Raw genomic sequence first — 144,179 nt, 5'->3', positions numbered from 1 at the left:
AGAATACAGTTGTCATCTTTCCTAACACACAAGTAACTAGAAAACTAACTGCTAACGAGCTATTTCTAAGTCCAGGGCCTATTTTAATGAATAGCTGAGGCTCTTCTGTGATTAACCAGCATATGCAAACAATTAAGGTGCTAAAGTTTTGCCCATTAGCTTTTCATAGGCAGCAAAGACAAACTGCTCACCACCCAGAAGAATAACTAGGAATGAGCTTATGAGGCTTCTCCTGAGGGTGCCCACATCAAGAAGGAGGCACCCCTGGGGAGAGTCCCTGAACTAAAAGGATCAGCTCACCTGTTTCCTACATTCTGACTCTCCATCCCTGTTACTTGCCTTTTCACTTTCAACTTCACAGCATTGGGTATCTTGTTGTACCTTTAAAAGCTCTCATCTTGCTTTTCCATTAAAGTCCTTCTCCCATGTCTCCACTATATAGAAGTCTCCTCAGAATCTGTGTTGGAAGGAAACTCAAAGAACACCTAGCTCAGCCCACACTTGGGCAAGAATCTCCCCCTTACCACCCCAAAGTACAAGTGTTCATAGAGTCTTGAATAAAGAGCTCCAAATACAAGAAATCTTACTTCCCAACATAGCCCATTCTCTCTGGGGATAGCTCTAATTTTTAGGAAGTTCTTCCTTACATCAAGCCTAAATCAGCCTCTCTGCAACTTCTCCCTATTCCTAATTCTGCCCTTTGGCTCCAAGCAGAACAAAACCAGGTGTATTTCACACGAGGCACATGCCAGATGACAGCCTTTTAAATACTTCAAGACAATTATTAACCTGAGTTTGCCACTTACTAGCTGGATGGCCTTAGACAAAGTGCTTCATCTCCCAATTTCCTCATCCACAAAGCAAAACAAAATTATATTATGCTAGAGATTGAGGCAGAGAATTTGGGTTCAAACCCCAGCTCCACTTCATACTATGATCTTGAGCAAGCCAAGACCACTCCATGTCTACCCTGCTAATATTTTAGGGCTGAACTAATATTTAGGAATGAACACTATATTTGACATCAGAAGACCTGGGTTCAAAGCCTCAGTCCTGTGTGATGTTGGGTAATAGCATGTTGTAGCTGAAAGAACATGGGTATTTGGAACTAGAGGACCTTGGTTAAAATTCTAGTTCTGCTGACTACAACCTTGTGACCTTGGGCAAATCATTTCACTGGGGTGGGCTTCTGCTTCATCACCTGTGAAATGAGGGGGTTGGACTAGATCTGTGAGGTTCCTTCTAGACTCTATAGGGTCTATGATCAATCAATCAACATACATTTATTAAGTGCCTACTATGTGCCAGGCACTGTGCTAAGTTTGAATACAAATATAAAAAAAAAGACAGTCCCCTGCCCTCAAGGAGCTTATGATCAAGTCATTTCATACGAACAGGCCTATAAAGGGAAGAACTTGGACTATAATGACCTCTGATGTCCCTTTCAAACCTATGTGTTTGAATTAATAAACTTTACCTAGAACTAAATAAATGCTGATGGGGTTTGCTAAAGAAATATTTCACATGAGGCACATGCCAGGTTTTCCAAATACCACAGAGAATGTAACACACTCTTCTCATAGAAAGAAAACTATTCCTGAGTTTTAACCATCTCAGGATATTCTCTTCCTAAACATATGATGGTAATTGTCACCCATCTCCTATCTTTTTTTTTTAATACCTACCTAAACAAACCAAACCTCAAACATGCAGCTTTTCTTTACTGGGACACATTTGGCTAACTTTTTTTTTTTTAAGCATTAGGTAACTGAAGCTCCTATATTAACCGGTTAGATTTAAATGCTGTACTTGGGGTCAGGAAGACCTGAGTTCAAATACTACTTGGAATGCTTACTGGCTGTGAGATCATGGGTCAGTGATGCAATCTCTCTGAGCCTCAGTTTCTCCATTTGTAAAAAGGTTCTAATAGTCCCTACAGTAACCACCTATCAAAGTTTTTATAAGACACAAATAAGAATTCTATTCAATTCTAAAGAATTTTGTAGGTACATACTATGTATAAGGTACTATGCTAAATTAATGTAAAATACCCTCTAAGGTCGGCTGAGGATTGTGTACATGATGTTGCTTCCTGTTATTCTTGATAATTGATCTCCTCAAACGCCATATTCACCTAATGATTTGCTCTGTAAATCTCAAATGTACTTAGGACTGTTTTATTTCTGCTGGGCTGCTACCTAATTGCCCAGGAAGCTCGTTGAGGGCAGGAGCCATATTCTCTCTGTAACACTAGTTATTAGGGCCCCACTGCTCCTATTGAGTCCTGCTCAGTCCCAAATTATACAATTTCCCTTTGCCGAAGGAGATGAGCCCCAAACTCTAAATCTCAGAAGTCTGTGTAGGTCCAGGCCATTCTTTCTGCCTCCCTCACCCTTCTGAAGAAGGCATTACATATCCAAATGTATTAAGCACATATTATGTACCTACCCTGTGGTAGGCACTGTGCTAAGTGCTTTACAATGTTAGCTCTTTGATCCTCACATCAACCCTGGGAATTAGGTGCCACTATTACATCCATTTTATAGACAAGCACAATGAGGCAGCAGAGGGTAAGTGACTTGCCCAGAGTCACACACTTAGGAAGTACCTAAGGCAGGATTTAAACTCGGGTCTTCCTGACTCCAGGTTCAATACTCTATCCACTAGGTGGCTTATCCACCTCTAATAGAGGAGAGCCTGTTACTTGTGAAGCACTTAAATGTGTTTGCTGAATGCAACTGAATTGCATTCATTCCAGTCTCTCCCTATTCAAAAATCTACAGATAGGTCCTATTGACTAGCTGATCCAGTTCAAAGCAGGTGTAGAATTCAAAACTCTTGGTCAGTTTGTTGGTTGGTGTCACAGTGGATTTAGCATTGAACTGGGAATCAGGAAAACCAAGATATGAATCTTGCCTCTAGACACTTAAAGCTGGGTGACTCTGAGGAAGTCACTTAATTTCTCTCTGCCTCATTTGCAAAATGAGGGGATTGGACTCAAAGGCCTTTAGGGTCCCTTCCAGCTCTAAATCTAAGATCTTTCTCTAAATCTCTCCTCTCACTAGTCTCCAACTTAAAATCTCTACACTAGGAATTGAGATTATGTCTTTTGTATTCTGTCTCTCCACTCCCCACCTGAAACAGTCCTAGGGATACAGGTAATAATTTGATAAATGCTTTGTCGAATAAGTGAATTATCATTGGGTCATCCCTTTTTAAAAAAAAAAAACATTTATGAGACATCCGCAGTAAGCTCTGGACCACACAGTTCTTAGAACTAGCTGTAATCCTGACAGGAGGTGTGAATGTAGTTAATAGGGATGGGCTGTTCTCCAGCTCCCTCAGTATCAGATAGATAAGAATCTATCCTAGTATTTAATGCCTCTAAGAGAAAAAAAAATCTACAACCTCCCATTTTAATCACTTATTGTAATATACAACAACCTTTCCTGTCAGGGAAACTTTAGAATCCCTAAATCGTTGAATTTTAAAGCTACAGGGAACCACAGAGATCACATAGTTGCTATTGTTCAATTGTTTCCAATCTTGTCTGACTCTTTGTGACCCCATTTGGAGTTTTCTTGGCAAAGATACTAGAGTAGTTTGCCATTTCCTTCTCCAGTTCATTTTATGATGAAGATACTGAGGAAAACAGGGTTAAGTGACTTGCCCAGGGTCACATAGCTAGTAAGTGTCTGAGATGAATCTTCCTGACTCCAAACCAGCACTTTATCCACTGGGCCATCTTGCTGTCCTGATCATTTAGCACAACCCCATTTACTTTAAAGGTGAGAAAAACAAGGCTCCACAGAGCTGAAATTTGAACCCAGATCATCTAGATTTCAAATTCAATGTTCTTTACCTTGTACTATAGATTAAAACTCTTCCCATAGCCTCTTTATTAATCTTTTCAGTCTTGTTACACTTTACTCGTCTTCTTACACTCTGTGGCGATATGGTCAAACCACAATGGCCAACTTGCTATTCCCTATATATAATGCTCCATCTCCCATCTTCATACTTCTTCTCTGGCTGTCCCCTATAACTAGAATGCTCTACCTTCTCACTTCCACCTCTTAAAATCTCTGGTTTCCTTCAAGATTTAGCTCAAGAGGCCCTTTTAACCCCTCCCTCCCAGCTGTTAATGTTTTCCACTCTAGGTTACTTTCCCTCTACTTGGTATGCATCTAACATGTTTCTATTTATATACATATTGTCTCCCCTATTTGAATATAAGTTCCTTGGGAGAAAGGTCTGTTTTTGCCTTTCTTTGCATCCCTAGCCCTTGGCACAGTGCCTAGCCCATTGTTAAGTGCTTAATACATGCTTGTTAATGGATTGATTTCCTTCAAGTTTGGTCTTTCATGATCTGTGAAAAAAAAGCACTTAAAGAGTATCATTATCTATACATACTTTGTTTTCTAAATCAATGAGGCAAGGGAAAATAGTATCCAAAGATAACATAGCAATTGCGATGAGATAATTAAGAAAGAACTATGAAAATGGTATTAGAGAAAGACAGAAAAGCTGGTCATAAATTGACACACACCCCAGATTTTTAAGAAAGCAGATTTCAAAGGATTCAGAGAAAGGTTAGATGGGATCCTTTAGCCTAAAGTTTTATAGGGGAACTCAATCAAAAAGGGACGAAAAGTTTTTCAAGAATAGAGTTCTAAAGATACAGATAGAAACAATTCTGATGAGGAAGAAAAGGCAAAGCTGTCTGGAGAGACAGATATGGATTGCAGGGAACTCATGGACCAACTTAGATTTCAAAGTAACACAAATAGAAGATGAAAGAAGGGCAGGTAACAGTGGGTGAATGAGCTGAAACTGGGGATAAATGTTAAGAACAAGGAAAAGGATTTTTTTAGCTATACTGGGTAAAAGAGGAGCATCAAAGAAGTATGACAGAGAGAGAAAGGACAATTACTCAATTCTTACTTTGCTTCCGTTTTCTCTGCCAAGGAGAATGATCCTTAGAATGAAAAGGATACAAAAAAAAATTTAATAGGGAGCTGAAACACAGAACAAGGAAGGAAATAATGAGAGAGCATCTAGTTACACTTGATGAGTTCAAGGCAATAGGCCCAGACAAACTACATTCCAGGAATGGCCAATATGATTACTGAGACGCTGTCAGTGATCATTAAAAGATCCTAGAAGAATGGGGGAGGTGCAGTAGGACTGAATGGAGACAGGCAAATGTCATGATTTTCAAAAAGGGAAGAAAGCTGAGTCTTTATCCTATAAGTCAATAACCTTGATTTCCATTCTTGGCAAATTCTAGCAGGTATTATTAAAGGGATGACTTGTGAACATATTGAAACAGAAATAGTGATCATTAAGAGATGTCATTACTTCATCAAGAATAGATCATGCGTCACTAACCTCATTTCCTTTTCTGAAGGATTATTGCTATAGATTAGTTTACTTAACATTGAAACAAAGTCTTTCCTGCTTCCCCATGAACAAAGTGGAGAAATATGTAATAGTTTAGTCTAGACAGTGGTTTAGCTAGGTGGGTTTAGACAAAGTTGAATGATTATACTCAAAAAAAGTTATTAATAAATTAATGCCAACCAAGACAGTCTCTAGTAGAATGACCTAGGGATCTCTATCTTGCTGTATGTTGCTTACATTTTTAGCATGCACTTGGATAAAGGCATAAATAGCATTCTTATTAAATGTGCCAATTCTATATTTGTCTACATTGAGAGTAATAGTATCGGGACTAGAGAGATTGTCATCTCATTGGACTCTACCCTATTATATCACATCTGGAATAGTAGGAGTCAGGAAGCCTGGGTTCTAGCTCTGATGGCCTATATCTACCTATATAGGTAAGTTATTTAACCACTGTTTTCTCAGTTTTAAAGAGGGATTTGGATATATGATATATATAAAGTTTCTTGCAATCCTACAAAATCAAGCATTTGTTATTAATGCAATAGTTAGATATTTTAAATATAAAAATGAGCCTGATGAAAGCTTGGCATAAGAGCCAGCTAAGCCAGATTATCTCAAGAGCATTTATAGATGAAACTGGAAAGAGAATAACAAATGAAAACCAAATGGAATAGATTTGTCAGAGTTTCTATAGTGATCTATTCTTATCATCAACGACAATGAAATCATCCCATTAGGAATATAACACATTAGTACTAAATGTACTACATGAAAAAGTGAAAATACCCTTTAATATGGTGACTTTTTAAGAGAGCAGCTCCACTTGATCAATCACGTTTCCACACAGCATAGGTATTCATCAACTCTGGAATCCTCACCACCTACAAGTTTAGTGTGGACTGATTTAGGTAATCATAGTGATGTAAACATGGCTTTCAAGGACATGCTCTATTACAGACATGGTAGGACACTTAAATCAGATTAGGCAAAATATCTGAAATGGAATAGCAAAGGAAATAGCAATGGGAAGTCAAGTAATGGAACTATTCTCAGTTCTCATCCACAAATAAATAACTTACTAATAACATCACCTCCCTAAAAACTAACACAGGGGATGAAGAAGATCTCTTTCCCCTGGAGCAGACAGGATAGAGGAAAGAGTCTGCTGCCCCAGGTCTCCTCTCATCTTGATTTCAGTTGCTATCATGGAAGTCTGATGCAGTCTTTTGAGTGCAAACAAATTCTACCTTGCTGATTCTGGGGAAATCAGGCTTTTGCCAGAATGCCTGGAATTGGAGAACATATGGTAGACTCACCCACCCAGCCCTGCTTCCATCCTTTCTGCCAACCATAGCCTTACTAGGTCCTCATAAACTCCACCAACTCCCATTCTCTGGTAACTCCAATGTTTTACAACCTCCTGCTTCCCGAGAGACTCCCCAACAATCAGAGTCCTTACCTCATGGTGGCCCTACTCTGCATCCTCTTGGGAAATAAAGTACAGGAAAATTCTCCCACTGGACAATGTTCCCTCTTCTCAAGCATCATGACAAGTGAAGCCCTAGAAACTTTTCCTTGGCCATGCATAAACAGAAGAAATCTGTGCAAGAAACACAACAGTTTTAAAAGCACCGAGATATAAATTTTCAAGATCTCTCAAAGACAGGACACCAAAAAACATGAGTGAGAACACATCAGCAACTACTGATGCAGAAGTCTATCTTCTTATCTATATGAAAACTTCAGGAAAATCATCTGCACGCATCTCAATGATAGCGTTGGTGAGCTCCCTGATTGCTGAGTTTGGACAGCAATTGGACCTGTGGTTTTATCTGTCTACAGAACTCTTACTTCAGGCAACTGTCTCCCAATGCAAGTCACCTCCTTTTCTGCAATTTAGTCTTGAGAAGGGCCTGAGAAGTAAAATGATTCACCTAAGGTTACACAGCCAATGTGTGTCAGAGACAGACCTTTCTTGCTTTGAGGACAGCTCTCTATCTATCATCCCTTGCTCCCTTTAGAAATTGTGGGAACGATCCCCAAATGGAATGGGCAGCTTCATGATGCAATGGGTTCCTACCCGCAAGGGTCTTCATGTAAAGGTTGGATGTTACGTTATCGGGGATGTTGTAGAGGAAGTTCACAGTCAGGAACAGGTTGAACTAAATGACTTGAAATAAAATGCGAATAAAATGAAAGGAATAAATGTGAATTAAATTCAAAGGGGAAGGGAAAGTTTTTGCAGATGTCTTTCTATCATAGATCACATGTTTACAACCCCACAATTGACTGAAAAGTGTAGGGAATGCAAGTCACACCACGTTTGTTGCAATGGTTACAAAATTGCATTTGACTCCATAAAGCAAAGCACAGCCTTAAAGACTCCCATCCAACTAGAGATCCTCCATGCTTGTTATGATCACCCAAGATTCCTTGACAGACCTAAACATAGAGACAATATTGATGAACAGGGAGAGCTAGGTGGTGTAGTGGATAGAGTGCTGGTCTAGAGTCAAGACCTGAGTTCAAATCCAGCTGTACTTAGTAGCTGCGTGAACCTGGGTGACACACATAATCTCTGTTTGTCTCCTCATCGGCAAAATGAGAATAATAATAATACCATCTACTTCCCACAGTTGTTGTGAGGATAAAATGAGATATAAAGCTCTTTGTAAACCTTAAAGCACTAAATAAATGTTTTCTGTTATTGTTATTATAATGTGGAATCAGATTATGTGAACTATAAAACAGTTACAGATTGTACTCACCAAAGGTGCTGGCTACTGTCAGAGAGAATACCCAGTTCAGAATACAAATGAAAGAGGGATTCCCTACAGATGGTGCAGTTTTCCAGAGGCTCGTATTTGTATATGACATTGTCCTGATTGTCTCAGGCCACAGAATACAAGAAAGCCTCCTCAGTGAGATAAATAGCCGCTCAAAAAAAGATCAATCCACCTAGTAAAAACTCCAAATACCTGTTGTTTAGACTAGGATGACATTCAATTGGAAGAGCAGTCCCTTGGTTTAGCCTCTCCATACATATACCTTGGACAGGTCATTGAGCTGGACAATGACTGGGGCCCAAAATTCAATCAGGGGAAAAGAAAACTGAGGAAAAGTGCCACCTTTTCGATGATACCAGACCATTCTCCATAATGAAAACCCATTTTAGCAAGTCCAGATTCTATCAGTGATGCTGATTGGCTAAAAGTCATGGAACATTGCAGTCTCCAAAGAATCAGAATTGTGTGGGTGACCAAAAGGGCAATGGAGGAACCCATGGGGGGTGCACAGGAAACACTGTGTGAAAAGTGTTATGAAAGAAAGTAAAAGATATTATCAAGGAAACGTGTGATCTGAAAAGGGGGAGTGCCAGTGATAATGGGAGTGAGGCATAACCAGTCTGTGCCATCTTCAGTGCTACACCGGTACCTCCAAAATGTTTAAAAGACCTAGAAGAACCTGTAGCCAAGTTCTTTAGAGCTGTGCAATATTATGGGGACTGGTGCAACTATATCAGCAAGTAGGAATATTTTCAGTACTTCACTATCTGTAAGGAATGATGGAGAGATCCCTCATGGAAAAAATGTTTAGAAGACCTGGAAAAGAGCTGCACAGGACAAGAAGGCCTGAATAGGTTGCAATCTACCTCACTGGGTGGAGCAGCCACAATCTCAAAACCAATACATTGCCACACGTATTCTCTATTTCTGTCCAAAAACAGTTTTTCATCAATACCAAGAAGTCTTGATGAAGAAGCTACTTCCGGCAATGCAGATCAGCAACTGGTTTACAACTTAAGACTCTTAGAGTATATAGTCCATCTTATCATATTTGTGGTGACAACCCACATCTCATATTATGAAATGCAGACTAGGATGAAATTTACCCAGGCAGGAAAGCCTTCGACCTATTTATAGAATTGGAAGAATGAGGCTCACTATCATCATCCTTATCATCATCATTGATATTACTATTAATCCATTCACTGACAGCCCCAATTACCAAGGAGGCATCCATGTCCTGTACTATTACTCCAAGAAGAAGAGGAAAAATGTTGGAACTTGGAAAATTTTCTGAAAGCTCTTCAGAAGGAAATCTATGGGTATTCCCTGCTCTGGAGTTTAAGTGACCATTTTCCATATCTACCACTAATAATAAAAATGATATTGAACTTGGTCTTAATAAAAAGTAAACTTGCTCTGCATCCTTCAAAGCCAGTCGATTTTCAAAAATGCATTTTCAAATGGTCATTTTCACCACTTTCTTCCACACTTCTTCATTTTCTGTGGAACACTTATATGATCCAGATGCTAAGCTGGAGAAGATATAATTCTACCTGCAACATCTGGCTCTTTGGCAGCCCGGACAGGAATCTTCAAAGATGCATCTATGCCTCACCCACGGTTAGACTGCTGGTTGGCGGCTTTCTCTTCTTAGATGTAATTTTCCTTTGATTCACCTATAATTCTGAAGAATTGATGCATTTGTATCCATTTTGAATAAGGTTCTATACAAATGCTTCATTTGATCTCTGAACAGATCTTTTTATTTCCTCTTATGTGGCCTTTCCTTTAATTCAGGCACTGTCCTTAGAGTGACTCAAAACTACCATATCTAATACCTGCACAAGTAGTTATGTTTGTTCCAAATGGATCATGTTCTTGGGGTTGAGGGACAAGGGAAAAAAATCCTTTTCTTGGTGTTTTCAAGAAAGGGGAAACAATAAAACTGAGTAAAATCTTTTTAGCCTTTTCACACTCAGTCATAACCTTCAAATCTTCAGTCCCCTTCCTTCTTGGCATGGACTATTTTATGGGGATCATATCACCAAACTTCCAATGGATTGAGTTCTCTTCTAATTTTAAAATTTTATATTCTCATCATCAAATAAAACATATTCTTATTTTAAAATGGAAGGTAACTCAACCTGCCAGTATATAGAGAATGTGATGATAAAACAGCATATGTTTTGTCTAAAATATAGATATATTGTATTTTATTAGAGTTCCCTTCAAACTAGTTTCCTGGGGAGATTATATGCTCATTCTAACATTCCATGATTATTCAAAACACTTCTGAAATGTCACTTTGAGATTTGCCTTCAGAGCCTGTGACACATTCTTCTAAATGTGATCAGTGATAGTAAATCTTCATCTTTTGAGGATCTACTTAGATTTTTTCATTGTTGTTGTTCAGTCATTTTCAGTCATGTCCGACTTCATTTCAATGTCGATATTCATCTTGATATAGATGAAATAATGTTTTTGGACAGAAATATAGAATGCATGTGGCAATGCATGTGGCTTTGAGATCATGGCTGCATGCAGCTAGGTGGTGCAGTGGATAGAGCACCGGCCCTTAAGTCAGGAGGACCTGAGTTCAAATCTGGCCTCAGACCAAACACTTGATACCTTACTAGCTGTGTGACCCTGGGCAAGTCACTTGACCCCAATTGCCTGGAAAAAAAAAAGATTGTGGTTGCTCCATTCAGTGAGGCAGACTGCAACCCATCCAGGCCTTCTTGTCCTGTGTAGCTCTTTTCCAGGTCTTCCAAACTTTTTTCCATGAGGGATCTCTCCATCATTCCCTATAGAGAGTGAAGGACTCCAAATGTTCCTATTTGTTGATGTAATTGTATTAGTCCCCATAATACTGAGAAGCTCTAATGAAGAGTCCTGACCCTATTCGGGATTTTCTTGGCCGAGATACTGGAGTGGTTAACCATTTCCTTCTCCAGTTCATTTTACAGATGAAGAAACTGAGGCAAACAGGGTTAAGTGACTTACCTGGGGTCACACAGCTAGTAAGTGTCTAAAGCTAGATTTGAGCTCATGAAGATGAGTTTTCCTGACTACAGGCCCAGCACTCTATCCACTGTGCCACCTAGCTTCCCCATTTCATTTTTTAGAAACAGTTAAAAGTCACTTGACATTAAGTTTGGTAAATAAGGTGAGTGAGAACACAGTTTGTGAACAACGAAAAGCTGTGATTATGAAGTAACAAGATCAGTTTTCTTATGTGGCCCATAGATTAACTCTGAAGGCAAGTTCCAAAGAGGAGTCCCAAAAATGCTTGGAGTAATGGCAGCATTGCTAAAATGTATACAGCCTCCTAAGGGGACTACTGTAAAGGACAAAACTCATTAGGAAGTCTAAGTTTTCATATTCACCAAAAAAAAAAATAATTTATTGCTTTCTAGTTACACCTCATGTACTCCTGTGTTATTTATTCTAATTAGTGCTCAGATTCTTCTTCTCCAAGCTTCTTTCTAGTTTTCTCAAAGGGCCAAATCAAGGAAGGAAACCATGAATACCAGAGACAGAATTGTGTAGTGAATAAGAGCACTGTCCTAGAATTCAGGAGAGTTGTTTTGTCCTGGTTCAAAACATATGACCTGGCTCAAGAAACTTAGTTACTTCATCTAGACAGCTGAAACCCAAAGATCTTTAAGGTCCTTTCTAGCAATAAAATTCTATGAATCTTCAAATGACCCTGGCAACAACCTGTTGCCAGGAGTGCTGTAGAAAGGATTCATATATTGAATGGGAAGTTGGATTACATAATCTCTTAGGTCCCTTCCAATTCTATGAATGAATGATCCTATGATTTTCACCATTCTGGGGAGGGGAAAAATATCAGTGAGTATTTATTAAATTCCAGTGGTTGGTATATTTAATAAATGTTCTCTTCCTTCCTCCCTCCTTCCCTTCCTTCACTCCTTCCTTTCTCCCCTTCTTTCTTCCTTCCTTCTTTCCTTTACTCCTTCCTCCCTTCCTTCCCTATCTTCCTTTTTCTTCATTCTTCTTTCCTTCTCTTCCAATCTTTCTTTCCTCCTTCCTTCCTTCCCACTATCTTTCTTTCTTCCTTCTTCTTCTTCTTTCCTTCCTTGCTTCTTCCTTTGCCTTTTACCTTTCTTCCTTCCTTCCTTCTTTCTTCTCTTCCTTCCTCTCCTGCCTTCCTTCTTTCCTTCCTTTCTTAATTTTTCCTTTTACTCCCTCCTTCCTTTTTTCCCCTCTTCTCTTTCTCCTTCCTTTCCTCCCTCCTTCTTTCCTTCTTTCTACCCTTCCTCCTTTCCTCCCTTCCCATAGTAGGGCTTAAATACTTACATTAGTTGTCTCTTTACAGCAAGATAAGTATGGGACAATGGACTTCAAAAAGACCTGAATTCCGATCTTACCTTAGTCACTTACCAACTGTGCAACCACAGGCAAGCCACTTTCCCTCTCCTAGACTTACCTACTGTTTTAGATGGTTTGCCATCCATGTGGGTTGATAGCCCTCTGGATTGGTGAAAGGAGTTCCCACAGTGGTGAAATCACAGATCCTTTCTATACATAAATAGCACTTTCAAACACATTATCCCATTTGAGCCTCCCAAACCCTGTGGCTTCAGTACTGCCATTACAATCATACTGATTTTAAAGATGATAGGGAAGTGAGGCTCAGAGAAGGGCTTTTTAAGGAACTTGTCTTAAATCACACAGACCCAAACCTAGTTCTTTTAAATCCAAGTCTAGGAACTTAGATTCCAAGTCTAAGAGTTTCCTCTACATCAGATTTCCTCTAGTCAATATACCTTAGGGGCACAGAAAAGCCAGTTATTTATACCACAAAAGCAAAGACTCATAAGGTATGGAGTATCCTTGAAAAGTCTTATAAAAGGTCTGTCCTTTTGCCACACGTAGAACCTTATCTATACCATCCCAGACAGAGATGACATTGTTACAGACCCTGGAGAAGAAAATCCTACAGCCTATGAAGGGAAACTCCTTTTAGGGCTGGTGCTTGTGAGGCCCTTCTTCACCCAAGGAGCCACCTTTACAATGTAATCTGAAGGGTCTTATCTCTAGAAGACCACTACCAAAATACAAATAATTTTCTTAGCATGCATCCAATGATGAAATCCTAGACAGAGGGAAGAGCTCAAAAAGGAGAGGATACAGAAAACCACAGAGGAGAAAGAATACATCAGTGAAATGGTCAAAGTATTTACACTTAAGCCATGTATTATGACTTAGGATGCCACAAGGGTATACAGGCTGATGGAGCAAAGACAGCCCTCCTATCATATTTCCCATTGACTTCCCTACTTCAAGTCTCTCCCCTCTCTAATTCATACTCTACACAGCTGCAAAAGTGATTTTCCTAAAGCCTAGATATAGCCATGTTGCTCCTCAATTTAATAAACTCTAATGTTCCCCTATTATCTCTAGGATCAAACACAACCTTCTCTAATTAGCATGTAAAGGTTTTCACACCTCGGCCCCATCCTAGCTCTCCAGCTCTACTACACATTATTGTCTTCACTGGTCTAGTTATTCCTAATATCTGATACTCACCTCCATGCTTTTGTACAGCCTCTCTCCCATCTCTTTTCATGTCTTAGAATCCCTAGTTTCCTCAGAGTTCTCTCATGTGGTACCTCCTATATGAGACCTTTCATAACCCTCCCTCCCAGTTGTAATGCCCTTCCTCCAAAAATTATTGTATAAACATGCGTGTTTGTCTCTTCATGCTGTTATCTCGATGGAATGTAAGCTCATTGAGGGCAGAGGCTGTTTTATTTATATTTATTTATTTTTGCTTATAGCCACACAGTACAGTACCCAAAATGTTTGTTGGTTGCATGATTGGAAATGAAGATAGGACTACATTTACATGGTTTAATGATTACAGGTGCACTTGTAAAAGAAACCTGATGCCTTACCACTAGGAGAGGCAGCAAACAAAATCACACCACAACACAACCAGGGAGACAAATGCCTACACCACACATTGCTCTCCGAGCTACTTTCCTTCTGGATAGGGGAGCAAGCATTTATTAAGTGCCTACTATGTGCCAGGCACTGTGCTAAACATGTTGCAAATATTATTTCATTTGATCTGCAAAGCTTCTGCTGGGTCAGCACAACGAGCAAAACACACAGAGATACAATTCTACCGAGGAGGGCTCCTGGAACGATGACCTTCCTGAAGTCCAGAGACTTACCTGGATATGAACCTTTTTCTGCAAGCGACAAAATCTGCTTAAAGACAGATTAAGGCCAACCTAATATCCCCAGCAACAGTCACAATTCTTCCTTCTTTTTAAATCCCCAGCTACATGCAACCTTGAATGCCAGAAATGGAGAAGCAAATGCAGTTTCATCTGCTGCTGGCCCACTGTTTCCTCTAGCCACTGTACTAACATGGTGACCCTCTGGAGACAATTCCTTAACATACCAGTGAATCAATACAAAGGGACAGTCAAACTACCTTTGCTCTCATTTTACAGTCAAAGAAACTCAAGCCTTGGAATAATGTAAACTGGACCCCAATGTTGCTGGTGATTGTAGGCAGGGGAGGCAGGGGTGGAAGAAAGGGAAGGAAGGTGAAGGGAGGTAGCAGAGAAGCAAAAGAGAAAAAGTTATGAGTAAAAAACACTACCTAAGCACTAGTAGATTGACGCGGAACTTTTGAGGAGGGGGGAAGGGAAGGAATAAACTTTATTAAGTGCCTACTATATGCATTATACCAAGAGCTTCACAAATATTACCTCATTTGATCCTCATAACAACTCTGGGAGGTAGGTGCTGTTATCATCCCCATTTTCATTTGAGGAAACTGAGATAGAGGTCAAGTGAATTGGCCAGGGTCACACAGCTAGGAAACGTCTGAGGTTGGACTTGAACTCAGTTCTTCCTGACTCCAGGGCCAGAGCTCTAACTATTGTGCCACTTAGTTGTCTCCCTTCAATGGGAATCAATGGATAGCCAAAAGACATCATGATGAAATTGCACCTTGGGTTGGAGTATGCCTAACTAGGAAATAGCAGGTTAGGTGCTAGAACCATTGTTTTATATTTTATTTATTACTTCATGGCTTTATCTGAAGATAGTACTAACATTCCCTCCCACACACTTTTTAAAGTCTAACCATATCTTATGATGAAACATTGTGGTGTACTGAATAGAGGGCTAGCTTTAGAACCAGCATGACCTGGGTTCAAGTCCTGCATAAGGCTATGTGATTCTAGGCATGTCACTTAGCCCCAGGAAAGTGCCCAACGCTATAGATTACGGAGGAGCCACTGACCTGCATTGCCAGAGGGAATGTCCTCACCAGAAGCTCCTATGCTAACGAAGGGGAAGGGGACAGGCATACACATTTACACGATGCCTCTTATGTGCCAGGCACCATGATAAGTGCTTTTTACAAATATTATCTCAGTTGATCCTCACAACACCCTGAGAGGTAGTTGCTATTATTATCTCCACTTTGCAGATCAGGAAACTGAGGCAAACAGAAGTTAAGTGATTTGCTCAGGGTCACACAGCTAATAGATGTCTGAGGCTGAATTTTTCTGACTCCAGGCCCAGCGTAGGCTGTGCTGGGCCTGGAGTCAGGAAGAGTGGAGTTTAAGTTCGGCCTCAAATACCTATTATCTGCCTGACCCTGGGCAACCTAACTGCTCTGTATGTCAGTTTCCTCATCTGGATAATAATAGCAGCTACCTCACAATATTATTGTCAGGATCAGATGAGATAATATTTGTGAAGCACTTTGCAAATCTTGAAGCATTATATAAGTGTTAGTTATTATTATGTTATTATGTTAGTTATTATTATGTTATTATGTTATTATTATTATTATTAAATCATAAATCTAAAAAAAGACTACATATTTTATTTTTGTTGATCAGTTGTTCCAGTTGTGTCCAATTCTTCATGACCCCATTTGGGGTTTTCTTGGCAAAGATACTGGAGTGGTTTGACCCTTCCTTGTCTAGTTCATTTTACAGATGAGAAAAACAAGGCAAACAGGGTAAAGTGACTTGGGTCACTACCAGGGTCACACAGCTAGTAAGTGTCTGAGGCCACATTTGAACTCAGGAAAATAAGTCCTCCTGACTCCAGGTCCACTGCTGCCACCTAACTGGTCTACATTTTATCATACTTTTACCCTCAAGCTACTTTCCACTTGCAATGAATGATTTCCCCCGTGATATAGGTAAATCCACACAATCAGGAACATTACAGCAAAGTTCAAATTTATTTATAACATCATTAATCTCTCCCACATACCTAACCTAACTAAGCCTCTTCTGTCCCCATCCTCATCAGAAATAGAGAATAGCATAGTGTAATTTACATAGTAGGCCTAACCCATAGGTTCCCAAAGTGGGAGATACCACCCCTAGGGTGTGCTGGAATTATCCAGGGGGGCCGTAGCAGCCATAGGTGCAACTGGGGGGCACTGAGTAAAAATAAGGGGGTGGTGGAAGCATAAGAAAAGAAGAAAAGAAAAATTTGAAAAACCATTCTTACATGTTCCATCTGTTGTTCATCAAAGTTAAAGTCATAGTGATTACATTATTTTCCAAATAAACACACATAATGCAAGTTATAACCCATCAGTGGTCAAGTCCACCAACAGGTCTTAACAAGCAAGTGTTGGTAAGCAAGCTTGTCACAAATTGTCAGGAAGTCTAGCATGCATCAGTAGGAATATGTATGTGCAATGACTTGTTTATGGTTACATGATGCAATATTGCATCATCACAATTTCAATGCAGAGAAAAAAGTCACAGATTTACAATAAATTATTAAATTTAAGATGTCATTTTTTAAAAAATTACATTTTTTTGAAATGATGTAAATTTTTAAAAAAATGTTAAAGGGTTAAAGAAAGTAGATTTCCAGGGGAGGTGCTAAGTAGTTTTTTTTTTTTGAAAAGGGGGCAGTAGGCCAAATAAGTCTGGGAACCTCCGGCCTCTAGCACATACCTTAGCTCATCACAAGTGATTAATAAGTTTCTATTGATGATTAATAAATGCATATTGAATATTGAATGCAAATTGGATACATGTACACTCTTTTTGCTACATGAGGTCCTCAAACATTGGACAAGCTCCTGTGGTAAGCAATCAAGGCACTGGGGGCAGAGGGAAATATGCCTTGGATTGGAAAATAGGAGGACTGGGCTCTATTCCTGGCTCTGCTAACTACCAGCCTTGAGGAAGCCCCATACCATTTGTGGTCCCTATTTTCCTCCTCTGTAAAATGCGGAGGGGGCAGGGGGCGGCCTGAATGCAAAAGCACGAATCTGGACTTCACCTAAGGAAAATCTTTCTAATCACTCAAATGATAGCAAAGTGGAACAGGCTCCCTCAAGAGACAGGGGGGCTCCCCCTCACTGGAGGCCTTCAAGCAAAGGCTGGATGAACACCTGTCGGGTATATTATAAAGGGGATTCTTGTTTGGGAATGGGTTGGACTGGGTGGCCTCTGAGGTCCTTTCCAGTGTGGAGATTCTGTGATCGTGTACAAGTCTTGATCTCTCAGGTACTTTTCAGCTCTAAAGCGTGTGGTCCTACGGAGTTCTGATGGAGGGCACACATGCTCCCTGCAAGTGTTGCCAGATTCATAAGCCACGTGACCTTGAGCACACACAGAGATGTGCCTGAAAAGGGGATCTCTAGTTTATTCTCTGGAGTTCAAAGGTAGAGACCAACATGATAATCTTTCACTGATGTCCTCCTCTTTTCTGCTCTATGGTTGCCTTTTCTAATCACTCTGACCAAACTGTTGAAAGCAGAGCTTTAGTGTATCCAGAGGGATGTGCCTGGTAACTCTTGCATCTTCATTTCATCTGTTTATGAACTCAGTGCCTCAATAGTTAAATTGTTTGCAATCCACCCTGTGGGGTATGTGGCTTAATTAACTGACATCTACTTGACTAAAGTCCTTTGAAATTCTTTGCCTGCAAAGACCTGTAAAACATGTCCATTCAGCAACACAGCAGGTGTGTCCTACCTGATGGTCATGACATTCAACAAGGCTAGAGTAGTGGGAAGGGATGAGGAGCAGGGGGAAGTCTACCTCTGGACTGGCAGGCACTCTCCCACCTGTCTGATGCTGTCAGATGCAGCCACAGGAACAAAACCCTCCAAGTCAAGGGTGGCCTCCAAGAGTTCACTGTCACCTTCAGAAGAACAGACTTCAGTCAGGGAAGGGAGGCCATCAGTGGCCAGGCTGCACTGTAATCCAGGCAGATACTGGCTTCTCCAGGATGGACGGTGCACATGCACCAGACTAAAAACATCATGCAGATGTGGACTAACTGCAGAGGAATGGAGCCAGTCGGATTTGGTGAAAAGGCTGAATTGGGGGATGTATCGTTTAGAGACTCAACCAATGCTGGAAGCCCATATTCATCACGAGTAGCCGACTACTCACAATGAGCCGCTCTACATTGAGGGCTTTTAGATTTGGAAAGCACTTCAGGTACATTATCTCATTTGAGCTTTGTAATGACATTTGAGACAGGTATAGCGGGAGTTGTTATCCCCATTTTGCCATCAGGGGAACTGAGACTCTGAGAATTGGGTGATTTCCTCAGGTTACACATCTCATGTCAGAGATGAGATTCGAACTAAGGCTCTTCTGATCCTGTGTAGCACTCTCTGCACTACACCATGTACCTTTTAAAAATATTGGAAATTACTACTTGGAGACAGCTATAGGAACATACTCAGATAATATGTTTTCAGTGCCTTATCCATTCTTTGATACTGTAACAAATCTGTAGTTTCCTTAAGATAGGAGCTCCCTCTTACAACGAAAGTTACAACCTATCCTTGTCTTCTCATTCTAGGCGACTGTTGCTCATTTCTTCCCATAAGTCCTCTGCAGAAAGGCCACACAAGATATAATTCTTACAGCAACATGTCTACTCGTTGGTCACTGGACAAACAACTCACATTTAGAATACTGAGTAAAGTTAATGTTTATAGGAAATCTATAAACTATGTGATGTTCAGCATCTTCTGTCTCTTTGCTACCATCCTGCCACCATCACCGAAACAGAATGGACCCATACAAGACTGAGTACCATTTCACTTGATTTCTTGATTTCATGCATTGCCATGATAAAAAATTCATTACTGAGTGGCTAGCCTGCTATCAGTGAGCCTCTCTACACATAGCTGGGCTGGCCCTCAGAAAGCAGAGACAGTCTGTTGCTGGGACCATACCCAAGCATGGTAGAACCTGTAAGAATTTGTGTTCTGGTGGCATAGCCAATGAGAACCTATATCTCCACATCATACTGAGGTAGTAGGTTAGGACTTGTTGGAGACTCCAACACTTTAAAATATAAGAGAACTGTAATTGGTACATTTCACTAAAGGGTTACTCTAGTGCCACATGGCATGGTAAGTTATAAGTTCTAGGATAAAGAGTTTTCACTTAACTGGAATAGGAAGGTTGGAAGGTTTTAAATTGAAAGTTTGTAAGGCCATAGGTGTTTATTTGGTTTTAAACAATAATTAAATATTTCAAGTAACATGACCTCCTATCTCATACTTCTTAATAAATTTATATTCTATAACTTTGTCTCAGCAACCAATCAATTAATAAGCATTTATTAAGCATCTACTATGTGCCATGCACTGTGCTAGGTACTGGGGATACAAAGACATGTGCTCTACAAGGTGCTTATCAAGTCTAGTTGGGTAATACAACATGTACATATGTAGATATACACTATATATGTGTGTATACATATATATGAGAAATAATCAGATTGATTCTGTCTTTTTAAAATCGATCCTACTTACAGTAAATTGATTTCACAATGTAACTGCCTAAGTCATTATTTTTTTTGTCTCTGAACTTAATTCAGAAATTTAGTTGGCCTATAATGAGTTAAGTTTAGAAATCCAGTTGTCCTGTTAATCACTGTACTGTTCTTGTGTCAAGGAAATCTGTCACCCTTGAAGGAAGCAGGTGGACACCAGGGAGTCTGGTCTAGTATCTTTACACCACCAAGCTGTCCTTCAAGGATGTCTAGCTTGTTATCCAAAGAAGTCCGGTTTGCTATCTCTGTCCTTGCAGATGCAGTTAGACTTGAACAATGAACATGTCTTAGTCACAGGAGAGAAGCAGGGGGTTTTTGCTAGCTCTCATTCTTAATTTCCATCCAATCATATTTTCTTCCATCTATGATGCTAGCCTTCCTATTTTCTGTATTCCCCAAAAGTATAAAAGAGGCTGCCCCCCTCATTCAGGGTCTTAGCTTTGCTGAGGAAGTTGAGATCCTATATATTGGTAAATTCATGCTTTACTAATAAATTGATTACACTTGGAACTTTGTTCTTCAGTCTACCTTAATTTTAACTGTAATACACACACACACACATAACATACACACACACACACACACACACACACACACACATACATATGTACAGTGATTTGGAGGGAAAAGCATTAACAGCTGAAGGCATCAGGAAAGGCTGTATAAAGAAAGTAGGGCTTGAGCTGTGCCTTGAAGGAAAGCGAAGTTTCTCAGAGATTGAGATAAGAAGGGAGTGCAGTCTAAACTAGAGGGACAGCCAGTAGTAAATCAATGGAGTGCGGTGCATGAGGAACAGTAAGAAGAATGTTTTGCCTGGGTGGGGATGTACACGAAGGGATTGGTATGCAACAAGGATGGAAAGGTAAATTGAGTCCAGGTTGTAAAGAACTTTATATTTCAAAATGCAGGATGAGAATTAGGCAGGTAATCAAAAGTTTCTTAGGTAGGGGGGTACATGGTCAGAATTATGATTTAAGAATCAATATGGAGGCTGTGAGAAGAATGGATTAGATAGAGATGTGGTTCCTGACCCACTCATCCTATGCAAGAGGCTTTCCTGACTCTATCAAGATAGTCCCCTGCTTGACTCAGAGGCCATCTCTGACTGATCTCTGACTGATCTGACTGATCTCTATTTTACTCCAGGTCATGTGAACCCCAAGAATTCTTTCCCTTACCTGAACTCAAACCCTAATCCTTTCAAGAAAGGTCAATACCTGAAATGGTGTTACTACCTCCTCTTCTTCAGGGACTACAAAAAAAAAATAATAATAATTTTGGCCCCCAGGACAACAGCACTCCCAGAATAAACAGCTAAGGAGCACAAAAGCACCCTCAACTCAACTTTGAAAATCATCATTTAACCTCTGTGAATTTCAGTTTCCTCATGTGTAAAATGAGGAAATTGAACTAGATGACTATTAATGTCCTTCCAGCTGTAAATCTATTATGTGAAAATAATGGTACAAGTAATTAATACAAAGTCATCTGAGTGGGAGAGAGAATTAGTTACTACAGTTAACTATACTATCCTCTAATTTTTCATCCCTTAGGGCAAAGCCCCAGTCACTTTACCTTAGTTATAGCACTGGTGATCATTGCTATTAAGTCTGCACTAAAGAGACCAGAACTTTCCTAACCCTTTTTCACCCAGAAGCATTGCTTCCAAATAATTTCCTCACCGAGATAATACTCCGCTGTCTACTTTCTCTTTAAATTGGACTTCCTTGTATGATTCAGACACTATCATTCTAACATCTAATTCCTACACACACACACACACACACACACACACACACACACACACGTTTCTTACAGTGATTTGGCCATATAATCATTCAACACTCAGTTCTCAATAATGTTTGATCCCATGGTTCTGGAATGGGTTTGTTTGGTTTTTTGGGGGGGAGGTTATGCCAAGAGATAATGAGCAAAGGCCTATTTTGATAAGCTATGTTTAATTCAATTAGCTTTTTCCTTTACCCTGTGTTAGAAACCCTTCCTTTTCTCCCACATCTCAGAATCCTACTCTGGTGGAACTTTGACAATTAATAACAAATACTGTTCCCCATACTGAAGCCCAAATGGATCAATAATAACTCTCAGCAGCTGCATTGAGGATCATTTATTACCTCTTTCTCCCCAGTTACCACTTGGTTTGTGTTTGATGAAAAAGAGATGATTGGTACCTCCAAATATTATCCCAAATCACAGGACATTCATCCTTGAGCAAGCCACAATCTCCTATAATCATCATTTACTTAATCCCCAGTAATCCCTTTGTTGTTCAGGCCTTTCACTTAACCCTGCCTCATTCACATCCACTTAACCCAGAGCAAGTATCATTTCATCAACCTGGTTTTAGGACGCTCATCTGTCCAGGCTGAACTCAAACTTCTGTTTCATAGTCTTTGCTCTCTCAAACCCCTGATCACAGGACCTTTCACCCTCTTTAGCTGGGACAGGTTGCCCTCCTGCACTTCTCTGGCTTTAACCACTTGGCAGAGACACACAAAGTTGTTGCTGTTGTTCTGTCATGTCCAACTCTTGTGACCCCATTGGGGGTTTTCTTGGCAAAGATACTAGAATGGCTTGCCATTTTCTTCTCCAGCTCATTTTACAGATGAGGAACTAAGGTAAACAGGGTTAAGTGACCTGCCCAGGGACACAGCTGGTAAGTTTCTGAGGCCAGATTTGAACTCAGGAAGACTCATCTTCCTGTCTCCAGGCCCAACACTCTATCCACTGCACCACCTACCTGCCCATGCCTCTAGTTTGGAGGCTTTTGATAACAATAGCTAGCATTTCGGTAGCCCTTTAATGTATTTGAACTTAGATCCACTGACTCCAGGGCAACTAGGTGACACAGTGGACTGAGGGCTAATCCCAGAGACAGAAAGATCTAAGTTTAAATCTGGTCTCTGACACTTACTAGTTTACAGCCCAGAGCAGGTTCTATCCAGAAATGGGGACTTCCTTTCTACTCAAATTTAGCCAAGGTATAGTTCTTCCTATCAGTTATTTCTCTACTTGCTTACTCATCTCCTTTAGTCTATCCTCTGCTGATTTCTGTTCCTTTTCCACTGGTGGCCATTGGTGTTTATTACAACCTGATATCACTGGAGAAATGTAGGGAAAGAAAAGAGGTGAAATAAGACACATTGTGACTTCTCTGAATTTTGTTTTCATTAATGATATCCTACGTCTTGAACTTCCTGAAGACTCCTCTACTCTCAAGAAAATTCTCAGATACTACAGCCCAGCCTTGCAAACTGGGAAAAGTTTTTAGGATCCTTGGGATTACCAGGAGGGGACCTAGGCAGGATATATGTAGTCCTGGCAGGGAATAATCAATTGGTGAAAGTTCCAAAAAAACTGATTTCCTTCCAACCTAAGGAAGAACTCAATAACTCCCAAAACTAAAAATGGAGGGGGTGAGCTCCCTGTCATTGAACGAAGAGGCTAAGTGACTACTTTGTCAGGGATACCATATCATTTCCATTGATAAAATAGTATCAGTTTCTGATGTTGAACCATTTGACAATGCCAAGGACTTTGGGGACAAGAATTTTCTGTTGGGGTTCTGCAGTAGCTATGGTTGTATGGAGCAGCTTCCAGGCTACATCTCCACAGGATGATGGTTGCAGGTAGTGGCCTAATCTAATCTAGGAAACAGAGCCTAACTAAGGAAGGAAATTCAGTGCAGGAGAGAGTGCACTGGATTTGAAGTCAGATGACCTAGGTTTGGATCCCAGCACTTCCACTTTTGCCTGTACAACCATCTCTCTGGGCCTCACTTTCCCCATCTATAAAATAAGGAGTTTGGCTCTGATTGCCTCTAACTTCTCTTCCAGCTCTACAGCTATAAAGAAAGTGTTAGATACAGATCCATTAAAAGAAACCAGGTATAAATGGATCTCCGCAATGAGATGGGCCCATTAAAGAAGTCCATCCATCCAGTCATCGACGTCCATGTTTATCCCAACCCAAGCAAAGCAAGGAAACGCTCTAAAGCCACCTCCAGAAGGAAAGGCACCCACCCAGTGGGAAAAATCACAAATCCTCAAAACTGTATGTTTAATTCATAAAGTAAATTACACGAGGTTAGTTGTACAAGTAGCTGCGATGTCCTTAAAAATTATTCTTTAACTGAGGAAAAGTTTTTTGACCTTTGGAGAAAATGCTTGCTTCTAGCTATGACTAAAAAGCGGTTTCCTTCTTTCTCTGTTGTGTTAAGAATCTTTTCTTCTTATAAAGAAGGCACCACAGTGATTTATAGCTGTCATGAAAGCCTGGAACCCTTTTGAGGTTAAGCTACTCAGCTATTCAACTTTCACTACAGAAACTTTGAAATTCAAAAAGAAAAAATAATGTAAGTTTTTGAAGGACATGTGTTGCTGTAGGTGATCCTGTTAATTAAAAGTGATTGCCTGCTAGGAAATCATACTTTAAAAAAGTTTCATGAATTTATTAGAACCCTGAAGGTATCTTTGTATGCACAGAGCTTTACATGCGATTTATGCAATTTTGTTTCAGATCTGTTTAAAGCCACCCTGACACTCCCAGAGCTGGGAACAGTACTGTGAGCATTTGTATGTATTTTGTCTAATTGAATTATGTGAAAATACATACTAATGAAGCGTTAGCAGAGGTGTTTGCTGAGTGGAGTGAAAGTCTCATTTTCTTCTAAATTAGGAGGCTTTTTTTTTCCCCAAGCAGATTAGGACTCTGGGAAGAACTCCTTCCTTACAGGAAAAACAGCAAATGATTTAATAGCATTTTCTATCTTGATGCTAAAGAGCTCTGTGCATTCCTGATGTGTACATTGTTGGAGAGGGAGTGGTGTCACCTAAAAAGCCCTATTTAACTAATTTTTTTTAAACCCACTATCCTCTAAAGAGCAATGGAGTGTAATTACCCAATAAAATGAGTGATCAAATTAATATTCACTTCTTGGAATCTTGGCCTTCACTCTTAATCCATTTGAAGGAATGGTTTTGAGTTGTTCTCTTTTTTTTAATAGGAGTTATTATTTAATAGTTCTATTTTGCATCCTTCTCGTTATTGCATTTGGGAATAGGATGATAAAATATTTCTTTTGGAAATACCACTATCTGAGCTACCCTTAGCCTAGTACTCTCTTCTCTGCCTCATTTGTTAAGAAATAAATGACAGAAATGTTACGGTTGTTTTTTACCTACACCCAGGAAGCTATCCAAATCCACCCAGGTGAAAGTATTTGTAGTAGTGGAGGGTCATGGAATAGAATCTGCCCTCACCCCAAACCCCAACCTGTGCACCATTCTAAAGAGAGGACAACCTTGCCACTTGCTCCATGACGAAGAAGTCCTAGAGTGCTGGTGATCTGCATTAATAGAGAGAATACCAGCTCACATTGACAAAATTTAAGTATATTTTTACAAAACTTTACCATTTACAGAAACATTTTCTGGTTTATGCTGTTTGGCTCTCACTGCAGAGAGAAATAAATTTTCCTTCTTATAATCCCTAGTTAGATGTATGCCACTGTTTTGAGTCTGTTTTTTTAAATAAATATTTCATTAAAATATTTCCATATTTCTTTGTATTCCTCATTCCTATTATTCCAAATTGTATTCCTATACATCAATCAACAACTCATTTAAATCATTCCTCTAATATTGGACATTTAAGCAGTATCCAATTTTTTGCAATTAAAATATAAAGCTGCTATGACAATCTTTGAAGAGAGCGCTATATTTTTGCTTTTGATAACACTTTCAGAGCACATTCCCAAAAAAGGAATTACTAGGTCAAAGAGTATATATTTGTAACTTTTACTGTGTGGAGGCAAAATTATTCTACAAAAAGATTCTACAAGCTTGCAATTCCACAAGTAATGAATGTTTATATGCACCTTTAAGTACTATGCCTCTTTTGAAATTTCTGTGGTGGAAGGAAAAAACATTTTTTAAAATAAAATCTGTCCCATTATTGATAGAAATATTGCATGTTAAGTACCTTTGTAGGAGGGAAGCTACTGCCTATTCTGGGAAAAAAACCTAACTATGAACTATATCTAAATTTTGCTTTAGAGTTTTTTCCTGGATTAAAACAGGTAGGGGCAATAAGTCAATGGAAAAAAAACCTGATCTCCCCTGGTGTCAGGCCCCTGGGAATAACCTGAGGTCCATTTGATCCCAGGGCCCCTTGCTGGGGTCCCCCTGTGCTCCTCCATAATCCTGACTAGCAAACATTGTCAGCTGACAATGTGAGTTGGTAGCTCAGAGTTGTTTTAATGTGCACCTTTTTTATTATTTGTGAAGCTGAGCATTTCTTTAAAGTGATAATTAGCAATTTGTGTTTTCTCGTTTAAAAACATCTCTGCACACTCTTTGACCATTTATCCACAATCCAGGATTCTTTCTACTCTACTACAATGCCTGGTGGCAGATGAATGATTGAACGAATGAATGAATGACCAGAAATCACGAATAGGAAAATTGTTTTGGGATATTCAATTCATTCTTTGATAGAATATTTGAGATTTTTTACTTCCATCCCAATGCAAATTCCTTAAGTGTAAGGACAGGTGGATTGCAGCAGATAGAGTGCTAGACTTGGAACTAGGAACAACTAAATTCCAATTCTCCCTTAATCTCTTACCAGCTATATGACCCAAGCAAGTAAGTTGTCTGCCTCAGTTTCCTCATCTGTAAAACAGGGATAATAATAGCATCCACTCCCACAGGGTTATTGTAAGGATCAGTGAGATAGTGTATAGATGGAGTATAAAACAGCTAGGGGGTATAGTGGGCAGTTATGTGGGGCAGCAGATAGAGCACTGAGCCTAGAGTCAGGAAGATCTGAGTTCAAATCAAGCCTCAGTCTCTTACAAGCTGTGTGACCCTGGGCAAGTCACTTAATCTCTGTCTGCTCAGTTTCCTCAACTATAAAATGAGGGTTATAATAATACCTACCTTTCAAGGTTGTTGAAAGGAACAAATGAGATAATATTTGTAAATCACTTTGCAAACCTTAAAGCATTATATAAATATGTGCTATTATTATTAATGCACTTTGCAATCCTTAAAGCTATTCTTTTTTTTTTTGCCTATGTATCTCCAACACTGAATACAATGATTGGCCCACAGTGAGCACTTAATAAGCCATTATTAAATGAATAAAATAATAAGCAGTATCTTTTTGCTCAGTAAGGACCTCCCTCTCATTAACAGCTATTTTCCCAAGGGTTAGCCTCATGACTATTCCTTTGCTGATACTACACTTGCATGCATGGTATCAAGAATTCCTTATGACAAATGTTCTTATGGAATTCCCTACCTGTGGTTGCCCCCATTTCAGCTCCCCATTCAGCCATTACTTTATTACCCTGAACAAAGATCCAGGCCTGCTCTCAATGTCAACATGGACCATGAAACCATCCTGACACCATGATGATTCCTCTGTTTCTGAAAGGCATGCTGTCCTCCTCACTTTGGTGATCTTCTTCTTGGTCATGTCAGTATATGGTGAAATCATGGCATAGTAAAAAGAGTCCTAGGCTTGGAATCAGAAAACCTGGATTTGAAGCCCACCTCTATCTTGTAACCTCATAGAAGTTCCTTCACCCATCAAAGCCTTGTTTTCCTCAACTACAAAATAGAGATCACAGATCTAGGGCTAAAAGGAAGCTCAGAGACCATCTAGTCCATTTTATAGATAAGGAAACTGAGAACTAGGAAGATCAAGTCACTTGCCTGAAGTCACATCATCAGCAAACATCAGAGGCAAGATTTGAACTGAGGTCCCATGATCCCAGCATCTTCCCACCATACTACCTTATATTGCCTATTTCACAGCACTGTTTGGAACAAAGCACTTTAGAAACTATAAATATTTCAATACTTCAAAGACCTGCCATTTCATTAGCGTGAATATTGCCTCTGCTGACATATATCACAAACTCTCTATAACTTAGGAGATGGTCTTCCAAAATTCCTTCCAAAACCCTTTTCCCAACCTGGTGGTAAGTCTCTCTGAATTTAGATAGAATGGTTCATAGAGAATGTCACTTCTTCCATGCTTGAAATTTTTTCCATTTGAGGCCTGCCGTCAGAAATACCTGAATTCAAATCCAGTCTCTGACATTTAGTAGCTGTGTGATCCTAGGCAAGTAATTCAACATCTATTTGCTTTAGTTTCCTTAACTATAAAATGGAAATAATAATAGCACCTACCTGTCAGGGTTGTTGCAAGGATCAAATGAGATAACAGTTGTAAAAGTGCATAGCATAGTGCCTGGCACATAGTAAACACCATATAAATGCTTATTCCCTTTCCTTCTCCTTGATAGGACTTGCCAGAGCTTGAATTCTATTGGCATAGCCTTGAGAACCCAGGCTCCTCCCCTTGCCATGGTGAATAATTAGTTGTATTAATTATATAACTACTATAGCTATTAATCAATCATTATTAACAATAATATAATTTTATTAATATTTCATAATTATTACCATTATCACTATCATCTTTCTTAGAATGTGTTTCCTTGGTAGCAGAATTTATTTGGCTATTCATACTAAATCACAAACACCAGACTAAAAGTCAAGAGATTTAAGTTCTAATTCTGGCTCTTGAGCTCTGTGGCTTAGAGCAAGTTATTCAATTTCTCTGAGCCTCAGTTTCCTCATTTGTAAAATGAAGGTGTTTAGATAGGATCCCTTCTAGTTCTGATATGTTTACTTTCATTGGTGGAAAGAATAAATGAATGGTAAGGAAATTCCTTCTGCCTAAGCCCTATGTCCCAATGTATATCTGGCACCTCTTCTACCACTTATAGTCTTAAGAGAGTGCCCGGGGTCACTCTCTTAGAAGTTAAGAGAAGGTAAGTGACTTGCTCGGGGTCATAGCCACTATATGTCAGAAGCGGTACTTGAATACAGGCCTTTCTAACTTTGAGTCTAACTGTTCCATATATAAATAAAATTATTGATTGTTTGTAGGGGCTCCCCTAGTGTCTACTGGTGCTCCAGTCTTCTTCAGTCCTCATGTGTATGCCTTTTAATAGAAGGACCAGGTGCTATCAATTGGCTTAAAACTTTTATTATAATTTTATCTTAAAATAAAAATTTTCATCCTATCTCTATTTTCTTTTCCTTATTGATAATATATATGTATATATATATATATATATAATATATATATATATTTATGTATAAAATCAATTGACAGTTTAGTCCTTCCAGATATTTTCAAATTTTGGTCCATTGAATTGCACTTCCAGACCCCAAACTACATTATAAAGAAGCAGTCATCAAAACAAGTTGGTATTGGTTGAAAAATGGAGAGATAGAGCAATGGTACAGACTAGGCAAGGGAGAATCAGAAACAATAGAGCTTAATAACCCAGTGTTTGATAAAGTGGAAAATATAAATTATTTGGGTGAAAAAACCTCCTTATTTGATAAAAACTGCTAGCAAAATGCAAAGTACTCTGGCAGAAATTGGGCTTAGACCAGCACCTTAATGTCTACTCTACAATGCATTCTAAATGAACATATGACCTTAATATTAAATATCATACTTTAAAAAAATTAGAAGAGAAGCAGATCATTTATTCTCACAACTACAAGCAGGAACAACTATATTCTTAATCAAACAAGAGATAGAGGAAATTACAAAAGATAAAATAGACAACTTTACATGAAACTGAAAAGTTTCTATAGAGACAAAATTAATGCACCTGGAATAAGAAGGGGACTTTGTTGAATGGAGAAAATAAAATCTTTGTATCAAATTTCTGTGATAGAGTTTGGTATCTAAACCACTATAATACATATGTAGTAACCAATGTATGCACAGATATATGTATATATGTATACACACATACATATATATATACATATATATACATATATATGACTAATAGCCATTCCCCAAAAATAGGTGGTCAAAGGATATGAACAAATAGTTCTCAAAAGAATTGCAAAGAATTCACAATTACCTGAAAGAATGGCCCAAATCGCTAATTATAAGATATATGTGATTTAAAAAAATCTTGAGTTTTCACCTCACACCTTGCAAATTGGCAAAGATGACAAAAATGGCAATAATGTTGGAGGTGCCATGAACGATTGGCACACTATTAAATTAATGGTAGAGCTGTGAACCATTTTGGAAAGGAATTTGGAATTATAAAAATAAAGTGACCAAGATACCCATGTCTTTTGAACTGGAGATTCCATGACTGGACTTGTATCCCCAATGAAAACCATCACTAAGAAAAAAGAATTCTTAATAGACCAAAATATTTATAGCAGCACTCTTTGTGATGGCAAACAATTGGAAACAAAATAGATATCCATCAACTAGGGAATGGCTAAACAAATTGTGGTAAATAAATGTGATGGAATATTACTGTGCTGTAAGAAGTTGTGTAGGTAATAAATACAAAGAAGCGTGAAAAGATCTATGTGAACTGATGGAGTGAAGTAAACCGAACCAAGAAAAGAATATATACAACTATAACAATGTACATGGAAAGGGCAACCACAAACAAAAAATCAAAAGTTAGTATAATAAGATTATGAAGTTCAAGCAGGACTCAAGTGAAGAGATATCAAAGGACACCCCACACCCACCCTTCATGAAGATGGGAAGTCCACAGGTGTTACATGTTGCACGTTTGCAGACTTTTTCAACGTATCTATCAGTTGCACTGATATTTTGCCTCTTTAAAAAATACTATTTGTTATATGGGGTGTATCTCTGGAGGGGAAGGAGAAAGGATACTGGAGATGATGTAAAAAAAAAAAAGACCAATAAAAACTTTTTAAAAAATAGTCCTCCTAGTCAAGATGATTCCCTTAAGATATCTCAATGAAACTTTATACTCATGGAATTTGAAGAATTTCCTAAAAGAATGAAAGCCTTGGCTAAGACCAGATTCCTTATTCATTCCCAAAGAATCATCAAATACTGGAGCTAATCCAAAGGTCACACTTTAAGGATTAAAAAAAGAGAGACCCAGAGAAATGAATAAGCAACATCTTAAGATCATGAAGTTTATAAGAAGGTGGCTGTACAATTTTCACCATCTCAAGCAGAGTCATGTGATTAGTAATGATGATATTTATAAAGCATTTTATACAAATTATCTCATTTGAGTGTCATTAAATCCTGAGAGGAACAAAAGCCATTACCATGCCTATTTTTAAATGATGAAACTGAGACACAGAGTACTTAAGTAATTTTTTCATGGTCATAAAGCTAGTATTTATAAGAGACAGGATTTGTACCCAGATCTTTCTGACTCACAGTCCAGTCTAGAATTCACTATGCCACAGTTCAATAAAAAGAAAATGGAAAAAAAGGATGCTTGGCCACATATGTACAATCATTTTATTTTTAATGAAGGGTCATTTCAAATAAGTCCAGTTTTCTCTTTTGAGCAGAATACATTCTATATTTCCGTTTGTACCAGGAAAAGAGTTTGATAATTTTGCTACCTCTCACATAACTTTGGACCCAAGTTGCTGTCTATCTGAACTGTCAATACCTTATATGCATTCTATTGGACAGGCTCTATAGGAAGTCCATCCAGATGCCTGTTGAAATCTAGTCTATCATCATTCTTCATCCATTTGGTCTTTCCTGTGTGAATAGACAGGCCAAAAGCCTATAATTCCAGATTCCTTTTAGCTGCACTGTTCTGGGGCTTTAAGTAATCAATACCATGTCATTCACAAACAGGATCATTTAGAAGATCTCATCATCCACAGAGTATTCCTCTTCTACTTGTATCTCCTCCATTGCAGTGGCGAATGCGTTTGGTAAGAATACACCTTATTTTATATTTATCATCACATGTTTATTAGATTATTTTCTATTATTACAGCTTCCAAGAAATATTGAACAACCATGATATATGGATAGATATATGGATGGGAGATGCCTTGTTGTACAAGAACGGCTACCTCCCCCCAATTTTTTTAATCAACAACAAAAAAATACATCTTTCAAGTGATTGTGAAATGGTAAAGATGTTTTAAACAATGTTTTAAAGAAACATTTTTGAATGTTTCTTGCAAAACCCTGTTGTTCTCTACTAATAGGTTACTCTCAATTCATATAAAGTTACACTTATAAAGATTTTCTATTGATGGGACAGTAGGCATCTATGTTGATAGTTATTGAAGTTCTGTCACCTTTTTTGACATTAATTAGCTCAGATATTTTCTTTTCTGCACTTTTCATTTATTCATCTCTTACATACGTATCTTCCACATTAGTCGCTCGCTCACAATTGTATCACCTCAAGCACGCGTCTCCTCTATATACACTTGATCCAGTGCAGCTAGTTTTCCTCTTTATACTTTTTAGTTTCATTTCTACTTTCTCAAAATGCACATCTGGGGGGCAGCTAGGTGGTGCAGTAGATAGAGCATCAGTCTTGAAGTCAGGAGGATCAGAGTTCAAATCTGGCCTCAGACCAAACACTTGACACTTACTAGCTGTGTGACCCTGGGCAAGTCACTTAACCCCAATTGCCTAAAAAAAAAATGCACATCTGGGATTGTGATCTCAGGGTGTAAGTGTGGTCATTCCACTATGTTTGACAGGGAAATAAAACTATTTTTTTAATAAACCTTTTACATTTTTCTTCTGATTTTCTTTTGGTTTTATCCTCCACTGCTTTTTGCTGCTTTATATGGCATAATAGTGCTCATAATTATTATTGTAAAATTTTCTTTGAAAAATTTTGCAAATTTATATTCACTTGTGCCTTTGGTAGCCATATCTCTCCTTGGGCATGTAAGTGAAATGATTGTTCCCTATAGCTTGCTCTCTGGCCATTTTTTGTCTCCTTATTGTATTAATTTACATTGGAAAAACTGCTGGATGAAATTCTCAATAGTTTCAGTGTCATGTCTACTGTCCATTTCCCTTTTTTGATTTTCAATTACTTATTTGAATCATTCAGTTAATATATTTCAGTTGCACATCATATTTTTTAAATATCACTTTCTTCTTGTTTATTCTTATTTTTTTTTAACTAATTCTGGTTTTAGTTCTGATGTCACTGTGGTCTGACTATACATAGATAGCTCATCCAAGGATAATACCCACATAATTGTCAAGTCTTTTCTTGTGTGCTAAAATCCAATCTGTTCTTTAGGTTGTTACTTGGTTCTTGACATACTGAATATCTACCAATTCTTTTTTCCAAAGTGTTCATTATAGAGAAGCAGGAGGCTCCTATGTAATGTACAAGTCTTTTCCTCTCTCATTCCTTCTCCTTGAACCATGCATTCTGACACATTTTTCTGTACTCTCACATTTTCCCACCTTTGCATCAAATTCTCCAAATATCAAGCTATATGTTGATTTGATTTGGAAGGGATTAACAAATTCCATTAGATTGTAAGCCCCATGAAGGCAGGGACTATGTTTGCCTCTTTTTGTATCCCCAGTGATTGTCTATCACAGTGTGGGGTAATAGTAGACACTTACTAAATGTTTATTTATTGATTGATTCTTTGTAGAATTTGTCTTTCATTTCATTCTCAGCAGCTGATGTTGGTACGTATGCTGCAGTCATTTTCATAGTTAATGTTCTGCAAATACTTGTCATTATTATTACAATGCATGATGACCAAAATCCCATTAACCTTGTTGTTACCTCCCCAAAAACGCTAAAGTTAACCTTGTCCACTTCTTTCTTTGCATCTCCAATTAGTACCATAAGCCACCCTTCCGTTTTACTGCAACTTCCACCTTTCCTCAAGTTTTATTAAAAGCAAGAATGTCAAGACTGCTATGAGTCTGCCAATCCAGCATTATTATTTAATGGCCATCTCAAATTTAGAATACCAAGAGTTAAGTTTATGTTTATAGACAGTCTACAAGTTGAACACCCTTAGCCTCTTTCTGCCATCCTGCTACTGCAGAAGCAGAATGGGGCCACCCAAGACTAAGTGGCATTTTACATTTTTCTTCATTTCATGGGTTGCCGTAATTAAAGAATCAGTCACTCAGTAGCCAGCCTACTAGCAATAAGCCTCTCTATGCTTAGCTAGGCTGACCTTGAGAAAGTAGACATAGTCTATTGCCTCTAAACCAGAAATTTTCATAGCAAGTATTTGGGTCCCACTTCTCCCCTCCTCCAATCTCAACTGCGTGTTAACCCTTCCAAACAGACAGGAAACCTGTCATGATATCTTGAGAATTTTAGTTTCTTAGTTTAGCCATAGCCTCTACAGCTATTTTACGAAGTAATCTGGGGGAAAAGTGCTCATTTAGGAACTCTGATCAACATAGTAACTAACTACAATTCCAGAGGACTCATGATGAAAGACTCTACCTACCTCCTGATAGATAGATGATGACCTCAGAGTATAGATCAAGGCTTATGACTTTGTTCGTATTTTGGACATGGCCAATACAGAAATCTGTTTTATTTGACTATACATGTTTGTATCAGGATTTGGGCATTTTGCTCCCTCATTCAGGGAGGGGAAAATTGGGAGGGAGAGAATTCAGACCTGAAAATAAAATAAAATTGATTTTTTTTAAAAAAGAGAAAAGTGTCCATTTATACATTTGTTTGAGAATATAGCTTATATATCCAAAAAACAAGAGATACATCAGCATGCCTTAGAAACAGCAAAAGAACAAAAGGAAGTCTTTATCACAGGGAATGAAATTTTTATGTAGGATTTATGGCAAGATATAAACAAAAGTCACAGAGAATGAGAAGAGGTGGAGGAGTTGTGATCTGCCTGAAATCACAGATCCACTGTGTACTGATTATATATGTCTAATTTTGTGGAACTTCAGGATACAGTACCAAATCCACTTCTATAGATAGGCATAGCTTTTTTGAAGAAATTATTCTGCACTTACCGATGATTGCTAGGAGGTTCTGAAATTAGTTCAATTGGTTCTTAGAGCAATGAATTTTATACTGCTATAGCTCTCACTGAAGAGGCTTTGTCTAGATGCAAACAGAAAAAAAAAAGCCGTCTTCAAATAAGAGAAACTGGACCTCAACAGTAAAGCCATCTTTTGTGTGGACTCTCTGCAGAGCATTTGGTCTAATCCACAATGGAAAAACAAGTCCATGGAAAACACATATTCTATATTATGACATGAAATTTCACACACAGCCTGTCAAGCTTATTCACCAAATCTCAGACAGGTGCTCCAGATAGAGAGTGTTTGGCACAGAGTAAGAAGAGAAAATAGGGTTGGATCACTTTCAGTGATCCTTTCAGTCCTTTCAGTCATCCCAAATTTCTCCTTATTGCAAAAGCCCATATCTAATATCTATATTCTCCTCACAATGCTACAAATTGTAGAACACAATGATCTCAGGAGCATAAAAATTATAGGTAACCCAAAAGGCAGTGGAAAGACGCATGCTATATATAGATAGAATTATAACTAGCAATTTCTGTACCTGAGGTAAGCAAAGTGAAATTCTTCCTTGAATCAAGTTTGTATATATAGGATCAAAGGAGCTTAGATTTGGAGCTGGAAGATACCTTAGAGGGCATAAAATCCAATGACCTCCTTTTATACATGAAGAGATACAAGCCCAGAAATGAAAAGTGATTTGTGCAAAGTCACACAGGTAGTAAGTGGCAGATTCAGGATTCAAATCTCAGCTACTCTAAGTCTTAAAAAATATGACTACTAATAGCAATAGTCACAGCAAAAACAAGCAACATTTACATGGTACTTTAAGGTTTGCAAAGCACTTTATGTTTGCTAACCCATTTGATCCTCACAATCCTGGAAAGTAGGTGCTATTATTATTCCCACTTTACAGTTGAAGAAACTGAGCCAAATGGAGGTTAAATAACTTTCCCAGGGTCACACAGCTAGTAAGTATCTAAGGCAAGATTTTAACTCAGATCTTCCTGACTCTAATTCCCAATCTCTATCCACTGTCACCTAGCTGCCTTGTACAATCTAATATTATTTTTACTCTGCCATGTAATTGTAACAAATTCAGTGGCACAGAGAACTTGCTAAATGCAGTCTCAGAGTTAAAAATAATTTCAGAGATGATACAGTTCAATCCAAATGATCTGGGTCCATTCTTTTTCTACCTTAACAGGGAGACTTTGGCTCCTTGCCATGCAGGATGGAGGACAAATAGGTAGTACTAGAATTATTACTCACTCTCTTTTATGAGAAGTGTTACTGCTTAGAGAGAAAGGGTAAATGAGTAGCTGGTCCACCAGGTAAGGAATGAAGGAAAGGGAAGTCCTAAGAAAAGAATGAAGTAGTATAGGTTGGGGATTTCTTGGAGTAAAGTGAGGGAGAAAGGGAGAGAATGAACAGGATGCAATATGCTGTCCCAACAGACATTCATGATCCAAACTTTCTCTTCCTTGTTCCTCAGCCAGTATCTGACTTCCTCTCACCTCTTCCCACTCTAGTAAAAGAGTACATCTGTTCAAAATAATTTTTCCCTCTAAGTTCCCTATCGTGGGGAAAAGCCCTGGTGGCCCTAAGCTAGCTATGGCTCTAGACATAATTAGGGTACATACAGCATGTTACTAGCCATGCTTTATAGTTAGGAACTGATATAAAGGACATTATCGAAGACATGTTATGAGTAGAAAAAGAGAGGTCATGTAGCAAGAATAAGAAACAAGAATTGGCAGGCCAAGTGATATATCAATATACCCCAGAAATAGCAATTTATCACAATGAATGAGTCCTTTATGGAGGATTTATGGCAAGATACGGACAAGAGTTGCAGAGAATGAGAAGGGGTGGAGGGGTTGTGATCTGCCTGAAATGACAGATGTATTAAAATGTCAGATGAATTTTTAGCTGTGTTTTTAGACTTTGTCCTATATCCTGAGGCTTCACATCAGAAGACGCTGCTTTAACCAGCAGATAAATAAATGGGAAAAGTATTGTTTTCCTTCCTCCTTCAGTCTCCTTGTCCTCTTTCTACCTACCAACAGCTTAAATTCCATGGAGACAGCATTATAGTAACGTTTCAACCTACCTAATGAGAATATATTTTGAGCTGACAAGGAGTAGAAGAACCAAAATGGGCATTATTTTCATTCACTGTTCCAAGTCCGGTTCACCAAATTTTAGGGGTCCTTCCCTTGTTCCTTTATATAAGGTGAGAATTAAATGAAGGAACAGGGCTCTGAGGCAGCAAGAACAAACAGTAGGGCTATTGTGGCCAAGGATGGGGGGCAGTAGAACACAGGAGAAACTACTCACAAGGGCACAGCACATGGAGCTGGAAGAAGCCAAAAAAGACCATCTAGCTCTACTCCTTAATTTTACAGATGAGGAAACTGAGGCTTAGAGAGGGAAGGTGTTTTGTCCAAGGTGACTCCATTCGTGTTTAAAGCTTACTTCATCTAAGAGACTTCCTTGATGAACCCTACCACCTCTCTATTCCTTCCTTCGTTCTATATCCCATTGTGTTTTCTTTGTGTTTTTTACTAGATCGGCAATTTTATTTCACTGGTATTGGGAAGTCTCAATAAAGAAATTCCCTTAAACAACCTACATCTGCAAGTGCTTGGGCAATTTACGGTCTTAGAGAGTTTCCCAGAGCACTGAGAAGTGACCTATCCAGGGTCATGTTTCTAGGATAGTTCAGAAGCAGGACTTGAACCCAGGTCTTCCTGACTGAGGTAAGATCTCTGAGCACTATACCAGGCCACCTCTCAAATATTCAGTTATAATTAATGCAGAATTTGTGTTTATTAAATTTGAACTCTGTCATTTGGTCCTTATTATCATGTTGATCTGTTATATTCTCACATATGTAGATTCTATCCTCTCCCTCTTGACGACAGGGCCCTAATGAATAGGGACTATGCCATCTTTCCTTCTTCCTTCTTTCTATAAAACCCTGAATATATTACACAGAGAAGGCCCTCCAACTTTACCTGTTGACTTATAATAGTAGCTAACATTTATAAAGCACTTGAATGTTTACAAAGAATTTTACAAGCCCTATTTCATTTGTTCCTCACAACAGCCCTGTGAGGTAGGTGCTGTCTTACAAATTAGGAAACCGAGGCTCAGAGAAGTGTTAACTTCCCCCAATTCATAGAACTAGCAAATGATTGTGGCAAGATTCAAACCCGGTTCTTCCTGACTCTAAGTTCAGCCCTCTACCCACTATCTAACACTTCCCCTACAGCTAACTAAACTCTCCCACTCCCCAACAGGAGAGACAGATGGTTGCTGCTGAGCAAGCCCTGATCCTGGAAACTTTCCTGGAAATTTTGACTTCTGACTATGAGAATACAGGAAGTTTTCTGAGTTTTTCTAAAGTATGATGCTCTACTTGTATTATTCTCACTAATGGCATTGTAGCTATTGGTAGGACTTCAAAGAAAGGAAGAGAGGGAAGGAAGGAATGGGGGGAGGGAAGGAGGGAGAAGGAATGAGGGAGAAAGAACATTTATTAATGCTTTTTAATGAAATGAAAATTATATGTCAAGCATTGTGCTAAGCACTGTACATACAAATAAAAGCCAGTGTGACAGTCTCTGCCCTCCAAGAACTTACATTCTAATGGGAGAAGACAGCATATAAAGGGGAAGTGGAGAAAGGGCAGGAGTATGGCTTGGAAATGGCCAGGAAGGGATATGGTATCCCAGTTCTAGGCAGGATAAAGCAAGAACTCCCATTTCAGAGGCCAGGGTCCAAGGGGCAAAGCCCAAGTTCCAGTGGGAGGAGAATGAGAACGTGGCACCAGAGTATATGTGGCAAAGTCTGGGAAGTTGGTGAAGCCTGATGGCTATAAGATGAATGCAGCAATTCATCACCATTGGCAAGCTGGCCAGGTCTACCATTAATGGATTATCCACTTGCACCAGTGAATTGAGCACGTGAGCAGGATTTTCTCAGTCAGGCAAAACAACAACAAAACAAAAAGAAAATTTCAAGGTAACCAATCAACCAAAGAGGTAATTTGCCTTTGGGATGCCATTTGATTCAAAACCAAAAGAAAAAAGAAAGATCTGCCTCTATTGGGACTTTTCAGTCCATCTGTGGGTTTTGTCTGGGGGTACTTATACACTGGACTATTAGGGATTCTCTGAGGGACAAAAATCACATGTAGACGATGGCAACCAGCACAAGAAACGTCCAAAATTCTCTATCGCCGGCCGCTTCTCAGGTCTCAGAGCCCACACAGTTATCAGGGGCTTTGTCTGGGGATGGAGGAGGGGGGGGGAAAGAGACAACCTGGTAGCTTTGTTACCAAATGCCAGGGTCCTTGTGGAGATGCAGACAATGCCTCCCTGCTCCCATTATGCTACTTCAGCCCCAAGCTCTGAAGAGTATTGATAAGAGGCACAGAATAAGCAAGGAAATCAAGGCTTTCCGAGTAATGGGCCTTGGAATCTTAGTTATTGTTAAATTTACAAATAACTTGAATAAACCTTTCAATTAAAGAGGGAAAGAAGAAACAAGTTTTCAGCTCACCATTGGCATTGGTCACACAATCATTCCTCACACAGAGGACAGCCTTTTGGAACAAGGACAGCCATCTTCTTACAATAAGGATGGATAAATCACAGTTTCCAAGTGAAAAGATCTGTCTCTCAGCAGTGTGTCCAGCGGTTCTCCACTTGACCTGAATCAAAGACACAAACAGTGTGAGACCTAGCTATTCAAGGACCTAGATCATTCCCTTGATTTGTGTCCCTTCAGAGCTGATGTCAAGTCAGGCCTACATTAACAATTCATTTCAATGCTGGCTGTGTATGCGGCTATATGTATGTGGGCATTCCTCTAGGCACTGCCTTCTCTCTGTATACCCTCTTTCCTCAGATATTGCATCCACTTCCCTGATTTCAACTATCATGTCTTTCTTCAGCCCCATCTGGCCCTTGGAACTCCAGAGCCAGCCACCTAGTAGACATTTGGGAAGCAGTGTGGGACACTAGAAAGAAACAAGGGATTTGGAATCCATGGTTGTTCAGTCATTTTTCAGTCATATCTGACTCTTCATAACCCCATTTAGGGTTTTCTTGGCAAAGGTACTGGAGTGGTTTGCCATTTCCTTCTCCAGCTCATTTTATAGGTGAAGAAACTGAGGCAAACAGAGGTTAAGTGATTTGCCTTGGGTCCCACATCTAGTAAGTGTCTGAGGCTGGATTTGAATTCAGGTCTTCCTGACTCCAGGCTTGGTGCTCTATCCACTGCATCACCTTGCTGCCCCTGGAGTCCATGGACCTGGGTTCAAATACCTTATCTGCCTCATACTACCTGTGTGACCTTGGGCAAGTCACCCAGCCTCTCATGACCTCAATTTCTTCATCTGTAAAATGAAGAGAGTCGGACTAAATGCCTCCTAAAGTCCCTGACATCTCTTAATCTATTGTTCTGTGAGTTCTACCTAGTTGACCTACCAATACCTGAAACTCAATATGTCCCAAACTGTACTCGCTACTTACCTCTCAAAACTTGCTTTTCCTTTGCTGATTTCTTGACTCCTGTTAATGACACTTCTAGCATTCTAGACACCCAGACTCAAAATCTTGGTGTTATCTTCGACTCCACCCTCTTCATCACACACACACACACACACACACACACACACACACACACATCCAATTAGATATCAATTCCAGATAATCCCACCCCTTTCATATCTCTCACCTTTAACTTTTCCAATCCCACTTCCACCACACTAGTACATACCTCCATTGTCTCTCTTCTATACTGCAGTGGCCTCCTAACTGGACTCCCCATTTACAGTCTCTTTCTACTACAATTAATTCTAAAATTGATGCCCATATTCATCTTCCTAAAGTACAGCTCTCTGATCATGCTACTCTTCTGCTCTGGAAGCTGCAATAACTTCCCACTCTCTGCTGAATGTAGTCCTTAAACTGAGGACCTACACAATTTGGTTCCATCCTAGCTGCCTGGTACAGCAGAATGAGGACTATGGTACTATGGCCATGGCTCTGCCCCATGATTTCCTGACCACATGTTTTTTGTTTACGTAGTTCCCCATTCCTTGAACACCACCCCCATTTTAACTTGTTGAAATCTGATCCATCCTTGAAGCTCAAATTCTATCTTTTCAATGAAGCCTTCCCCAATTTTCCCATTCAGATATAACCTCAGTGCCTGGGACTTCCCAGACATTTATCACATTGGGCTCTGTATTTTAGTTATTTGCATACTTTTCTTATCTCCCCTACTATTTGGTTAATTCCTTGAAGGTAGCTAGATTGAATCTTAGCTCTTTCTGGATCTCTCTCAGTACCTAAAGTATCAAAGTTAGCAAGTCCTCAAAAAATATTTCTTGAATTGAATTGTTGTGAAAAAGACTAATGCTCAGTGTAATGATTATTTATGGAGCATTTACTTTGTCACAGACTCTGTGATGTCCTGGAGATAGAGACAAAATGGAACAGTCCCTGTTCTCAAGGAGCTTGTTAACATATATGAGCATAGACACACATACGTAAGGTGAATGTGTTGCCCGTGTAGGTTACAGGTGTCCACGTGGCTTTGTCAAATTTCCTCACAGGGAAGTATGAAATAGATATCTCTGGAACTGTGGCCACCCTTCTCCAAGGGAGACTTTGATTTCTGCCAGGAGAATAGTAAAAGATGGCCCCCTTTGCTTTATTCAGATCTGTTTATCTGCCCTCCTAAATACTGCTAGTCTAGTGAAAATAATTTTTAGCTTCAAGTCACTCTTCATTATTTCTTAATATAGAAGGAGCATCCCAAGCTATATCCAAAAGCTTGACTGTCAGGCAGCTAGGTGGCGCAGTGGATAGAGCACTGGCCCTGGATTCAGGAGGACCTGAGTTCAAATCTGGCCTCAGACACATAACACTTACTAGCTGTGTGACTCTGGGCAAGTCACTTAACCCCATTGCCCAGCCAAAAACCACAAAAACAAACAAACAAAAAAAACCAAAAGCTTGATTGTCTTCTCACTAAATGCCAATGGTACAAAGACCAACACACAGAGTGAATGACAAAATAACCCATTTATCAAAGACAATAATAAATAGCCATCAGAGAAGTTATACAGATTAGAATACAGCAAGCAATACACAGAAGGAATGAAATCTCCAACTGGGAGAGAGATGATTCAGCTCACCCAAGAGTCTCCACCATTAAGTAAGGGGAAGTTCCCCAAAATCTCTCATGAAGCAAGCCAGAAATAAAGATACGCGGGTAGGCACTAGCTCCTCCACATGTCAGCTACTTAACAGAGTCTTTTTCTCCTTCCAGGGACCCCAAAAGAGCCCAGAATTGGTTGAGTCCACTCTGAAGGCTGGAAGCCAGAAGAAAAGCTCTCTTCTCCCAAGGTCTCTCTAGTTCTGCCGCTCACATGGGCGGGGAACATGAGGAATCATTCTCTCCGCCAATGAGGAGAATCTTGCGAATGTGAATGCTTTGTCTCGAGCCCTAGGCTACCTATAGAATAACACAAAGTAGAGAGAAAGGGCACTAGCAGCTGGGAGGCAAGTGGGGAGAGGTCAGGAAAGTCTTCGTAGAAGGTGTAACTCGGGCTGAATCCTGAAGTGAGGGACTCCGCCAGGCAGAAGGGAAGAGAAAGTGCACGGGGTACTTTCAATGCAGAGTCACAAATACGGGAGATGGAGTGTTGCACATGAGGAACACTAGGGAGGCCAGTTTGGCTAGATGGTAGTGTGCAGAAACAGGAGCAATAGAGCTGAGAGGGAACTTAGAGGCCGTTGAGGCCGATCCTGTCATTATGCAGATGAAGAAACCGAGGCCCAATGAAGTCAAGTGACTTGCTCAAGGTCACACAAGTGGACTTTACTCAGTTCCCACTCACGGCTTGCAGAGTTGCAAACCTTGCTGTCTCATCTTGGAATCTCTCTGAGCATTCAGGACCCCCTCACAATGAAACACCCAATTACCATTGTGACCGTCTCAACCAGGAACATCCCTCTAAGGCTGGCTCTTTTCTCCAGCAGGTGAGTTCCTTCTGTAGTCTCCATTTGTTGGGGGTCCCAGCTGGTCTTCATTCCCCTCCTAGTCCTATTCATAGCTTCTAGACTTCAAAACTATACCCCCTTTCATGTACCTTTATTCCCTCCTCCCCACCCCTAGCTTTTCCCACTCCTTTTTGTGTGTTATCTTCCTCCATTAGATTGCAAGCACATTGAGGGCAAGTACTCTTTCTTTTTGCTTGTATTTTTATCTATAGCTCCTGGCACACAGCAAGCAATTAATAGGTGTTTGTTTTCTTCCTTCCTTTCTGTACTGTTGTTGTTGTTCTGTCGTTTCAGTTACATCCAACTCTTTGTGACACCATTTGGGGTCTTCTTGGCCAAGACACTGAACTAGTTTACCATTTCCTTCTGCAGCTCATTTTACAAATGAGGAAACTGAGGCAAATTGGGTTAAGTGACTTGCCCAGGGTCACAGCTAGTAGCTGTCTGAGGCCAGATTTGAACTCAAGTGTTCCTGACTCCGGGCCTGGCGATCTATCTACTGTGCCACCTAGCTGCTCCTTCCTCTAAATCCAGGACCTTCCCCCTTATACCATATTTCTTCAATATAATAAAACTTGAAAGATAGATTGGAACCAGGTTCTGAAGGGCTGTGGAAGCCTTAAAAGTTTATATTTGAATCTATATGGAATAGAAAGTGACTAGGATTTATTGACTTAGAGAATGACATGGTTAAACCTATATTTAAGGAAAGTCATTTTAGCAGCTGCCTGTTGCATAGTAAGTTTGTATTGACTAACTGGAGGTTTGATGAGACTGAGGGACTAAGAGATTAAGAAATACATTTCAATTATTTGCCTCAACTGACCAGAGTCTTCAAATCCTCCACTTTGGGGTCTGTCTGCACCCTCCCTATCCCGGCTTTTTCCCTTTTGAAAACACTAAGAATAATGTCCTTACATTAATTTTTACTATAGCCAATCACCCACCATGCTTGGAACAGAGACCATACTCAGATTGCCCTTAACTCTAATAAACATGAAGTCCACATTTACAAGAAGAATGGGAACCAATGGGTGAGAGCCCATGAACTGAAGGAACACAATGGACACATCACAGGTACGGACTGGGCTCCCAAGAGTGACTGAATTGTAACTTGTGGTACAGACCATACTGCATATGTCTGGAGTCAGAAAGATGGCATGTGGAAACCAACCCCGGTGATCCTGAGAATTAATCACACAGTCACCTTTGTGAAATGGTTTCCTTCTGGAGAATAAATTTGTTGTAGGTAGCAGAGCTCAACCAATTTCTGTGTGCTACTTTGGGTCTGAAAATGACTGGTGGGGGAGCAAACACATAAAAAAGTCAATTTGTTCTACTGTCCTTAGTTTGAACTGGCACCCCAACAACATTTTACTAGATCTTGTGACTTCAGGTGCAGAGTTTTTTCTGTCTACATTAAAGAAGTTGATGAAAAGCTAGTCAGTACTCCATGGGGTACCAAGATGCCTTTTGGTCAACTGCTGTCAGAGTTTGGTGGTACTGGAAGTGGTGGTTGGTCCAATGGGGTTAGTTTCTCTACCAGTGGGAATTGCCTTGCTTGGGTCAGCCATGATAGTGCTGGTGCCTCCAAAAACAAGATGGTTTCACAGCTGAAAACAGAGTTCCTCCCACTTTTGAGTGTATTATTTGTCTCTGCGAATAGCATGGTAGCTCCTGGCCATGACTGCTGCCCAGTGCTGTTCAAGTATGCTGACCGTGTCGACCTTTGTCTCCAAATTAGACATTCCAAAACAGAGCATCCAGCGCAACATCTTTGCCATGGAATGCTTCTGCAACACGGACAAGAGAGCCACGACTGACGGTCTCAATACTGCTCTAGACACACTACACCAAAACAGTATCACCCAAGTTTCTACTTATGAAGTGGGCAAGTGAGGTTGCCACTGGCATTGATGGAGCAATGACAATTCGGAATTTCAAGACTTTAGAATCTTTGATCCAGGGGCTACAAATCATGTGAAGCTGTATTTCCACTCTCTAGCATGACAGACATTTGTCAGAATGCACCTCCAACATTTACATGAAGACAGGAAAGACCCTACCACAAGTCAAAACTGGGAAAATATCTCTTGCAGATGTTTTGTTTTCAGTTGTTGTTGTTGTTGTTGTTTTACCATAATCAGTCAATGTACTAGTTTCAAAAAAAAATCAGTAGTCATGTCTTTTTGATCAGCTATTTCATTCCATTCTTGACCAAAGCTGCTCTTAATAAGTAGTTTATCATGGGAAAGTGTCACACCAAACTAAAAGAGGATTTTATGTAAATTGTCTGCTAAAAATTTTTTTTTTGACACAGAAAAAAAACAATACATTCCAAATATGTTTTGCATGACTTCACATGTATAATCAATATCAGGTTGTTTGCCTCCTCAAGGAGGAGAGAGGGGCAGGAGGGAAGAAGAAAATTTGGAACTCAAAATTTTTAAAAATTGTTTAAAAAATTTTACATGTAATTGGGAAATATTTAATGAAACAAATAAAAAGAATTTAAAAAAAAGAATTATGTTCCATGTCACTCAGTATACTAGTAGCAGAGCTGGAAAAAAAGAGGCTAAGGTGAACCTGGAGGTCACATCTTTTGAACACTCATTGGACCTTGGGTGATTGTAGAATGATTGTACTCTGCAAGTATATTAACGTGCTGTCATTCCATTGGACTACATTTAGGGTGGCCAGATTCTTACAGCAAAAATATCAGACACAGAGTGTTTGCTTGAGGGACCATGCTAGGAGACTGAGGTTGGTTTGGGGTAGAAGATGAGAAGAAATGATGGAGGTGGAGTCCTGAAAGAGTTAAAAGCAAGGGGGTCAGATCACAGAAAGAGAAGGTGAGCCATCTTGACATGATTCAACTAACACACTTACTTGTTAAAACCAGGAACTAGGTAATGTCAGGACATATACAATCATTTTCTAGTTGACAATGGAATGTGGCACATTCAGACATGCTGCCAGGCTATGGGGGGAAATGGGGCTGGGGGTTCAAATATAGGAAAACCCAGTACAATAGCAGGGCACTCTACTGTTAGGTTCTTTCAGAGTGGACACCACACTTGCTCAGTGCAATGGAAAGAACTAGACCTGGAGTCAGGGGACCTGAGTTCAAAACCTTCTTCTGCTTGTTCCTAGTGGGCAAATCACTTAACCTCTCTGGGCCTCATTTTCCTCATCTGTAAAGTGAATGGGTGGAACTAGATGACTTTTGAGGTCCCCTCCAGCTCTGAATGTATGATCCTATTCTATGCTCTAAAATAACAAGTACTTTTCCATAGTGTACAATACAGAACCAGCATGATGATGACTTTGGGACTAATCATTTATTGGATTTGATTTTGTTTTTCCCATTGTGCTGAGTAGGGGTCTTGGAGCCCACCAGTAGAAGCAACTTTGGGGCCATGAGATAATTTTCTTTAGCTTTACCTGCCTATAGCTTTGTTCTCAGCTTCTCTGGGATAGTAACTGCATCACAAATGCTGTTTCTGAGCAAGTTAGCACGAAGGAGAGGACAGCTAGATTTTGCCAGGTTTAGACACCATTCAAGGTTGTGGGCTCTAACTTTGAAGCTGAACTTGAGATGCTCTTGGTTCAAGTTGCAGTAAGTGCTAGCAAAAAAAGAAAAAAAGTGACCTCCTGGTTCAAGAATAAAGGCTCTAGGGGGTTCCTCACTATCAGGTAGCTCTTATAAAACCTGATTCTGATGACGCAAGTGTAAGGGAATCTGAGACTGACAGATTGAATGTCTCTTGAAATAAATGGGGGGAGGGGGGTTCAAGTTGAAAGAGAAGAGTACTTAGTAGAATGCATTTTGGGTCCCACTCAATCCAAATATTTGAAAATTAATTGGGAGACATTTTGCTGATCACTGAATATAGCCAAGGTCTTTTCTCCTCCTCATTCCTAAATAAAGAGACTTAAAATGTTTTATTAAGCACTCTGAGGCCAATCCCCTTATTTTAGAGTGTCTCCTACTCTACCCTCTTTGGTAATATCATCTTTCACAGTAAATATTATCTAGCTGTGTGAAGGAGGGGATGGTAGAAGAAAACATCCCTCCCATACCTAGTACTAGCCAAGACAGGAATACTCCTCAAGAGAACATGAATTGAAGGGGTAGCTTCCTAGCAGTACTCTCCTGATCCAAAATCTTTATCTCTAACAAGTTATATGGATTGGATTGAGAATATGGCTTTATTTTTCATGGGTCCAGAATTCTTTTATTCATAAATGACTCCTGAACAGGTTTGTAAATAGAAAGTTTTATGATACTTGTCAATACTCTCCCACCCACCACCCCAAAGAAGAAGAGGAGAGACTGGTAGCAGAAACCTGTGTTTGACTAGAAGTGGTAGGTATGGCCTCCATCAGGTACTTTGGAGTGCTCACCTCCTTACTGATGAGCTAAGAGGCAATTTGAGCGATTTGAATTGTTATGTGTCTGTTCTCTGCTGAAGGATAGAGCAATAGGAAAGCCTAGGGATAAGAGGCGAGAGACAGAGAGAGAGAGAGAGAGAGACAGAGAGACAGAGAGAGAGACAGAGACAGAGAGATAAAAGAGACAGAAAGAGACAGAGAGAGAGAGAAAGAGAGAGAGAGAGAGATCTACCTATATCAGCTAGGTGGCAAGGTGGATAGAGTGACAGACCACCAGGCCTAGAGTCAGGAAGACCTGAGTTAAAATCCAGCCTCATGTACTTCCTAGCTATGTGTCCCTTCATCTACAAAATGAGGATAATAATAGAACCTACCTCTCATGGTTGTAGTGAGAACCAAATGAGATAATAATTGCAAAGCATTTAGCACAGTGCCTGATACATAGTAGGTGCTTAATAAATATTAGTTGTTATATATGTGGATATATTTTATATATAATACTATATATATATATATATATATATATATATATATATTATAATATGCTAATAATTAAAACATTTAATAGCTAACATTTTTTCATTTTTTATCTTTTTTGGGTGAGGCAATTGGGGTTAAGTGACTTGCCCAGGGTCACACATCTAGTAAGTGTAAAGTGTCTGAAGTCAGATTTGAACTCAGGTCCCTGTGACTCCAAGGCCTGAGCTCTATCCACTATGCCACCTAGATGCCCCTACAGCTAACATTTATTAAGTGCCTACTATGTGCTAGGCATTGTGCAAGTATATATACACATACATACACATAATATACATATATCCTATCCTAGCTTAACTATCCTGACTATTCTAAATAAAGTCAGGGAGTCTCATTACTAAACAGGTTGAAGAGTGATAATTTTTATTTTTTAAACAAAAGCAATTCTCAAAGTTCTTTTCAGATTCCTTGTTTGCAAAAAGAGAAGGCTGGTCCCCTAAGGTCTTCTAAAGGTTTCTAAGGGCTTCTAAGGTCCCTTCTAGCTACAAACCTATGATGCTTCTTCATTTTCTAGGGGTTACAGCCTGGATCAGCGGAGGAAACTGATGAAATCATGGATCCTAGAAGCACTGACAAAGTATATATACCCATACATGTAGTTGCATAAATCAGTGTCACATACTGGTATAATAGGGATTGGGATTAGACCTGTAATTTCACTGGTACAGGGAGCTTTAGTGTGAAGAAACTCTACTAATGCGGGTCTATATCTTCTTTAAAATTTATAATTGTCTTAGAGTTGCCTGAGACACTGAGAGGCTGGGTGATTTGCCCCAGGGTCATAGACTGACTATGTGTCAGAGAGGGTCTTCCTGGATGGGAAGCTAGACTTTTATCCACTATGGCTGTCATGTAGCCGCTGTAACATAATTAATATGTCATATTCATGTAGAATTTTACAGTTCACAAAGTACTTTTGTCCTAATAAATATGTAAGATAGGTAGGATAAAATGCTAAATTGTATAATGTAGATATTTAGGGACTAGGATAGACTCTTATAATTGCTTATCATCATCATCATCATCATAATACAGTCAATTCCAAAGCTGAAAAAGGAACTCAGAGACTATAGTTCTATTACCTCATTTTACTAACAAGGAAACTGAGGTACAGAGAAATAAAAAGATATTTCTAAGGTTATGTTGTTGTTTAGTGGTTTCAATTGTGTCCAAATCTTCATGGCTCCATTTGAGGTTTTCTTGGCAAAGATACCGAAGTGGTTTGCCATTCCTTCTCCAGCTCATTTTATAGATGAGGAAACTGAGACAAACAGGGTTCAGTTACTTGCCCAGGGTCATACAGCTAGTAAGTGGCCTTGGGGTCACATTTGAACTCAGGACTTCCTGACTCCAGGCCAGCACTCTATCCACTCTGCCGCCTAGGTGCCCCTTGTCTAAGGTTATATAAGTTACATATGCATACATGTATAACTTATATGTAAGTTAATAGCAGAGCCAGAATTAAAATTCAAGCCTCTTCATTCCCATTCTAGTACCCTTAGTTCATTATTTCCCAGCCACCATAGTACAGAGGTCACAGATTCTGACAAACTTACTGAAAAATAATCAGAAAAAAAATGAAAGAATAGAGAATATTTCTTACTTCAAAAAATCCATTCATTACACACCTCTCAATCAATGCAGATCACAGCCTCGCTATATCTTGGTTAATCACAGATCAAGAGCTAGAAGCAACCTCAGAGGCCAGCTAACCTAACCATCTCGTTTACAGATGAGGAAACTGAGGCACAGAAAAGTTAAGTGACTTGCTCATGGTCACTCAAGTAGTAAACATCCGAAGTAGCATTTGAACACACATCCTCTGATTCCAGAGATGGTCTTCTTTCCACAGTATAATACTGCCTACTGGTTGATTTTCATGAGTTGCTGGGACCAAAACAAAACAAACAAATAAAAATTCACTTCTTGATAGTCACATTTTGGGTGATGAGCTTGCCCAAACTGAGCAAGGCTTGTCCTTGGGTAGCACATACAGAGTCTATCACTGGAACGACATCCAGAGTCTTTCCACCTTAGTAAGATCTGCCAGAGTTTGGATTCTATTTATCATAGATTTTGAGAACTCAGGGTCATCTCTGTTCAATGATGAAGTATTGGGGGGGGGAGCTAGAAAATAAATAATAACAAAATAAACTAACCCAAAACAGTTTCTTTAAACTTCACAGACCAAATCTTATGGCAGTATAATGGCAGTGATCAAACTACCCTCTTAATCTTCTCTGGGCAGCTAGGCAGTAACATTGGACAGACCAGAGTTCAAATCCAGACTCAGATGTTTACTAGCAATGTGACCCTGGGCAAGTCACTTTGTTTGCCTCAGTTTTCTCATCTGCAAAATGAGCTGGAGAGGGAAATAATAAACTACTCCTGTATCTTTGCCAAGAAAACTACAAAAGGGATCATGATGTAATTGAAATGACTGAACAATAAAAGGTCTTCTCTGCAGGCAAAACAATGCTAATTCCTTAACTTTTCTCACAGGACATATTTTCTATTTTCAATCATCTTTGCTTCAATTTTTTTTTAAAAAACACTTAGTCTCTTCTTCTCTGGGATGGGCCTCACCACCACTCCCTCTCCCCACATGTGTACCTCTCCACATACCAAAAAACACTCTCCTCCAATTTACTCATCCACTTCCCAGAACTCTATTCTGATTTCCCTCTGCTCTATACCTCTATTCACCTTCTTTCCTTCTCTTCTTAGCTGGGCCCCCTCCAGAGGAAATTTTTGGCTTTCCTTCTTTCAGGGAATCCAAGTCAATCTGTGCAATAAAAATGGTAATAATAATATAAGTATAATAAAATCCAAAAAGGTTCACTGATATTGTTCCTCCACTAAGCAGATACATCCGAAAAAAATATACACAAAGAAAATAAATATGTGGATCTGCAAGAGGAAATGAAACAAATGTGGAGACTGAGGGACATCAAAGTAAAGCCAGTTATCATGTCAAGGACTGGGATAATTATGTACAAATGAGTTAAACATTTTTTAAAGGAGGAACTCATTGTATATCACCATCAGCTTTGAATGGGACAATTCTGATTACCTGACATGTAACTAGGAGATTTTTCTTTCAATGATAGAGCATTTGGAATCAAACATTTAAAGCCAGAATGAATCTTTGAGACCATCTAGTTAATCGAATCAAGCCCCTTCATTTGACAATTGGGAAAAATGAGGCCCATAAAAGCTATGTAACTTGCCTAGAGTCCCATAGGTTGTACTGACAAAATCAAGATATCTGAACTCAGGTCCCCAACTCCAAAGTCGGTATTCTTTCCACAATACCATGGTGTCTCTAAATATACTTAACTTATTCCTATATTTTTACAAACATAACACAAACCTCAATAGTCTCTCCCCTAGCTGCCATAGTTATTGTTATTATAATTTTAAGGAAAGCTACACTACTTTGACATGACATTTAATTGCTATTTTATTAGGAGTCTTCTGTGAATAGATTGTCCTTTTTCTGTTATGGCTGAAAGGAGACTGAGTGAGGTACACAAAAAAAAAAGATGAAGTGAGGGAAGGGAAAAAGGAATAAGCATTTAAGTGCCTACTGAGTGCTAGGCACTATATTAAGCACTATGCAAATATTAGCTTATTTAATCCTCATAACAGCCTTGTCAAGTAGGTGCTATTCTGATCTTCCTTTTATTATCAGCACATCATTGCATCCACCCCACTCAACAGTCCTAACCCCTCCTTAACCTTTTTATTTCTCCCAATATTATTTTTATAGCCCACCATTTGTATTGTCCTTAGCTTCCCTCACCAGCCTGAGTTAATGTTGAGCTTCAGCACAGTACAGTTTTTAGAGGTCTGAATATTTAGCTAATATTGAGCTAGATGATGGAGCAGATAGCATGGGCCTGGAGTCAGGAAGACACTTTCTAGCTGTGTGACTCTGAGCAAGTCACAAACCTTCTGCTTGCCTCAGTTTCCTCAACTGTAAAATGGGGATAATAATAGCACCTACCTCTTAGGGTTATCAAATGAGATAATATTTGTAAAGTGCTTAGCCTCAGTCTCCTCAACTGTAAAATGGGACAATAACAGCATCTACCTCTCAGGGTTATCAAAGGAGATATTTGTAAAGTGCTTAGTGCCTGGCACATAGTAGGCACTTAAGGAATGTTGGACAGCCAGGTAATACAGTGGATAGAGCACAGGGCCTGAAGTCAGGAAGACCTGAGTTCAAATCTGGTATCACACACTTACTAGCTATGTGACCCTGGGCAAGTCACTTAATAGACCCTGTTTGCCTTGGTTTCCTCATCTGTAAATTGATTTAGAAAAGGAAATGGCAAAGAACTCTAGTATCTTTGCCAAGAAAAGCCCAAATAGGGTCACAAAGAGTCAGAGATGACTGAAATAACTGAACAACAACTACAAAATGAATGTTTGTTCCCTTCCTTCCCTCTCTCTTGTCCTATGTTGTTTTCATCTTCAGTACATACACTTTAAAAAATCTATGTTGGTTCACAAATTCCTATGCCTACCACATCAGTTCCTTATGACAATTCCCATTTTTCATGATTATTGGAATCACTTCCCTTTTTGTCTTCAGAATTTCTTTCGTAAGAGTCTCCCATTCCTCCTACCTTGACTTCCCTGATGCAATGTTAGTTCACAGGATTCTACCATTCTTAATCAGAATCCTTTGAAATACGTTTTCCCAAAGTCCAAGTTGCATATCAGACTATGTCTAAGCTTTCATCTCCTTCTCCATCACAAACTCTAGGGGTTTTCAACATTTACATCCTAGTAACCAGATCCTCCCTTTTAGTGAGAAACAGATTCAGAGTTGAATTTCTCTGCCTTTTTATTGACAAAAATATCATTAAGGCAAGTCAAGAAGTTATTATCTTCTCTGCTTTTTAAGTAAGAGAGAGGTCCAGCAAATATTGTGGAAAACTGATGTCTCTCATCACTAATACATCAGACCTCTATTCCAAGATTGTGATTTCTTTCTAGGACACCTTATCTATTTATCTCTTTTTTTTTTAAATAAAGTATACTGCTGTCCATCACCATATGCTAGTCTTGGGTTTCATTCTACTATGTCTCAGTGGTATCCATGGGGTTAAATTTGCTATCTTATATTAGGAATTTTAGTTCCTCTTGCTTGTGGCCTAAACATTAGGCATTTGTGTAGAAACTTTTGAGGCCATCAGTTTTACTGCTGGTTCTGTCATTCTGTTCATAGATTTTGTCTCCTATGAACTTCCAGACATCTCATTACCTAGCTTGCTTGATGTACATAGGCAGTTTTCTCCCTTTCTCCAATTTATTTTAGTTTAAAGTCTTTTTTTATTATATTTGCAAGATACCAGAGAAACATTATTACCATAATATTTTAGATGCACTCCATACCTGGCCTGTATCTGTCATCTGTCATCAGTATATTTAAGCATGATCCAGGGTTCCAAATCCCATTGTCAGACACCACTTCCTTAACCAGCTGTTTACTTCCCAAATCAAGTTTTCTGTTCTTCCTCCTTTGCCTTCAGTGGGAAGCAGTAAAGAAAACACAATTCCATAATCTTTGGCAAGACTTTGTAGGTTCCTTCTGTAAGCATCATTTGTACTGACAAGAATCACCAGAAGTGGGTGGTAGTCATCCATCTTCATAAGTCTTGGAAGGTTCTTTATAATGTTTTAGCTACATGCCCCAGGAAGACAACAGACTTCTGTAATGTTTTTATCAAGCAGACTGGCTTGACGACCCTAAGCAGGGAGTTACCAAACATCCCCACTCTTCTCTTCTTCCTCTGATCCTTACTGGATGACCTCTCACCTGGTCATTTCTGTTGCTCTACTCATTGTACCATTTCTTTGACATAAAACATCTGTTCTCTCCTCAGAGCACCTAGCTCCCTCTTCTTCAGGGAGACTCTCAAATGTATTTTTTTAGTTCAAAGTATACAGTTGACCTTTTCCTTCCTTTCCTCCTCTGCCTGATGGAACTTCACTCTCCAAACTCCTGACAAGGGTCAATTTTTCCCTCTGTCATTTCAGATCCTTTCACCCCATTGAAGCTTGGCTTCCATTTCTTTAAAAAGAACACATCGTTGTCCCTGATCCCCTGGAGTGTGGAAAGTCATATGAGTTCCTTCACCTTCTCTTTTAGGACAGAGAGAAGCCTATAGTCAGAATGGAGATATTAGTTACTTGGCTATGGTAGAAATACAAACGTTGTGTGTACACTTTAAGACAATGTACTGAAAAATTCTTCCATTCACCATGTTGACTGAGACTCTAAGCATTGTTTTAACTACTCCTGAGTGTTCACACCTTGCCTGTTAGCACCTTACTGAGATATTTAAAGTCGCATTTATCTTGCTTTGCCAACTAATTTTCATTTTCCTTCATTTTGAATACATTCGATTGTGAGCTCCTGGGGGGCAAGGACTGTCTTTTGCCTTCCTTTGTATCCCCAATGCTCAGCACATAGGAAGTGCTTAATAAATGCTTATTGACTGAAAGAAAATCCTGCAGCATGATATAGTGGAAAAAACACTGTTTCTAGAGTCAGCGGGTCTAGATTCAAATGTCACTAGTGATACCCACTATGTGATGTGAACCTGGGCAAATCAGAGCCTCTCTGGGTCTTTTCCTCATACGTGAAATAAAGGAGTTGGCCTAAACAGTCTCAGACATCCCTTTAAACACTAGCTAGATCTATGATCCTTGAATTTCTCCCTTCAGTTCCTTCCTCATTAATCTTCCTTCTTTTCCTTTAATCTGCTCTCACTGATGATAGAAGAAAATATAAATAAGGATTATCAGGAGACAAAAAGAATCTAAGGGTCAAAAATGTAAGAGGATCCCCAAAAGTCAAGATAATGGAAGAAGGAAGAGTTGGATTTATATTTTATGAAGTGGTTATGTTGCCCTATGAGTGATTCAATACCTACTGCTGTTTGGTCATTTTCAGTCATACCCATCTCTTCATGACCCTACTAGGGTTTTCTTGGCAAAGGTACTAGAGTGGTTCACCATTTCCTTCTCCCACTGATTTTACAGATGAGGAAACTGAAGCAAACAGTGTTAAGTGACTTGCCCAAAGTCACACAGCTAATAAGTATCTGACGCCAGATTTGAACTCAGGAAGATGAGTCTTCCTGACTCTAGGCCTGGCAGTCTATCCACTGTGCCACCCAGTTGCATGGCCTAAGTGAATCTATTGGGGGGATGGTAACACAGTGAGAAGTCACTCAGATGGGAAACAGAGAGATGGAATAGCTTGAATTGTTTCATCCATTGAGGAAAACACCTAAACACCACAGAATTATGCTGTTGTTGTTTTTAAGTGGCTGAACTGCTTATAGCACACCCTTTAAAGGATCTCACTGTTCAGCCAATAATGTAGCAATGTACTTGTGAAATTATTGATTTTTAAAGGTACTGATAAATGAGCATAAACTAGAGTTTTATATAGGACGAGGATCACAGGTCCAATGAGGCAGCTAAGTGGCACAGTGATTACAGCACTGGGCCTGGAGTCAGGAAGACCTGAGTTCAAATCTATCCTCAGTCACACATTAGCTATGTAACCCTGGACAAGATACTTAATCTCTGTCTTCATCAGTTTCTTCAATAGTAAAATGTGTATAATAACAGTACCTACCTCACAGGACTTTCTGAGGATCAAAGAAACTAATAATTTTAATGTTTGGCATATAGTAGGTGCTCAACATACGCTTGTATCCTTCCTTATTTCTAAGATCTAGAGCTTAAGCAGAGATTCCCAAAGTGTGAGATACTGTCCCTGGGGGGGTGCTGGAACGATCCAGGGGGGCAGTAGCAGCCTCTGGTACAACTGGGGAGCATTGAATAAAAATAAGGGGGCAATGGAAGTATAAGGAAAGAAAAGATAAGAAAATTTTGATAAACCATTCATACACGTTTCATCTGTTATGTAACAGAGTTAAAGTCATTGTGATTACATTATTTTCCAAATAAACACACAAAATGCAAGTAATAATGGATCAGTTGTCAAGTCCGCCAACAGGTCTTAACAAGCAAATGTTAGCAGGCCAGTGTGTCACGTGTTGTTGGGAAGTCCAGCATGCATTGGCAGGAATATGTGGATGTAATGACTTGATTACAATACCATATTCTACATGATGCAATATTGTGTCATCAAGATTTCAATGCTGGGAAAAATCACAAACACGCAATAAATTATTAAATTTTAAGATGCCTCATTTAAAAAAAAACATTTTATATTTTTTGAAATGAAGCAAATTAAAAAAAAAAATTAAAGGGTTAAAGAAAGTAGATTTCCAGGGCAGCAGCCAGTAATTTTTTTTTTTTTTTAAAGGAGGCAGTAGGCCAAATAAGTTTGGGAACCTCTAGCTTAAAGGAACTGCAGATGCCATAAAATCCAACTTCCTGTTTAGCAGATGAGGAAACGCAATTCTAAGGAAGTTGAGTGATTTGAACTCTGTGCTGGATATGAATCATACTAACAGTATTGGCACCCATGGGCTGCATCTACAACTCACATGTGGAGATTTGGTAATTGCTTAGAAATCTACTCTATAGAGTTAGCCAGCCTGGATAGTTGAGACCTAAGGAATCCATTGAATTTGTGGCTGTGCAGATACAAGTTATTTCTACGTGATATCACCATCTGCAGTCAGTCAAAAGTTCTCCAAGTGGGCACGATACATGAGAGTGGGAGCATAACCACAGCTTTCATTCCAGATGGTAGTTTAACACCTGGTGTCAAACAAGCCAATTGGCTCCAAGAAACAGTGGCCCTATTGAGACACCTTCTGTGTCTTTCCCAAGGGCCAAATGCTGATGAAGCCTCAGAAACAGGCCCCTCCCTCTCTAGATTCTGATGGACGTAAATCTGCTTTTTGATTCTCGACCCACAAAAGAGACTCCGATAAATCAGCTGCCATAAGGAAAGCTTGTCCTCCTGAAAGGGTCTAACCAGAATCAGATTTGCTATGAGCAGAGCAAGCTCACACAGATACGGGAGATGGGAGAGGCCAATTCCCTAAAAACTGAGTCCCAGTAAATTAGCTTTCTACTTTCATACCCTGTGTCTTCACTAAGAGAAACTTCTAGCCGGTATGGCAGGGGGCCATTGTGAATTCTGACCAGCAAAATTCCCAGCATTTCACTGGCCTTTTTAGTTCTCAATATCCTGGCAACCCGTGTACTCACTGGCCACAGCTCTGTGATTTTAGCAGCCAGCCATCCCTCAGTGGGTCTGCCAGTGAGTGAAAACCCCTGATCATCATTCCCTATCTATACACTAAAGCCAAGTCAAGCCCTGAATAATCAGTAGCCTTATCTCTAAATTTTGGCTTCAAGAAATGAGACAGACTAATAAGTGAAACTCCTTCCAGATACAAAAACAAAGAAAAGCAGAAGAAGCCCCTTCTGACTTAAAGAAACAAAACAAAGGCAGAAAAGAAGGTCAAGCAGCAGCTGTATAGTGAAAATACCCCAAGACTTACAGTCGGAAGACCAGATGGCAATCCTAGCTCTGACTCTTACTAGCTGTGCAACCTTGGACAAATCATTTCACCTCTCTGGACCTCAATTTCCTGATCTGTAAATAAAGATAATAATAACCACACCAGAGGAATCAAAATACCTCTGTTCAAATCCGGGTTCTGCCTCTCCCTCCCCATATGTGTTTGGGCAAATCACTTACCCAATCTGGGCTTAACCCAACTGTAAAATCAGGGGACTGGACAAAGGGACATCTAAGGTCCCTTTCAGCCCTAAATCTACAATCTTCTGGTCCTAGGAACTGCCTTATAGGGCTGCAGCAAGGACCAAATGAGATATCTGAAAAGCATTTTTCTAAGCCATAAATGTCAATGAGATGGCCCAATTAGATGCATGCATGAGAACAAAACCGGATGAATTGCCTCATCAATCTTAACAGGCAATTTATCAAACCATTTGATTCGGCAAAATGCCCCCACTTTTGAACACCAAAGGGTGGATTTGGTTGCCCCATGGCAAACTGGGATGACCAATGGATTTTTTCTTCTCCAGGGGAAAAGAAATCACTATGTTATAGACCCAGGCAGAGATACCACCTCCATCCCTTTCATCTCCCACTGGCCAGAAAATGATACCCTTTTCTTGAGGATGAAGAGCTTACTTCTCTGACTTAGCCGGACCATCTCCTTGCCTGCCTGGACAGTATTTAGTGAGTCTAATTAGCAGGAGGAGAAGGACTGAGAAGCTTCAACAATGAGTCATACAGAATAGAAGGACGCCTGTTTAGTGCCCCACATGGCTCCAAAGGGCCATTCAGAGAAGCAGACGTTGTTACTGAAGGACCGATCCCACACTGATGTGCATGCAGGCCCCTTTCGAGATCAGTGATCCATGCAGCTCCAGCGGTAATGGGATCAGATCCTTAATGCCGAAAACCTGCACCTGTTAGGCCCAGAACAATGAGTCATTCTGAAGTCGGCGGCTGCTCCAACTTGCTCTTTTCCAGATCGGTGAAAAGAATCTTTCCCTTTCTCTCAGAACTTGGTGATCACTAGGCAAAGTACTCTGACGCTATTTGCAAAACAGCCTACAAGCTGTGAAAATGATGCTATTACAGATGTAATGCCACAGACCCGCTAGCCTCCCATTTGGAGAATAATAGGCGGTAATCATATCTTCTTTCCATTTCAGTGGGATGTAAATTAAACACATGTGAATGCACTGCGTGGGGGTGTGCATGAATACACACACACACACACACACACACACACAATGGATTTTTAATAGATGGTATATGAATCGATAGAGTCAGTATAATAAACAAAAGCCCTGAACTAGGAGCTTGAAGGCTTAGATTTGAATCTTATTTCTACATGGAAAGTGCTTTGCAAACTTTAGAGTACTATATAAAGATCATCTACTACTATTTTTGTTACCACCATGCATTACTTATGTGACTTTAGACAACTCATTCAATTTCTCTTAATTTCTCCATATAGAAAGAAAGGAAACTGGGGTCAATGATCACTAGGATTTAACTCTGTCATTTTACTCAATTATTTTATACAGCAAAGGTTCTTAACTTTTGGGGTGTCATGGACCCCTTTGGCAGTCTGCTGATGCCTATGTGACCCTTCTCAGAATGATGTTTCTAAATGCATAAATAAAACATATTGGATTATAAATGAAATAAATTATATTGAAATGCATTTATCAAAATGTATGCATGTGCACGTTTAAGTTCATGGGCCCCAGGTTAAGAATGCCTGGTACTGAATAAGATCTAAAGAGGTCATTTCTTTCATCCTAATCCTTCCAGGCAGAATTGCATCCATCTTTTGAGTCCTAAGACCATATATTTAGAGCTAAAAGGGATCTTAGAGTAGATTTTTAACACACAATATATGAGGTTATCTAGTCCTATCATTTTCTTCTCTATTCTTCTTTCTTCTAAAAAAAAAAAAAAGACTGAGGTTCCTTATGTTCCCAGGCTAGAAGTGGAGGGGGCTATTCACATTGTTTAATGTGTTCCACTCCTAACCTGGGGCAGTTCCATCCTGCTTTGCTCCCTGGGGACTCATCATATCAATGCCAAACTTGGTATGGACATCAGATCATCACTGCAAATTGCAAGACTTTTGACCCACTAGCCTCAGCCTCCCCAGTAGTATGGATTATATGTGCTACCAGCTTTCTTTCTTTCTCTTTTTTTCCAAACCAAAATATGGACACTAAGGCTCAGAAAAGTTGTAAGTTTCCCAGTCATTCATATAGGAAGTAGCTAAGCCAGAATCTGACCCTAGATCTTTTAGCTTCAAAGCTAGAATTTTTTTCTTTCATTTTGTGTGTGTGTGTGTTTTCAATTGTCTTTTTAATATGAATTTAATAAATATCCATATGAACATTTCAGTATAAAAAGGGGAGAAGGAGATTGTATATGAATCTGTAAATTTCTGTTATATACATCTTTCAGCTTGAGGCTTCTTTGTATAATTCAAATTTAAGTTATTCTGATAATGCTCTGCTCATCTGTCCCTTTCTGAACATGCTTCTGCTCTTTCCTGCTTGATTTTTTTTCATGATTCATCTCTTTTTTCTTTCCTTTTTTTTTTGTTGGCATTAGTATCACTGTTCCCACTCCCTCCTAACACTTCCCACTTTAAAAAAATGCAGGGAAAATGTAATAAATAAGCATAGTCATGCAAAACATATGTATACATTGGCTGTGTCTGAAAACTCATGTCTCATTCTGCATCTCTAGCCCATCACATTTCTGCCAAGAGGTGGGCAGTAGGAGTCATTACCCATTTCTGGATTTGTAATTGCTCAGTTTTGACCTTAGCTCTTCAGTCTTTCACAATGGCTTTTCGTTAGTGCTGCCACTATGGTATAAGCTGTTCTGGTTCTACTCCTTTTACTCTGCTTCAGTTCATACAAGTCCTCCTAGGTTTCTCTGAATCTGGCCCTTTTGTCATTTCTTATAATGCAAGAATATTCCATTCCATGATTTCCTCAGCCATTCCCCAATTGATAGGCACCCACTTTGTTTCTAGTTTTTTGCCACAGCAAAATGTGCTGCTATGAATATTTGACATATATGTGTGTTTATATGTATTATGCATGTATATACAGATATATGCATATGTGTATTGTGTATATATTCGATATTGAGTTGTTTCGGCCCTATCTGACTCTTTGTGACCCCATTTGGATTTTCTTGGCAAAGATACTGAGTCATTTGCCATTTCCTTCCCCAGTTCATGAGGAACGGAGGCAAACTGGGGGGTTAAGTGACTTGCCCAGGGTCACACAGCTAGTAAGTATCTGAGGCAGGATTTGAACTCACAAAGATGAGTCTTCCTGACTCCAGTCCTAGCACTCTATCCACTGTGCCACCTAGTTGCTGATATATATAGATAGATATATATACACACACACATATGTATATATGCACACATATATGTGTGTGCATGTATATAGATATGCATATATAAATATATATGCCATGTGTGTACATATGTGTGCACGTGTGTGTGTATCCACAAGACCTCTTTGCACAGTTATCATGTCGCCTCTCTAACCTAATTCCTTGCTTTTAGGCAGATAAATGCGGAAACCTTCCAACCCAAATGCCTGAATAAGTGGTTCCACAACATCCTTCCATAAGCTGCTTCAACACAGTGGTCACCCTCCAAACCAAGACTTTTTTTTAATGTTTAACTGAAATATCTCACTATAATTTAATGCCACATTTTCTTGTTCTATCTAATATGGAGAAGATTTGCATTCTCCCCATAATCACAGAATTTGTTAGTCAATAAATATTTATTAAGCACTTTCTATGGACCGGGCACTGGGATACAAAAAGAAGCAAAAATGGTTCCCACCCTCAAGGAACACATAGGCTAATGGGGGAAACAAGCAAACAAGTACGTACAAACAAACTACACGCAAGATAAATAGGAAATAATTAAGAAAGGGAAAGCCCAAGAGTTAAGAGGAAGTGGGGAAGGCTTCCTGTTGAAGATGAAATCATAGGCCTTAGAGCTAGAAGGGACCTTATAGATCACGTGATACAACTCCAAATGTACAGAGAAGGAAATTAAGGTCCAGAGAGGGTGACAACCTCAAAGTCACATAGCTACTAAGGGCAAACCCAGGATTCAAGCCCGGGTCCTTTGGCTCTAAATCTCCAGTACAAATATACTTTATAGATACGAATAGTTTTAGCTTTCAAATTTTTCTTCTCCAAGCTTGACTGGAGATTGATTAATCATAGGACCTATTTTTCATCCTTTTAATGATTTTTGATGGTTCTCCAAACCTTCTGCAGCTTCACAGGGATCAGATCTGAAAACAATACTCTAATGATCAATATTGAATGAGTACATAATGGAAGAATCCCAGACAGGATGAAAAAGTATTTGATTTCCAGCAGCCTCCAAAAAAAGTAAGGAAATTCTTCAGCCTCCTTCCAGTGTGAAACAAACTTTATTATTATACAATTATTTTTCATTCTTAATTTAAATCCTTTGACCCTGCTATTTAAGCAGGTGCTTTCTTGTTCAGACTCCCATAAAATGGAGGCCTATGGCCCTCCTCATAAATCACACCCTTTCAAAGATGAGAAGAGCCATAGGGACTTTAACCTTCTCTACTTCAGGACAAATAATCCCAAATTAATCATTCTAATCAGTTGCTTCCTCCCCATAGAAGCTTAAGCAAGTGAGTAAGCAGAAATTAAAACCCCTGGGAGGGTTCCAGAATTTACCTAGACAGGATTCCTGCTTTTTTGTATTTCTATTTTTCATACAGAATACTAGAATTTTTGTTGACTTAAAGACTTAAAGGCCATATTGGGTAGGAAGCATGGTACAGAAGGATGAGCACTGATTACCCAATCAGAGGACCTTGGTTTCACTCCTCCCTTTACCATCTACTACCTGTGTGACTTTGGAAAAGATCTTAAATCTCTCTGTGCCTCTTGCCTCATCTGTAAGAATGAGGGGAGATGGCCTATCTGACCCTTTATGGTTCTAGATCTAGGATCCTATGATCTCCCGACCCCTCCAAATTAGTCAGATCCATTTAGCAACCACTAATATCTTCATAAAATGTAAACTGACTCATTTTTCCCTTTTCCACTCATTGCTCTGGCATCAGGTAGGCCCAATATCTTCTTTTTCATACCACTATTTTTTAAAACAAACTGAAGATAAAGCAAGTGGTGGTATCTAATATTTAGGTAGAGATGTTAATTATCACTATGTCCCTATGAAATAATGTCAGGTTAGTGGTATTTCTCCCCCTTTTTACAGACATATCAGAAGGAAATCCTGTGTTGAGATTCCCCCATGCTAATGACATGTAGGAAATAATTAGCCATAGCTTAAGATATTAAGGTTGTACTTTTATGACCACATCAGATGCATTATAAAACTATTGGAGAATTATTTAGTTATACAACTGGAGCCTGAAGAGAAAGTATAAAAGCAAAAAGGGAGGATGTTAGATTAGGGTGAGATGGCCAAGTGCCCACATTTCAGAGGAATTATCTCATTTGGGAAATAAGGCTTCCATAATATTTGAGTAGATCTTTGGGGAGAGTGGGCTCAAACTCAATAAGCAAATGCAGTCAAAGGGTAAACTGACAGCTTCTGGTTACCTGAGTCCTTTTCTCCCTTTAAGGAATCAAATTCTCTTTCAGTGTTGCTCTCTGTTGATGTCCTTCTAGATTTCCAACGCTGCCATTCCTCCTGTATGTCTAGTTTGTCCCTGATGCATCTGTCTCTCAGCTCCTCATGCAGCTGTTGCTGCTTTAATGAGATTGCTACTGGCTTTGGTGGATACCGCTAAGGACGCTGGATGAGATTTTCCAAAGTTCACAAGATAGTTGACTACCTGGTCAATTAGAAGGGTTGGGGAGAAGAAAGGAGGGAAGAGGCAGAAGAAAAAAAAAAGAAAGAAAATGATTTTCTCTCCCCAAAGACAAGTCCTTCTCAGGATTCCATCACTTGTGGATTCTATCACCATCTCTGACTGGCCTGCTTCTGGAAAGCATAACTCCAAGCTGGCCTACCTGGTTTTACACAGGCCCAAAGGTTGGTTTGATTCTTTCAACCTATCACAATATATTTCCTGTGCAGTATCATCTGTTTGTTCCAATGACCCTTCCAAATTGATTTGTACATATTGATTGATGGATTAAGGACATATTCACATCTAGTTTTATTAATTGATTGAATCAAGATGCCTGGGCCTTCTGGGATTATATTAATTGGGGTGGCGCAATGTACTTCTTCTTGTAGCTTTTTTTTAATCTGTGAATGTGTTGGAAGTGCTTAGTATTGAAGTAGGACCAGGAAGACCTCAGTTCAAATCCAGCTTCAAGTGCTTACAGGCTGTCTGATTCCAAAATTTTGTCTTTTGAATTTGCTTCCATCTCTTGTTTTTGGTTAAAAGTACATCTCCTACCCATAGCTGAGTAGGTATATGATCTGCTTCTCTTCTAATTTTCTAATAGTATAATCTTTAATATTAAAGTCACATATCCATTTATTACATATTGTGGAATACAGTGTAAGGAATTGGTCTTAGCCTAAATTTCTGCCAGATTACTTTCCAGTTTTCCCAACAGTTTTTATGAAATAGAGAGTTCTTTCCTAAGTAATTTATGTTTTTTGGTCTATTGAACACTAGGTTATTGAGTTCCATTGTTTCTGATTCTACCTTATCTAGTCTGTTCCATTGTTCTGTCTCTTTGCTTTTTAATCAATATCACATGATTTTGATGGCTGCTGCTTTATAATTTAGTTTGAGGTCTATTGAAGTGCTATTCCCTCTTCATCCATACCTCTTTTCATCATTTCCTTTGATTTCCTAGATCTTTTATTTTTTCCAAATGAATTTTTTTTTACTATTTTATAAATTTCTGTCAAGAATCACTTTTATAATTTGACTGGCATAGCATTAAAATTATAAATTAACTTGGTAGTAGTATCTTTGGCCCAACCCAGTCATGAGCACTGAATATTCTTCCATTTATTTGTTCTCCATTTCTTTAAAGAACACTTTGTTACTGATTCTATACAAGTCTCTTGCATGTTTTGGTAGATTTGATTCCACAGAGATTTTATGCATTTTGTGATTATTTGGAATGAGACACATAGATTACTTCTAAAAACAAAATGTGTCAGGAGAACAAGGCCATCAACTATTCAATTCAATCCACTTCAACAAATATTTGTTATGTACCCATTGTGTGCAGATCATCGTATTAGGGAGTAAGGAAGATAAAAAAAAATTAAATAACTCTTGGAGCTTATTGTCTTATGGAGGGAAATGACAATCTGATGAAATTAAAACAATCAGTTAGACATCTGGATGTTTTGCCTTAATGATGCCAAATATCTGGATGTTCCCTGAACTCAGATATTAGGAAACATGTTGATCCATCCTCTTTCACTATCTGTTTTTCCATTGACCATGTAGCTATTGTTATCATTGTTATTAATAATAATAGCCCATATTTATGCAGCTCTGTACAAAGTGTTTTATAGATGTTATTTTGTTTAATCTGAACAACAGCCCTGTAAAAGTAGGTAGCAGAGTGTAGTAGAAAGAGCATCAGCCTAGGAATCCAAAGACCTAAGTCAGAATCCCAGTTCCATCATCTCCTAGGACCATGACCTTGGGAAAGTAACAACCTCACTATACCTCAGCATCCTCACTATTAAATAAAAATATGTAGTGAGTGCTTGCTGGCTCTCTCTCTTTCTCTCTCCTTGAGCCAGGTAGGCTACATCTGGCTCTTAAGGTATTAGGAGATAACCCTGAGGGTTTGAGATATCTCTCCACTACTTGACCATCATCTTGAGCCCATGCCAGCTCCATTTCTCTCCCATTTTTAAGTGAATAGCAATATACTAGCTGTACAACCCATACTCTGGAATGTGAGGATGCCAAGGGAGATTCTACTCCTCCTATACCAGGGATGATTAATGCTGCATTGGCTACAAACTCAACCCTGGAACAATGGGATGCTAAGATGCTCTGAGGACTTTTTGAACTCACATTATCAGAGACTCCACTCATTTCTGTCACTGTGGTATCAAGAGCACTGAGGTAACAAGGTAGAGGTTGAAGCCCACAGGAATCTTCAGCAAATCAGAATCTCTTCTTCAACATATGATTAGACTAGAATGTCCAAACAGGCTTCACAGTCTCTCCTAGGCACCACCTGAAGTAGTCTGTACATATCAGGCCCCCCTGATGGAAAATAATACTCGCATAAGGACAAAAGGCTTGTTGGATTATATTGAATTGGATTGGATTGAATCAGATTCTATTTCAACAGGGTCTCGTATTCCGATGCACCCATCTTGCCCCATGCTTATAAATTTGGCACATTAGTCTCCCCTGTAGAATGAGGGAGTTGAACCAGATAGTCTCCAAAGTGCCTTCCGTCTCTAAATCTATGACTCTTTGATCCTACGATAGGCAGAGTGATGGAGTGACTAGAACTCTGACTTCTAAGGCAAGAAGACCCTGGTTCGGGCCTCACCTCTGACAAATACTGGGCAAATCATTTAACTTTGGTGCCCAGACAACTCCTTTGGACTATAAGTCAGAGAGCAAGTGCTGATTTGCATTGGAAAAAAGAGTTTCATCACTAGAAGTCCTGCTATCTCCTCTGGCATTGTTCTCCATAAGCATATTTCACTGAATTTGCCCAAGGCACACATAGCTACAATTAATTATGGCTCTGCCTTTGCATTACCCTTGCCTCTTACCTCCTACATCCAATCTGCATCCAGTCCTGTCAATCAGAACTGTAGAAGGGATGTGATTTCACATCACTGCCCCTCACACACTATGTACTAGACAAACTAGCCTACGTGGTGCTCCTCAAACGTGACATCCATTTTAGTTTGTCTTGATCCTTTACTGCAAACTCCATAAGAACAAGGACTACAGCTTATTTCGTCTTTGTTTTCTCTGCCTCCCAATCAGCACAGAATACCTCACATAATGGATATTAATTAACCTTTATCGAATGAATGTTTATTCCCATTTTTGAGGTAGAAAAACTAAGGCTTAGCATGATGAAGAGAATATGCCCAAGGTCACACAGATGGTAACTGGCAGATGCAGGTCTGAAACCTGAATTTTCTGATTCTAAGTCCTATGAACCTTCCACCATATCACATTGCCTGTGAAAAAAAAAAAAAACCTTGCATCTCTCCCTCTCTCTCTCTCTCTCTTTCTCTCCCTCTCTCCTTCCGTCTGTCTCTCTCTCTCTTTCTGTCTCTGTGTCTCTATGTCTCTGTTTCTCTCTGTCTCTTTCTGTCTCTGCGTCTTTCTGTTGCTCTCTCTCCTCCCCAGGGGCAAGAAAGCAGTTGGCTATTTCCAGAGGAGACACCAGGCTAAAAGGGTCCACTTCTCATCATTGGAGCAGACTGTTTCATGATTGCCTCTTTTAGTCGAAGAGATGATTGAAGACCGATAACTTTTTACTTACTTGGCAAAGCATAAATCCTTCACAGAGGGGATCTATTGTCAGGCCATCTTGACCACTTCAAAAGCCTAGTACTGTACCTGCAATTGAATGCTGCTTAGTGTATGTGAAATGATAGGTGAGCACTGAGGTGGTGAGTGAACCTTTCCAGCCCTTCATTGGTTGCCCTGTCCCTGCTGGGAGAAAATGAGTCTCTGCTTTGGATCAAGAGAAACACAATTACCTTCTTATCCATTTTCAAACAGCCTCTTTCCTTGCAAATCTTTCCTAATAAGAATAGCTTATCTTTATTTACCAGGTAGCCCTTGTCGCCTTTGAGATGCCAGAAGGCCCAAAAAGGGAAGCAGGGAGAATGAGTATTTTCTATAAAATCACAAGGAGACATAAACACATAAAGGTGTCCTTCTCCTAAGAGGACACTGACTTGTTATAGGTCAGTTCAGGGTTGGCTTTTTTCTCTTCTTTTTTTAAGTGAACTCTGTTCTACTTAGGACTAAGACGAGTTGCTAGGCAGAGAATTCAACCTCTGTGTTCTATTTCTCCTTCTATAACCTGGAAAGATAATAGATTCTGAGGGTTCCAAGGGTTTAAAGGTCATCAAGTCCAGCCCCTGCCTTTGGGCAGGATTACCCCTATAAACTGTTCTGAAAATCTCAGCTAAAAAGGGATTACACAAATAGAATGTTGTTTATGAACGAGTGGGAAAAGACAAAGTTCAGACATTAAGACTTTCTTTGTCTTATAAAATGCCTGATGACTTTCATACCCTTTTACTATCCCCAACACCAGGTTTACAGTCCCCATTCAAAACAGCTGGCCATCCATACTTTACTTAATCAGTTCTTTGAAGTGACCCAGATTGCATTTCAGAATGCTCTGGAATGCATAAACTGTAGACATGTGTAAAAGTATATTAAAGGGTGTAGCAAGTTAAGACCAATAGTCTGTAGGTCTGTATGGTTGGTATAATTTTAAAAAGAGAAGAGTCTGGTTTGGGTCTGTTTCAGTTCTTTTATCAAGAGAGGCAAACTCCACCATAATGTGGAATCACATTCTCTCCACCGTAATTCCTTCTGGTGTTATGGTATGCATTAGACATTTAATAGATGCTTTTTCATCCAACGTAATAACATTCACTTTGTGAACCAAAAGAACAGCCATTTTCCCAGACTGACGTTGTTGTTGTTTTTTAATCTCATGTGAATCGTTTCTATGTTTACAGGTGTATGGGTAAAATCTGATCACAGAGAGATAAGTCTCTGCCTTGTTGCCCTTTGTTCTAAGCGGACTTGACAACATCAAGAAAATATGGAACAGGATTTGACAAGAAATCATCTCTCCCTCCTCAAAACTTGTGCATCATTTTGTTTCTACCACTTTTTTATTTGGTCCACTAGTATGGAAATTCTGCCCACTCCTACACATCAAATATCAACTCATATGGAACATTACCTTAGAGAACTGAATAAGGAACAGAGAGATTAAGCAAATTTCCCTGGGTCACACAGCCATTATGTCAGAAGAAAGAGTTGAACCTGAGTTTTCCTGCATTACGCAACCTCAGAGTTTGTTAGTCCCTCCCCAATTATTTTTTATTTACTTTGTATATATTTTATACTTAAGTGTCTGTGTAGGGCTAGTCAGAAAAGTCTTCGACACAGTGAGCTCTGTCATGATATATAGAGTTGACCCTCCTTCACTTGGAAAGTCCCATCTCAATCCCCAACAAGGCAAAAACATTAGATTGTTCTTTTCTTGCCTCCACAGCACATGTGAGTTCTAATAATTTATTTTCTCCCTCCCTTTTGTTGATGTTTATCAAACATGACTTTTCTTGCTTGGATAGTAGTTAAGAAACAAGAAAAAGAAGACAGAACTACTCAACTCCTATTTTCTCTATCAGTGAATTTCCTCTTTGAACTGGGAAGTACTGAACAAAAACAGTTAATGGAATTGAAACTCAAGATAAGCAAAGAGATGGTAAAAGCGCACTTAGTACCCCTCAAAGAATTCAAGTCACCTGGCTCAAATGAAAGACACCTAGACTACTTAAACGAATGGTGTGGACATAGTAAATATAATTTCAGCAAGTTATTTGACAAAGTCTCTCAAGATATTCTTGTAAACAAGATGGAGAGATGTGACCTAGATCAGTGGTATCAAACGCAAATAAACAGAAGCCACTAAAATACACATAAAGATCCCTATGGGTTACATACTGACTTTGAAAACCATAAATTAACATTGTCTATGTTTATTGTATTTTTATTTGTTTTGTTAAATATGAGAAATACTTTAAAATTTACATTTAGATTACACTTTAATCTGGTTTCTGGAAGCACTTGGTGGTGTAGAGGGCAGTGATTTGACCTAAGCGCTATAAGTTTGACACTTCTGGCCCAGATGATAGTACAGTTAGGTGAATTCAGAACTAGTTGATTAACTGGATCCAAGTAGAGCTGATCAGTGCTAACCTGGAAGGAGTTCTTCATCGGACTGACCAGAAATATGTCCTTGGCTTTATAGTGCTTCATATTTTCATCAGTGACTTAGATGAAGGCATAAATTATGTTTTTTTTGCTTTCAATAGAGTGAAGCCCAGATGAATTTCATGTCAGAATCAGGATGCAAAAAATATGCTGACAAGCAGGAATGATGGACTGAGAGTAACAAATGACATTAAACAGGAATGAATGTAAAGTTCTGTATTTGGGCTCAAAAATTCAACTATACAAATACAGAATAAAGGAAAGTGGCTAAAAAGCAGTTTAAACTATTTTTCTAATAAGATCTGAGGATTTTAATGAAGTAAAAGAAATGTGCCTTGGAAACAACAACAACAACAATAAAGGTAACGTGTTCTTAGGCTGTATCAACAGAAGTAGCATGTAAAAAATAAGGAAGAAGACTTGCCAGATTGGACACAGGACGACCTTTGGGTTCCATTCCAACTGTGTAAATTATAAATGACAGGAACATAGATGTAGAACTGAAATCTGCCTCAGAGGCCCCATAATTCAACTGCCTCGTCTTACAGATGAGGAAAGGAAGACCCAGAGTAACTGGGTATGTATCCCAGCTGTATAACTTGCCCAAAGTCACTCAGATAGCAAGTATCAAAGGTGGGATTCAAACCCAGATCTTTTGACTCTACATTGTACCACAGTTCTATAAGTCTTTGATTCTATAGCTTTCATAGGAATGTTGAAAGGTGGCAGCAGGCAACAGTCTGTTATTCCAACCTATTCTCTATATCAGGGTTCACATGCTTTGGGCTGTTGTGTAATAAGCATGTCTCCAAGGCACAACAGCAGGCTTGAGTTCTAATCCCAGCTCTGACATTTGCTGTCCATTCCACCCTGAGCAAATATTACCCTCTCTGAGGACACAATCCTTAAAGAGAAGCATCTGGTTGGGTCTGTTTCCATCCTTTTATCAAAGGAGGAAAATTCCACCAGCCACCATAATGTGATTTCAAATTCTCTCTACCATGACATTCCTTCTGATGTTATGGCATATAGTAAACATTTAATAAATGCTTTTTCATTCAATTCAATAACATTCCCTCTGCGAACCAAAAGAACAACCATTTTCCTAGACTGTGTTGTTATTGTTGCCTTCCTGTGGATATAGTCTAATGTTCAAGTCCTTTTCTTCATGGGTAAAGGGAGGGATAATAATATATTCCCTCCCTCATGTTGTTATTTTGCATGAGTCACCTGAGATAATAAATGCAAAAGCATTTAGAAAATTACTGAGCATTATACAAAGACAAGTTGTTATCATTATTCGTAGTATTTGTGTTATAATAATAACAATAATAGTTAGCATTGACACAGTACTTTAAGATTTGCAAAGTACTTTCCAAATATTATCTCATTTGTATTAGTAGTAATGATTCCATGAAGACTGTATTTAGAAGGATTGCTTGCTTAGATTCGTATGCCAATAAACAAAGAGAGCTAAGAAATTATGCATATTACTCAGTCATTGATAAATCCCTAGTATTTAGGGAAAATATCTACACTGAACAATTTATCTGGATAATTTCAGTTCACTTTTTTTTGGTTTGTTTTTAGGCAATTGGGGTTAAGTGACTTGCCCAGGGTCACACAGCTAGTATCAAGTGTTTGGTCTGAATCCGGATTTGAACTCAGGTCCTCCTGACTTCAGGGCCCGTGCTCTATCCACTGTGCCACCTAGCTGCCCCCTCTAATCACCACATTTTAAGAAGGATTTTGATCAGATGGAGAGTGTCCGGGGAGAGTGAACAAGATGAGTTTATGCCATAGGAAGACTGGTTGAAAATACAGCTATGTACTTGCGAGGTAATGAGGTCTTGAAATAATGGCTGGATGACAACCTGTTGGAAATGCTGTAGGGGAGATAAAAGTTAGTCTAGGTGACCTCTGAGGCCTCTTCAGACAGCTTGGAAATTCTGTGATTCTGCTAAAAATCTCTGCTCAGATCTCTCACTCTTTTGCAAGTAAATTCACACAATGGCCAGTAGATGTCAGTAAGGGATAAGAAAATGCCTCCATACTGTGGCATGGTTGCCAGTGCCCCGTCTTCTCTGCAGAAATGCACTTTCTGAAAGTTTATTCAAAGTGATAGGTTGCTCCTCAAAGAAAGCCCCTGAGCTACAATTGCAAATATTTTCTTTATTTTATTTCAGTCACTGTGGCCCAGGAACCCAAGGGAAAAGTATTGCTCTTCAGAAGGCCACAAAGTGTTTCCACCATAAAGCTATCTTTTGGCTTCGGCTAATGTTGAACATTTCAGCCTCAGTTGTTCCTTGAGCCTCAGTTTCTTCTAAAGGAGGAGAAACTTTGAGAAAAGGCACACGACTGAGAGGCAAGTAACTACCACTCTATGGGAGGCCTTTTGAATTTTAAATTATTTAGAGTGGGGAAGGGACGTCAAAAGCCTCCATTTTACTGAGAAGGAAATTGAGATTAAATGACTTGTCAAAAGGTCACAAGGGCATGAACCGGTAGAGCCAGGGTTTGAATATAGATCCTGCAGTGCTAAGCTTAGTACTTGAGAAACTCTTGGCATTGCACCATTGGACTGTCTAGCAGAATGCTGGGGTAAACTCATACTGAGATGGAATTAGTTTCAGGGTTTGATCAACCCCACATTAAAGGAAACTAGACTTTTCCATCTGCAAACGGACTTCTAAAAAGTGATTACACTTCCCTCAAGTAATTTTATAGGTAAAAAGTACCACATATTTTATGTTTTCTGGTTCAACCATTTCATTTTCTTAAAAAGACACTGAAGCTCACCGAATAGAAGTGGTTTATCCAAAGTCACCTAGGTGGTTAGTGGCAGAGTCTGGATTATAATCCAGGTCTCCTGACTCTCAGGGTGGTACTCTTTCAACTACAATCCATGTCTATGAAAGGAAAATCTAAGGAAGAGCTAAACCATCTAGGAGCCTGGCATTTGTTTTAATCTACAAAGTGCCACGGATTCCAGTGGTCCAGGACCCACAGATATACTTTACTATGAATCTCTGGGAGCTGCTTACAAGGGGGCATTCAAGGCCTTACATAATCTGACCTGCTCACCTTCCCATCCAACTTTATCCCCAGCAACAACAACAACAAAACGCAACTCCATCTGAGCCCTTCTCCTTAAGATCTCACACATCTGTTGTGCTCATTTCTACTTGTCCCACTAGTTACTTGTGCCTCCTCCCAAAAAATTACTTTATACTTCTTCTGCATATATTTTGTATAGACTTAATGTGTACACATTGTCTCCTCTTATAGAATGTAAACTCCTTGAGGGTAGGGGCTGTTTCAGTTCTGTGTATTTCCAGTGCCTAGCAGACAGCAGGTGCTTAATAAATGCTTGTTGATTAATTGCCAATTTCTAACATAGAAGGTTCTTCCCACCTCTCCTCTGCCTACCCATATTCTCCTCATCCATCAAGGTTCAGCTGGAGCCCTTGTCTTAAGCCATTAAATTCTCTTTGGGCTCTTCAACCCGCATTGATGCCTTGCTCCTTTTAACATTTTCAGCCATTCCTTTGAGCACTTCATGAGTAATCACTGTCATATTGTTATGTTTCCCATCTGTATATCTGGTTACTTCAAATAGCTTCTTCCCCATCAAAACAAAAACAAACACAAAAAAATTTATTCATATTCAATCTACATAAACTTTTAATATACTTATCTGTATATATAGTATTCTCCAGTAGAATGTAAAGTCCTTGAAGGTAAGCCATTTCATTTTGTCTTTTTATCCTTGGTAGTCAGCACAGTGACTGACATGGAACAGGCACTTAATAAGCGCTTTGTTGAATTAAATTAAAATGTTAGCTTATCTTAGACTTCTGTCCCTGCTCCCCATTTTTTTACACATAGGGCTGAGCACAAAATAAGTCCTCAGTAAACTGAAATTGAATTAAACTAATGTGGATTTTTACTGTGTTGCTCCATAGAACAGAACAGGAACTGATGAATATAAAGAAAAATATCCTAACAATAAGATACTCAACAACGGAATGGGGTACCTTATGAAGTAGTAAGTGAACTCCCCATCGCTGGAAGTGTTCATGGAGAGACTGGATGACCTCCTGCTAGAGATGTTGTTGGGAGGAGAATAGACAAGATGGCCTCCAAGGTCCCTTTCAGCTCCCAGCTGTACTATTTACTATCTGTAACTTTAGGAAAATCACTTATCTTCTCTTAGTGTCATCTATAAAATTATGGAGCCAACCTAGATGGTGCATTATGGTATCCTATACTCTAAGGTTACTTCCAGCTCTAAATCCCATGAACTGAAAGAAATTTCACGATTATATAAATTGAGCCCCATTGATTTGAATTGTTGTATGCTTGGCAATTATTAGATGCTAAGAGACAAACTAGTCTAAAAGTGTAGCAGCAGCAGTAATAATAGCAGTGATGCAAGGAAGTAACAGAAACTGCAAAATATCACTACAGGCTATAAAACGTTAGCATCTACCAGATAACTGGCAAGACATTGCTGCTGTTTAAAATTACGCATTAGAATCTTGCTATTTTTCATAAATTAACAGATATAAAATTCCCATACTACAAATCTAATCCTCAAAAAAGCCTTGAAAATTCAACCAACAAACTGTACTAGAATTAAACCACTATCACAGAGAGAATAGTGGCCCACAATCACCCAGACATAACAATGACCCATGAAAATGTAAGAATAACATTTTAATGGATGTCACCATACCAAATATTCAATCTCCAAGCTACACGGGATGAAAAACTTACAAAATATAAAGACCTGCTAGAAGAAATCAAAATCATGTGGCAACAGGATAACGTACATATCATCCCCATTGTCCTATCTGCTACTGGAGTTGTCCCCAAGATGCTTTTGGTGATCTTAGACAAGACAAACTTAAATCTCTATACTTTACTCAACAACAAAGATCGATAATTTGATCCTTTTGTGCACTAGTCCACAGAACATTAACATAAAAGAATAATAGCAAGATAGAGACTTTTCCTAAGACTGTTTGTACCTGGATGCCAATGAAAAACATGAGATCATAATCATTATCATTACACACTCACCAATACAATTCAATCCTCTCTTGTCCTTCTATATCTTTAGGATTACTGTTCCAAATGGTATAACCCCCTCATTGTATTACTTGGTACTTTTATCTATACATTCATTAGAGTTATTCCAACCCTCTGAGATAGCTGTCCTACCTGAACAAAATAGTGTTTTTACAAGCTTCTAATTTTTTACTGAAGTTCTACCTTCTTCATCAGGTCTGACAAACTTAAAATTTTAATATTTTTCGTAATACCTATTCTTATACTCATTGACCTTTCTTAAAACTTACTCCTCATGAAGATTCCTAGATAAGGATTCAGAAGACTTGAGTTTAAGGTCTAACTTTGCCATTCGGAAACTAACTTTGGACAAATTTAATCTCTCTGGACCTGTATCCTCATCTGTAAAATGAGATTAATAATTCTTTGCACTACCTACTTGGTAGGTTATTGTGAGTATCAAATGAGATGAAAGAAACAAAGAAGCTTATAAACTACACAACACAACATAAATGTGAATTCTAAACATTTTACTGAATTAGAATTTTCCCTAAATTTCACCTAAATACATAGGGTCATAAGATTTTATACTTAGAACTAGAAGACACTTCAGAAACCTTCTAACTATACCCTCTCCTTTTAAAGATATGAAAGTGGAGTCCCAGAGAGGTTAAGTAATTTGTACAAAGTCAAACAACCACTAAAGTGACAGAATGGGGTCAAATGCATGTGGAAAAAAACTCCAAAGAACCACAAAAATTATTTTGCTGTCCTAGAATACTGCTGCATTATTTTATTGGAAATAAGCAGACATGAATTGGAGATTAGATATCTCACTATAGGTATACTTGGCTTCAATAGTGTCTGTGCTGTTACAGGAATTAATTGTGTGCATTTATTTACCTTATGTTTGAACACTGTGGTACCTGTGTTCTATCTGTGGATATCTTACAATGCCAAAACAAAAGTGTATCGTATCCTATGGTACTTACTGATTCACTATATAATTGTGAGGCTGTATCTCAAAGTGGTGAAACTATTTTATATCTCTGGTATATCATAACTTAAAGTTATATTTTGAAATTTTCATGAGTTGTGTCCTATGGAAAGGAATATGGGCCCTTTTGAGAAAGTGATGGTATGTAAAACAAGCTTATGAGTCAAAGGTGCCTTATAAAATTGAAATTCCATCTTCTAAAAGGAACAGGAACGAACTCTGTCAAGCCACCAGAATTTTTAGGTTTTTAAACAATTTTTACAAGCATTTATTATCTCTCACTTCTCATACACACACACACATACACACACACACACACACACACACATTAAGCAATAAAAAAAGAAAGAAAAAACCCTCATGATAGAATACATCATCCAGCAAAGGCATATCACCTCTCTGGAAGGAGATGGATGGCATGTTTCTTCTTCAGTCTTCTGGAACACTGGTTTATCATTTTGTTGATCTGAGGTCTAAGGTCTTTCAAAATTGTTGTTCTTTATAATGTTGTTGTCATTGTATAAATTATTCTCCTAGTTGTGCTCACTTCACTCCAGATTATAGATATTCCCAGTTTCCTCTGAAACTGTCCATTTTGGGGACATTTTTTGTGGTTCAGTAATTTTCCATTTATGTACTATAATGTGTTTATTTTTTCTCCAATAGGTGGGCACTCATTAGTTTCAAGTGTGGGGCTACTACAAAAAGAGCTGCTATAATTATATTTGTACATATGGGTCCCTTTCCCCTTTCTTTGATCACTTTGGGTTACGGTATCAAAGGATATAGACAATTTTGTGACTTTGGGAGCAGAATTCCAAATTACTCTCTCAAATGAGTGGACCAGTTCACAGCTCCCTCAATCAACATTGCTTTACCTACTTTAACCACAGTCTGTCTGACACTTGTCATTTTCCTTTCTTGTCATCTTTTACAATCTGATGTTGTTGTTTGTCCTTCCTTTTCCAAGAGGATCATTGAGATCAAGGAGTGATGTCTTGACTCGTGTGTGAATCAGATTTAGGTAAGGCAGAGCTGTGCAAAGTCGTCAGCCTTACTCTCTCTTCCTGAGTCACTGAAGCCCAGTTGCAGAGCAAAAGTAAAGATGACTGGCAATGGCCCAGGATGCAGTGACTGACCTTGGCGTCTTAAGTGCCCGACCAAGCTCTAAGCACTTTACACTGCCTGCTTCAGCCACCTTCAAGCTGTTGAAACGAATTGTTCTCATCTGCCCATTCCTATGGGGGAAGGCTTCACGGGTTTGGGGTGGACATTCCCCTAACTCACTGATGGGTTTAAGGCCCGTCAGTTATCCTCAAGCTGCCTTAGCCTGTCTGTCGAGTTTTGCCAGGGTGTGGTTGATGTTCATCCTACAGCTTCTTGGAGCCACAGGTGAGATTTGGGTGAAAGAGGACACCAAAGGTGGATGAGCGGCCCTGAAAAGGCTCAGCAAGCTCTTACACTAGAGGTGCTAGTCCTCCCTAAACAGCCCACGTGCTCCTACAAATTCGAGAAGGTAGATCACAAACATTTGTACCAGGTACTGGGGATACAAAGAAATGCCCAAACATTCTCTTTGTCCTTTAGGCATTCACATGAGATAACACGCAAACAACTATGTACCTACAAGATATAGATACACAGACAGACAGACAGATTGACAGTAAATGGAAGATCATCTTAGAGCAAAGTCACTGAGGGTGGGGAGTAGGGCTGGGAAAGCCTTCCTGTAGAAGGGAAGAATTGAGTTGAATCTTGAAAGCAAGCAAGGGAAGCTAGGAGGTGGAGGTAAGGAAGGAAAGCATTCCAAGATTAGGAGACAGCCAATGGAATGGCACGGAGTAACAAGACAAGTATGTCCTTGTTTAAGGAACAGTAAGAAAGCCATTGTTGCTGGATTGTGGAGGACATAGAAGGGAATAAAGCATAAGAAGTGCAGAAAGGTAATTGAATCAAAAAGGCATAATATCTCTCCCTCAGTTAAATACCCTATAGGGATTCTGTGAATTCATCTAATAAGGCCAAAAACAAAATATTGCTGCTACTCCAATGATCAAAAAAAAAAAAATTCAACAATTAGATCCATCGTCAGCTTGGTCTGTAAAGGAAACCTTAGAAATTTGGTTCATGTGTGCATATCTCTCAACTAAGTGTGCACAGAACATGGGCTATTATACTCACCCACGCTTTACTGCGTACCTATGGTCTCTCCCTACATAAGTATTTGTCCTCTCATTCTCCTCACTTTAGAATGTACTGCTCAATCATTCATCCAACCTACTAATAAAGATTTCCCACCTGCTTGCCAGCTCTTTCTTGCATTTGCTGCACAGGGCTTTGAATGGATTCGAAAAGTCTGCTCAGTAACTCTCTGATATGTTTTGATAATGCATTCCTTGTTCTATTTGGTTGGTCCAATTCCAGCCACTGCCCAGACCACAGTTCCAGTTCAAAAGAATCCTTTACCCATCCATTTTATCTGAGGGTGCTCAAGAACTTGGTGTCTCAAATTTGGCACATGAGAACAAGATTGTATCTACACCTCAGAGGGTAAATTTCCTTAGCCTTCTCGTAGCCCAGGTGCCCCCCACAAGATAAAATTTGCAAGGAATCAGCGAATAACAAAAACCCCATTTGTTGTCTGTTGACTCCTCAGTTCAAAAACAGCTGGAAAAGGGGCAGCTAGGTGGTGCAGTGGATGGAGTACTGGCCCTGAAGTCAGGAGAACCTGAGTTCAAATCTGGCCTCCGACTAAACACTTGACACTATCTGTGTGACCCTGGGCAAGTCACTTAACCCCAACTGCCTAAAAAAGGAAAAAAACAGTTGGAGAATACTTTCCAGTTTTTATAATATTTAATATATTTATTTCATTCTTGTTCATCATGTCTAGAATGCAGCATTAAATTCAACAAGTTTTTATTAAATGCCTACTATATGCCAGGAACTGTGCTAAGCCTCAGGACATAAAGACACATAGGAAACAGCCCCTGCCCTCAAAGAATCATACATTCTGCTGGGGGAAAACCAATATACTCAAGTTAAATACAATATATAAGAAAATTAAATACAAAGTAATTGGTAGGAGGATCACTAACAACTAGGGTGTGGTTGGATGGGGGCAGGGATCAAGAAAAGCCTCATGTAGGAAGAGGAAAACTGGACTTGTAGATTGATATTTGGGACCCCAAATAAAAAAACTCAGAAAGGGCCTTCCATACTTATAGTTAATCACAAAATAATCAAAACTCCAACCTGCCTGTGGAGAGAGAAATGGGAGGCAGCTGGCAGAGACCGGTCCCCTCACTGTGACTCAAGCTTACTTTTTTTAATTAACTTTTGCACTTTCCCCTTGGGGTCTACAAGTCACCTAAGGAGCTAAACCTTCAGCAAGCTGTGTAACTGGCCTTCAATCAATCAGTGCAAATTTGTTGGTTGATTGGCTAATCACAGGAGGTACCCATTTGCCAGAGACCAGAGACCAGAATTTGGTTGACTATGTCTAGCTGTTAACTTCTCCCTATTTTACATTAAAACGGTGGCTGAGTTAAAAATGGCTTGGGGATATTTCTCTGGCAACCCTGGACTTTGACCACAGACTAGAGATTCGTCACCAGAAACTGATGTGACGACTATAGCCACAATAACCCTCTAATAAATAAACCTTTGAGAACACTTGAAGAAGGACTGAGCCTTTATTCCTGAAGACTTTCTTCACTTGGCGATTGCTCTTATATGTTTCTTCACCAGGACCAGCTGGACAACCCCTCCACCAACAAATCATAGGCGTATAGATTTAGAGCCAGAAAAGACCTCAGAGCGAATTGAATGCAATTCCATTTTACAAAGGCTAGAGGGATTAAAAGTAACTTGTATTTACATTGGAAAAAATAAAATACTATTAAAAAAGTAATAAAGCTACTTGCCCAGGGCCACTCAATTAATATGGGGCGAGGGGGAATGTTCAGAGCAATTAAATAAATGCTGGATCCAAATATAACCTTTAGCTTCTGTGGTATACTAATTAGTTAACTGTCTGTTGGGTGGGTACCTGTGCATATTTGCATTTAAAAGTCTGTTGGGTGTATAATCAAAAAGACTGTTAATTTTTCTTAATAGCTCTTTAATGTCAAAGGGACTTTTTTTTTCAAATAGGGTAATGCTCATATTCATTGATGGACACAGTTAAGACTGTAACTTCCTAAAACCAAAATTTTTTTTTGTACACATGTGAAAATCCTTCAGAATTCCCACTGCATAGTAAACTTTTATTTAAAAAATAAATGGAGAAGTTGGGGGGGGGGAAGTAGGCTTGCTATTTCCTGGAGTTATGTCAGGATCTCACCAGGATCCATTGCTAATACCCTGCTCCTGCCATCCTCACCTCCCCCAGGGGCCTCCAGTCACAGATTACTCTCTGCAGAGCATAAATAACAGGTGTGGGGAACCTGCACAGACCAAACTCCATTGGGCTTGGTTTCTGTGCAGCAGAAACTATAGGAAAAAATCCTAGGAACAAGGACAAGACTTGGTTTGATGGATCAAGTCTCCTCGGGAATGTTGCATGCCTGTAATAACTATTTGCCTTGGACTGGCCTTTCTGGCCCCCAGCAATTTCATTGGCTGTTTGTCACTGTCAACTGCTGGCCTCCTGTGACCCCTCCTAACTATGCCTGCCTGGTTGGCTGCTCAGGTTCTGTTGGTAAGTCCTGAGCACATACCGGGCTCCCCTAGACCAACCTTTTGTCCATGCCTAGTAAGCCTAACGAGCAGAAATTTATCCTAAAATTGTATAGAAGAGAGGATTTCTCTAGAGCTAACCTGTTAGATAGTTAATCAGCATTTCAAAGGGCCATGATAATATACAACTTCCTCTGATCCCCCACAGTTCAGTTGAAAAGCAGTGTGACCAAACCAGATTCAAAGCCATATTCTAGAGTCTGAGGTTAGCCATGGTGGAAAGGACTTTCATTTTTACAGAAAAATGAAGATGAAATTTACTTTAGTCACTTGAGCACACAGAAACACCAAACTTAGCTACACATTCTTCTATCTGGTCTCAGGGAAAGAGAGAGAAATAAAGTCATTTGAGATCTGTTATTCAGCTGCTAGAGAAGAAATAGGCAAATAGCTTTTATTATTTCCTTAAAATTGGAGGGGGAAGGAGAAAATAACGTGAAGGCACAAAATTAATGAATATAGTAAATACAATAGTTTGGAAACTTGGATTTCTGTGATAATTCTTTATAAGTATATTTATAATTAGAATATCCTGTACATAAGGGAGGGTCCTATCATTACAACTTCCTTAGAGCCCTCTCTGGTTAGTCGCTCTGAACCTTTTCAGCCCCCAGGTCCCCAAGTCTTGGCGGAAGTGTTTTAGCAGGGACTAAACCCATGTTTATGTGCTCTGCCAGCCATATGGTTATAATGTAACATAAATAAAATAAAACTACAATAAATACAATAAAACTTTATTTTAAAATGTAAAAATCATTCTTTACACTCCAAATGAAGAAAACCAGCAGCCACAGTACCTGGCCTAAGGGCCAAGGTTTGCCTACTCCTGGGTTATATAGCTGACAGTGAACCATCTAACAAAGAAGGTCACATAAGTACACAAGCTGTAACTGACCTTATAACACAGATTTATTAGTATCAAACCATTCTATGTTCTCTGTGGTTGAGACCTCAAGGCATGATCTAGTTCACAAGATTTCCCAAGGATTATATGCAGGTAACACAAAGTAAAGGCCAGCCAGAAGCATCAGACCCCCGGAGCCATACTGCTCCACAACAAAGAGGTCTCATGTGGCTCAGTCTATTACCTTCCTTCCATTTTTCTTAGCTCTGAGATAGCTGTATAATAGGCTAGCCGCTTACCTATACAAAAAAAAAAAACCCAACATTGAAAAAAACTCCTTCTGGCTGGAGAGGGGAGAAGCTGGAAGTGAAGGGAGTAGGGGGGGAGATAGGACAGACAGACAGAGACAGACAGACAGAGAAAGACAGGTGGAGGGAGGAGGGAGAAGGGAGAGGAGAAAAGAAAGGAGAGAAAAGAAAATGGAAGCAGCTGCTATAAACAGATCAGCTATTCTGATTGTAATTCATTGTTGAACATCATTGTTCACTGGAAAGCCAAAAGACTGTGTAACACCTGGATCTCTTTGTTTTATGATAAGCAGAAGAGACACACTGAATCTCAGTTCAAAGCAATGCAAAGAGATTGGACAGCTGGTGAAGAGCAAAGAGGAAAGCTACTGGTGATGTAGCCATCCTAGACAGTATGAGTCTTCTTCAGCAAAAGCATCATCCACCCACTGGACTGAAAAGAAGAACCACAAAGAATGAGCAGCTCTGAAACTACCTGTTCCAGCTGCAAGTCAGAAAACCATTCTAACACAGGCACAGTCTGAAAACAAAGGTCTAAAGCATCAGAGGCCCAGGTCTGAATCCTGGCTCTGTCACCCATTGCCTCTGTGACCATGGAAAAGTTACCTTGCCTCTTTTATCTACAAAATGAGAGGACTGCACTAGACATTGAGATCCCTTAGAGCTCTAAATCTGTGGTCTGTGATCCTAGGCTCTCATCAGTCTCTTAGTTCTAACTGCTGTATATATCCCAACTCCACATGAATCATTACTTTCAGTGAAGCTAATAGAAACTAATTAGAAGCTTATCAAATGGCCATTGTTGCAACTAAGCAAACACTGTTCCAAGATAAAGGAAGTGGGGTTTAGCAACAGGACTAGTTAGCTATCAGCAAGGGTTCTTAAACAGTAAACCAAACTATTGAGGAAAGTGGGGCTTCTTTTTCCCCAGAGATCCATAACGTGTTAAATCTCCCCTCCTCCAGAAATCCTTCCAGGATAATTCTAATCCCTACCAATCCCTCTCTTCTTTGAGCTCCTATAGCATTTTTTTTTCTGCCACAAAGTTAAGCAAGTCTGTCTAGTTTTTGTTCCTACCCATTTCATATGGATAAGTCTTGTCTTTCTCCCTCTCCCAGTGGAGTGCTTCTTGAGAACAATTATAGCATCATATTTTTCTTTTACGTTCCTTCCTTCATCCCTTACTCACTCACATTCCCAGTATCTAACACTGTATTGGACACTATCATCCCACAAGGATTCTTAAATACCTACCATGGGCAAGGCCTGTAGCATTGTACTTCTACAAGGCACTATGCCAAATGCTGGGCAGGCAAAGATAAGAAAACAAAAACCGTCTCTCCCCTAAAGTAGCTACATTCTACTAGAACACCACCAGTGTTTAGTAAATAAATGGATTTGAATGGATTTGAGCTTCATTGACTCAAAGATGATAAATATCCATTTCTTGGGCATACGCTCCTCTCTAGAAGCAGGTTAAGGGGCCCTGGAAATCCCAGCTGCGTCTACATCTATGCCCAAATCGTCTCGGTCTCTCATTCCGAGTGTGGATCCTAATCCCTTGGGAGGCTCAGGTGTGTTCCCTACAGTCATTTTAAATTGAGCAGGATCTCACAGAATCTCAGGTTCTGGTTCGTCTGCTTTTCTGTGATCCTAGGTTTAACTTTGCAAACCCCATAGTACCTGGCACAATGCATACCCTGTACCCTGAGGGTATTTGATAGAAATTTGTAGTTAATGACAATGATGCTTGGAGAAGGGGAAGGGAAATGTGTCCTCAGCTGTCATTGGAATGTGCTTTTTAAAAATTTTTAAAAAATAAATTAACTTTAGTTAGGATTTTAATCCTGCCTGCTGTTCTGTGCAGCAGATGAATGCTGCCTACTTTCCAAAATTCTTCATAAACACTTCTGTTCAGTTGCATCCAACTGCCATACATTTCACTAAACCTAAAATTAAAGATGAGATTAGAGAAGGAGGGGGTTGTGTGGATCTTTTTTTTTTTAATAAAAAGCTATTTGGATGTTCTTGCTATAATAATGTCTTTCACCTTTAAATGGTTGGGTTGAATGATAATCTCCCTCCCTAAAAAGAACCCCAAACGGTTTTCATTCAAATTCTATTCTCCTAGCACAACTTTCATTTCTTTGGACTTTCCCAACACCTTTTTGTATCTTTTCCGGTACTGCCTTCAGCCTTCATTTCTTCCATCCATGGAGCACATGCCTTGATATGTGCTTCTTTTGAAGTATGGGTCAGGCAGGAAAAGACATGCATTGCCCAGCAGGAAACTGCTGGAATCATCTTCCTCCTCCCCCTCCTTTGATTCCCCCCATGGAAAATCCAGCACAGTTGTGACAAAGAGATAGCGAATGATGAATTTCACTGTGTGTGTTGGGGAGGGGGGAGATGCAAGGAAAAGCTGTTGATGGTGCAGAGGTATTTAAATGGATAGATGCGATCTCCTCAAGCCCCCAGTCCCATTGCACCCTCAGGAGGAACTGAGTACGATGCCAGTATGTCAGTCTGCAAGCTTGATGTAGTGCTCGGTGTCACAGTCAAAAGCAGTAATCATAAGTTTAAATTCTGAGACCTATTGGAAATTCTGCAAAGGAAGACTTTCCCATCAGCCATGCCGATATTCTTTCCCCCCACCAGGGAACTTCTATTTTCACGGGTCTCCATGCATTTTGGGTATGCTTAAGCATTTACCATATGCATAAGAGGGAACTGTTTAATGGAATTAGATACCATCTCCACTTGGGATTACATAAGGATCTCAATTTCAGTAGGTAGGTGCCTGTTTTATGCCCTGAAGCCTGGGTAACTGACCTGGTTTCGTGCATGAGACCCTACTTCCTCTGAGATAAAAATCTGGCCTTGCCCCTAACTCACCCAAGGACTAAAGATATGCTCCTTAATCTTAGTTCCTAAACTGTCTGCATTGCTTTCTGCTGACAGACTTCCAGAATTCTAATTGCCTGCATGCCCATTTATGGGGACCTCCCTGCTTATCTAGATATCTTCTCTCCATAGGTCTATCTTATTTCTAATCCCCATCAATTCCCAGATTGGCTTGTACCACTATTAACCAAGCCCTGGATTTGGCAAGCTGCACCTAGACACCAAGACAAACTGTGAGAGGTACGATAATTTAGGAAGTTCTTCCTTGGGGAACAAAAGAGGAAACCTTTGGGAACTTCCACCCACAGATCCTACATTGTAATATTTTCTGTTCTACATAAGTGCCATCCAGGTGAATTCTGTCACCATTCAAAGTGGATTGGAAGAAGCATTCTCTGATCCCTAGGTTCTTTAATTGGTTTTATTCTTGTATATTGAAATGGCCTATGAAGGGAAGCTATAGATAGAGTAGAGGTTGCCAGTCTTGGAGTCATGAAGACAGGTCCAAATACAGAATCTTCCCATTACTGTGTGACCCTGGGCAAGGCAATTAATATCTCTGAACACCAGTTTCCTCTTCTCTACCTTCCTCAGAGTGTTTTGAGGCTTATTTGAGATAATGTATGAAAAGAATTTGGCAAACTTTAAAATCTGACAAACGGTAGCTATGATTGCTAACTAGCTGTCTTAGACAATTTAGAGTTTGCTTGGAGGCAGGGAAATGGCCCAAATAGCTTATTATTATAGGACACCATGATTTTAGGCAGTTAGCTATATAAATATTATAATACCTTTTACTATAATGAGAAGTGCTAGAAGACAAGTACCAAATTGAGTCTGTTTTTATATTAGTCTCTTACATAAAAAGTAGCCCTATAGTCCAACGAAGACATTATGTCTATTTAGGTGATTAAACAATTATGTCAATAGAATGTCAGAAAAAAAAGAAGAAATGCCCAATTCTTGTGTTTCACTAATGATATACACCTATTTAAGAAGACCTAAAGGAAGCATGATATAATTTGGAGTCAGAAGACCTAGATTTGAATCTCATCTCTCTTACTGCCAATATGAAATTAGACAAGTCACAACTCTTCAGGTCCTCAGTTTACTCGTTTATAAAATGAGGAGGGTTTCTTTTCATTTCAACAAATATACTGGGCACAGCAAGAATACATATATATATATATATATATATATATATATTATATGTGTACATATAATATATATATATATATATATATATATGTTGAAGTCTCTGCCCTCAAGGAGGTCATATCCTTCTTATAACATGTATACAGAGTTACTGTTTATTAAAAAGGAAAGAGATGTGGACTTAAAGTCAGAAGAGACCTGGGTTTGAACCCCCAGCTGTGACATTTAAATAACTGCGCCTATGGACAAGTCACTTAATCTCTCCCTAAACCTCAGTTTACTCATCTGTAAAAAGGAAATGATAATGCTTTGCTTTGGTAGAGAATATATCACTTGAGATATAGTCTTAAAAACTTAAGAGCTACTGTCTCCATGGGGACTTCCAGGAGTGGGACATTTTCTATTTGGCTCTGATGCTAGCAAAGATGGCTTTGACTTGCAGATGTGACACAAGGCTTAGCAACAGCACACAAAATTTGAAGGAAAAGAAAGAGAAAGAAATGGTGGACTTCAAATACAATACAGTCATGTATGTCCTCTGCTGCTTGTCAGCATCAGATTTCCAACAGGCAGGTGGAGCCTCCTAAAGTATTAGCCTTTGGCTTATTTAAGCTGCTCCCTCTTCAGTGCTCATGTTTCCAGGATAGACAGGTGCACAAGCCAGATTAATGCACAGCAGAGTGGGACCCTAAAGCCAGTGATCCTGCTTTACTGATTGTTCAAGCAGCTGTGACCAAGAAAATCATAGAAAAGCTCCTGTGTGGCAAACTGTTGTGAGTTAAACTGCCTGTGTCCTGCTCCCATTTGGATGGGAGACAAGAGATTTATGAAAAGATCCTAAACTTCCAGTTTGGCTCTCCCACAGTTAGAGTGACTCAAAAGAGTGAACATGAGCTTCAGTCTGAAAGGAAGGTTTTGCCTTGGGGTTTGCAGCTGGGAAGTGATTGGAATATTATATTCTATAATACATCTTTCTGATGCTTCTTCATTTTACCCTGATTTAACTAATCTAATTAAACTGTTTAGTTCACTATGCACTTGATGTCTTTGTGATTTTTAATATCCCAGATCTACCAGAGGGAGTTGCCAGGGGGTGGTGGTGTAATGAGCCAATGATCGATTTAGTAACCCAAGATTAAAGCCTAGGATGTTAACAGTAACTTATAAAATGCCTTGAGCCTGAAGTAGTCTTTTGGGGCCCTCCATGTCAAGGGAGCCACTGGTTTATTATTTTTATGGGGCTGTCATATACCACATATAAGAGAGAATAGAACACCTACTATACTTGTACTAGGTAATTCACAGGTTTGTTCAGAGGAAATTTCTTTATAAACCTTAGCACACTACATAAAACTGAGGTGCAAGTATTACTTCTACAGTCACAGCAGGATTCTGTAGTGAAAAGAGTACTGACTAGGTCTGGGTCTTAATGCAGTTTGAATGAAATTTGGGATTTCAGAGTACAGTACAGGGGGCAGGGAAAACACCACAAGATAGAATACAACATAAGATAGGAGTCAGCAGAGAGAAAGTAAAGCAAGCCAACTTTATTTTTTTTTTTTTAGGCAATTGTGATTAAGTGATTTGCCCAGGCTCACACAGCTAGTAAGTGTCAAGTGTTTGGTCTGAGGTCGGATTTGAACTCAGGTCCTCCTGACTTCAGGGATGGTGCTTTATCCACTGTGCCACCTGGCTGCCCCCGAAACCCAACTTTATTGACAGGGAAATATTCATACTACAAGGTGGGGGAGGTGGAGATAGGCAAGAGGAATGGGAAAAGGTCAAGTCTTTCTGAGATGCCCAGTGGAAGGGGGCATCCAAAATCATAAAGCCCAGTGTGTTCTCGTAAGGTTCTTATCTGTGTCAGGCAGGAGTAGGCATTGAGGAGGGAAAGGGAGCCTGGATGTGGTCTACAGGTCAAGGTTCAGGGACTGGTGATGATTCATAGAAGGGTGGGGGTGGAGAAGGATATGACTAGGGAAATGGAAGCTAGTTGACATTCAAATTCCCCACTGGCAGAATAAAGGAAAGCTTTTGGCCTCTACCAAAGTCAACTGACTCAGGGGATTTGGGTTTATTGGGGTTTCTCCCCTTTCTTTAGTGAAGGGGAGACTATTAAGATCCTTAGATTCTGAAATCAGAGAACATGAGCCCAGCTCTTGGCTCTACCACTCACAACGACGTGACCTTCATAACATCACCTCAAGTCTCCAGGCCTCCATTTCTTCATTTGAACATGATTCTCTTTGTCTTGAAAGGAAGCCCAAGTCACTCAACACCTTGGGAGTTGTATTTATTCTTAGGATAAAAAAAGGGAAGGTGGGAGTTTTCCCTCTGCAGTCGGAGTTTTAAAATTCTCTTGAGAGGAAGAGGGGAAAGGACAAGAGGAGATGAGATAAGCGGATGGACTTTCTGTTGACACAACATCCAGGCTTCCTTTCCTCCAACCCAAGCCTGTAGGGGAAAACGTAAGAGGTGAAAGCTAAAGCTAAAGGGAGAAGTAGTACTAAGTAGTACTAAGAAATACCAAGAAGAAAAACCTCAGCTGGGTACACCTGGCACCCATTCCTAATCATGTTCTGTTAAAAAGAGCATCTGAAGGGGCAGCTAGGTGGCACCGTGGATAGAGCACTGGCCCTGAAGTCAGGAGGACCTGAGTTCAAATCCAACCTCAGACCAAACATTTAACACTTACTAGCTGTGTCACCCTGGGCAAGTCACTTAACTCTAATTGCCTAAAAAAAATATATTAATTAAAAACAGCCTCTGTTTGAGCTGGTTTTATTTCTCATGAACACCTGTGGTTGACCCTGCCCTTTCCTCTGCCACCCCATCTCTTAAATTTCCCTGTGTCACTTTGTTGGTATCAGTGAGGGTGAAGGACATAGGAGAGTGTCAGGGGGGATACAGAAGAGTTGATCTTTCCCAGCCCAGCACTGGGATACTAACCCACTCTTAGAGAGTTTTTACTTCCTAACTGGGGGAATAATCACAAACCAGTCATGTTTCATAACTACCATTCCAGGGAACAGAATAATCACCAATTTAGGGACTTTAAAAATCTACTCTATTAGTTCACAAGTCTAACCTGTTATGACCCCTAGTGGTTACATGTGAAACGATAGGGTTGGACCTAAGGATCTCTAAGATTCCTTCCAGTTCTAAATATATTGTCCTAAGTATAATACAAGGTTGGAGAGTGACAAATCAAAGGAGAGACCCAGAAAAAGTGGCCTAAATTTGAGGAGAGAGAAACTGCTTTTAGTGTCTGTAATATTTTACAGAGATGGCCGCTGAACTATACCTTGAAAGAAGAGAATGCTTCTGAAAGGAAGGGATAAGGTGGGAGTACATTCTAGGTGTATGAATAGTCTATACAAATGCATGGCGGCAGAAAATGACATTTTGGGCTCTGTTACATGCTAGGAGTCAAGTTTGGTTGGAATGTGGAGAACATGAAAGAAATTATATAAAATAAGTCAGGAAATGTAGGTAGAAGCAGACTGTGGAAGGCCTTTAATGCTTGGCTATGAAGCTTATATTTTATCCTATAGGCAAGAAAGAGTTAATTATTCCAGGTTGGTAAGCAGGAGAGTGATAAGGCCAGTCCTATTCTTCGGAATGATAACATTTGGCAGCAGCATGAAGACAGGAAAACTACTTAACAGCTGTCGCAATAGTCTAGGTGAGAGGAGATGAGGGCAAGAACTATGGTAGTGTCTAGGTAAGCAAGGAAAATGAACGAATAAAAAGAAAAGCATTTCTGAAATAATTATTATGTGCCATGGGATAAAAATACAAAAGCAAGCTATCACTTGCCATCAAGGAGCTTACATTCATGGAGGGGGAGAAAACACATATAAGGAAGTGGTGGCCAGAGAAGAATGTATTGGTTTGGTAAGTTTCAGGGATGGTGAGTTGAGTCACAGGGAAAATCACTGATATATCCTTTCCAGAATCAATGGTACTTTTGATTTGGTTACTGTTCCCAGAGCAAGAAGTGGAAGGGGAAAAGGGGGAGATAAGGAGAAGCAGAGTGGATAGATGGCAAGGTGATGGTCAGAGTTGCTGAGATTGGGGCAGCTAGAGTGGAACAGTGGAGAGAGCACTGGCCCTTAAGTCAGGAGGACCTGAGTTCAAATCTGACCTCAGACCAAACACTTGATACTTACTAGCTGTGTAACCCTGGGCAAGTCACTTAACGCCAATTGCCTTAAAAAAAAAATCTTTGGGAAAATTCTTGTGTGAGGCTAGCCTGGGAGAATATTCAATTCTAAATCATTCTGCCATGAAGCTAGTGAATTTAACTCTTAATTCAATGAGTATAGATGGTTATTCTCTGATCCCAACTTCAAAATGTAGATGAATAGAATAATTTCATCTTCTTGACATCAAGACTGAAGATTTTTGCTCATCTTCTTGACATCAAGACTGAAGATTTTTGTTCAAGTTTCACTTTGGATTTTCCAGAAATATTGGAATGATTCCATTAACCCTATGAAGGGGAGAAAGTTTGGTTTGCCTTCCTCATTTTCTCTTCATTTCCTCTCACCTCCATCTCCAGGAATTTAGTTGGTTTCTCTCAAAGGCTTGCCTCCAAGATTCGGGCTGAATTTTCAAGGTTACATTTTGTCACTTATCCATGTGACAAAAGTTGGGGGAGATGGGGGAGCAGGAAGAGCGACAGTGAATGTAAACAGTGTGCGGATATAATGCACTTCAATGCAGTCTTGCTGACACGTTTTGGTTGGTTTTCCACATCATTCTTATTTGATGATTAAATTTTAAAGATTATAAAGAAGAATCAAAATAAGGAATGTCATAAAAAAATGTAGCTTTGAAAAAGAAGACTGAATACAAAGAAAGCATGAGATAACAGGTCAACAGCACAGGTATTCCACTGTTATCTTCGTGATGGCAAAAGAAGTGAGGATGGTTCCCACCCTGCTTTGTAAGTCTTTTGGGACAGATTAAGGTATGACATGAAAATGGACATGTATAGATGGGCTGCAATATGTATTACTGGAGGGAACATCCACATCGATGAAACCAAAGATCCATTTGAGGGCTTCATTATTTCCCTATCATGAACACCCATGACGGTTCACTCTTCATTGAGTTCACTTACTATTGTCTCAAGCCCCAAGAATTTCAGATTTATTCCTGAAAAGGAGGAGAAAGCCAAAAAGAAAGCATTTGCCTGCTTCACAAAAACAACTGAAGATCCTCCTTCTCCAGACCCTATTATTTTATACCTCGCAGGATCAAAAGATTTACAATTCTTTGACAGTCATCCTGCCTTATCCCCTCATTTTACAGATGACAAAACTAAAGTTTAGCTAGACAGGCTAAGTGACTTGACCCAGGACACATAGGTAGCAGAGTCAGTATTTGAACCCAGGTTTTATGATTCCAAATACTGCACTCTTTCCTCTGCACCACACTGCAGTCCATCTAAACCTGGAGTGAATTCATCCAGTTCAGCTGTCCCCTCAGTTTGACGATTTAACCAAATGATTAGGCATAATCAGGAGAGGACATTGGCACTTTGCTCAGGGGTGGTGAATTTAGAAGGTGTTGAAAGTATTTTGGCACCTAAAAACTTCCTTAGGAAAAAAAAGAAGAAAGAGAAAAGAAGGAAGGAAAGAAGGAAGCATGAAAGAAGGAAGAGAAAGAAAAAGGAAGAAGGAAGGAAGGAAGGAAGGAAGGAAGGAAGGAAGGAAGGAAGGAAGGAAGGAAGGAAGGAAGGAAGGAAGGAAGGAAACAAGCAAGCAAGCAATTGAAATCAGAAGTGACCAGATACAAGCTCCACTCCCCAGCTCTAATCCTTCCCCCAGTAGTTCTCTGAGGTGAGGATGAGAGCGATGTGTGACCATTTCATGCTGCTTATATGGGATGCACTTTGCACAACCTAAGCATAAAAATTGCTAGTTACAGCTCTTTGGCCTGGAAATATCAGCTGTCTACTACCTTCCAATACTTTCTGGCTTTTACCCTCCTTGTTAGTGAGATGTTTGCTGAAGACTGACAGGAGGAGCTACAACAGTGCTCTCAGGAGGCACCAAACTCTGTGTATTTTACAGTTCTTTAATTCTGCCTTATTATCTTCTGTTCCTACAACGGAGGTCTTTGACTGCTACTTTCATCATGCTATCAGGCTTCCTTTTGATGCCTAAATTAATACTAATGGAAGCTCTCAGCTGTTTGCTTACTTACTTTTCTTCCCTGATCAGCCTCTCCCAGTTGAATTGCTCTGCCTTGGTCTATCATTCCTTTTAAGGCTCCAGGTTCAGGGGGGAAAAAAGTCCAACTCGTTCACATTTTGGTTAGTAAATTTGCATCTGGATACTCTAGGGGCAGGCTAGGTGTCTAGACTATCCCCCAATTCACCAGATAAAAATATCAACAATCCTAACTTAATTGGTGACTTTTCTTCAGCCTCTTTTCTTCGCTCTGGCAGTATAATCCTGGTCTTAACACTAAAGCCTCCAGGCAAGGCCAAGATCTGGCATTCAAAGGTCTTCATAATCTGACCCCTTCCTACCTTTCTAATCTTACTACACCTTATTCCCACTTACTCTGCTATTCTTCAGTCCAGTGACACTGACCTCCTCGCTGTTCCGCAAACAAGACACTCCATCTCTTGCCTTCAGACATTTTCACTGGCTGTCCTCCATGCCTAAACTCTCTCCCCCATCACCTCTGCCTGCTGGCTTCCCTGGCTTCCTTCAAGTTCTAGGTAAAATACCACCTTCTACAAGAAGCCTTTCCTGATTCCTCTTAATGCTAATGTTTTCCCTTGGTTGATCGTCTCCAATTTATCCTGTCTATACAGTGATTGTACACAGTTGTTTTCATGTTGTCTACCCCCAACAGTTTTCAAATCTTTTGAAAGCAGGGACTGTTTTGGGTTTTTTTTGCCTTTTGTTGTCTCCCTGGAGTTTAGCATGGTGCCCAGCACATAAGACGCCCTTAATAAACACTTGTTGACTGATTAGGCAGCACCAAACAGTAATACTCTCAGCAATCAACTTTACTGAAAGTGAAATAATGACCACCTACAAGATGTCATTGAGTACCTCAAGAATGTTTTACTATTTGCAACATATTTTACCTACTGGCCTGATAAGGCCTGAAATTTCACCCTTAGAGATTCATTTCTTTAAATCTTTGTAGTGATCAAGAGTGGACTATTAAAATAAAAATAATATTGGAAGGGTCAAGACATTAAGCCAGATTCAGAGACTTAAGGCCATGAGGAGTGAGGAAAGTGGAGAGAAAGACCTAACAAACAGCTGAGACCAAAAAGGGAAGATAGCTTTACGGGAGCAGAATGGCTACTCACTGCCTTATGCTGACCACTAGCTACCCGTCTTTAGGGATAGGAAACTATGAAGTTCAGTGGGTAGAATTCAGATAAGACCACACCTTTCACCACGACGTAGTTCCCCATTTCGAGTACACACTATGGGTGGTCTCTGTAACAGCATAAACAATGACCCTAGACCACCACAGACACCAATGAACACCCCCCAACAATGACACAATGGGAAGAAACCTAGGCCAGGCCTTTGCTGGTGCCCAGCTGCACCACATCCTCTCCAAGAATGAAGGATGAATAACAACCCATCTCAATTTTAACTAGTATCTCCTCTGCATTTCTTACAGTCACTCTCACTTGTGTCCATGCAATCAGCTGCCACTTGATTCAGCCATTCATAACAGTCCCACACACTGGGTGCATTCCAGGGAAATCACCCATATATGGCATAATATACCCCTACCCTCTTCCATCTTGGTTATCCATAGTTCCCAATTCTAACCACTAGTTAAGTAAAGACAGGAGGGGATCTCTGTGTTTCACAAATTTTGACTAGAACCAGACACAATCCTTTCCATTAAACACATGAGGAAAGAATGTCAGGTCCCCCAGAAGAATTTTTGTTGTCTTCCTTCACTCCCTAACATGTATCTGTGGCTCAGGACAGTTTTTGAGCACAAAGGGGCTTAGATCAAGGGAACCAGAGCCTGTCAGCCCATCAAAATTTATCGGCTACCCAAAGGAACAAAAGACTACAAAGAAATAGGAAGGAAACAAGAACAAGGCATAGTTGTTACCTTTACAAAGGTTACAGTATATTTTAAAAGTATAGCATATTATATAGTATAGTATATTCATAGTATAGTATAAAAAAGTATAGTATGTTAAAAAAAGAAATACACATATGACAAATTTTTAAATCAATCACATATTTGTTGAGTGCTTTCTATATGCCAGATAACTTTGCTAGGCTGTCAAGATACAAAGACAAAAAATGAAACAGTGCTTTCCCTCAAGAAGCTGACATTCAATAGAACAGATATGAGTGTGCATTAATGCAAAGCAAACTATCACTATGGCACCAAAGGAACACAATACCTCAGAGACATAGATTTAGAGATCATTTAGTTCAACCACCTTATTTTACAAATGAGGAAACTGAGACCCAGATATGTTATGTGACTTGCCCAAGGTCACATAGGTATTAAGTAGCAAAATCTAAATTCAAACCCAGGACCTTTGACTCTAAATCCAGTGCTCATTTCTCTTGTACCATGTTGCTTCTAAAATATAATTGCATTTTTCATAAATTTTATGAGCTAATAGAGATATGTGGAAACACAGAGATAACTATATACATAAGTGGATTAGAGGAGCACGAAACAAAATATGACATGAGGTTTAAGGAATAAAAGGTCATTACAGATTAGAGGGATCAGGGAAGACTTTAAGGAGGGGATGGTATTGCAGTTGGGTTTTAAAGGCTTGATAGGAATCCAACAGGTGATGGAGAAAGGAGAACATTCCAAGCATGGGGAAGAGCATGTGAAAAAGCACAGTGGCAGAGAGTGTAGGGACATGTTCAGGGGATGGGGACAGTACAGTTTGGCTGGAGTATATAGAATGTGGAGCAGAGTAGTATGGGGAAGCAATGGTGATATAAGATTATGGAGGGCCTTGAATATCGGGCAAAAGGATTTGAATTTTACCTGGAAAGAAAAAGAGTCACTGAAGATGTTTTTTTTAGCAGATCTCTAGAATATCTGCCTGGGAATAGTATCAAAGATGATCTATAAGAAGGCTATTACAACAGTACAAGTATTTGATGATGAAGGCTTATATTAGACAGATAAGGCATTTATTAGATGGTACAGTAAATAGAGCATTGGACCCAGATCAAGAAGACCTGCATTCAAATCCAGCCTCAGACCCATTAGCAGCTGTGTGACCTTGGGCAAGTCATTTAAGTTCTCTCAACCTCAGTTTCCTCACCTGTAAAATGGGGATGAGAATAGCATCTACCCCACAGGGTTGTTGTGAAGATCAAATCAGTTAACTCAAATGAATAAAGCACTTTACAAACCTTAAAGTGCTATTTAAATGCTAACTATTATTATTCCTATATATCAGGTACTATGCTAAATTAGAATGTTACTAGTAGGAATAAAGAAGAGAGAATAGATGTGATACTGTGGAGTTAGAACGAACAGGGCCTAGTAACCAGTTGGATGACAGGTGACAGAATGGGGAAGAATCAAAGATAAGCCAATTCAATAAATATTTATTAGGTACTTACTAGGTGTAAGAAGTTCACTATGCAAAACTTCTAGTTTACATGACCGACAAATGTAAGACCAAACCTTTTCTCTGATATTCATGACCTCTCAAACCTCTCTCAAACAGAAATTATGAGCCAAGCTATGGCAGCTTCAGCTGTCTTTGTAAGACATCAAGAGCTGAAAGGAAGATTAAAAACTCTGTGAAATAATACCTAATTCATAATCACTCAGCACTCCCTTCTCCACTTCCCAGTAGCAAGGCTGCACTGGCCACCCAACTCACAGGCTTGCAATAAAATTTAAGCCATCTCTCTCTTTCCAATTCCTGGAGATCCAAGCTCCAAACTGCAAAAATTTGCTGAGGCCATGATATCAAGGGCCACAACAGCATTCTGATCTGCAATAGAGCTCTGCAGGAGAAGAACAGAGGAAATGGGGCAGGACACCATGGAGGAAGGGTAAGGAAGGGACTCTTAAGTTTGCAGTGAAGAGTTTAGCATCCAGCTGGGGCCATTTCTGTCTCCACCCCCCCACCCCCCGACACATACAGTCACTTTGGGGTAGAGGTTTAGGCTGGTGAATCATGAATTGTCCAGTATGTAAGTATGTTGAGATGCTTTGGAATCCAGTCCCCCATGGAAACCACCATCACAGGGGATGAAGTTAGAAAGTGAACAAAAGATGAAAATTTTTTAAAAAACTGAAATTATCAAAGATCTCAGGAGAAAGAAAACTCAAAGACCTTGAGGATAACAATAGTGAAGATATTAACAGTGCTCAACACAGTGCCTGGCACATAGTAGGCTTAATAAATGTCTATTGATTGATTGATTAACAGTAGAAGGAAGTAAGTATGGTCTCTAGGTCTAGCAAACAAGTTCGGGAATCTATGCATGAATACTGAAAAGCAAAGGAAAATCATTTGACATCTGCAGAGGACCCTACAGATTTTAAGGAGAGCATGGAACAACAACACATTCTTCCTGAGTGGTTTAGAAGAAAAATGAGAATTGTGAAAGCAGAATTTATGGCCCACAGAGCAGAAATAACTTGCAGAATAGGAAAACTTGAATTTGCAATGATGACTCACCAAAGAAACAAGGCAGTGGACAAATGATCCGGAATGCAAATACATAGAAGTGAAGGACAATCTGGAAGGGATACTGACTCATATATAGATTTTATTAGGTGGACTTTGAGGTCCATTCTAACTCTGAGATTCTACAATTCCATATATGCTTGAAACCAAAAACTAATATAAAAACAAGAAACATTAGAAGCATTATCACTCAAAACAGATATAAAGCAAGGATTACTGCTCTTTCTGCTTCTCTTTCAAAGTCTTAGGAGTATTAGAAGTAGCAACAAGGAACAAAAAAGATATGAAAAGAATAAGCATTGGCACTTTAGAAGTAAAAATATTCCCATTTCTAGATAGCATGATTGTATATTTAGGAAATCCAAGGCACTAGACTAGACAAAAAAAAATTAGAGATAATAATTGACTTAAGCAAAATAACAGCATATTATAGCTAAAAACCTAAAAAACAAAAACAAATGAACAAAAAAACACCAAACACCCCATGTGCATTTCAATATTCAATCAATGAGGTAAAGCCTCAGGGCTACAGTGTCAAAGGACAGCCTAACCAGAGGAAGGCATAAGTCAGTGGTGGACTACATAATCAGGGATGTGGCGAGGGTCTTGCCATAGGGCAGTGTTCTCTCTATTACCTACAGAAATGAGTATTTTTCTGGAAGGGAGACACAATGGAAAAGAGGGGCCATTGGGCAAGCTCTTCAAAACAGTGACAGAAACTGCTTGGAAAGGAGAGCCCAAAATGACTACCTTGGAATTTTTGATTTACAATTTAAAAAATTAGAAAAAAAAATTAAATTCCCAATTGAACACCAAATTGCAAATTCTAAAAATCAAAGGAAAGATTAATAAAATCAAAAGTAAGAAAAACATTGAAGTAATAAATAAAACTAAGAATTGGTTTTATGAAAAACTAATAAAATAAGTAAATCACTGGTTAATTTGATTTTTTTTAAAAAGAAAGAAAACTAGATTATCAAAAATGTGCCACCAATGAAGATGAAATTAAAGCAATTATTAGGAACTATTTTGCCCAATTATATGTCAATAAATCTGACAATTTAAGTGAAATAGATGAATGTTTAAGAAAACAGAAACTGTCTAGATTAACAGAAGAGGAAACAGAATATTTAAATAACCCTATCTTAGAAAAAGAAATTGAACAAGTCATCAATGAGATCCCTAAGAAAAAAATTCCCAGGGCCATATGGATTAACAAATGAATTCTACCAAATACTTAAAGGACAATTAATCCCAATCTACATAAACTAATTGGAAAAATAGGCAAAGAAGTAATCTTACCAAATTTCTTTTTATGACACAGATATGGTGCTGATACCTAAACAAGGGAGAGTCAAAACAGAGAAAGAAAATGGTACTAATTTCCCTATTAATGAATTGATTTGATCAAAATCAAATTATATTGATGAAAAAAATTAAATAAAATACTAGAAAGGAGATCACAGCAATACATCACAAAGACCATACACTATGAACAGATGGGATTTATACCAGGAATGCAAGGCTACTTCAACATTAGGAAAACTATCAGTATAATTGACCATGTCAATAACAAAAACAAAAAGCATATGATTATTTCAATATCAGAAAAGGCTTTTGACAAAATACAACAATCATTCCTACTAAGAATACTAGAAAGCATAGGAATAAACGAGTAAATGATTAGCAGCATCTATCTAAAACCATCAGGGAGTACTAACTGTAATGGTGATAAGCTAGAAGCCTTCCCAATAAGATCAAGGGTGAAGCTAAGGATGCCTACTATCACCACTGTTATTCAATATTGTACTAGAAATGTTAGTTCTATCAATAAGACAAGAAAAAGAAAAGGCAATAAGGAAACAAAACTATCACTCTTTGCAGATGATATAATGATATACTTAGAGAATCCTAAAGAATTCTAAAAACCAATTGAAACAATTAACAATTTCAGCAAACTTATAGTATATAAAATAAACCCACATAAATTATCAATATTACATTATATTACCAACAAAGTCCAGCATCAAGAGATAGAAAGAGAAATTCCATTTAAAATAACTGCAGACAATATAAAATATTTTGGAGTCTACCTGATAAGATAAGCCCAGGGATTATATGAACACAATTATAAAACATTTTTCACACAAATAAAGACAGCTCTAAACAACTGGAGAAAAATTAATTGCTCATGGGTAGGCCTCGCAATATAATAAAAATTAAAATAATTAATTTACTTATTCAAGCTACCAAAAATCATTTTAAAGAGCTAGAAAAAATAATAGCAACATTCATCTGGAAGAACAAAAGGTCAAGAATATCAAGGGAAACAATGAAAAAAAATGTGAAAGAAGATGGCTTAGCCAGATCTCAAAATGAATTATAAAGTAATAATCGTTTAAAAAAAACTAGTACTGGCTAAGAAATAATACCGGTGGATCAGTGGGATAGATTTAGATACACAACATATTAGATAGTAGTAAACAACCATAACAATCTCGTGTTTAATAAATCCAAGGATCCAAGGTTTTGGGGAAAGAACTCACTATCTGACAAAAATTGCTAAGAAAACTGGAAAGCAGTTTGGCAGAAACTAAGTATAGACCAACATCTCACATTTCATGACAAAATAAGGTCAAAATGGGTACATAATTTAGACATAAATGGTGATTTCATAAGCAAATTTGGGAACATGGAAAACTTTAACTGTCAGGTCTGTGGGTAATGGAAAAATTTATGACCAAACAAGAAATAAAAAGGATCACGTGATATAAAATGGACAATTTTGATTAAATTAAATTTAAAAGTTTTTGCACAAAAAAACTCCCAAATGCAGCCAAGAATAGAAGGAAAGCAGGAGACTTGGGGCAGGGCGAGGGGGTTGGGGCAGGGAGGGCCAGCGCAGAGGGTGATTTACAGCAAGTTTCTCTGAAAAGCCTTCATTTTTCAAATATATAGGGAACTGGATCAAATTTTTAAAAATAAGAGCCATTCCCCAATTAATAGTCAAAGGATACAAACAGGCAGTTTTCAGAAGAACAAATCAGAAGTATTTATACTCATATGAAAAAAATGCTCTAAATCATATTGATTAGAGAAATGCAAAGAAAATAACTCTGACGTGCCACCTCACACTTATTATATTGGCTAACATAATAGAAAAGGAAAATGACATATGTTGGAGGGGATGTAGAAAAATTGGGAAACTAAAGGACTGTTGGTAGAACTGTGAATTGATCCAACCATTCTAGAGAGCAATTTAGAACTATGCTCAAAGTTCTAAAAAACTGCATACCCTTTGACCTAACAATGCCACTTCTAGATCTGTATCCCAAAGAGATCAAAGGAAAATGACCTATATGTACTATATAGATATATGTGTGTGTGTGTATATATATGTATATGTATATATATCATATATATGTATATATATGTGTATGTGTGTGTGTGTGTGTGTGTGTGTGTGTGTGTGTGTATATATATATACATATATCAGCTCTTTTTGTGGTGGCAAAGAATTCAAAAATGAGGGGATGGCCATCAATTGGGGAATGGCTGAACAAGTTGTGGTATATGATTATGATGGAATATAGTTTCTTTATCTGTAGAATGCATTGGAGAAGGAAATGACAAAACACACCAGTATCTTTGCCAAGCAAAGCTCAAATGGGGTCACAAAGAGTCTAACATGAATGAAAAATGACCAAACAACAATTGTACTATAAGAAATGATAAGCAAGATGGTTTCAGAAAAACCTACGAAGACTTATATGAACTGATACACAGGGAAGTGAGCAGAACTAGAAGAACATTGCACACAGCAACAGCAATATTATACATGATCAACTGTGAATGACTTGGCCATACTGATCAATACAATGATCCAAAACATCTCCAAAGGACTTATGATGAAAAATGATATACACCACCAGAGAAAGAACTGACAGAGTCTGAATGCAGATTGAAGCACAATTTTTGAATTTTATTTTTCTTGTTGTTTTTTTTTTTGCAACATGGCTAATATATGACAGAAATGATTGTTTGGATAACCAATTATTGGGGAGATCCAGGGGTTTTTCCCTTCCTTTCTCCTCATTTTATATTGGGTCAAGTCAACATCTGAAGGACACTGCTGATAATGAGATTAGATTAACTTTCTCCTCAATCTTCTTCAGAACTCACCCAAGTGGGGAAGACCATCATGTTCTACTTAGGCTTGGGTGGCAGGTAGATCCATTATCTAGATGCACAAAGTTGGAGGTATTCTGGAAGCAAGAGTGAGCAAAGTCATGTCCGCCAGCCCCTCATTAGAATGAGTCTACCTCTTATTATGATATTCAATCTTCTCATTAATTGTTAACCAAACAGAGTTGACTGTCACCCCCAGGAATACCCACTCTTCCAAAAGCATATAAGTATTGAGTGGGTCCCATGCAGGGTCTTTGGCATTCACAAGTACCATTGACCCCTGTTATTAATTACTCACTAGCATAATTAATAAAAATTACTCACTACTCAGAAACTATGTCTCTTAAACTTTTTATATATTACATATAGAAGCATGTTTTACATGATTTCACATGTACAATTGATATCACATTTCTGGCTTATACAGTGGGTGGGGGAGAGATGAGATGGAGGGAGAGAATTCAGAATTCAAATTTTTTAAAAAATAAATGTTAACAATAAACAACAAATTTTGGGGGAAAAGAAAATGAAAAGCATGAGAAATGCTCTCTGGAAAGGGATACAAAGACAAAATTTTAAAAAAACTAATGAATAGCAGTAGTTTAAGGTGATGAAAGGAACAGGGAATCTACTGTATTACCAGAGGAAAAAAGAGGGAAAGAATTAAACAACAAGATAAAAACAGAAAATAAAAGGGAACTAATAACCAAAACTCCAAAGGCTTTTCCTTTGGAGTAATAAATGGGTGTGAGGAGAAGAGAATCATTGGAAATAGGACCAAATTTAAAAAGATTAAGCTAAAGTTAAATAAGGCAACACAATATTGTGTTTACAGTGAAAGAGAGGGAAGTATAACTTGGGGGGGGAACCACTTAATATTAGAGACAAATGGAGGAAAATGTAAACTAACTCATAATTTTAATTGTGAATGATTAAACAATCCAATAAAAAGAGAGGGACGGATTAGAAAACAAAACAAAACCCCATAATCTGTTGCTTTCAAGAAACATTTGAAAATAAAGGCATACATTAAATACAACTTAAGGACTAGAAAACATTTTTCCTATCTATGAATCCATAAACACAAGAGTTGCAACCATACTACCTGACAAAGTAAAAACAAACATTCAAAAAATAAATAAGGAAATCACATAATGTTGAAAGGAACCATAGACAACAAACCAATTTTGATATTAAATATATATGCTCTAAATGTCTTAGCATCCAAATTCATAAAGAAAACATTAACTGAACTACTACAATGTATAGACAATACTATAACAGTTATAGGAAAATTGAATGTCCCTCTCTGTTTTGAAAAAGTCTAACAGAAAGATAAGCAAAAAGAAAAAAAATACAGAGCTGTCAAACTGCTAGAGAAACTAGAGTTAAAAGACTCGTGCTTTTTCTAAATGGGATTGCAAAAGAATATACCTACCCCTTCATAGTTTTACAGAAATCGATACTGCAAACAAATGTAAAAAGGAAGTAATAGTCAATACATCCTTTATAAACCATAACACAATAAAAATAGGCATTGGTTCAAGAACCACAGTAGACACAGACCCAAATGGAGACTTAGCAGTAAAATCCTAAATAATAAGTGGGTCAAAGAATAAATCATAAAAATAATAATTATGTGAAAGAAAATTATAATAATGAAACAACATACCAAAATTCCTTAGATGCAGCTAAAGCAGTCTTCAGGGGGGAAAAATCATACCCCTATAAATATACATTAACAAAACAGAAAAGGAGAAAATTAATGAACTAAATATGCATTTTAAAAATCAGAAAGTCAACAAATAAACAAATTATGCACAAAATAGGAGCTATTAACTTAGAGGAGAAATCAGCTAGAAACAAAAAACCCCATAGATATGACAAATAAAATTAAAAGGTGATTCTTTGAAAGGACTAATAAATTTGATAAACCTTTAGTTAATCTAATTAAAAAGAAGAGAGCAGAAATCAATAAAATAGCAAATGAGCAAGGTGAAATCACAACTAACCAAAGGAAATAAAAAGAAAAATCGGAACTTATTATGCATAGTTATACATAAACAAAACTGAGAATATGAAAGAAAAAGACTATCTTCAAGAATATAAAATATCTAAACCATCAGAAAATCAGATAGAGATCTTAAATAACCCAGCCCCAGAAAAGAAAAGCACTGTGAGATAAAAACAACACTCTTGAGATAAAAACAAAACAAAACAGTAACTGACCTTAAGGAGTTATATCAAGATTTCAAACTTGGGACTTAGGTGAAATAATAATGTCACTGACAGAAATAGTGAGGTTAAGAGGAGTAACAGGTTAATAATTAAAGATAATCCCACTTTGAGACATGCTGAGTTTGAGGTGTCAACAATCTATCCAAACAGAGGTATATCAAATGTCCTAAGTTTATGTGTCTGCAATTGGATCTACCCATTCAGAACATGGCAGAGAGGAGCCATGCTCAGTCCTCAGGTTCCTAGGAAATACAGAGCTCTGGGAAAAGGTCCTGCTTATTTGTGCCTGTCTGCAGGTAGCAGGAAGAAACCAGGGAACTAGGAAAGCCAGCTATTGGTGAGAACCAGTTACACCATAAGGTGGTTAGGCTGTCCTCTGACACTGTAGCCCTGAGGCTTTACCTCATTGATTGGATATTGAAATGCACACGGGGTGTTTGGTGTTTTGGGGGTTTTTTTAGGTTTTTAGCTATAATATGCTGTTATTTTGCTTAAGTCAATTATTATCTCTAATTTTTTTTTGTCTAGTCTAATGCCTTGGATTTCCTAAATATACAATCATGCTATCTAGAAATGGGAATATTTTTACTTCTAAAGTGCCAATGCTTATTCTTTTCATATCTTTTTTGTTCCTTGTTGCTACTTCTAATACTCCTAAGACTTTGAAAGAGAAGCAGAAAGAGCAGTAATCCTTGCTTTATATCTGTTTTGAGTGATAATGCTTCTAATGTTTCTTGTTTTTATATTAGTTTTTGGTTTCAAGCATATATGGAATTGTAGAATCTCAGAGTTAGAATGGACCTCAAAGTCCACCTAATAAAATCTATATATGAGTCAGTATCCCTTTTACAACATAGCCAACAAGCACCTACAGGCTTTGCTTGAATACTTTGAATGAAAAGAAACCAACTACCTTAGGCAAGCCATTATTTACTTTCAAGGAACAACAGTAGAGACAAAAATAATAACTTCTCTAGCCAGCACATTTGTTCAGTTAGTGGAGGGAGTACACTGCAGGCCCTCCATTTTTTGTTTCTCCATCATTCCCCTTCTGATAACACTTTCCTCCAGGGTCAAAAGAAAAGTCATTGAAGCCTGAAAACCTTATTAGACTCAAGGAGCTGGAAGAGTCAGCCTAGAGATAATCTAGTCCTGCTCATTTATTTTACAAATGGAGAATCTGAGGCCCAGAGCAGGCAAGAGGCCTGTTCAGGCTCACATCAGTGAGGTCTCCTGTTTGGAGATCTTATTTTATTGTGTATTATCAGGACTTGGTGGTAGTTGGCAAGAGTTGGAAGAGAGGATGGGGAGGGAAATTGTTCATTCTACATTGCACAGACTATGTGGTTTGGTTCAATCAGAGCTTTACTCAGGCATTGATATAATCCAAAGAATTTCCTCTTTTCCTCCACAAACTCAGGTATTTAGGACCCCTTACCTTGCTTGTCCTCTTCCCTCTCTCTTCATTCATTCATTCTTTCCAAATGTTTCTGTCACTTTCCTCTGTTCAGGAGAAAAAGCAAAACTTAAAGAAATAATGAAAATGTACAAATTCTTTTTAGAATATTACAAGAGCCTTACAGAAAGCCATGCCTTGGCTATATGTCTAAAATAATTTAACATGTCTCCAAAAATAGACTAGATATATTTTGTTGTATTTATCTAAAATGTAGTAAAGGAGAGGTCAATTGAAGAATGCCAGTTGTTTAAAAAAGTGGCCTATTAAACCATCACTACCTGTAAGAAACATATCTCTGCCTTTGTCAGCAATGGGTAAATTGAATTTTTTAAAAAGTATGTGTAGAAGGCAAAATAGAAATTATAAAAATCCGCTGATCACTGCCTGAAAGACATCCCAAAATGAAAAAATCCCAGGAATATCATAGCCAAATTCCAGAGCTCACAGATCAAGGAGAAAGTATTACAAGCAGCCAAAGAGAAACAATTAAAATATCATGGAGCTATGGTCAGTATTACACAGGATTTGGCAGTTTCCACATTAAAGAACCTCAGGGCTTGGAATATGATATACCAGAAGGCAATGGAGTTGGGATTACAAACAAGAATCACCTACTCAGAAAAATTGAATATAATCTTTCGGGGGGGGGGAAATGGACATTTAATGAAATAGAGGACTTTTAAGCATTTCTAATTAAAAGACCAGAGCTGAATAAAAAAGTTGACCTCCAAATACAAGACTCAAAGGAAACATAAAAAGGCAAAAAGAGAGAGAGAGAAAACATAAGAAATTCAATAATGTTAAACTGTTTATATTTCTATATGGCAAGATAATATTTGTAAATCTTAACAACCTTATTACTATAAAAGCAATCAGAAGGAGTATATGTAGACAGGGAGTGTGGATATAAGTTGACTTTGATAAGATGATAGCCCAAAAAACAAAATAAAGGGGTGAGAAAGAAAATTACACTGGAAGAAGAAGGAGAGGGGAGACTGAATGGGGTAAATTATCCTACATAGAAGAGGCATGAAAAAGCTATCATACTGGAGGAGAAGATGAGGGGAGTGGGTGGCAGGCAAAGCTTAAACTTTACTTTCATTAAAATTGGCTGGGGAATAACATACACACTCTAACTTACCCTATAAGGAAGTAAAAAGGGGACAGGGATAAACAAAAGGTACTGATAAATGGGAGGGTATATTTGGGAAGGCAGTGATCAGAAGTAAAACACTTGTGAAGAGGGAAAGGGTGAGGGGTAAGAAAGGAGGGAATAAACAAGTAAAAAATAGCATGGAGGGAAATACACAAATAGTTATCATAACTATAAATGTGAATGAGATGAACTCATCCATAAGACAGAAGCAGATAGCAGAATAAATTAAAAAACAGAATCCTAAAATATGTTGTTTACAAGAAACACATATGAAGCAGAGAGCTACACACATGGTAAAGGTAAGGGGCTGGAGCAGAATCTATTATGCTTCAGCTGAAGCAAAGAGAGTAGGGGTAGCAATCATGATCTCAGACAAAGCAAAAGCAAAAATAAATGTAACTAAAAGAGATAAAGAAGGAAATTATATCTTGCTGAAAGATACCACAGACAATGAAGTCATATCAATACTAAACATATATGTACCAAATGGTATAGCATTTAAATTTTTGAAGAAGTTGAATGAGTTACAAGAAGAAATAGATAATAACACTATACTAGTGGAGGACCTCAACTTTCCCCCTCTTAGAACTAGATAAATCTAACCAAAAAATAAACAACGAAGAAATTAAAGAGATGCATAAAATTCTAGAAAAGTTAGATATGATAGACCTCTGGAGAAAACTGAATGGGAATAAAAAGGAATATACCTTTTCTCAGTAGTACATGACACCTACACAAAAATTGACCATCTATTAGGACATAAAAACCTCACAACCAAATGCAGAAAAACAGAAATAGTAAACATATCCTTTTCAGATCATAATGCAATAAAAATTACACATCATAAAGGGCCATGGAGAGATTAAAAATTAATTGGAAATTAAATAATCTAATCCTAAAAAACAAGTGGGTCAAAGAACAAATCATACAAACAATTGATAATTTCATTAAAGAAAATAACAACAATGAGGCAACCTACCCTGTAATATAGCCAAAGCGGTACTTAGGAGAAAATTTATATCTTTAATTGCTTACATCAATAAAACACAGAAAAAATAGATCAGTGAATTGGGCATGCAACTTAAAAACAAAACTAGAAAAAGAACAAATTAAAAATCCTCAATTAAACACCAAATTGAAAATCAAAGGAGAGATTAATAAAATTTAAAGTAAGAAAATCACTGAACTAATAAATAAAACTAGAGCTGGTTTTATGGGGGAAATGATAAAATAGAAAAACATTGGTTAATTTGATTTAAAAAAGGAAAGAAGAAAATCAAATTACTAGCATCAAAAATGAAAGGGGCATGGGGCAGCCAGGTGGCACAGTGCATAGAGCTCCAGCCTTGGAGTCAGGAGTTCCTGAGTTCAAATCTGGCCTCAGACACTTGACACTTAACTAGCTGTGTGACCCTGGGCAAGTCACTTAACCCCAATTGCCTCACCAAAAAGCAAAAAAAAAAAAAATGAAAGGGGCAAATTCACCACCAATGAAGAGGAAATTAAGATAATTGTTAAGAGCTATTTTGCCCAATTATATGCCAATAAATTTGACAATATAAATGAAATAGATGAATGTCTACAAAAATATAAATTACCCAGATTAATAGAAGAAGAAATAAAATACTTAACCCAATTTTAGAAAAGAAATTGAACAAGCCATCAATGAGCTTCCTAAGAAAAAATTCCTAGGAACAGATGGATTCACAAGTGAATTCTACCAAACATTTAAAGAAGAATTAATCCCAATACTATATGAACTACTTGGAAAAACAGGTGAAGAAGGAGTCCTACCAAATTCCTTTTACGACATAAATATGGTGCTGATACCCAAACCAGGAAAAGACAAAATAGAGAAAGAAAATTATAGACCAATTTCCCTAATGAATATAGATGCAAAAATTTTGAAGAAAATACTAGCAAAGAGATTACAACATTACATTACAAGGATCATAAACTATGACCACGTAAGATTTATGCCAGGAATGCAGGGCTGGTTCAATATTAGGAAAACTATCAGCATAAATGACCATATCAATAACAAACCCAAAAGAAATCATGATTATCTCAACAGATGCAGAAAAAGCCTTTAACAAAATACAGCACCAATTCCTATTAAAAATACTAGAGAGCATAGGAAAAAATGGAGCTTACCTTAAAATGCTAAGCAATATTTATTTAAAACTATCGGCAAGCATTATCTGTAATGAGGATAAGTTAGAAGCCTTCCCAATACAATTGGGGTGAAGCAAAGATGCTTATTACCACCTCTATTATTTAATATTGTACTAGAAATATTAGCTATAGCAATAAAAGAAGAAAAAGAAATTAAAGGAATTAGAACAGGCAATGAGTAAACAAAACTATTCCTCTTTGCAGATGGTATGATGTTATATTTTTAAAATCCTAGAGAATTAACTAAAAAACTACTTGAAATTAACAACCTTAACAAAATTGCAGGATACAAAATAAACCCACATAAGTCATCAGTATTCCTGTATATTACCAATAAAGTCCAGCAGCAAAGGATAGAAAAAGAAATTCCATTTAAAATAACTGTAGATAATATTAAATACTTAGGAGTCTACATGCCAAGACAAACCCAAGAACTATATGAACACAACAATAAAACACTTTTCACACAAATAAATTCAGATCTAAACAATTGGAAAAATATTAATTGCTCATGGGTGGGCCATGCCAACATAATAAAAATGACCTACTTAAATTAATTTATTTCTTTAGTGCTATATCAATCAGTCTGTCAAAAAATATTTTATAGAGCTAGAAAAAGATAATAAAATTCATCTGGAAGAATAAAAGCTTAAGGATATAAAGGGAATCAATGAAAAAAATGGAAAAGAAGGTGGCTTAGCAATTCCAGATCTCAAACTATATTATAAAGTGGTAATCATAGAAACAATCTGGTACTGGCTAAGAAATAGAGTGGTGGATCAGTGTAATAGATTAGGTACAAATTATATTATAGTAAATGACTATAGTAATCTACTGTTTGATAAACCCAAAGATCCCAGCTTCTGGGATAAGAACTTACTATTTGACAAAACCTGCTGGGAAAACTGGAAAATAGTATGGCAGAAACTAAGTATAGACCAACATCTCACACTGAAAACCAAGACAAGGTCAAAATGGGTACATGATTTACACATAAAGGATGATACCAAAAGCAAATTAAGAGAGCATAGAATAGTTTATCTGTCAGATTTGTGTATAAGAGAAGAATTTAGCACTAAAGAAGATGTAGAGAGCATTTTAAAATGTAAAATAGATAATTTTGATTTTATAAAATTTAAAAGGTTTTGCACAAACAAAACTGTGTAACCAAAATTATAAGGAAAATGGGAAAATGGGGGAAAGTTTTTGCAATATGTATCTCTGATAAAGACCTCATTTCTCAAATATATAAAAAACTGAGTCAAATTTATAAAAATATAAGTCATTCTCCAATTGAAAAATGATTAAAGGATATGAACAAGCAGTTTTCAAAGAAATTAAAGCTATCTATAGTCATATGAAAAAATGCTCTAAATCACTATTAATCAGAGAAAGGCAAATTAGAACAACTCTGAGGTACTACCTCACACTTATCGGAGTGGCTAGTATGACAAAAAAGGAAAATGATGGATGTTGGAGTGGGTGTGGGAAAACTGGGACACTAGTACACTATTGGTGGAGTTGTGAACTGATCCAACCATTCTGGAGAGCAATTTGGAACTATGCCAAAGGGCTATAAAACTGTGCATACCCTTTGATCCAGCAGTCCCATTGCTAGGTCTATATCCCAAAAACATTTAAAAAAGGGGGGGGGGAGGATCTATATGTACAAAAATATTTATAGCACTTTTTGTGGTGGCTAAGAATTGGAAATCAAAGGGATGCCCATCAGTTGGGGAATGGCTAAATAAGCTAAATAAATGGTATATGACTGTAATTTACATGAACTGACCCATAGTGAACAGAACCAGGAGAATGTTGCACACGGTAACAGCAATATTGTTCAATGAAGAACTGTGAATGACTTAGCTATTCTCAGCAATACAATGATCCAAGACAATTCCAAAGGACTAATGAAGTATAATATCTGCCTCCAGAAAAAGAACTGATATTGACTGAATACAGACGGAAGCATGCTATTTTTCACTTTCTTTCATTTTTTATTTTATTTGAATCTTCTTGTACAAAATGACTAATATGGAAATGTTTTATATAATTGCACACGTAAAGAAATAAAAAGTATGCATGAATATAAATTAAGAATTTAAACATGACTGAGAGATATGTATATGTATATATTTTAAAACTCCCTTCGCAGGGAGTTTTTATTAAATTTACAAATAGCCCAACATGTTTTAAAGTTTCTAATTTAATTTACCAATTTCACCTCTGAGAAATTAGCACAAGGCTTCTCCTAACAAAAAGATATCTTTAAATTCTGATATCCTTTAAACCAGCTGGCAGAAGCAAGTACCTTTTCTATTTACCAAGATTCTCTTTCCTGGGTTGAAAACATGACAGATGTTTGTGTGATGAGTCTGAATGACGCATTCTTCCTCTGTAAAAAATAAAAATAAAGTGAACATTTTTTCATTAGCTGGAGAAAGCCCAAAGAGAGACTGACAGCTGATATAACGTCATCCGTTTTGCAGCCTGGAACACAGAGTGACTGGTGCTGGGCAATCGTGACTATTTATAGAATTGTTAATTCGCAAGTCTCTTTTGACAAAGCTGGCACTGAACACAAATTCATGAGGGCAGACGAAAACTTCTTCATCTTAGCACTAGGTCTGTCCGTTGATAAGCATTTGCTAAACACCTGCTCTTTGCTGAGATCTTACTCTGGGGCCACATTTTAAGAGGGACATTAATAAGCTGAAACTGGTCCAAAAGAAAGGGACCAGTTTGGAAGCATGCTATGCTAACTGGATCCATGGAAGGAAATGAGGATATTTAGCTAGGAAAAGAGAAGGCTTGGGAGAACATGATAACTGGTTTCAAGTATTTAAAGGGTTGTCACATGGAAGAAGCATTAGACTTAATCTGTTTGCCCAGAGAGTAGAGAAGAACTAGGACTAATGGGTAAAGAAGTTACTAGGAGGCAAATTTTGGCTCAGTATAAGGAAGAATTCCCTAATGATTACAATTAATCAAAAATGAGTTCTCCATCACCAGACATTTTCATATATAAGCTAGATAGTCACTTGTTAGAGGAGATGTCATGCTTTTTGCTTATTCTTTGTATTTCCAGTGCTTAGCACAATGCCTGTAACATAGTAAGAACCTACTAAATGCCTCTTGACTGATTAATGCTTAAAATAGGAATGGAGGAAATAACCCCTAAGGTCCTTTCCAACCTTAACATTAAATGATTCTATGAATGCAGAAGAAAGTAAAGGGTTAGTCCTGGTTTTTAAGGAACAGTACAGTCAAGTTGCTCCTAACACTTTGCTTCCATTATAAAAAAGATAGCATGAATTTTGAAAGACAAAACTAGAGAGTAACATAGGATGCTGTGTACTACAAAGAATACTAAAATTGGATACAAGAGAGACCTGGGTTTAAATCCTTAGCTAAGGCCAAGTCCCTTAATTTCTAGGAGCCTCTAGGACCTTACAATCCACCAATACCCCTCAGATCTTTTTTTCAAAACACTTATTGTCTAACCATATCTTCCATCATCTTACACATGTGAAGATGATACATATATGCACACACACACACACATACATGAAATAAGGTAGCTTGGCTAGATGACCTCTAAGATCCCTCTAGTTCTTCCACTCCAGGGATCTAGCTCTGATGGAGGCCAAGGGGTGGGGGTGAGAAGGAGGGATATATGTGGCTGAGGCTAATCACATTTGTGTAAACTTCCTTACTCCCAATACTTTTGTATATGTGAAATCTGGCTAAAAAGATCTTTCAAAACAGCCTTGAAAAGAAAAAAGAGGAAGAAAGGTTATAAAAGGCAAATATGCAACTGGAAGGGAATTCATAGGAGGGAGGGAGAGGGAGAGAGACAGACAGACAGAGAGAAGGCAGGGGGGTAAGACAACCAAGTGGTGCTGATTGTATGTATTTGTATATCTGGTCTTTACTTAGCACCAGCTGGTGCTGAGCAGGCAAAGAACATCAGAGGCTCCAATCTCCTTACAAAATCCTTATAAGTAACTCTGCTTATAAGTGACACTGCTCAACTAAATTGATCATAGCTCCTAGGACAACCATGTGTCCCAACTGTAAGAGCACATGGAACCATCCCCAGATCCCTTTGTTATGGGCAGTGCAGGAACAAAGACAGTACCTGCTTGCCATCTCGTCCCTCCTTCTCCTCAATTAAAACAGTGTGGGATAGGGTGAAAAGGCTCTGGGGTTAAAAGATCTTCATTACAATTTGTCATTTCACTCTCTGGGCCTCAGTTTCTTTATTTGTAAAAGGAGAGGTTTGAACTAGATGATCACTAACCTATAAATCTGTTATCTTATTGATCCTTTGACCTCTCTATAGAGGAGTTTCCTCTTCTGTAAAATGGGGATAATAATAGCTCATTAAATTATTATGAAATTGAAGTACTTTGCTAAATTTAAAGTACTATATAAGTAATTATTTTTCTCCTCTGACTCTCCCCAATTCCCCACCTGGGCTGTCTCCCTGATTTATTCCATCTATCTTCACCCAAAGCAATAGTTTGTTTGGCAATAGGCTGAAGGAGGGAGCAACAAACTGATGGAAATCATTCTGCTTTGCTCTGTATCCTGGGACAGAAGCAGGAGCATGCTGGAGCCAGCTCACACCCGCTCATCAGAGACAACTATTAAATTTTCAGAAAATGCCACAAATCAGGCCTTGACTTACTGTTTTACTGATTGCCTAGACTTAACAAAGTGATGGAGAAAATATTAATAATGTGCACTAAACTTAAAAGTACGTCAGGTATACATTTCGTTTTGAAAGAACTGCTTGTTAAACATTTATTGGTGCACCCCTGGATAGAGAGATTGTGGGAATCAGTATTTATAAGGTCTTGTTGATCTACACCAAAATGTTTACAGTGCTGAGCACATGGAATTTGGATGATTAGATTAACACATTAACTCCTCAGGCTCACACTGCCTCCCATCTCTACTGTCATTAAGTAGGAGACTAACACATTAACATAACTTTTGATTGACTGAAACAGATGAAACGATGTGTCTAACTAGATTGCAACAAAATCAGTTTTGATTCAAGCTCTTAAGAACCATGAAAAGGAACCATCCTTGAAGGGCCATTTTGTCACATACCTTGGAGTACCCCAAGCATAACAGGTCCTAGGACAGGTATTCTTGTTTTAGATTCATAAAGCCACAGAGGCACTCAAAAGACCATTTAATTTAGGCTATTGACTATATATGCATGTGTGTATACACACATATGTAATACATGTGTATACACAGTCATGGATAGATACATAGACACGTATATGTATGTATACGTACATACACACACATTAACTCTTAGAGTCATACTGCCTCACATCTCTACTGTCATTAAGTAGATGGCCAACAATGTATCATCCAACTCAGAAACAAATGAACTTCTAAGCTACTGAAAGAGGTATACAAGTATGTTGTGTGTGTGTGTGTGTGTGTGTGTGTGTGTATACACACATCCATATGCTGGGTGTGCTGGAGCCAGCTCACACTGGCTCCTAAGAAGATGATTGTAAAATTTTCATTGTAAAATTTATCCCTCTGACTTTAGCAAATTCTATAAATCAGGGCTCGATTGATTGTTTTGTTGATTGTCCACACTTAGCAAGGTGATGGAGGAAATAGCCCACTGTAGCAGCTGAGCTCAAACTATCCAGCGGCCTCAGCCTCCCCAGCAACAGGGGTGACAGACATGGGGCACCATGATGATTCACTGTCACTAGAATACCAAGCGTTCTTGACTCCCAGGCCAGCGCTTATTCTGCTAGATCATATCTATTCCTTTCTATTCCTGGCTCCAAATTCAGCATCTCCTATTCTCAACTTAAGAAGAAAACATCACTGTAGATGCAAATTTAGCTTAGCTGCACACAATCATGGTGCTCACGACTTGTTTGTTATTTCTGTACATTAGTCTCACTAATCTAGATAATTGGCTAGATGATCAGTCAAAGTGAAGTAAGTCTGAATATAAAATATAATTTTATTAGCTTCATAGAGTCATAGAATGTGAGAGCTCAGAAGCCATCTAGCTTACCCCATCCATGAAAAGAATCCCCGCTATAACAAACCCAATAAGTAGTCATCTCTGCTTGAAGACCTCAAAGAGGCAGAATACAACACCTCTCAATGCAGCCTATTCTGCTTTTGGAGAGTTAGAAAGGGTTTCCTGACATCGAGGCTAAATTGCCTCTTTGCAAATTCTATCTGTTCTTCCTGGTTCTGCCCTCTGGGCCAAACAGAAAAAATCTAATCCCTCCTCCAAGTAGGAGCCCTTCAAACACCTGAAGACAAGCATCATGTACCCCTTAAGTCTTCTCTTCTCCAAACTAAACATCCTCAGGTCCTTTCACCATTCCTCATATAACCTATTCTCAAGCCCCATTACCATCCTGGTTGCCTTTCTCTGGACATTCTCTTAAACTATGACACCCAGAACTGAACATGGAATTCCAGATGAAGTCTGACAAGGAAAGTACAGTAGGATAACCTTGTCCCCATTCCCGTCCTTCCAAGGTCTCATTAGGTCTTTTGGGCTGCCTCGTCACATTGCTGACATATTAAGCTTACAATCCACTAAAACCTCTCAGATCCTTTTTTCAGAACACTTATTGTCTAACCATTCCTTTCCTTCCACCATCTTACACATGTGAAGGTGATATATATACACATACATATATATACATATATGCACAGACGTACATATATATATGTATATATACACATACACATATATACACACACATATAAAAATATATATAGTACCCCGGTGTTGCAACTGTATTTTTAATTCAGCAACATCAATTGAGGGAAAGTAGTGAAATGGGAAATCAGAATCAGAAAACCTTACTTTTGGTCCTGGCAACTTGCTTTATGACCTTGTGCAAGTTAGCCTCTCCAGGCCTCATCTCTCTCTCACTCCTCTGATCACAACCCTACATTGGCTCCTTGTTGCCTACCAATTAAAGATCAAACTCCTTTGCTTCACAGTTAAGTCCCTGCAGTGCCAGTTGAGTTTCTGAGTTCATCTTAGAGTACCTAGGTCTCCACACAGTCTTCACTCCACTCAAACTAGACCATTCACTGTAACCTTTCCATTCTCATCACTTTTCCGCCTTTGTAACTTTGTCCATGTTGTTCTCTATGCCTAATGTTCCCTCACCTTTCATTGAATTCCTACCAATTCTTTTTTTTTTTTGGTTGGGCACTGGGGGTTAAGTGACTTGCCCCGGGTCACACAGCTAGTAAGTGTCATACGCCTAAGGCCAGATTTGAACTCAGATCCTCCTGACTCCAGGGCCAATGCTCTATCCACTGGGCCACCTAGCTGCCCCCCTACCAATTCTTTAAAGCCTGATTCAACACCACTTTTTCCAGAAAGTGTTCCATCATCCTCCAAAGCTGTAATGGTCTTCCCTTCTTTAGCATATATTTGTATATGTGCCATCTCCCTCTACTAAACTAAGTTTCATGAGGACAGGAATCATGTTTTATCTAAAGGTTATATTTCTCACTTGCTTCTCCCCACCCTGCTCCCGGAACCAAACATAACGCTCTTTAAGCAGTAGTTTTTAATAAATGTTTACTACATTAAATTGAATTGAATTGCTATGTCTTTTCCTAAAGAAAGTTTTGATTCCAACTTATTAAACCTTTACCTAAAGCCATTATTCAACAAAGTGTTCATTAAGCACCTAAATTCAATGAATTATTTATTTGTAACTAAGTAGCAGGTTTCTTAAGCCCTAAAGAAGCCACACTAAAACTAGAGAGTGCCTTAGGCAAGAGACAAACAGTAGTAAAATGTCCCAAGCAAGCAGTATGAGTTATGGATTCTTGAATCAACTTTGTAATTCACAACGTAAAAATAATACAAGAAGTAATTAAGACAAAGACTGTTGTGAGGAGAGTGGGGATTATTTAGTTACTACAGTAGCTCCTACTTTGCTACTTGCTCCTGAAAGACTGAATATGTTAAATTTTTGTTCTATCTAAGTTTCAGTGCCCTCAGGTAGAGCCCCAGTTACAGAACTACATAGAAGAGATGTTTTTAGGGTAAGCTTTCAGGATACTTTTCAGATACTGAGCATTGCTTGCATTGCATTTAACCTTGGTATGCACAGATTTCTTCTAACTGCTTGGCCTAGAATAAGAAATAATTTAGGGTGGCCACAGGGCCATGACTCAGCACAAGGAAAACATGGGATATCATTTATTCTCCTTATTCCAACTATGAGTCTCCAATCGCTAAACTAACTGGAAAAGACCACATGAAGCTGGTGGCTTTCTTCCCCTTCCCCTCATCCACGTTAGAAATCCACCAATTTATTTTTGGTTTTGCATAATTCTGAGTTACTTTCAGGAGAAGAATGCATTTTTCATAACAGTGTGTCCATCTTCAACACCTCCTTCTATGTTAAGGATAAAATCATGAAGGAAAAGTGAATAACCCCTGAAAACCTTAAGGCTTCAAATCAACTGGCATTTGCTTAACTAAATGTTTATAATTCAATAATTATTTCTAGTAGTTATATTAATAATAATTATTATTATTCATATCAATTAAATAAGAAGAATAAGAAAAAGGAAGTACAATTCCTCAGTCTTCAAGGGTTTTTGTGGTGAGAAAAGAGGGAATAAGTCTGGCCCAGATTCATCTGTTCCACCCAGTTAAATCATCTGCATGTTTGTTGTTATTTTTTTTTAATTCCCTCAACAGTGAAACAGGGAGTACAAAAGGCTACTCCAACATTTGGAAATGAAATCTGTAGATAGGTAAAGGTTGTATTCAATAAAATCTACTTTCTCCTTTATTTTTGAGTCAGACTGTTAAGCCCAGAGACTGGTGCCACAGTTTCTGTACCCAAGTGTCTGTTTCATCCAAAGTACATTAGTCAGAGATTAACAACCTGCATAAATCAGTCATCACCAAGGTCCAGGATCTCAGATCCTGGCTGTGCTGAGTCCTGAGATTAATCATTATGTCAGGAATCCTATTATTTGGAAGAATGGTAAAAATAACTATCACAGATGACATCAGGACAATGAGAAAGAACACTGTGCTTTTCTTGTTGGGCATATCAGAAGGAGCTGACTTCCATTCATCACCAGCTGAGGATGAGAGGATTGGATTTAGCAACTAAATTCAACAAGCATTTCTTAAGTTTCCCATGTGTGCCATGCAATGTGCTAGGCAGTGGAGAAACAGTGTTTGTCTCCTCTCAAAGAGTAAGTAGGAATTATATATTTATATACATATGTATGAATGTACATAAGTTATTTTTCCACTACTATGCAAACATATACATATATCATACACACATATAGAAGTCCAGATGGAATGACATAGATCATACCTGGATTAAGAGCAAAAAGTGACTTCAGAGACTATCTAGTTCAACCTTCTGGTCTTACAGAAGAAGAAACTGAGTCTCAGAAAGGTATGAGATATTAGAAAAGAGGGGAAGCTCCTACAGCCATAGGAAGATGGGAAGGCATGGGCATGGAGACTCCTAATCTGGGCCTTGAAAAGAAGGGAGAGATTTAAACAGGGCATGATCTAGGGGTAATCCATTCCAGGCAGGGAGAGCTGGTGTGTTCAAAAGTATGGAGGTAGGAAAGGGCGGGATAAGGTTAGGGGGAAAAAATCTAGAGTGGAACATGGAAGGTGTAAAAAGGAGAAGAAACGGTTAAGTCTGAAGGTAGATTGTCAAGGGCTTTGAATTTCAGACTAAGGCATTTCCATTTTATTTTGTAGGTAATAGGCAGTAACTGAAGGTCTCTGAGTGAGATGATAACATGATTAGACCTACATTAAAGAGATTACTCTGGCAACAGAGTAAAGAATGGATTGAAGAGGGAAAAGACTGGAGGCAGGGTACCAAGTTAGAAGGTTGTTCAGTTGGGTAACTGAACTAGGATGATGGCAATAGCAGGGGAGAAGAAAGAGCTGTATATAAGAAATAATGCAAAGATGAACTCCACAAGACTTAGCAGTTGATTGGACCTGGGAGATGAGAGAGAGGGAAGATTCTAGAATGACTTTGAGGTTTGAATCCTGTGTAATTCAGTGCCATCAAAAAAGACAAGGAAGTTAGGAGGAGAGGTTGATTTTCTAGGGTGAGATAACAAGTTAGGTTTTAGACGGGTTAACTTTGAGATATTGTGAAGGGTATCTATATGCAAATATTCAACATACAATTGAAAGTATGGGACTGGAGTTCAGAGGTGGGATGATATTGGGGCTGGAGATAGAGATTTAAGGATTGTTTTTACACAGATAGGAGGTAACTGAAACCAAAGAAATGGGTAAAATTTCCCAAAGCAAGAATAGAGAGGGAGAAGAGGGCTCAGGATAGAGTCTGGGGGTGGTTGAGGGATAGCGGGATGCTTCCCACATTTAGTATATGAGAAGAGGAAGAGAAATAGGCAAAAGAGAATAAGAAAGTAAGTCAAGAAGTGAGAGGGAAAGCAGTGGAGTTCAATAACTCATCTAGCCCAAGGGCCAGCTAGCCACCCTATGGCTGAATGAAGCCACAGGGGTTGATGAACTGCTGTCATCCCTGTCCTTTACCTGCTGTCAAGGTTTACCCAAGGTTAAACTAAAATTTGCCTTCTGCCATGCATGCCCAGAAGCAGAAGAAATTCCACCTTGAGCCTCCAAGGGCTTGACTAGAATGCTAACTGAGCATGCCTATCAGGGATATGGGATGGGAGGGGAGTGAGGGGGTACTACATTTATAATCTAGGACAAGAGACACTATTAAAAAAAAAGGGGGGAGAAGATTGGCCAACAGTGTCAAATGGTGCAGGGAAGGAGGTCAAGGAGATTGAGGACTTTATAAAGGCCTTAAGACAGAGACAGAGAAACAGAAATCATTGGTTAGCTTGGAAAGAGTAGTTTCGATAGAATGGTAGGGACAAAAATTAAACAGCAATATAGGTTTGGTTTAAATATTAATATTATTCTCCCATCTATGTGTCATTTTTTTTAACCTGAGGATCTACTAATCTATTTATTCATGGGAATGTATACACACATAAACACACACACACACACACACACACACACAAAACACACATACATAAAGGCCCATATTCTTTGCCAATATGGTGTCAAAAATGTATTCTGAGACATTTAATAACAGAACAACCTACTGTTTATGGGTGCATAAGCAAATGGTGCCTGGAGCCTTCCTAATTTCTATTATCAACATATTGTCTCTATTCTCTTAGCCCCAGCAGACTGAAGGACACAGTTGGAAGGAAGGATGGGAATTGGCAGGGTCTCAAATCCAGATAAGACTAAAAGGACTAGGCTCCAAGAGGAAACATCTGGAGAACCTAGTAGAAGTCACGTGAGGTTCCTTTTGTTGAAGTTGCTTATTATTAACTCTTCTTCCTTATGGGCTATAATCCAGCTGTTAATGACTTCTCTAGACCCAAAAACACTCATAACCACTTCCATGCATCATTCAGATAGACAGAGTAATACTGTACTGGTTGATCTTTTTACTGGAAGGCATTCAAAGAGTTTATCTGACCTATGTTGAGGGGGAGAAATAGACTAGTCTACCTAGGTCACTCAGGTAAGATAACAAGGCAAAAAACAGTGCCACCACTACTCTTTCTTTCAGTTCCTCTGAGGCTGGCCCTATTTCAGAGAAAAGTAGATTTTCATTTATCTAGAACGTTCAAGGACTAGAGTTTCTGGTTAATTGAATGGTAAAACTTAAAGTGACCTACTTGGGATACCAATTTTCAAAGAATCAGGCTAAAACCAAATGTACTTAACACTACAATTCTACTGAACATAAGTGAAGCTGTCTCTAATGATTCATAGACAATTTTGCAGGGCTTCATTTTAAACAGTTATGATTTTCATCATACAATGGTACAGACACGGAAACGATGGGAGAGAAGGTTGAGTCATCCTTACTTATCTTGTGTGATTCTAATCAGCAGCATTAAAAAGCAATAGGTAAAAATTCCAGGAAGGAAAAATTTAGTTTAATATTAGGGAAAACTACTAGAACTGTCCAATAATAGAATGAAGTTATAAGTTCTCCATCGCTGGAGATGTCCAAAAAGCAGTAGAATGACCACTCGACAGAGAGATGGTAGAAAGGACTTTTACTTTTTTCTTGTTGTTGTTGTTCAGTCCTTTCAGTCATGTCTGACTCTTTGTGACCCCATTTGGGGTTTTCTTGGCAGAGATACTAGGTGGTTTGCCATTTCCTTCTTCAATTCTTTCTTTAGGTAAGAGTTGATCTAGAGCAGTGGTATCAAACTCAAATAGAAACAGAGGCCACTAAATTATACATAAAGATCCCTGTAGGCCATATATTGACTTAGAAAACCACAAATGTTTATGTATTTCTTTTTTATTAATACATCAAAACATTGAAATCAGATATAAATTATATTTTAATCTAGTTCAGGTTGTACTGGGGAATGTTGTATGGCCCACAGGCCATAATTTTTACATTTCTTATCTAGATGATTTCTGAAATCATTCCAATTCAGGCATCCCATGACCCCATATTGGCCTTATAATATAACCCTGGAATAGTAGCAGACAATATTTTCTTTTCCCCAGAAGTGGACTTCATGATCAGAAAAATATATTCCTATGGACCATATGAACTTTTATAATAGCCAATACATTCAGGCATGATATCATGGAACTGGTAGCCCTTACTCAACAGTAGTAGCAGGCAAGTCGCTAGATGTTTCTGACCTACTAGCTGAACAAGTAGCTTGGTTGTATCAAATGAGGATCAAATGAAATATTTGTAAAACTCTTGGCACAGTACTTGGCAAAGAGCAGGAGTTTAATAAATACTTACTCCCTCCTTGCTCCTCCCCTCCTAGAGTTTTGGACTTGGAGGCAGACCTGGGTTCAAATCCTCTCTCTGACACTTATTAGCTACATGACCATAAGGAAGTCACTGAATGTCTGAAATACTCCATTTCTTTATCTATAAAATGGGGAAAATGATGTTTATAGTGCCTTCATTATAGGATTGTCATATGACTTAAATAAAATAATATATTAACACATTTTAATGTGCTCAACAAATGTCAGGTATTTATTAGCCAATTATTATTAGCTATAATTATAACTATTTATTGATATTTGTTAGACATGTTATTAATAAGTCATGTGTGCTGGCTAATTAGGCAAAAAGACATTAGTTTAAAACTTCAGGGCCTAATAGCAGATGGCCAAGTTATAGAAGATGCTTTTTGGATAGTCATAAATATTAGCTGCTTACTTATAATTTTTAGCTTGCTCCTGAAAGTGCCAAGCAAAAAAAAAAAAAAAGTCATTGTAAATAGTACAACCAGAACAGAGATCCTTAAAATACTGTGATATGAATGCAAGTTCAACATACAAATCAACCCCATAACTGACACTCACAATGCAACATGGTCCAGGGGAAAGAGTGCTGAAGTTAGAGGTCATGAGTTCAAATTCTGACTCTAACACTTACTACATCTATGACCTTGGGTAAGTAACTGCACCTCTCTGTGCCACAGTTTACTCATCTGCAGCATCAGGAGGTTGTACCAGCTGACCTCTAATGGCCTTTCTTATCCTATAGCTAAATTTCTGAGACAAGTCTCACTGTGAATGGAGCCTTAAGGTTTTTATTTTTTCAGTTCAGTTGTTTTCAGTCGTGTCTGACTCTACATTTCCCCCCTTGGGGTTTTCTTTGGCAAAGATACTGGAGCAGTTTGCCATTTCCTTCTCTAGCTCATTTTACAGATGAGGAAACTGAGGCAAACAGGGTGAAGTGATTTGTCCAGGGTCACACAGCTAGTAAGTGTCTGAGGCCAGATCTGAACTCAGAAAGACGAGGCTTCCTGACTCCAGGCCCAGCACTCTATCCACTGAGTGACCTCGTTGCCCCTTAAGTATCCTGGTCACTCCTTTTTAGTACAGCAAAGATTGCTGAGTACATTTTCCCTGGTATGGCCAATATAGTTCTTTGGTATCAAACTCAAGATGGTAATGAGTACTTTATTACTAAAGGCATACATAAGAAATAATTTATGAAGAACCAGATGGTAAATACTTAAGCATATTTAAATATGGTTAGCTCCACTCCCACAAGAAAAAAAAATTTCTCTTCAAGTATATTTTCAATACATATGCCATCCCTACCAACATCATCTCCAATATATTCTATGTGTGTTTGTTATTAGATAAACAACTCACAAGGTTTTGAATTGAAAATACTACTGTTTCAGGACAATTTCAGAATATCAAATATTGCTTGAAACAAATGCTGTAGGGACTTTTAGCCAAGATGGCTGCCTGAATGATGGGCAGACCGTCCATGTCCTACATACAGCAAAAACCCAAGATTCTCACCAGACTGAATAATGATCAATAAATCTAATGAGTAACTACAGTAAGTCACTTCTTTCACCCCAGAAGTGCATTAAAACTCAATCAGAAGGCCACACAAAAGCAACAGGAAAGGGAGCTCCCAGGCAAAGAAGCACCAGTACAGGAAAACAAGCCTACCCTCCCAGCACAGACAGAAAGATACCAGAGACATGCGTAGGCTGCAGGGCTCTGTGTCTTGGAACAGAAAGAGTATAACCCTACCCTAAAAGTCCTAGGAAGGTCAGAACGCCCAGAATCATCAGAAACCTATAGGATAGGGACCTGGAAAGCCCCAAGAGGTCTAGCAATCAAAGCATCAAGACCCATACAGCCCAAGTGTCCAGGAATTGTGAGGTCCCTACCATTCTGGCCAGATACACCAGAGAGGTCCCTGAAGATGCAATGTTCTGAACTTCAAAAATGGGGGGGGGGGCGCGGCGCAGTAAGCCTAGTAGGTAGAAGTCAGCAGAGGAGCCCAAAGAATATAGGGCAAAACTAAGCAGGGACAATCACCCCACGCAAAAGTACAGCAGGGGGTGGTATATGGAGCTGATACAAAAGCCCATTTCAGGAAATAAAGATGAGGAAATGAAATTTTAAAGCACCAACCAGCATCAAAAATTATTGTAGAACTAGAGAGCCCCCAAAAGGAGAGAGGAACTATAACAAGAGCAAGTAATAACTCAAAGGGAAAAAGTGTATTTTTCACTACACGAATGTAGTAGAATTTACTGCATGAATGTCTACAAGAAGTGAAGCAAGACATAAAAATGAAATAAAAGGTGTGGAGGAGAGAATGAAGAACGAAAGGAACAGAAGCAGGGGAACAATTTATACAATAACAGTAATACTATAAAAACACCTTTTAAAGCTGTAAGAACTAAGATCAATATAATAACTTCATGATTCCAGGGCACCAATGATGAAACATGTCATCCATTACACAGAGATATGATGGATTTTGGGTGTAGAATGGGGTATGACATACATACACATGTATAGTATATCTCATTCTACACACTAAATCTAATATATGCCAATGCACATATACATATAAATATACATCATAAAACACACACAAATACACATATAAATACATATATTAGCATATATGTATTGTTTATGTATATAGTATGGCTTATTCTGTACCCTAAATCTGTTGGTTGGTTCTAGTCTAGGATTTTAAGGGATGAAAGAAAAGGGAGGGTAAAAGTAATACACTAGAGTAGGAAGGAGAAAGAAGGCAGTAGAACTTGCTATTTCTCATATCAGGATATAGGAGAATATACAAATAAGGAGGAAAGGTAGGGGGAGCAAGTATCAGATGAATGTCACCATTATTGGAAACATACAAAAGAAAGTTGAACATACACACATGCATACACAAGAGTTTGGTGTGGAAACATATTAAACTCAACAGAGAAACAAGGAGGGAAGAAGAAGGGATGTTAAGAGTAGAAATAATACCCAAAAAAGGAGTAGCCACAAGTAAAACAAACTTTCTCTTCCTGAAGGAGGAATTAAAAGGGGGGAAAAGAAAAGAACTAGAATCAAAGGGTGGCCATCAACTGCCAAATGGATAAATTAATTATGATATATGAATGTAAATGAAAACTATTAAAATTACAAAAGAGATGATTTCAGAGAAATTTGGACGGTATGAACTGATGCATTGAGAAGTGAATAGAACCAGAACTATTTATAAAAGGACAAAAACATTGTAAGAAAAAAACAACTCAGAAAGAATTAATGATGAATTGATGAATTCAATGATCAACCATGTCTCTGGCGGACCTATAATGAAGCAAGTTACCCACCTTCTGACAAAGAGGTGAAGGGTAGAAGGTGAAGAAAGAAACATATATTTTTACATTGTGGGGGTTTGTTTTACTTGACTATGCTTATCTATTATAATGTTTCCTCTTTCAGTTTTTAATGTGAGAGGGGGTTCATCTACTCCATCCACAACATCATTTTACAGATTAAGAAACTGAGTAATTGACTAATTTGTACATAGTCACATTGGTAAAGTGGCAGAGTTGAAATTCAAACATATGTTCTGGAAAAAAAATCAATTTTTGAGAAAAGAGAATTTTAAAAATTAGCAATTTGTGCTAAGAATTATTTTTAAATTTATTATTTTCTATTTTAATAGTGATGGAGGTAGAAAATCTCAACATTCCAGTTCTCTTAACATTTTGAGGGTACTAGTTCTATTTCACTGATGTCAGGAATTCTCAGGAAGAAATTCCTTCCGCCAATGCTGATGCATGACTTCTCTGTGACTTATAGTCTTGGAGATTTGCCTGGGACACTGAGAGATTGTGAGTTGTCAGGGGTCATAAGGCCAGTATACATATTCATTAAAGGCCCAAACTTGGATTTGAACCTAGATCTTGACTACAAGGCCTGTCTTCTGTCCACTAAAGTTGGGCTACTTCCCAATTTGCAGATAGTGCATGTTTAACAGTTTTGTTTAACTTGTTGATCTGGATTAACAGACAGAAATATGCAAAAAATCAACAGAAAAGTACCCCCAAAAGGTAAAGGATTATCATTCAAATCTCCTTTATCAGTCTCTAAAATTTCTTTCATTAACTTGTTATAGTGGAAGGAGCTCTAGAAGACCTGGATTTGAATCCTGTCTCTGCTATTTAATAGTTGTGTGACCTTGAGCAAATCAGTTCACTTTTCTCAGCTTTACTTTCCTTATCTGTAAAATGAAGGCATTAGCCTATCAGGGGTTAGGAACCTGAAGCCTCAAAAGGCCACGTGTGGTTTTCTTCGTCCTCAAGTGCGGCCCTTTGACTAAGGGCCACATGTGGCCTCCAGGCCACAGGTTCCCCACCCCTGGTCTAGGTGATCTCTAAGAACCCCTTCAAGTTCCAGATCTTTGGACTTGACTTGTATATATCTCATAACTGATATCATCCCTAAAAATTTTAAGGACAGGCTTTAAATTATTTTTTATTCTAAACCTAACATATACCAAATAAAGTGAGTATTTCTATATACATAACGGAACAGAAAAAGATTTTAGATGAAACTTCAGATCTCTATCATATGTATATATATATATATATATATATATATATATAGATATATATAGAGAGAGAGAGAGAGAGAGAGAGAGAGAGAGAGAGAGAGAGAGCTTGCTTCAATTTTGAAGTATATAATAAATTAGATTTGTAGCTTTCAAAGCTGTCCCATTTGTCTGTGCTTCTTTTTGCCTTGGCTTCAGTTCTCTGCATTTTTTAAAAGATCCCTTAATAACCCTCTTTTCTTTGTATTTTTATCTCTTTTTTCTATTCTATTCCTATCCCCCCTGCCTTTGAAGCCCATCCCAAATTGAAAAAAAAAAAAGACAGAAAAACAAACCAGGGACAGGCTTAAATAACCTAATATTCAACAACACAAACTAGCTATATATCAAAAATTCCCCAGTTACTGAGTCAAAATTATTTAATAAAAATGGTCATAGAATCATAAAATTCAAGAAAGGGAACTCAGAAAGGAAAGGCTAAATAAATGTAAGGAAGGGTCTTTTATGGACTGAGACATTGAGATTACAAAGAAGGAGGTAGGGATGAGGTGCTAGATGTCGAAAAACAATAGCTTTCCACTCATATTATTTTTGTTCTCCCAGACAAAATGGCTCCATCCTACAAATATTCCATGATTATAATAAGAGTCGAGCCCTCCAACTGAGCTTCCCTTCTGGTCTCTCTTCCTGGGACTTTCCCTTCAGGTCAAATAAGAGCTTTCATTCCTTTATCAGTCATTCTCAGACTTCACAGGTCATCTTTGTAACTGTAGTAGACTCCCATAGATGTGTTATTCTTCTTCTAAACTCCCCTCAGAGCACTGAGTGAACATTTCTACCAGGAAAGTTAACCCTTTCTCTCCCAGTTTTCAGCAACAAAGTAGTTTGTTTTTGTTTCTTTTAATTCAGGGAATTTTCCAAAAGCAAGTTCAACCAAGCTGCTGAGATCTCTTAAATTATAACCTGCCAAGAGAGATAACATAGAACAAAGTCTAAAACATGGACCTAGGTTTGAGTTCAAGCTCTACCACTGACTAGCTGTGTGACCCTTGGGCAAACTGTTTCACCTTGCTAGGCCTCAGTTTCTCATCTGTAAAATGAGAGGGTTGTACTACAACAAATGATCTCATATCCCTTCCAGCTCTCACATCCTGTGATTCTGTATATTCAAGTTAAAACAATAACATTATGATCAGATTACACATAATTGCTGAATATTTGACTTACTGCATCACATATGATTGAGAACTACAGGAAATGAAGACCGTGGATGATGATCAAAATGTTTGAAACCCCATAGCATCTTAGCTGCTCCTTAAGAACATCTTGTCCATCCCCAGGAACACTGTTTCACCATGACCATACGCTCCACTGTTTTCTCTGCCCTGGGATGCCCCATCACTACAACTCAATCTTCTTTCTCTCTATAGAAATTCTATCCAGCTTCCAAGGTCCAGCTCAAATGCCGTCTTCTCTATGGAGCCTTCCTGTTGAGGGCTTGCACTGATGGGTTTGAAGATATAGGTCAGGTCCGGTTGTTCCTGTTCCTGTCCATTATCTAAGAGCTGTCTAGGTCAGAATGTAGGCTCTCTGACCTCTTCCAGGCGCTGTCTGTCCCTTGGGAGGATGAAGGATTTTCAATAAACCTTGAAAGATAATCGGGAAGTGAGGAGATGACTCCGGGGGGAACCTCCCCCCAGTTACTGTTACCATGAGAAAAATTAATTGTTGATACTTGCTTTTTCTACTCTGGGTTCTGTTCCCACGAATGGGGTAGAATAACCCTAACCCTCAGATCAATAAACGGAGCTTGTTCATAACTTGCTACCTCCTGGTCCGCATGATTTCTTTCTCTCTCTCTCTAGCTTTCTTTCTTTCTTCCTTTCTTTTTCTCTCTTTTTTGCCTCACCGGAGATTAAACATAGTAGTGGATGCTGGCGTCTGCTACACCTTCCCAGATATCCCCTGGTAGAAGTGATCTTTCCCTACCCTGATCTACTTCAGCCACTTTGCAACTTTTTCGTACTTGACACAATCTCCCTTGTATTATGGTTGTGTACATTTCATCTCCCACACTCGATTGAAAACTCCCCAAGAACAATCATATACCAGCATCTAATTTACTTTAATCTTGCTCAGAGCACCCACAAGTGTGTTGCTCATTCTATACAAAATAGTTGAATAAATATATGTTGAATGAATGAATGAACAAGTGAAAGAATAATACTGGACTAATTTTCTTTGGGTATTATTTAACTTTTAATTCCTTCTAAAGCTTTGTAAGACAAAATCTTGTATTTGTCACTTTAAATTGAATCCTGGGTTCCTAGAAATTCTTACTAACGTCTTTTCATTTCATCTTTTTTCTAAATTTGTAGTGAAGTAATATACGGGAGTCAACATTCCTTGAGTCCTTTAAGAGTAGCTGACATGGAAAATTTCAGACTCAATATATACTTATAAACTTCTCTTTTCTTACATATAGGGCAATGCATATTAGCTTTGTTTTCTCTGATCTTTTAATATGAAGAATATGTATGTGGAAAGAGGTTTTTTCTTCCAGTTTTCAAATATATACTGAGTACCTTCAATGAATATGGTGCTATGACATCAGTAGACCAATATGCTAAATTCAACTTATCCCTCAGATGATTTACTGGGGCATCAAGACTGTGTTGCAGACAGAGCTGTTCAAAATGCAGCTCTCTCCAGGAAGCTTTCCCTGATTGTAGTCATGTATTTACTTTTTTCCCTTCAGAACTCATATATAGAGATCACCCTATATTTAATTAATATCTATTGATTATTATTATTTTGTTAATTTCTTTAAATCCTTTTTCATGTGTATGTGTTTTATCTCCTCATTAGCAAAAATTATATTTTCTTTATTTCTATTGTGCCTCTACTCTCCCTTTCCAAAGTATCCAGAATGTACTTTTTATTAATAATAGTAATAATAATAATCTTCCTGACTCCAGGCCCAATGCACTACCCATTGTGCCACCTAGTTGTCTCTGACATCATAAAAGTACCAGTAAAACACAATGGGCTGTCCTACATTTTCTTCATGTGACCAGCATGTTTTATTTTTTTTATAATTTATTTCTTTGAAGATATATTTTTCTCCTGTTCTCCTTCATAGGTTTTTATTTGTTATATGTTGAACCCTATCTACATCCTTACTTACATGCATCTCTCCATTACTTGCCACCATACAATAGGAACATAGGTTAAGTACTGGTATTACAAAGATGGGCCTTTGTTTCAGAAGAAGTTTAGGTTCATTAAAGGAGCTGTAAAATAAACAGTTCATATGTGTTTGCCCGGGTCAGAACACCCTCTACTCTAAGGCCCATGTGGTTACTTGTTTTGAACTGAACTATCTGGCCTCAGTATCCAAGGATGAGGAACACATCTCCCGAAGACTTATTGGTGTGTTAGAAGAATAGAAATATTAATGCCTGGCCATGGAATTGGGTTAATGATTTGACTGGATGTCAAAGGGGTTTTATAATGAATACTTCTTTTTCCTGAGGTAAACAACCTAATCAACATTCGAAAGGATAAATTTTGCAAAATATTCTCTCAAATGTGTCTATAAAATCATTTTTATTGCTTCTTAAGCCCATTCAGACCTCACACTCATCTCCAGGGCTTTTCCTAAGCAGGAGAGCGTGAAGGAAAGTCCCACAGCGACTTCATCTGTGTTCCTGGCAACAGCCCTTAGTGTTGAAAAGAAACTCCTCAAGGGAACTCAGTAGCAAAGACTGAACAGCTGCATGAGAATACTCTGTCACCTAGCACACCGAACTTGCTGAAGCTCCTGAAAGCCACCATTTTAATTTCATTAATAGCTGAGATGTATATAGCTTTTATAATGTCTTCTGGCCATTTAAAGTATATGAAGTGTTTCATATACATTCTATCACTGGAGCCTCACCACAGCTCCATGAGTTAGGTATCACCGGTATTATTATCCCCATTTCACAGGTGAGGCAACTGAGGCTTCCCAAAGTTAAGTAACTTACCTAGAGTCATACAACTGGTAAGTGTCAGAGGCAGAATTTGAACCCAAATCTCCTCATTCCAAGTTGAACACCACCCACTGACAAGCAGCATTTTTGTTACCAATAATAATAACTGATGTTTACATAGTACTTTAGAGCTTAAATATAACTTTTTTAAAAAAGAACTTTTACTGAGGTCTTTGATTTTCATACGACAGCTATGTCTTGATCTTCTCCCCTTCCTTTTAACCAAAACAAATAAACACAATTAAGTACAAATGAAATGTGCAGCTTTCCACACCCGTAATTCTCTGTCTCTTTACCAAGAAAAGAGAAGTGTCATCATCTATTCTCAAAGATGAGAATGTTCATTTACCAAGCATCTCTTTCCAACAAGACTTGGAATCAGGACATTTGTTTCCAAGTCTACATTTCTTCCAGTATCTCGTAGCACCTCTTCAAGGACAAGACAACAAACAACCCCACCCAAGTTCCCATGCCCCTTCCAAATCTAATTCTTATGCTTAAACATCCTAAATACCTACAGCACTTCTTTCTGGGATGGTAGAGAACCTTTAGTAAAGATCACCTAGAAAACAAGAACACCATGACTATCCCTTGATATCACGGTGATCCCTGGTATCACTTCCCCAGAGCAGTCCCTCTTCTCCTGCTCCCTAATGCTTTTCTTTTCTTCAAATCAAGTACCTTACATTTCTTCAGCCCTTCTACGAGAGATACTGGCTTGTTTTTTTTGTTTGTTTTGAGGAGTGGGAGTTGGGGGATTTTTTTGGTCTATACCAACTGTGAGGTAGAAAAAATTCTGGACTTGAAAATCTTAGTTCAAATCTTATTTCTGATTTTTTAAACTGGTTTACTGGTCATGTGACCCTGATCAAGTCACTTAATCCTGTTTGTCTCAGTCTCCTCATGTGTAAAATGGGAAAAATAGTGCCTATCTATAGGGTAGTTGGGAGGATCTACTGGCATAACATATGTCAAGTGCTTTGCAAACCTTAAAGAGCTATGTGTTGCTGTTGTTCAGTTGTGTCCTACTCTTTGTGACCTCATTTGGGGTTTTCTTGGCAGAGACATAGGAGTGGTTTGCCATTTCCTTCTCCAGCTCATTTTACAAATGAGGAAACTGAGGCAAACAGGGTTAAGTGACTTGCCAAAGGTCACACAGCCAGGAAGTATCTGAGGCCAGATTTGATTCTCACAGCCACCCTGCAATATAAGTAGTGAAGATGGTACTACCACTGCTTTACAGATAAGAAAGCTAAGCCTCAGAAAGACTGTGACCACCCCATAGTCATGCAACTGTTAAGCGTCAGAGATCGGATTTGAATTCAGGTCCCTTCTGTCTCTAAGCCCAGCAACTAGGATTATAGGATCATAGATTTAGAGTTGGACAGGATTTTAGAGACCATCTAGTCTGACTTCATTTTATTTACAAGGAAACTGAGCCCCAGTGAGGTTGTTATTTGCCCAAGGTCATAACCAAATAACAAATGCCATGGAGTTGACTCAAGGTTCCCCCTAACTTTACATTCAGCTTCCTTTCCACTGTACTATACCATCCCACTTCTTCCATCCCAACCATGTCCCGTATTTCAAAACAATAAAAGCTCTTAAACCACAAGCTAATTGGCCACTTGTGAGATAACCCAGGAAGAACTTGAATTATTTTTTGGTAATTTTAGAGACAGAGAAGGGAGCTGCAGAGGCCTAAGCCCACAGCTACACAGTCTAGGGATTTGGCATCCTAGGAATTTGCCCAGTCTCCTCTGTGGAGGTCACCTCACTCTAATTAGCGTCTAGCACCCTCTGATTAGATTCAAGTGTCCTCTTGTTGTCTCTGAAGTCATTGGTCAGAGTGCTAATCTAACAGCCTAGGAGGATTTACAAGTTCCCTTCCCACTAGGGCCCTGGTTGGAGAGAGAACCCAGGGAGACTGCTTTGTTTTATATCCAGAGCTCGATAAATGTTGATTAATCATGACAACCAGTTCTGGATGCCAAAGTAATTCCAGGAACAGAAAATAATTCTTAACCAACTGGTTACACCTTTCTTCCATGTCTTCTGGCCACTTAAATGTGCTCAGTGTTTAGTGCATCATTTTGTGATCCAACACTTTGGAGAGCAATGTGGAATCATGCCCAAAGAGTTACTAAACTGCCTAGACCCTCTGACCCAGTAATATCACTACCTGGTTCATTTCCAAAGATGATTAGGGGGAAAGGAAAAGAACCTACATGTTTCAAAATGTTTATAGCACCTCTCTTTGTGGTGGCAAAGAACTGGAAATTGTAGGGATTCCATTCAACTGGGGAATGGCTGAACAAGTCATGGTGTATGATTGTGATGGAAGACTGCTTGTGTTATAAGGAAATTATGAACGCGTTGATCTTAGAAAAAATAGAAAGACTTACATGGAATAATAAAGAGTGAAATGAGCGGAGCTAAGAGAACACTGTACACAGTAACAACAATATTGTTTTACGAATGACTTTGAGTGAATAAGTCACTTCGACTATTACAAATAACCAAATCAACTATAAAGGACATGTGAAGAAAGATGCTATCTGCATCCAGAGAAAGAACTGATAAATAGAAGTATGTTTAAATAATTTTATATATGTATATATGGAATATACATATGCATACATGTTTACATACATATATATACCTATTTGTATCTAATGGTAGCCATCTCTAAAGGGGGGAGGGAAGAAAAAGAAAGGAAAAAAAATTCACATAACGATTATATATATATATATTTTAAAAGAATAGCAAGTTGTACAGAACAGATTTGCAGTTTCACATGCAATCATCTTTCTTATTATGTTGTTACATAAATGCTTGTTTTATTCCATAAATTAAAAATAAAAGAAATAAATAAATAAAGGGGGAAAAGATTGATTTCATTGAAAGACTTAAACTGTTATGTTGCTTTTAAAGGCTGCTATTTTTTTTGGTATAGACCTGTGATTTAATCCACACTGGAAACATCCTGGTATGGCACTCCCTACAACACCCAGACATATCAGCAATTGGCCTATAACTTAGAGTTATACAGTTGCCTGGGTCATTAGAGGTGAAGTGACTTGCCCAGTGTCACACAGTCAGTTAGTTAGTACAGGTCAGAGACAGGACTTAGAACCAGGTCTTTCTGATTCCTCTCATCACTATACTCTGTTGCCTTTCATGAGGAATTTTTTAAGTTCCAAAAACTATTTAAAATAGACAATGAGCATACATAAAAAAGAAGTAAATTCTAAGCTGCTTACACAGCTCCATATTCCCTTCTAATTGTAGTGTACTGAATTAACTTTTTACAGCACTGTAATTAGCATGCTCTCGGAGGTTCTCAGACCATTTAGGGAACATCTATTTCTTCTTCTCAATTATCGTAAAAGCACCTCCAGGTCAGGAACAGGATCTTATTTCTTTCATAAGGGCTCTACACATAGTTAATGTTTAGTGATGCTATTAAAAGGCTCCTTAAGTGTAGACCATTTCTGGAGGAGCTGAATAGCATGAGAGTCTGCCTGAGGTATCCTGACTGACTGAGGATTATATAGTCAGCTTGGACAATAATAGCTAGCATTTATGAAGTGCTCTAAGGTTTGTAAAGTGTCTTACATATGTTAACTCATTTGGTCCTCACAACCACCTTGGTAGGTAAGTACTATTATTACCCTCATTTTACAGATGAGAAGACTGAGGTTTCAAAGCCAGAAAGACTTGGTTTCAAGTCCAACCTCTGAAAAATACTGTCTGTGTGTCCCTAGGCAAATTATTTAAATTCTCAGTGTTCTAGGTGTCTCTCTAGAATTGTAAGTTGCAGAGAAGGTACCTATCTCAATAGGTACCATGTTTCTTCATTTGGGAGTTCCTCATGACATCATCTTATCTTTTTAAGATAGGATAGGGTCTAATTGCTGCCCTATCCAATTTTGGAACAACCTCACTCAGGATACTTCACTCCAGTTCCTTTATCTTCCCCTTTCCTCTGCCCCCACCAGTTAGGCGTCTTTGAGCCAAAAAGGCTGAAACTTCCAACAACTCCCCCATTATAGAGTATAGAAAAATAAGGAGGCAGTCTCTCTTGACCAAGAGTGCAGAGCAGACTTTTTGAGAAAGGATACATAATCATTCCTACTCTATAGGAGATAAGAGGAATACAAGGATGCAAACAGGACCTATGATTTCTTTGGGTATAGGGAACTCCCAGAAGAGAAAATCCCCTATCCCAATGTACATCAGCACCTTTTCTGTCACTTAAAGCCTAGGAGAGATGCAAGTTAAATCCAAGGTCACTGCATCAGAGGCAGAATTTGAACGCAGGTCTCTTTAGTTTCAAGACCAACTCTATCCACTATATTATGGTTAACAATCTGAGAATATTCACTGGACTTGAAGTCAAGGAGAATTAGGTTCCAATTTGGCCTTTAATACTTACTGTGTAACCATATCACATAGTATGGTCCTGCAGGGTTGTAATGATGACCAAAAGAACAAAGATATATAAAGCACAATAAAAATGGTGAGTTAAAATAGTATTATTATCATGCTACTCTATGCCCACTTAGATTTGGGGAGCCTAAACTCAGTGTTCACACTAACAAATCTGACCAACAGAAAGGGTATAGTTATATTTTATCTCTACCATGATTCAGTTGACATTGGTCCAGAGTCTCTAGCTGGCTGAAACTATGAGGCTAAAGGTGTACATGCCCACCAAGTTTATGATCTGGAAAGAGATAAAGGGCTAGGGAGGGTACTGGCCAGGGTGGCCTATGATAAACATGTGATAAGGAAGTAAAGCTAGAGGCTTGGTCAGAGCAGACAAAGCCAAAGGAGAAGGTATCAATGCCTCATTAAGATTGACTTATATCTTGCCATTGGACTCCAAGACTCTGGAGGAGAGAGCGAGGCTGGTGACTTTGCCTCACTTAAATCCAATTCCTTTGCAAATCAAGACATCACCCTCCTGATGTCATTGGTCCTCTTCAAGAATGAAGGATGAACAACACCAGCAATAACCACTATAACCCACTAAAGACATTTAGGGTGGGGAGAATGGAGGGCAAAGCTAGGGGACAGAGAAAGACATCTCTTAGAAAACCATGGGGAGCCTGGTGTTTCCCAGTGCACCCTCTGCTGCTAGATGTAGTACAAAACATCAGAGTGAGCGTAAGATGGCCCTAACCTAGTCAGCAGCACTCCCTGATGGTTAAAGAAATAACTGTCAAACTTCCACTGCATACATTCCACTACTCAAAGAAACTAGGATATTCTTTCAGAGTGTACAACCTCCAAACGAGCCCATACTATCAAGATGTTTCGAACAATGACAAGCCCTTGATGCTTTCTTCTCTGCTCATTCCCCTAGATGAAGATCCAATTGCCCTATGGGATAATCCACACTGTGCTCATCTCTTCTCCAACACCACTGTCAGGCTTTTTTGCCCTCTGGGACCGGTCGAATTCTGTTTTAAAAGGCAATGTCAAGTTTATTTGCTTGCTTTTATCTTGGATTGGTTTTTGTTTAATTTATTCATGTTTCTTCACCTCATAGAGGATATAACTATCCTACTGAAAAGGGAAGACTAGCAGAGAAATAATCCCATTTGTACCAGAGTGGTGTGTTTTTTGTACCAACATCACTGTGTTCCCTTTTCCATGTGGTTCGGTCATAAGGTCATTTATTGAAGGGCAAGGTGGTGCCTTGAATCCAGCACTGTGGTTGTTAGACCCTCCACAGAGCCCAGCAGCGATCCCTACAGGCAATAGGTCTAATGATATCCCAAACTTGACTGTGTCAGGAAGAAGAGAAATCATTAAATAATTATCAACTGTGATAAGGCAGCAATTAAGCAAACACTTACTGCTGGTTTGGTCCAGATAGCAGGGCTCTCACTTTCCCGGCTGCAACTAACAAGAGGGCCAACAGTGTGAGAATCACACAATGACTGGCAAAGGCCAAATGTATCATGGTAGGATTTCATCCACATCCTGTTGTTCTGTTCCATAAGGGTTCCTGTTCCATCCCTCCCCTTTACTCAGTCCTTGCAGAATGAATCTTTGAAGATCAGCATAGCAGAAGAGAAACTCTAACTGGTCATAGTGGTCAATGTGTGTAGGCAAATGAAACAGAAAAAATCATTTCAATAGTCCTTGCAGTGATCCTGGAGAATCACATATAAATAGCTTTGTAATTTGGATCACATTTTTCCATTGCCTTATTCAGGTTAATTCAATTCAGCCAGCATTTATTAAGCATCAACCATATACTTGGCTTTTCTCTCAGTGCTAAGGAGACAAATACAAAAACTTCCACAGTCCCTGTCCTCAAGGAGCCTACATTCTGCTATGTTATAACATTCTATCACATGTCTGTTTCGAAAGTAATTTGTTTTCAATTTTCATTGAGCCTCATTAGGCTCCTTATACTTTGGCTTTAAGTGGTTCTCCAAGTCTTCTTATCCCTTATCCCTCAATAAAAGTAAAGATCCTACTTGTCATTTGGACCATAGATTTAGAGCTGGATGGGATTTTAGAGACCATCGGATCCAATACCTTCATTTAACAGATGAGGACTCTGTGGGTTGGACTGGCTAAGCACTTGCCCAGTGTCACATGACTTTAACTTAGATCTTCCTGCCTTCAAGACCAGCACACTATCCACTATAACTTGTTGATTATATTAATGTAACATGGGTTGACTCTGGCCCCACTATCTGAGTCAAATCAACAGGCAAGCATTTATTAAGTGCCTAGTATGTGCCAGGCACTTTACTAAGCAGTGAAGTTGCAAAGAAAGGGAAAAAAAGCCCACTCCCTGCTATGCTCAAACAAGATATATACAGGATAAATTAAGATAATCTCAGAGAGAAGCTCCTATCTCTAAGGAGCACTAGGAGAGACTTCTTGTAGAAAGATTGGATTTAGTAGAGACTTGAAGAAAGCCAGGGCCAGATTTGCTACATTTTTATGTCCAGGACCTTGAGGAGGTTTGGAAGTCTCTCTTCTCTGCCATTGGCTCACACCCCAACCAATTATGTTACTTTCATTTTAGGACCCAGTAACCAGCACCCCAGTTCCACTTAACCACCTAAAAGATTAGCTTTTACTTATTTACTGCTTCAAAAAATATGTTAAGAATAACTACATCACTCAGAAGGGACAAGATGGTGGAGTTCAGAAAGAAGTCCAGCTGAGCTCCCCACCAAAACTACACAAAGCAGATCTACAAAATGTACCAGATGTAATCTTGATAGGGAAATCCAAGAAAAAGTCATACAAAGTCATTTTTCCAAGCCAGGTTGGGACAGAGAGACACACAAATCTGTGGACACTGGCAGGGGGTGGAAAAGGGTCAGGTTCTGGTCAGAAGTGTCAGGCCACAAGGAGCCTTCAAGGACACTGAGACTGAAAGAGCACAAGACTGTATGATGCATAAGATGAAAGCTCAGACCCATGCTGGGGCATTGCAACATTGTGCCCTACGTGGGAACAGAGCCCAACTAGAAGTTTTGTCACTCAAGTTCAGTTCCTTACCTAGTTCCAGATCACAAACCAGGGTAGACTGAGGAAGGTTCTCCAGTCTAGGGATGGTGAAAAAGAGAGGTTCAAGCCCTGGGCTACATACACAGCAAGGAACAATTTCAGAAGCAAGCAGCAAGGTTGTGCTCTAGAACCTAGGAGCAGGGTCTCAGTTCCAACTTCTAGCCCAATCTGAAGCCTGAAGAGGAATTACCAGGGCAAGAATCTTAGACAGAATCTCCTAGGAAGCTTACAATTCTATCACTACAAATACTAGCTGAATGTAGCAGCAGTTTACTGTAGGTCAGACCCCAACCTGGGTCAACTACTTGTAGAGCTCAGAAAAGGGGTCTATGATCTAACTTTATTCTAGATCAGACCACTGTGAAAACACTGAAATCTTACAGGTTCCCAGTCTGAGCCATCCCTGAGAACTTAGAATAACACAGTAGTCAATATCTCAAGAAAGCAAAAAACAGGTCCAGTCCAAACATACCCACCAGAAGGGCACAGAGTCCAACTCTAACATAAAGTCTGAATTCATGAAGTTGACTGGAAGAATGAGGACATTTTTTTTTAAATCATAGAGGTTCTATCACAGAGGAAGTCTCATTAAACAGAAGACTTGGGAATGGTTCTGTTATGACTTGATGTTTAAAACGAAGGGTGCAAAGGGAGGGGAAGAAGAAAACTGGAAGATAAAGGAAGGTTAGGGAAAATTATCTTACATAATCTATACAAACAGGGAGGAAGGAGGAGGGAATGGCTGACACTAGAACCTCACTCTCGTCTGAACTGTTTGTAGAATACACACACACACACTCACACACACACACACACACACAGAGTTCAGTACAGAAAAACACCTCACTCAACAGAGAAATAGGAGAGAAAAGGAAGAAGGGAAAAGGGGAATTAGAGTGAGGACAGATTCAGTCAGTTAACAAATTTTTATTAAGCACCTACTATGTGCCAGGCACTGTACACAAGTAGAAGTCTATGAAAACAAGAAGGAAGGGGGTCAGGGTCTAGACAACAGTTGAACCTCCTCATCTGAACTGGTCAAAAGGAGGAAGAATACACACATACACACAGAGTTTGGTACAGAACTACATTTCACTTAACAGGGAAATGGGAGGGAAGGGGAGAAGCGAGAAGAGGTAATTAGAGGGAGAGTAGATTAAAGGAGGGATTGGTCCTAAGCAAAACAAACTCTAAGGATGGATAAAAAAATATTTATAGCCCTTTTTGAAATGGCAAAGAATAGGAATCTGTGGGGGCACCCATCAACTGGGAAATGGCTGAACAAGTTATGGTATATAAATGTGATAGAATGCTATGTGCCATAAGAAATTATAAAGAGGGTGGTTTCAGAAAAAACAAACTTAGAAGAATTTTGTGAACTGATATAGAGAGAAGTAAACAGAACCTGAATAACAATTTATACAATGACAACATTGTAAAGACAAACAACTTTGAAAGATTTATGAACTCTCAATCAGTTTAATTACCAAGCACAAAATCCAGAGGACTAATAATAAAACACGCTACCCATTTCCTAATGGAAGAGAAAGGGTCAGAGTAAAGAACAAAATAGACAGACAGACAGCTAGAGAGATAAAGAGATGATACAGATGTAGACATACAGGTATTTCTTTTGAACGTGGACAATGCGGAAATTTGTTTTGCTTGACTGCACATATTTGTAACAGAGGTTTTGTTTTTCTTTTCTTCTCCGTGAGAGATGGGAGACAGAGTAGGCAGATTTTGCTGATTGAAAAAAAAAATTTAATTTAAACAAAAAGAACATACAAACAATTTTTCCCAATACTTTGGGGACATCATCCCTTCCATACCACTGCAATCTATGGGGACAGGTAGGGGAATTAGGTTTATAACTTAACTTGATTCCTAAGTTACATTAGTCCCACCAAGTTCAACTCCAAAGTCCTCTAGGTTAGCAACCCTAGACTTTAGCTCTCTAGGTCTTCACTGCTGGACTCCTGGATCTCTGTGGTCAGAGCTTTGAGGATGGAGACTACTTTCTCTGTACCTAGAACTGAAAAGGATAAAAGAAAAGGCCAAAACTCTACACTCGTTTCTCAGGGCCACATAGCCTAACAGGGGAGACAGGATAGGGAAGAGGCAGTCCTCAGTCCTTCCCCACTTACTGCATGATGTGAGTGATCCTTAGACAGGAAAGCAGATAAAAGTCCTGGCTGCTCAATCAGGCAGTCTTAAAGACTCAAACAGTTCTGGCCATTCAGTCAATGGAAAAAGACTGTTCCCAAACACGTTACAACAATGCAGAATGTCCATGTATGTTCTGGTTCTCCAGTCTCCTGGAAGCAGATTCTATGATGTCTTCCATGTGGGTGATGCCATTTTAGGTGGTCTAGGTATGCATATGCATCTAACTCCCATTGTATTAAATAGATATTTATAGGCACTAAGCAATGGGGCTCTGGACTGGAGAAAGGCTATTTGTTTATTCAGTGCTTTACACATGGCTGAGCTAACTAAATTTGAGCTAAATTTGCCCTTGACAGTCTTCAGTGAGTTATACAGCATCCCAGACACCTTTGCCTTGCGGCTATTTCCTTTCCTGACTAAGATGAACCCATTAACCATTTCAACAGGATGTGAGTCTGAACCTAGCCTTTTGGGAAGCTTTCTCTTCTTGAGAAACTCCATTTCAACCCCTCAGATGCCTAAGGCACTTATTAAACTACCTTTAGCCTTTTCCACAGACAAATCAATTTGTACAGCCCTTAGTGAACTTTTCACCAAAGAAGGATTTTTCTTTTTTATTCTTGTACTTATTTTATATTTTGTCAAATTTTGTTTTGTTTACTTGAAATCCATTGAGCTTTCCCCGTATAGTTTCAAATCCTGTCAAAGTGTTCTTTGGGGCAGCAGCATCCAGCAGAAAGCAAACTAACTCTGAGTCAGAGGATCTGGGTTAAAATTCTACTTTGATACTGGCTTATGGTGGCAAGTTACCAAACTTTCTTATGGATAATTTTCCTTATGTAAAATGAGGGGATTGGACAGAGTAAGATAATCCTAGGCTAGCACATACCTAAACAAGAGAAGCTACATGCCCCGCTATCCTGGTGCTTATGAGATTCTTTTAGTATCATGAAACAGAGCTCCTGTTTTGATGCCAGACATGCCCAGAGACCTAAAAGACAGCCCTCTAAAGAATGATAATGACACAATACCCCAAATCACAAGTCTTGGCCATTCAGAGCTTTGGGCTAAAATTATTCCTCAAGACAGCAGTAAGCCCCATCCCAAGGACAAGTTGGGGGAAGCTTTAGAATAATTTTTCCCATGGTGATAACAATTCACTCCCTATATAAGGACATCTGTAATTTAAAAATCAGAGGTTTCCAATATACATGAGTTGTTCTCATAAGCTAAGCTTCCCAATTAGCCTTAACTATAGAGAAGGAAGTGGGTAAAAAGTCATACCCAAGGAGGGATCTTCTATATAATTCTTCCACAAATTTAACTGGGAAGGGGTAGGGTGAAGAAGAGACACAAGGGAGTCCTAAAAAAGACTTTTTTTTGTAGGAAAGCAAAATAGAAGATCTTTAATAATGTTATTAGAATAACATTATTCCCCCACCTTAAAAAAAAAACCCTTCACTAGACCCTACCATAACCTCAAGCTATTGTCCTTTACCTCTTACCTTTCACAGTCAAGCTCCTAGAAAAAGCTGTCTACCCTTGTAATTTCCACTTCCTTTCCTATTAATCACTCCTTGATCCTTTGCAATCTGGCTTCCAACCTCACCAGACCTCATCACTCAACTTAAACTGTTATCTCCCAGGTTACCAATGACCTCTTAACCACTGAATAGAATGTTTTTTTTCCCCTCAGTCCTCATCCTTCTTGAACTTTCTGTGGCATTTTATATAGTTGACCACTCCCTGATCCTGAATACTCTCTCCTCCCTTAGTTTAAGACATTCATGACTTTTAGTTCTCTTCCTACTTATGTGGCTGCTCCTTTTCAATCTCCTTTGCTAGATCATCACCTATGTCCTTACCCCTATTTATGGCTTTATCTGGGGTCTTCTTCTCTCTTTATACTCTTGTACCTAGAGAACTCACTAGCTCCTGTAGGTTACAATTATCATCTCTTTGCAGAAGACTTCCACATCTACTTAACCAATCCTAGTGTCTCTCCTGAGTTCTAGTCTGGAATCAACAATTGCCTATTGGACTTTTCCAACTGGCTGTACCAAAGGTATCTCAAACTCAATGTATCTAAAATAGAACTCTTTATTTTTTTTCTAAAAACCCCCTTCTTCCAAACTTTCCTATTTCTTCTTAGAGTGCCATCGTCCTTCCAATCACTCAGGTTTACAATTTCAAAGAGTTATCCTCTCTCCTCACTCTCCATATGGCCAATCAGCTGTCAAGTCTTGTCAATTCTACCTCCACAGTGTGTCTCACAACCATCTCCTTTTCTCCACTAACACACAATCATCTTCTTAGTTTAGGCCCTCATCAGCTATTACCTATTGTATAGAGATAGTTTCCTAAGTGGTCTCTCTGGCTCAAGTTTCTCCCCTCTCCAATCATCTTCCACATAGCTAGTTAAGTGATATTCCCAAATTACAGTTCTGAACATATGAACTCTTTCATTGAGAAACAGCAGTGGCTCTCCAAGCTCTTCATAATATGGCTCCAACCTACCTTTCCAAGTTTCTTTAACATTACTCTTCATCACTCATTCTGCTTTCTAGTCCAACTGGCCTACTTGCCATTACTTGTACATGGCATCCTACTGCCTATCTCTTTACAAAATCTGTCCCCCTTTTCCTAGAATGTTCTCCCTCCTCACCACCACTTCATAGCATCTCTAGCCCAAGTTGGCAGTTATCCCCCAAAAAATTATTTTGTATTTATTCACCTGTGTACCTACTGTTTAAACCAAACAGAACATAAGCCCCTTGAGGGCAGAGACAATTTTGATTTTGTTTTTGTAATCCAAATGTCTAACAGTGCCTGGTATAGAGTAGGTACTTAGTAAACATTTGATATATTAATGAATATAATGAAGGGAATCCCTCTTATGGAACAGAGTTCTTTTTTCTTTAGAAGAAACATGACTAAATTGACCCACAGGGCTTTTAAAAAGAATCTCAGTGTTTGCTTCTTCCAAACTTCCATCTTCCATCAAGAAACCAAGGAGAAGTTGGCTAGAGTTGTTCTTATTACCCTAAAAGCTTTTAGGGCAATAGTGGCTGTCTCTTCTTAAATTATTCTATTAAGGGATAGGTTCTTAGGCTCACCAGATACTAAAACTACAAGAGTGGACCACATACAGCCCAAAATACTCCTAAGTGCTATGGACAACACATAAAGATGTAATTGGAAAATATTTTAAGATGAAAATACAATACAACATAGATAACATTACATTTTAAAGCTAAGTCAATATGTCACCCACAGGGGTCCTCATGTATACATTGGTGAGCACCATTTCTATTTGATTTTGACACCACTGATCTAGTCTAACTCTCATTTTACTTATTTCTGTTTACTTTAATGACATCTTTTGCTTTACCTTCTTTTACAAATATGTCTTTCTCCCCTCTCCCACCCCGTGAGTCAACCCTTTTAACAAAATTTTAAAAGGAAAGAGAAGGGAGAAAAAAAAACAGTTCAGAAAAACCAACATATCAACCTTGCTGATAGTACATAACACTGTTTCTGAAGTATAGTCCCCAATCTCTCCAAAGAACAAAATGCAGGGCACTTTCTCACTTCTCTCCCATCCCAACCCCCCGGAATAAGCTTGGTTATTATCATTACACTGTATCTGCAAATTGATACACTGCTGGTGGGGATGTGAGTTGGTCCAACTATTCTGGAAAGCATTTTGGAATTAGGGTGAGAAAGTGGCCAAAATGTTCCTACTCTTTGATCCAGTGATCCCTTAGCTAGTTACCTATCTCAAGAACATTTATCATAAAAATAAAAGACCTCATATGCATCAAAATATTTACAGCAGCACTTTTCGTAGTAACAAAGAATTGGATACAAAAGAGATGTCCATCAATTGGGGAATGTCCCTATCAGTTTTAGTATAGGAATGTAATGGACTTGATTGTGCTATAAAAAAAAAATGAATGTAATAAAAACAGATGCAGTGGAAAACTTATATGAATGGAAGCAAAATGAAACAAAATCAGAAAAACAATCTACACAATGACCAAAACAGTATGAAATAAATAGAAAGAACTACAACAAAATTAAAAAATCAATGTTGTGAAATTGTAATTACGCAGATTGTTTCCCCACCACCACCACAAGAGATATGAATATACACCTATAACAACCTTTCTGTGCAGAGGTAGAAAACTATGGATGTGTAACAGTGCATATAACATCAGATTTGTTTGATGTATTGATTATTTTTGCTCACATATTTTGTTTCTCATTTTTATAATTTGTTGTAAGAGACAGGGATGGGAGATACTGGGAAATTAAGGTTATATAAAAAGAAAAGATATCAAAAAAATAATTTAAAATAATTAGAGGGTTTGGATTTTTTTGTTTCTTTATTTGTTTTGGCTCTTCTCATTTATATGGTTGTAGTCACTGCGTGAACATAATTTTCTTTTATCTGCTTACTTTGGGTCAATAAGTCCATGCTTTTATTCTTCATATTTATCATACATTACAGTAAGGAGATATTTTCTTACATTCATTTACCATAATCTATTTAGCCATTCCCCAGTAGATAGGTAGCTACTTTTTCTCTCTTTTTTGTTACCACAAAAAATGCTGCTATAAATATTTGGGTTTATAAGGCATGTTTTTCTGTCTTTGACCTCTTTGCAACCCTTTAATTTTAAAGAAAAGGAAAATGAGGTCCAGAGTGGTGAAGAGACTTGACTTTTATATTTTGAAAATCCATGATATAAATAATCACCCCTTGTTTAATAATTTTGTCCATTCACATTCTAGGCTCATGATAGCTGTTGGTGTTTTTTTTTCTTAAAGCAGGACATGTCTTTATAGAAGGTGTTATTTTCAGAAATTACAGATCATTGCTTAGATACTATGATGCAGCTTAGATACCAAACTTAAGGATTATATATTCTGAATGTAGAGAAATGGAACAAAAACATACTCAATATCAAATGAGCTAACAAGGCTTAGACATTATTGCATTCTTATGGTTGTATCTCAGGCCACTTTTGCTTGAATATTTGCACATAAATATAAAGAATGCAACTTTTCCTTGGCTCATAAAAAAAGAAATTTCTGGACCCCAGTTGTCTCAGTTCTGCATGGCTGCCAGCAGGCAAAAGTTCAGCAGACTAATGACTGATTCTTTGTCTGTCCCTACTGTTCTTAACCCATACTCGCTTTGTGGAAACAAAGCCAGTTATCTCTGTTCATGCTGGCCTAGGCCCATCTCACCTGCCAGTCTATTCCCATTAACTTCGAGGAAGGAATGACAGCCAGAATCCAAGTCAGGCCACTGAGAGCAGCCTCAAAGAGGCTTCTAAACAGTGAAACCATAGCCCTACAAAGCGCCACATTGGAAAACTTAAGGTACTGTATGGCACTTAGGTCCCTTCTCCATCTTCATGGAGAGCATGTAGACACTCTCTGGGAAAAAAAAAAAACCTGCACAGATTAGGGAGCATATTCATTTTCCACTAACTGCTCAAAAACACTGCAAGTAAGCTCAGGATCCTCACTGGAAGCTAAACACA

The 144,179-nt window shown here is 38.6% G+C and overlaps 1 long non-coding RNA gene and 1 pseudogene across 1 annotated transcript; one reads left to right on the top strand and one right to left on the bottom strand.

Annotated features, from left to right (window-relative positions):
• The first annotated feature begins 43,923 nt into the window (after positions 1–43,923).
• On the top strand, positions 43,924–44,999 carry LOC110222734 (actin-related protein 2/3 complex subunit 1A pseudogene; annotated as a pseudogene).
• A 55,159-nt stretch (positions 45,000–100,158) lies between these two features.
• Positions 100,159–139,051, bottom strand: LOC110222696 (uncharacterized). Its single transcript, XR_002328464.2, has 5 exons — positions 138,603–139,051; positions 109,714–109,797; positions 104,048–104,112; positions 102,044–102,096; positions 100,159–100,448 (listed from the first exon to the last, which is right to left on the bottom strand). It is a non-coding gene; the product is annotated as an uncharacterized LOC110222696 (long non-coding RNA).
• Positions 139,052–144,179: the final 5,128 nt, after the last annotated feature.

Source organism: Phascolarctos cinereus, unplaced genomic scaffold, assembly GCF_003287225.1.
Source record: "Phascolarctos cinereus isolate Bilbo 61053 unplaced genomic scaffold, phaCin_HiC Scaffold_5;HRSCAF=322, whole genome shotgun sequence".
In the NCBI taxonomy this organism is placed as follows: domain Eukaryota; kingdom Metazoa; phylum Chordata; class Mammalia; order Diprotodontia; family Phascolarctidae; genus Phascolarctos; species Phascolarctos cinereus.
Note: the sequence above shows the minus strand (reverse complement) of the source record. Positions and strands in the feature narration are given on the sequence as shown.